Source organism: Tursiops truncatus, chromosome 11, assembly GCF_011762595.2.
Source record: "Tursiops truncatus isolate mTurTru1 chromosome 11, mTurTru1.mat.Y, whole genome shotgun sequence".
Taxonomy (NCBI): domain Eukaryota; kingdom Metazoa; phylum Chordata; class Mammalia; order Artiodactyla; family Delphinidae; genus Tursiops; species Tursiops truncatus.
In genome coordinates, this window is record NC_047044.1 from 97,914,270 (window position 1) to 98,057,441 (window position 143,172).

The following is a 143,172-nucleotide window of genomic DNA, read 5'->3' on the forward strand; positions in this document are numbered from 1 at the left end:
AAATAGCAATTAAGTCCATCTTGTTTAATGTATCATTTGAAGCTTGTGTTTCCTTATTTATTTTCATTTTGGTTGATCTGTCCATTGGTGAAAGTAGGGTGTTAAAGTCCCCTACTATTATTGTGTTACTGTCGATTTCCCCTTTTATGGCTGTTAGCATTTGCCTCATGTATTGAGCTGCTCCTATGTTAGGTGCATAAATATTTACAATTGTTATCTCTTCTTCTTGCATTGATCCCTTGATCGTTATGTAGTGTCCTTTTTTGTCTCTTGTAATAGTCTTTATTTTAAAGTCTATTTTGTCTAATATGAGAATTGTGGAGCTCCCTGCAGTTGGCCATGTCAGACTCGGAGCAGAGCTTAGACTTCCTGATGGAGCAGAAGCTAATCCACATGAGGAGATTTGAAAGTGATTTTACCCTCTAACTCAGTAATTCAACTTATAGGAATCTACACAGAGGAAATAATCAGAAATGTGAATAGAATTGATGTGCAAGAATATTCATCAAAATGTTATCTGTAGTGATAAAACAACCTGAATGTCCAACAGCATGTAATAGTTAAACAAATTCTGATAAAGCTGCTGGCTGTTTAGAGTGGTTTTCTCCTGAGGTGAGAATATCAGGAATGTTCATAAACATGACTGTTTTACAGCAAGCATGTGTAAGTTTGGTGATATGGAAAAAAAGATGATAGATAATAAAAAATAATTACGACTTTGAAAAACTTTAATGGTGTGGGAAGATACAACACTGAGTAAAAAAAGGATGGTACCATACTAAATATGTCATATAATATCATTTACATATGTGGGGAGGGGATTTCAGGAAAGAAACATTCCAAAATGTTAACATTTGACATTATCTCTGGGGTATGAGATTATTGATGATTTCACTCTATTTTTTTCCTGAATTCTCCAAGGCTCTAGAAGGAGCATTTTCCTCTCTTGTAATCATGAGAGAAATGAAAGTTATTATGCAAGTAGATTGGTGCAAGAAGAGGAGAAAATGAAGCAGAGCCAAACATCACTGCTTATTAGGCAAGCAGGGGAAGGGAGAAGCCCGTGGCTGACCTGCAGCAGGCACTGTTGGTTGCCTTGCTATGGAGCCCAGTTTGGCTTGGGTCAGTCATGTGCCCGGCTCCAGGCAAAACGCTCACTTGCTCAGCCCCTCTGTAGCCAGAAGTGGCCGTGTGATGTGTTTCTGGCCAGTGAGACATGAGCAGAATTCTATCCAGGACTGTGGGAAGCAGCTCCTTCTCGGTTTCCCTTTTATCCCTGCCTTGAAAATGTATATGATGCCTGGAGCTGGAGTAGCCATCTGTCAACTTCAGGGTAAAGGCTGAAGGATCACAATGATGTCAGACCTGATGTTGAGCCACTGAACCATCACCAGCAGGCACCTACCAATGCTTTCTTATTACGTGAGAAAAATACCCCTCTCTGTGTTTGAGCGCTTGTGAGTTGGGTTTTCTGTTAATTGTAATGGAATACCTAATAATTTGGAAGAAATGACCAAGATTTGTCATTAAGTGGTTTAAAAAAAAAACAGAACACAAAGTTATTTGTAGAGTTGTTTTGGTTGTCTGTTTCTACATAGCAAACCGCTCTTAAACAACAATCAATCACCGGCTATTCCTCACAATTCTGTAAATCGAGAATGTGAGTAGGGATTAGCTGGGGGGTTCTTCTGCTCCACATCACCAGAAGGGGTCAGGTACTTGGTTGCATTTAGCTGGTGGCTGTGCTGGACCAGAAGGTCCAAGAAGTTTTCACTCACATGCCTGGCGCTGTGGCTTCTCTCTCTCTTGCTGGGTGACTTAGACTTCCTCACAGCATGGTAGTCTCACGGCATTCAGAATCTTTATAAGACAGCTGGCTTTCAAGAGGGAGCATTCCAAGCATGCCAGAGCAGAAGCCACATACCTCTTGAGGCTAAGGCTTGGAAGTTATACAATATCACTTGAGCCATAATGTACTGATCAAAATAAGTCATGGGGCCAACTCAGGTTCAAGGGGAGAGGATATAAGCTTTGCCTCTCAATACAAGGAATGGTGAAGAACTTGAGGCATATTTAATCCACCACAACAGTGTTATCACAATTTTAAAAATATGGTTATATGTATTGAAAAAAAAAAAACCCAGAAGGTAGAATAGCCCTGGTACAAGACATTTAACCAAATGTCAGAAGAGGAAGGAGAGCTAATCTAACAAAGACCCGTATAGACTTTTCAGTGCTATCCTCAGCCTCATCCCCAAACCCAGAGCAAACAGAGTGGCTCAGCTGTGAATAAATAAAAAGAAATGCCATGAACATTATGCAGACATTCTACAGAAGTTGAGTGAAAGAAAGAGGAAAGAAGGAAGGAAAGAAGAAGAGAGGAAAGAAAAGAAAAAAACAAAGTCAAAGGAAAGAAAGAATCATGCAAAAGACAGACAACTAAGCCAGTTTGGAAGAAAACAAAATGCAAGGAAAAGAAGGAAATCCTTCATAAGTGTTACACACTAAGAGACAACCTAAAAAGAACTTGTATTCAATAAAAACAAGAACTCAAAGATGAGATGAGAAAACAATATAATAAGACAGAAGAAGAAGAAGAAGGAGGAGGAGGAGGAGGAGGAGGAGGAGAGGAAGAGGAAGAGGAAGAGGAAGAGGAAGAGGAAGGAGAAGGAGGAGGAGGAAGAAGAAGAAGAGAAGAAGCAGCAGCAGCAGCAGTTGGGGGGGAGGGAGATTGTAGAGCAAGGAAGCAAATAGAGAAGCAAAGCAAGATCATTATAGAATTAATAGATAAGAAACAGAATAGATATGCTGCATATGAGAATATTTGTTAATGGAAAGGCTGAGCCAGTGCCAGTGAATACAGAAGATAAAGACAAGAGCTAAAAGCAATTAGAGAGAAAAGAACAGATATGAAGGACGGTGAAGACAACTCAACATAAGATATTTGGTACCCCTGAGGTAGAGAAGCCAAGAAATGAAATAGAATACTAGAGATATAATGCAAGAATTTTCCCTGAAACACAAGAAGAATCCAATCTGCAGATTGAAATAAACACTCTGGTTCCATGAGAAACTGACGCTTTGACACCAAGAAATATCCTGTGAACTTATTAAACCTTAAGAATTCTTCATACATCCTGAAGATGATATAGAATGTTAAATCAATTAATATAACTCAAGTATTTAAAATGGTTAAACATGTAACATATTATATTGTACATCAACTATAGTTTTTTGAAAAACTGAAAACAAATGGTTAAACAGTGCCTGACAGTTCTTTCAAGTATAAAATCTAGGCATAAAAAACAATTCATCTACAAGGAAGAAAAATCAAGCTGACCTCAGACTTCCAAGAGCATTATTTAACTGATAAATAATGGAGCAATATTTACAAAGTTTTGAGGAAAAGAAAATGGTACCCAAAATTATAATCATCAAGAAGTCATTTAGTATAAAAGCCAAAAAAAAAAACCCCAGAATTTATCAAACCTGAAAGAACTTAGGAAGACAGAACCCAGCAACTCTACCTGGGATGGGGGGGAAGCTACTTTAATAACATATTACGTATTAAAATATGAATCCAAATAAAAATTCAGAAAAGGAGAAACAGCTGAAAGAGTACAGGTGATAAACACTAATACCATTAGATACTGACTGAAGACTAAACAATCGTAGAACAAATTTTGACGATGTAAAATTAATAATATAATTAACAAAATTAGGGAGTTGTGAGGAGAGCGCAGACACATGAGAGATACTGATTATCTTATTTTTCATAGCATTTACCCAATCGAAACCGCCGAATTTAAATCAGTGAACAAAAAATAGATAGGTGATGATTCTAACCTCTTAATGTTTTTCATAATATTTTCATAATCTATTTTCATAAATGTGGAAGGATTTTATCAAAACAATATCTCTTGTGCAAATGACACATTTAACTGAAGTTCACCAATTCCCTCACCACTTTCAGTTCCATTAAATCCAAGTAATAACGAATCAAAACATTTTTGTGTGAAAAGTAGAACATGTAGTATGATCCCATTTTTGTAAATATGATTCTGTTAACATTTCTACCCATTCTTCTGTCTATAAAGATTACTACCATAATGTTCATTCAAGGGTGGAGATCCATGGGCGGCAGGTTTTTTTTAACTTTGTTCTTTTAGTTTTATTCTTTGTTCATTTTTTACTTTATTTTCTTAAATTCTTTATGACTAACTTATTTTCATAAAACAAAAAAAAAGTGTTCAAGAAAGGAAGATCAGAAGAAAATACACTGAATTGTTATCAAATAATTATTCACGTTCAGAGAGAGTATGGGTATTTTTTTTACCTCTCTACTTTTCTATAGTTTCCAAAGCTGCTCATCTTTCAGATCTCGGTCCTTCATCATTTCCTCCTGGTTATTCACTGACCCCTATGCCTGGATGGGACCCATTGCCGTACCTTCTCCTGGGTCTGTGTTCCACCCCTACTGCAACATTTATCACACTTTAACGTGACTTATAAAATTGTCTTTCTTCGCTGCTAGACAGTAACCACTTTGAGAGCAGAGGTCATGTCTATCTTTTTTTTCTGATAAACTATCACATAGCAAAGCTACTCAATAAATATTTATTTGATAAATGTACATGCTGAAGTTATATCACACAGCAAATATTATAGCAGCACACAGCAATTGCTTTCTATCTTCTAAATTCAATCCTCTGGTTTTGCCAGACTTATCAAGCTGTAAGGTACATGGACAATGGAAGGAGAAAATCTTTTTTTTTTTTTAAGAATTAATTTTTTTAGAGCAGCTTTAGGTGCACAGCAAAATTGAGAAGAAGGTACAGAGATTTCCTGTACACTCTTTGACCCCAACATGCACAGGCTTTCTCATGATCAATATGTCCCACCAGAGTGACACATGTGTTACAAATGATGAACCTACATTGACACGTCATCATCACCCACAGTCCACAGAGTACATTAGAGTTCACTCTCGGTGTTGCTATAGAGTCTCTGGTTTTGTACAAATGTATCAAATGACGTATATTCATCATTATAGTATCACACAGAGTATTTTCACTGCGTTGCCCTAAAAATCCTCTGTGCTTTGCCTATTCATCCCTCCCGCCCCTAATCCCTGGAAACCACCGATCCTTTTACTGTCTCCATAGCTTTGCCTTTTCCAGAATGTCGTATAGTTGGAATCACACAGTGTGTAGCCCTTTCAGATTGGCTTCTTTCACTTAGTGATGTACATAGAACGTTCCTCCATTTCGTTTCATGGCTTGATAGATTATTTATTTTTAGCGCTAAATAATATCCCACTATCTGGATATACCACAGTTTATTTGTCCATTCATCTACTGAAGGACATCTTGGTTTCTTCCCAGTTGGGGCAATTATAAAGTTGCTATAAACATCCATTTTCAGGTTTTTGTGTAGACATTTTTGGATAAGTACCGAGGCGTGTGATTGCTGTATCATATGGTAAGACTATGTCAGTCTTGTAAGAAACTGCTGAACTGTCTTCCAAAGTGGGGCTACGTCCTCACCAGCATTTGGCACTGTCAGTGTTCTGAATTTTGGCCAATATAGTAGGTGTGTAGGGACACCTTATTATTGTTTTAATTTGCATTTCCCTGGTGACATATGATGTGGGGCATCTTTCTGAATGCTATCTGCCATCTGTATAGCATCTTTGGGTGAGGTTCAGGTCTTATGCCCAATTTTTAATCAAGTTGTTTGTTTTCTTATTGATGAGTCTTAAGAGTTATTTGTATATTTTGGATAACAGTCCTTTATCAGATGTGTCTATTGCAAATACTTTCTCCCAGTCCGTGGCTGGTTTTCTCATTGTCTTGACTTTGTATTTCTCAGAGCAGAAGTTTTAACTTTAATGAAGTCCAGCTCACCAATTATTTCTTTCATGAATGATGCCTCTGGTCATGTATCTAAAAAGTTATCACCAAACCCAAGGTCATCTAGGTTTTCTCCTATATTATATTCTAGGAGTTTTATAGTTTTAAAGAGAAAATCATTTTTAAATTCAAAATGTAGCCCTTGATTTCCCATTTCCCTGATTGGAGAAGACAGTCAGTCACACATTAGCCCTGTAAGTCCTCCCAAAGTGAAAGCCTTATGATTGGAACAAATGTCAAAACTGGCAGTGATATTCTTTTAAATTTTTTCTTTTTGTGGTCCGATAAACACATCATTTTGCTCTTGAGTTTCTTAATTAATCAGCTTGGACCATCACCTTACGGCCCTTCCTATTAATGTCTCTCCAAACTTTAAAGGAGTGTCCACACTCTCTACTTTCATCCCCTCATTTCTTGCTTTGCCCTCAGTCCACACAATCTGGTCTCCAATCCTACCCTGTTGAAGCAATTCTTTGCAAAATCATGAATGAAAAATTGCAAAGTCTGGTCCCTGAGCTTGTGTGTCCTCTGCAGCATTTGGCATGGTTCTTCATGCCCTCTTTCTGGAAATCTTTCTTCCTCGGACTTTCCCAAGACCCCACTCTCCTTTTGTTCCTCTCCTCATTCCTGATCATTAAGAACACACACTGATCTTGACAGGGAGCTGAAGACTTCCTCTTTATTCCAGCCCTGGGAATGGAATCTCGGATGTGAGTCAATAACAAAATGGGCTTCTTCCGCTGAGGGGTATACCCTGGGGTCCTGACGCTAGCAGCTGGAGCTCTTTAGTAGAAGGAATAAATAAACTGTAGCTGGAAGCGGCATCACATTACATTACATCATGCTCTTCTCTGCCACTAAGATCTCTTTTGTTCCTTCCTTTCTCTCTCTACCTCCTTAGACACCTGGCGGGCATCAGGACAGGGCTGGAGGGAGGAGAGACCAGATCAGCTCTGCTCCAGCCTCTCAGAGAGGGGTCTTCAGTTCTTCCCTTTATTTAAATGTTTTCATTCATTTCCTTCTTTGGGGATTGGAGAGGTAAGACCCCAGGTATCAAGGGCAGAATGGAAGCTTAGAGGAAAGAGGCCAAGAAGAAGCTGCCTTTGTGTCAGTCAAGATCTCAAGTTAAAGTTAGTGATGCCCTTGAAGTTCACACACTGCCTAGGACCACTCACTGGTGTAGAAGTTCTGGCTCCTAATAAAGACGGTGCATTTGCCTGTGGTGTTTTCTGCACATCTTCAATCAGGAACCCACTGCAATCAGAGGTAGTTAATCCAGGAGTCAGGAACACAAGCTTCTCAGCAAAAACTCTCTAACATTTCTTGATCTCAGTTGTCAGAGTCAGGAACACAAGCTTCTCAGCAAAAACTCTCTGAGTAACATTTCTTGATCTCAGTTGTCAGCTTGTTAAATGTCATCACCCCCCGGATACCCAGGGCCCCCCTTTGCCAGTCCACGTGCTCTCCCTTGGTGGCCCAACCTTAAGATTGCTTCCACTACCACCTGCATAAAAACAACTCCCATGTCTCTACCACCATGCCTGATCTCTCTTCCCCAGAGCCACACACCTCCCAAGGTCCCCAAACCCACCACCGCCAAACTCATCATCTCTCCTACCAAACCTACTCCTTTCTGGTGTTCTCTAAACTGGGGATGATTTTTTTTTTTCCAAATAAATCTGATTCTTGTATGCACAGCGTACAGGTGTGAAAGCCCTCCAATCCTGGGCCCAGGCAAACAAATGCATGAGGAGCAAAATCCTGTGTAACTCCCTCAGTGCTGTCCTCCACCCCCATCTCCCTCTTGAATTGACTCCATTCCACCCCCGGCCTCCAGTGGTCCCAGTTCACCTTAATCCTCCCACCCCCCGCGGGATTGCAGTTTCCTGTTGACAGAATCACCCATCAGGCTCTGCTTGCCTGCATGACTAAGTCCCCCATCCGAGTCTCCCTCACCCACATCTTCTGATGCTGTCCATGGGGCTCTGGGCCTAGCGTAATGTGGGCACACACCTGCGTTACCCATCTTCTCCTTCAGAGACGGCGGAGGGGGCATCAACGCCTTGGCATCTCAACCCGACAGCCTTGCCAGCACTGCCCTGCACAGTTCCAGGGACAGACAGATGCCACCCCATCTCCAGCCAACCCCCAGGGGCCCTGACTCAGCTCAGCTGAAGACGCCCAACTCAGAAACACAAGGGTCATCCTTGACTTGACCCCCCGTGTACAATCAATCATTTCTTCTTGTGAATCTTCTTTCTAAAGATTTCTCATAACCCTATTTTTTTTCTAGCCCCAAATGAGCCCTGTTTTAGTCCAGTCTATTACCATTTGTCATCTAGAATATAGTTGACGCTTGAACAGTGTGGAAGTTAGGGGCACCGACCCCTTGTACGGTCTAAAATCTACGTATAATTTTGACTCCCCCAAACTTAACTGCTGATAGCCCCCTGATGCCCAGAAGTCTTACTGACAACATAAACAGTCAATTAACACATATTCTGTATACGTATTATGTGCTGTATTCTTGCAATAAAGTAAGCTAGAGAAAAAGAAAATGTTATTAAGAAAGTCATAAGGAAGAGAAAAGACATTTACAGTACTGTAATGTACTTATCGGCACCATAAGTTTACAAGATGAATTGCCCGTCTGTACCTACCTCAATGTTGTCTTATATGACACAAAACACTGTAGATGTTATACGTGTTACTGACGTTACTAACGCTGGATATCAAAAATGAAAAGATAATGTGAAAAAGAAAGTCACATTTTACAGGTACAACAATGCACGCACAGATAACGAAGATGCAGTAATAGGATTGCTTTAGAGTCTCCTAGTGTAATCAATACCATTACAAAGTTACAAAACAGTAAGAAAACTAAGACATTATTAACTTCATATTAAATATCACTCGACTTATGCCTCTGTAGGAATAGACTAGTATCTACAAATATGAAAAGATATTTTATGCATTTATGGCAAGACTTTTTCTTAATTTTTTCAATATTTCTAGACTATGCAGTTCATCTTCAAGTTTTTTCAAATTGTCACAAATCTCCAAAAATGTTTCCAATATACTTATTGAAAACAATCCACGTATAAGTGGACCCGCGCAGTTCAAACCCATATTGTTCAAGGGTCAACTGTATTGTGAAGTTTTTCTAACTGGCCTCCCTACATACAGTCTTACCCCTCCTCAGATTTATTCACCACACCGCTACTAGTGATCATCTTTAAACTCACATTTATTTATTTATTTGGCCAGACCACGTGGCTTGTGGGATCTTAGTTCCCTGACCAGGGATGGAACCCGGGCTCTCGGCTGTGAAGGTACAGAGTCCTAACCACTGGACGGCCAGGGAAGTCCCCTTAAAACACAGCTGTAATCCTGTTGATTCCCTGCTCAAAATTTCCAGGGCTTCCCCCTAGGCTGAGACTATAATCTAAATTCCTTAATATGTCATCCAGGTGCACGTGTAATCCGTCTCTGCCCACCTTCTCTTCTCATTTCTCACTGCTTCTCACCTCCTTTTATACTGTGGTTAGATTGAAATTCTCACAGCTCTCCAAAGATGCTATGTCCCTCCACAGCCCTGCATTTCCACATGTGATGTCCCCTTTTACAATAATCTCTCCTACAGCATGCCTTGCCCACGTGGCTAGCGCTTCCTCCTTCAAAACCCCACTCCGCTGTTGAGTCTTCTGGAAGGCCAGCCTGACGTCCCCTGGCCAGTTTCGAGGCTCTTCCTGCTGCTTCCCAGAGCTCTCCAAACACACCTCCCTTGTGGCCCAAGTCACACTCAGGGGAGTTTTCTCTTTGGCAGGCACAGGAAGGCAAGAATAGTGGCTTCACCCACTTACCTCTGAACCTACCACAACAGCTGGTGTATATTAGGCACTCAGTATATAGTCACCGAATAATTGGATAAAGATTCAGCCCACCTCACCTTGAAAGCCCTTCATGCGGGTGGGAATGGAAATATAATACAATATGCACACACTTATTAGAAACCGTTGGGGACCAGAGGAGCTATAAGGAATGGGAGGGAAGGTTGAGGACCTACTATGAATCAAGCACTTTGCATATGAGGTAGACAGTATATCCCCATTTTACAGACATCTTCACTAAGCTCTGCGACCACGTAACTTGTCCCAGATGGCAGGCAGTAAGAGGGCAGAGGCTGGAAACCCCGGATGTATTAATCAGGGAGTCGGAACACCCATGCTCTATAGTCCATCTAAAGAACACTGGTAGGTACCACCTCACCTCAGGATTCCCCAGTTGAGGAAATGGGTACAACTCATTGGCTGTGAGACATTGGGTCAGTCAATCACCATTTTTAGGTCTCAATTTTCTTCTCACCTACAAAATGAGGGTAATAACCCATGTCACCTCTAACGCAGAGCTGAGAGCTGAGGTGAAGTTTTCTTTTTTAAAAAATTTTATTTATGTTTTTATACAGCAGGTTCTTATTAGTTATCCATTTTATACATGTTAGTGTATACATGTCAATCCCAATCTCCCAATTCATCACACCACCACCCACCTCCACCGCTTTCCCCACTTGGTGTCCATACATTTGTTCTCTACATCTGTGTCTCAATTTCTGCCCTGCAAACCGGTTCATCTGTACCATTTTTCTAGGTTCCGCATATATGCGTTAATATGCGATATTTGTTTTTCTCTTTCTGACTTACTTCACTCTGTATGACAGTCTCTAGATTCATCCACATCTCGACAAATTACCCAATTTCATTCCTTTTTATGGCTGAGTAATATTCCATTGTATATGTGTACTACAACTTCTTTATCCATTCATCTGTCAATGGGCATTTATGTTGCTTCCATGACCTGGCTATTGTAAATAGTGGTGCAATGAACATTGGGGTGCATATGTCTTTTTGAATTATGGTTTTCTCTGGGTATGTGCCCAGTAGTGGGATTGCTGGATCATATGGTAGTTCTATTTTTAGTTTTTTAAGGAACCACCATACTGTTCTCCATAGTGGCTGTATCAATTTACATTCCCACCAACAGTGCAAGAGGGTTCCCTTTCCTCCACACCCTCTCCAGCATTTGTTGTTTGTAGATTTTCTGATGATGGCCATTTTAACTGCTGTGAGGTGATACCTCATTGTAGTTTTGATTTGCATTTCCCTAATAATTAGTGATTTTGAGCAGCTTTTCATGTGCTTCTTGGCCATCTGTATGTCTTCTTTGAAGAAATGTCTATTTAGGTCTTCTGCCCATTTCTGGATTGGGTTGTTTCTTTTTTTAATGTTGAGCTGCATGAGCTGTTTATATATTTTGAATATTAATCCTTTGTCCATTGATTCATTTGCAAATATTTCCTCCTGTTCTGAGGGTTGTGTTTTTGTCTTGTTTGTAGTTTCCTTTGCTTTGCAAAAGCTTTTAAGTTTCAGTAGGTCCCATTTGTTTATTTTTGTTTTTATTTCCATTACTCTAGGAGGTGGATCAAAAAAGATCTTGTTGTGATTTATGTCAAAGAGTGTTCTTCCTATGTTTTCATCTAAGAGTTTTATAGTGTCCTGTCTTACATTTAGGTCTCCAATCCATTTTGAGTTTATTTTTGTGCATGGTGTTAGGGAGTGTTCTAATTTCATTCTTTTACCTGTAGCTGTCCAGTTTTCCCAGCACCACTTACTGAAGAGGCTGTCTTTTCTCCATTGTATATCCTTGCCTCCTTTGTCATAGATTAGTTGACCATATGTGCATGGGTTTATCTCTGGGCTTTCTATCCTGTTCCATTGATCTATATCTCTGTTTTTGTGCCAGTACCATGTTGTCTTGATTACTGTAGCTTTGTAGTATAGTCTGAAGTCACAGAGTCTGATTCCTCCAGGTTCATTTTTTTCCCTCAAGACTGCTTTGGCTATTCGGGGTCTTTTGTGTTTCCATACAAATTTTAAGATTTTTTGTTCTAGTTCTGTAAAAAGTGCCATTGGTAATTTGATAGGGATTGCATTGAATCTGTAGGTTGCTTTGGGTAGTATAGTCATTTTCACAATATTGATTCTTCCAATCCAAGAACATGGTATATCTCTCCATCTGTTGGTAACATCTTTAATTTCTTTCATCAGTGTCTTACAGTTTTCTGCATACAGGTCTTTTGTCTCCCTAAGTAGGTTTATTTCTAGGTATTTTATTCTTTTTGTTGCAGTGGTAAATGGGAGTGTTTCCTTAATTTCTCTTTCAGAATTTTCATCATTAGTGTATAGGAATGCAAGAGATTTCTGTGCATTAATTTTGTATCCTGCAACTTTACCAAATTCATTGATTAGCTCTAGTAGTTTTCTGGTGGCATCTTTAGGATTCTCTATGTATAGTATCATGTCATCTGCAAACAGTGACAGTTTTACTTCTTCTTTTCCAATTTGTATTCCTTTTATTTCTTTTTCTTCTCTGATTGCCATGGCTAGGACTTCCAAAACTATGTTGAATAATAGTGGTGAGAGTGGACATTCTTGTCTTGTTCCTGATCTTAGAGGAAATGCTTTCAGTTTTTCACCGTTGCGAATGATGTTTGCTGTGGGTTTGTCACATATGGCCTTTATTATGTTGAGGTAGGTTCCCTCTATGCCCACTTTCTGGAGAGTTTTTATCATAAATGAGTGTTGAAGGCTTCCCTGGTGGTGCAGTGGTTAAGAATCCGCCTGCCAATGCAGAGGACATGGGTTTGAGCCCTGGTCTGGGGACATCCCACATGCTGTGGAGCAACTAAGTCCATGTGCCACAACTACTGAGCCTGCACTCTAGACCCCATGAGCCACAACTACTGAGCCTGCGTGCCACAACTACTGAGGCCTGCGTGCCTAGAATCCATGCTCCGCAACAAGAGAAGACACCACAATGAGAAGCCCGTGAACTGCAACAAAGAGTAGCCCCCTCTCGCCGCAACTAGAGAAAGCCCGCATGCAGCAATGAAGACCCAACGCAGCCAAAAATAAATAAAAATAAAATAAATTAATTTTTTTAAAAAATGGGTGTTGAATTTTGTCAAAAGCTTTTTCTGCATCTATTGAGATGATCATATGGTTTTTATTTTTCAACTTGTTAATATGGTGTATTATGAGATCAAGTGGTCTTGCCTTGAAAGGCACCATGGGCGTGACGGGTGCCTGACGGCTGCCATAAAGTTATGGTGAATGGATGAATTCCTCAAAAATACGCGAGCATGCCAAAGGAATAGACCACGTGCTACTCAACACATCCGTGCAGGGAGGGCTGGAGTGCTGATTGGTTGATGCCCTCGGGTCTGGGGGAGGCTGGTGGGGATGGCTTCCTTTACAGGTGAGTGGGCTCCTTTCTGAAGGGAGGGAGCTCTGTGCTTTGAGGAAGAGAAGGAAGAGGAAACAGCTCAGGCAAACCTCAGCGCTAGTTGAGAGCATCAGAATATGAAACTGGGTTCGACAGAAGAGATGTGGCTTCCTGGAGTGGGAATCAGAAATCACTGGAGGTAAAGAATAATCTGCCTGGAGCTGCTTCCAAAGCAGAGCCACACCCTTCGCCCATGTGTCCCCACACCCTCAGGAGAAGCCTGGGCACGAGCCGTGGTCCCACCGACAGGGAGCCGAGTGAGGGGCACCGAGACGGGATGCTCTCGCTGACATGGTTGGTGATGCCACTAGCTGTGGGGTAGGCTGGGACTTGAGCCCAGGTTTTTGTTTTGTGTTTGTTTTCATTCCAAGTTCAGTGTCCTGCCATCACGTCAAGCTCAGGGAAGAACTCATCGCTTCATTCAGTAGATACTTAATAATCTCCTAACACGTGCCAGGTATCGGAAATAACTCTGAAATGACGATGGCTCTGAAGGTCACCTGTGAGGAATTCTGAGAGCAGATGAGAGCCATGTGGGAATCGTCTGAAACTGCAATGGGAGGTTGGGGAAAAGGAACCCTAAACACAAGAAACATTTACCGTCTACCAAGCGGGGCTATGTGACCCCTTCCCATGAAATTAAGTACCACATATGTCATAGTATTAAATCGGGTTGACTATCTAATGAGGCAGCTACAATTATGACCTTTCTTTTTAACTTTTTATTTTATATTGGAGTAGAGTTGATGAACAATGTTGTGTTTGTTTCAGTTATACATATACGTGTGTCTATTCTTTTTCAAATTCTTTTCCCATTTAGGTTGTTACGTAATATTGAGCAGAGTTCCCTGTGCTATACAGTAGGTATGACCTCCTTTCTGACAGGTGAGGAAACAGAGGCTCAGAGCGGGGAAGTGGCTCGATGGGGTAGAGCCCCGTTTCTGGCCTGAACTGTCCAACCCCAGGACTCTGCTTACTCCGAGCCACACTGCAGACAAGTGACTCACAGATAGAGAGGGAACAGGGGGTCTGAGCACGGAGCACAGCGGGAGGGGCGAGAAGGCTAGGTTCTCGCCTCTCCCGGCGGACTCCCACCCCCTCCCCATCATGCGGGCCGGAGCATCCTGTCTGCCCCAGCCCTACGCCTCAGCAACCTGAGGGGATGCCTGCCTCCGGAAGCCCCAGCTTCCTGCTTTCTGCTGAACCCACAACGCGTCAGGCCGGCTTTCCCAGCTGCAGCACGCAGACGACCTGACCTTACAGGCTGGGGCTGAATCACCAGCCCCTCAGCTAGAAATAGCCTTCGCAGAAGTGTGCGGAGGCCACGTGTACACCGGGAGGGGAGGGGGCAGGGCAGCGTGTCCAAGGAGTCCCAGGACCCCGAGATAACACGGGTCCGGATGTGCTGCATCCCGAACACGGTAGGCTGGCCTTGGTCACGGGCTCCAAGGAGGTGAGTGGGCACCAGGATGTCTGCTCTCCGACGTGGGCTGCGTGACGAGGCCCAGGCATCCTGCGAGGGCGGGCTGGGTTCCGATGGGCAGCCCTGGAGCGCCAATCAGATCAGGCAGGCTGCGCGTGTGCACACACACACACACACACACGCACACACACACGCGCACACACACACACACGTGACTCTGCAGTCCACAGCTCCCACCGTTCTTCCCTGAGAACAGTCCCAGCTTGACAGGCATCGCTGTCTTCTCTCTGGTTTTGGTCAAAGGAGCAGAGTGGGGTATTAGGAGAAGGCGGTAGCCCGGCAAAGCCCGGCAGGCAGAGCCAAGGAGGGTTCTAGACTTTGCTCCTTCCTCCCCACCTAGAAGAGAGCAAACCTCCAAAGTTCAGCCTGTAGAGGCTTGTTCCCAGCGTACCACGTCCTCCCAGCTCTCCCCTGGTGTTGTTCTCTGCCTACCATATTCCCATCCCAGCAATTCAGTCCCTGAAAACAGGAATGTTCACAGGACAGGGGGGTGTCGTTGGCGGAACTCTGAATTCAAAGCAAGACGGCCGGGGTCTGACTCCCTGTTCTGCCACAGTCGAGGCGCAGAACCTCGCACAAATCTCAGATTGATCCTCAGTTTCTTCATACGTAAAATGGGATTCTTATTCTCCCACGGGGTGGTTGGGAAGATCTGATACGAGAATGCACGTGAGGATGTTCTGTGAAGAGTATTCCGTTAGGAAAGTTCTTTGTAAATGTCAGGGGGGCTTCTGTTATTACACAAGACTTGGGGCATGGGGACCAGTCCTGGCTTCAGTTCAGATCACCATGGGAACGCCGCTGAAATGTCTCCTGCTGTGACACTGCCCTGGCCTCCTCCCTGGGGTTACACGTGGGCCCAAGTAGGTGTGAGAAAGCACTTTGTCACTGGGGTTGTTTTATACCTGGGGCAAGGTCCTACCTGGTGACCTCGGAACAGGGCTTCCCAATTGTCTTCACATGGTGGCCGACATAGAAGGCGACATCTGTCGGCACACTGGACGCCCATCCTCCTAGGTCCCTGCCACTGCAGCCAAGAGTCAACGGCCCTGCACACCTGCTACCCCTGGGGACTTACAGGATATGCACAGCTCAGGAAAGCTCCACTTCGAATCATAAACTTCTTTAAAAAAAAAGTGAGATTGGTTGGTGGAGGTGTGGGAGGCACAGATGGATAAACTTCACACAGAATCCTTATTCAGAAGCTGTGTCCCCGCTTCCTCCGTCCCCACCCCCATGCTTCTCCAGCAAGTCTGACCTAAGTCTCTGACTTTACTCTGAACGGAACCAGCACAGCCCTGTTCTTTTCACCCAAAGTGAACCCTCTGTGAAATCACTCCCGCAGCCTGGGACACACAGCGTCGTCTTATCTCCCCCGAGCTGTAGTGGTGGAGGCCAGGAGAGGGTTTCCAGTAAGAAGCGTGTTAGCGGAAAAGAGGCGGGGGAAGACGTAGGGAAGGAAAGGGGACTTGAGGCTGCAGCCACTGGTCATTCTCTGTCCTCTGCTGTCAGGCTCTTCTGTGACCTTCCCTTTCCCGGGGTCCCCAGAGAAGGCATCTGCAGGGCTTTAGCCCTCTTTCTCCTGCAGCATAAACTTTGTTCTGGTGCCAAAGGAGAGACCGCAGAGGCATGGATTCTGTGATATTACAGAAGCCCCTGTATTTCATTGGGGAGTGTATAATGAGGGTTTTATTTATATATTTGGGTTTCCTTCTGAGTACCTCTATTATAATAGTGACCTATAATACTAAGTTATAAAAAAACACAGTCCTATGTATGATATTAAATATTAGAAGCATCTGTAGAATCTGTAATTAAAAAACTAAATAATAAAGATCAGAGAGGAAATAGATAAAATAGAGATTTAACGAACAATAGAAAAAAATCAACAAAACCAAGAGCTGGTTCTTTGAAAGGATAAACAAGATTGACAAACCTCTGGCCAGGCTCACCAAGAAAAGAGAGAGAACCCAAATCAACAATATAAGAAATGAAAAAGGAGACATAACAACTGATACCACAGATAACAAAACACCATAAGGGAATACTATGAACAATTATATGTCAACAAATTCGACAACCTAGAAGAAACGGACGAGTTTCTAGAAACACACAGCCCACCAAATTGAATCAGGAAGAGATGGATAATTTGAACAGACCGATCACTGGAAGTGAAATAGAATCTGTAATGTAAAAAACTAAATAATACAGATCAGAGGGGAAATAAATAAATAAAATAGAGATTAAAGGCGTCTGCCTTGCTTGAGCTGATCCCTCATCCACTGTGGACACTATAAGCAAGGCAGTGGGAGAGAAACAAGGCCACCAGCAGAGAATGTAAACACTTCCAGTCACTGTCTACAGGTGGGCAACTCCCAGTCCATCAGGTCAAGTGTAGCAGGTGATTAAGCAAACAATGCAGGAGGGGGTTGGAGGACAAGACAGTGTGCAACCCTCAGAGAAACTCTCAGACTAAGGCATCCGGGAGGGACTTCAGAGACTGTTTCATTCACCATCCACCACCTCCCCAGTTTACAGATGGGGAAACAGGTCAGAGGGAGGACATGGTCCCTCAGTTTGCACGCACAGATTTCAAAAGAAACAGGTTCCCTTTGACGGGGAAGCTGATACACATGACGGGGGCGGGTAAGGGATCTGCTCATGTCTTATCTAAAGGAACGCAAGGTAACTAATGTACACAGGCAGATAGATGCTGTGCTGGCACATTTCATTTCCCTGACCCTGGAATGAATTATTCCAGGTAGTGATTTTGACACTGATTCAGGCAAACACCGTGGCCGAGTTTTGTTCTCATTCTTTTGAATGTACTTTCTTTTTTAGAGCAGTTATAAGTTAACAAAAAACTCGAGCAGACAGCAGAGAGTTCCCATATACCCCCTTTCCCACCCTACACACAGTTTCCTCTGTTACCAGCATCTTGCATTAAGTGGTACGTTTGTCACAGTCGATGAGGCAATAGTGACGCGTGATGGTTAATAAAGGTCCAGAGTTTATGTGAGGGTCCACAGTGTGTCGTGAGTTCTGTGGGTTTTGACAAACGCACCGTGTTGCGTTTCCATCATCACGGTCTCCTACAGAACAGTTTCACTGCCCTAAAATGCCCCTGCACTCCAGTTCTTGGCTGTGGGCGTCCTCCCAGTGCACAGTTCCCCTCACTGTCTCAGACGGTGGCCAGGTACCACCAGCCCCAGACAACAGGGTGCAGTGCGTGCACGGTACACTTGCAGGGCTGGTTCTGCCACTAAAGCATTTGCTCCCAAGAGATGCTCTTGTCCTAGGAAGACCTCCATCTCCTGCTTCTCCTCACCTCCAGCCACTCCCCCTTCCACGTTCTCACGACAGCTTCCTCTCGGTCACCGTCTAGCAGAGCCCCTCCCGCCAAGTTCATTTCTGTTATATTTGAGATTCCACATATAAGTGATATCATACGATATTTGTCTTTCTCCGTCTGACTTACTTCACTTAGTATGAGAATCTCTAGGTCCATCCACGTTGCTGCAGATGGCATTATTTCATTCTTTTGTGTGGCTGAGTAGTATTCCATCGTATATATGTACCTCTTCTTCTTTATCCATTCATTCAAATGTAGATGGACATTTGGGTTGCTTCCATGTCCTGGCTATTGTGAATAGTGCTGCTGTGAACATTGGGGTGCATGTATCTTTTTGAATTGTAGTTTTCTCTGGATATATGCCCAGGAGTGGGATTGCAGGATCATATGGTAGCTCTATTTTTAGTTTCTTGAGGAACCTCCATACTGTTCTCCCTAGTGGCTGTATCAATTTACATTCCCACCAGCAGTGCAAGAGGGTTCCCTTTTCTCCACACCCTCTCCAGCATTTATTATTTGTAGACTTTTTAATGATGGCCATTTGGACCAGTGTGAGGTGATACCTCATTGTAGTTCTGAGTAGTGAAGTTCTTGAAGTGACCTGCTAGCACTCCTCACAGGACTGTCAGAGCATCAGATGGGATGCTGGGTGTGTGTGTGCATCGTAGGTTGGGAAGAGCCAGACAGAAGCAAACGGGCTTCTGCCCAGAGCATCGTCAGCGCCTTGAAGAACAGGACTGTGCTTTTTCATTCTTAGGCTTCCCTAAAGACTTTCTGCAAACACTAGCCACAGAATAGACTTTCCATAAACAGTTACGTGTGGGTTGATTGGACGCATTAGAGGAAGAGAGAATAGGATTGGATATTAGGAGTGGAGCTTTCATCGTCAGGAGAAGAAGACACAGGGTGGCATTTTCAGGAAGGCTGTAGCTCTTCCCCTATGACCATTCATCCTGGAGGCTTAGACATCCATCTGCCTGACCCCAGGGATTGGATGGGCAAGATGCCAGGGAAACCACTGCTGAAATGATGGAGCCAGAATCATGAAGAGGTGGGAATAGGCAGCAGAGACCTCCATCTGCAGACGGAGACTTTAGACAGAGTCCAACAAAGCAAAGAAAACTGTGGCCCATCCTGAGACCGCCGCCCCATTCCCTGGTCTTTCTTTTACCAAGATTCCTCGAAATTTTTTTCATCATAGTTTAACAACAGTCAAAACAACATTTTTTTTTTTGAAAATTGGTGAAAACCTTCACATGGAGAGAATACGACCTTGGGAGAGAATTCTCTGCAACTTCTCAGAGAGGATTCTGAGAAGTCAGGGGATGAGGGGAAGGAACGAACTTGTGGGAATACAGATTTGTCTAGTCCCCAGGCCATATTCAGAGCCTCTATTCTATGACTGTACAGGCAGGATCTGGACCGGAAGTCCTCCACAGAGCTCCCGGGGCAAATTCTCCCAACGCCAGGGCAGATGTCCCCACCTGCTGCATCCCAGGCAGCCCCATGGGATCCATGGACAGAGATATCCAAAACCCACAAGCCGCCGGTCTTGTCCTGAGCTTCCTGTTCCCATCTGGTACCAGGGTTTCACACCTGGTTCCCAAGGTCACACGCTCCCAGATCCTCTGACCTGTGCAGTGACAGCTGATGCCCTCCAGGGGCCAAGAAAAGGAGCACACTTACCCTGGGCTCTGTCATCCTCACCCTCGGAAGCTTCTGAGGAGATGCCACAACGACAAGGCTCAGAGCACTGTACGGACTTAGCATTCAGTGCTAGGACTCCCCAGAAAAGCCCATGTACATCTTAGGCTGGAATCGTGGAAGGGGATGGACAGTGAGATGTGGCTCGGTCCCTGTGTATTGACTCCAGCGCACAGGACGGGTGCAAAATCTGTTCCTTGATAAGAACTGTAGAGTCAGGCTTAGGGGTTACAATCTCTCAGGGAGCTTTGGAAACAAGTGCAAAGAGTCTCACCTTCATTCAGCAGGGCGAAGGATGGTCCTGGGGGAGTTATGGTTGTTCTCTCGGGCAGCCAGGTTGGGAGCCCCCGGCAGGAAGCTGGAAGGTCTTCCAGGAGCTGGAAGGTCTGCCATCCCTGCTACTGGGCAAATCCCTACCTCCAAGCTCAGTGTTTCCTTATCTCAGGTGGGAAGAATTACTCTGAGCTGCTGGCACCTTCCTTCACTCTCACCAAGTGGGGGATCCTTCCTCTCCCCGAAATCAGCCTACTCCCCTGGGCGGTCCTCTGCCTTCAGATCCACCTGCCAGGCATTCAGGGCTGGTGGGGAGTCTTCGGAAGTGACGTAGGCCGGCACATCAGTTCTGTCTCCTAACAGGACACACGGAAGTGGCCAGGGAGGTTCCACCTCCAACCAGTCTGGGACCAGAGCGCATGACCACATCCTTCTCTCAAGACACCTGCCCTGCCCCCTGCAGCGCCCTGGCAGCCACTGGGAAACCCCTCTCTGACCCACCCTGCAAGTCTCCCTCAAGCCCCTTTGCCCCCAAGTCCCCCTTGACCACGGTGTCCACCACCGAGGTCTGTCCGTCCTCCGGATGCTCTGGTATGTCGCACCCGTCCTGGTCACCCAACGCCTCTCACATGGTGGCGCCTTGTATGGAACAAGGTCTTCTCTGCTCACTCGCATCGTGGGCCCCTTGAGGATGTTTGCGCTGCTTTGCATCCTGTGGTGAACACACGTACGAACCATTCTGTGGCTGTTACTAAAGAAAGCTGTCTCACACATAGCACTGAAGCGTCCTAAATCTTCTCTCTAACCTGGGGGGGCAGCACCCCGTGTCTTAGAGACACATCCTGCGTCCAGGCAAGGAGCACTATGCCCCTTTGCTCCTGGACCTGTCTCTCCTGCTCTTGTGGCTTCAGCCCCAACACGGGGACGGCTCAGGACACCCGGATTCAAATCCAACCTCTCCCGGTATGAGCTGCACATCTTTGGGTGCGTTATTTAAACTGTCTACATTGGCCTCCTAATCTATACAGAGGAAGTACCTGTACCTCTCCAAAGGGTTATTATGAAAAGTGAATGAGTTACTACAAGTAAAGCACATCATAAATTCCGTAAGTGCCAGGTGTCTCTGAGATCATCATCGGAGGGGCAGCGGAGGGAACCGGAAGACCCTGTCCCGGCTCTCCTGTTTGTTTGTTTTGTGACTCTGGACGTGTGAACCCCAAGAGTTCCATTTCTTCGTGTCTAAACTTCAAATATGGATGACACCTGGGGAGTCTACCTCTCAGAGTGGCAGCAAGGTTCAGATGAGCTCATACCCGTGAAAATGCTTTGTAAACGATAAAAACACGTGCATGGGCAGGATAACCAATGCCACGTCTTTGTGCCCGCGTCTGTGTGACCACCCTTCCCATGGTGCCTTCTGTGTTAGCTGGGAGTGCCTGGGGCGGGGATCACATCGCTCCCCTCTGCCAGCAGCCCCGATCTCTAGCCTGCCGCCCGCACGTGGTCTGCACTCAGTAGAGGGGACGTGGGAAGCGCGACAGTCCCCTCGCATGTATGTTTTTCTAGAAGGCGTGCAGTGGCCTGCCCCCCAGGGGTGGCCCGTGATAGGACTGTCGCCCCACACGAGAGGGCACGTCTAGTCCCAGGAGCCAGGCCCCCCACAGACACTAAACGTGGGGACGCCTGGCCTGCGGCTCTGCTCCCGGGACCCTCCCGGGCTCCGGTCCCTGGGCTTAGCCAGCAGACTTGTCATCTTCATGAGGTTTCTGAATTCACCTCCACGCTGTTGGAGAGACCACAATACCAGTGGAGTTGCCCTCGGCAGTTCAAATCGGGGAAACCGAGCAATCAAACCTCAGCATTCCGTAAAGGCGCAGGGACTCTGAGGCCTTTCTCCTTCCCTCCCGTCTCGAAACCCTCCCAAGGCTGCAACCTTGCTTTTGTGCCTCTGTCTCGGTCTCCCACATCTTCACGAAGAGGGGGTCTCAGAGGACGCCACTGCCTGGTACTGACCTGGATTCCTTCTGTATCCCTCAGAACACCCACTTAGGGCTGTGCACAGACAAAGCTCTGGGCGCTTAGTTCCGGATTGGAATTAAAAAGACTGAGAAAAACAAAATGAGTGGACTTGATGGGAGATTAATTGCACAGGCATCTGTTGACTGCATGAGTGAAGCTGGATTTTTTCGGAACCACTGGCTGCCTTCGCATTTCCTGGTGGAAGTGGGGCAGGTCAGCAGACAACCCAGTGTCGTAGATAACTTTTGCCCACACATCATTCACTTTTGGGAGCGTTGGCTTGAAATTGAGGGGTGTGTGTGTGTGTGTGTGTGTGTGTGTCTGGAACCGACGTGCCTTCCGTGAGCCTCAGAGATCCCTGTATTCTCTTCAAATGGGCTGATTACAACACAGAGGATGTGGACGGTGGAGTTTTTCCTGTTTGATGTCACACTGCTACCCTTTAAAAGTCCGAGGGAAAAAAAGGAGGGAATGCAGCCTAGGAGCCTCAGGCCAGAAACCAGCAAGGAAGAGGAGAAACAGTCCAGGGAGGCCAGGCGCAGAGCCAGGGTCGGGTTTCAGACGCCACACCAGCCAGAGAGCCGCGATGCTGGGGGCCTGCCTGGGCCTCTGGGTCTGCACCCTGGTCTGTGCGGTCCACGCCTATCCCAACACCTCCCCGCTGCTGGGCTCCAGCTGGGGCGGTCTGACCCACCTGTACACGGCCACGGCCAGGAACAGCTACCACCTGCAGATCCACAGGGACGGCCACGTGGATGGCTCACCCCAGCAGACCATCTACAGTAAGTTGGGGCTCCGTCTAGGCTGGGAAGAGGGGGGACGGATCTGTGTCTCCACCTGCAGGGACTCGGGGAGGCCTTGGCTGGACCAGAGGGCTACTCCAGCCTCCTAGCTTCTCGCCCAGGATCCGTGAGTGCGTGTGTGCGTGTGTGCGCGTGTTTAAACCTTGGGAGAAGATTCTGCCGCCTCCCCAATTACTGTGTATTGGTTTCTCCCAACAAGAATAATTTCCATCTTAACTCCCACAACAGCAGCCACGTTCTCTGTGCCCCGTCCAAAGAGTCAAAACACGTACAAAAGACAGGCAAGGAGGCTGGGAGCAAAACAAGTCAGATCGGTCAGTAGACACTGAGTTTTGGCTCATGACTTTGGACTGGGTTAACAGTAGAGGTTGTGAAGATTTCTGTACCAGACCAGGGCTTGGAATAGATAAACCCAGAGGCCCTTTCCAACTCAGAGCTTCTAGTATGCTGGCCTTATAAAAGTTCTCAGGGAAAATGTATTAAAGACTAGACTGTCCAGGAATCCTGTCTTGATGAGTCTGACCCAGTGCCTCCATCCATCCATCCACGCACACCCTTCATCCAACAAGCTTACTAGGGCTTCAGTGGAACCCAGGATGCTGTGAGCTGGGGAGTCTTCTCTGTGGAGCTGGAAGATCCACTTATTAGCAAATGAAGCTGGTTGGGAACTCACTGAAAACACGAGACAGCCGGAATGTTTTTAAAGATTAGGTTTGTGGAAAGTTGGACCACAGTCCACAACAGTCAATCCATTAGCTGTGTTTCCGATGTCCCCAGAAGGAATAATGGGGTGGGGGGATGACGGATATTGAAAAAGACAAGGTCTTCTATTTGAGGAAAACCTGTAAAAATTAAGGATCCAGAAAAATGCCAACCGATTCAAAATAGATCCAATCAGAGGAAGGAAAGAGTAAGCAGTGTCTCTGTTTAATTAAAGACAATTTCTTATAGGAATAATGACTGGCCCTTTATTGTTGCACTAAATTATTCTGTCATTTTGCTGTGGTCTTGCTATACGCAAGACATTCATCTGCTAAGAGTCAAAGGACCTTAAAGCTGGTAGTGAGAGAGAGGCATGTGCAAAGCCAGAAGTTCAGACCTCTTCAGGTGCTCAGTGGATGGTGACAGGGGGTGAAAGAAAGGAGGAAGTTCTCCCCAAATGCCAAACAGGTTCCAGAACTTAGGGGGACATAGTGGATTCAGAAGTCAACATCTTGGAAGCCAAGTTTGAGTCCCATGGCAAAAATTCTGAAATAAATCTGGATACAGTTGATACATCCGAAGTATTGCCCGTTTTATTCAATGGGTATTTAGCAGAACCTACAACGTGTCTGACATCGTGAAAAGCTCTGTGGCTTCAAAGGAAGACCAGCCCTTCACGCACCTCCAGGTTTCCAACCTTCGTGTCTCCCAGCTCATGACCAGCTTTGAGGAAACACAGTTTTGCCCTCTCGTGGAAGGCCGCCCTCACTTCAAGATGAGAGGCGATTTAAAACGCAGGACGGTAGATTATGGTAAATTATTTTGATTCCCCTACATGGAAAGGGCTGCAGATAATTAGAGAATGCTTATAAAATTTCTCTATAATCACAGAATCCTTTTGATGAAAGGAAGCCCCCGAAGACACGGCCTGGTGGGGGGAGAGGGAGGGCTGTGAGCGGTGCCTGGAGTGGGTAGGGCTCAGCCCACTGAGTTTGCAGCATGAATCATAGAATTTTCCTCTTATATCCACCGACCTTGGGCCCCGAGAAGGCACAGAGCGCTAGCTGGAATGAATTAAAATGACTGAGAGGAAGCAAAGTGAACTGAACTGATTTCAGATTTTTTTTTTTTTTTTTACAGAAATGTGATTTTGTTTTGTCATATAAAGAACCTACTAAGCCTTGTGTCTCTGGCAATTAAGGAACCTGGGAAGGGACTGAGTCAGGGGCAAGAGAGAGACACTTTTGCTCGTTTATATAACATTTATACTATTCAGATCAGTTATCATGAGCACTATATATATAGACAGACAGATATACACACTAAGATAAAAAGTTACCCCAAAAGGAAAGAAGAAACACGGATGCCTGTAGCTCCGTAGGACAACTAAGTAACAGGCTGGAGAAGGATTTGTAATGACCTCCCCGATGAACGCAAAGCAACGGTTTCACATTGATGGAAAGGCGTGGAGTGTTTCTTCCCCTCCTAATTAATTACAGATTTCCAGTGAAATGTGGTTCACTTGATTACTGTGCTCTACTAAAGTCTTGATTAATAGTTGAGTGCTCAGCCCATCTCTGGTTTGCTGATCGTTGTAAAATTATCTGCCTACAAGATTCAATACCCTCGTGACTTGCAGCTGGTGTCAGGGAGTGCGTCTCCAATGTCTGTCTCCTTCCTACTATGAACAAGGCTACCCTCCCATCCTTCCTACTATGAACAAGGCTACCCTCCCACTCTCCATGAGCCCCGCTTTGTGGCAACAGCAGCAAAGAGATGCTTATTACCCCTGGTTACTATTACTCCCTGGCTCCTGGTCTTTTTATTTCCTCTCCTTCCCCAACGTCACTTTCTTGTGCCGAACTTGAAGCCGAACTATCCCTGGGCTCTCTAACCCTTCACAATGTTATCTTTCTTTTGGGGAGCTCAAAGTCCTTTACATCCATCATCTTATTTATCATTTATTGACCATGACACTAGAATAGGGCAGATAATTTTCTACTTTTATAGCAGAGATTGAGGCAAAGTGGTAATAGTAACAATCACCGGCATTTAGAAAGTGGGTTTATAGCAGATAAAAATATTATCTCCTTACACCCCAAAGATGACCAAATGAAATAAATGATTCTACTGCATATAAGAAAACAGAGGTTCAAGGACTCAGATAACTGGCTTGTGGTCACATAGGCGGTAAATGACCTCGGGGAGACCTGGACCCGGGTCCCCTGCTTCTTCTGTATCACGTGCACAGACACGGCATCACGAAAGGAAATGTCCTTTACGCCTGCCGGGCTCCAACAGGTGTGGTCCCAGCGGCCAGCGGTTGGTGCCTTCTTTCTGCCAAATGCTGCCCTTGGGTCGGTGCAGAGCTGCCTCAGTCACCTGCATGGGGAGGACAATCGGCTCTTCCATTTGCTGGACTTTTGCACCGGCTCCTGTGGGTTTGATTCAAGCCTGTGCGTCCTCACGGCAGCAGCTCCCGGTGCCCCTGAAGGCTGTCTTCTGTCCTCACTGGCCCTGGAGACAACGCACACTGCTCACAGGGACCCAGGCATCGGCTGGCAGCTGGCAGGGTGTGGGCTTATCGTCAGGGGCAGGCCAGCCATCCTCCACAGGGCCTTCCATCTGCTGAATGTTTTCAAGGCCCTTTTTTACAGCATCATCCCATTTGATCCTGGTTGCAACCCTGGGAAGCAGGCAGGACAGCTGTGCTTCTTCTCTCTTCCCAGCTGAGGACGCTGAGGCTCGAGTGATGAGCTGCCCAAGGCTACAGAGGTAGTACAGGGCGTAACAGGGACCAGAATCTCAGCGCCCCAGCTCCGGGCTCCTGGCTCAGCCCCTCCCCCCTGACCCCCTCGGGGGTACCGTGACCTGGGGGCCTCATGGCCGTGGCCTGGATCTCGGCCCTTGACTTCATCTTCTGAGGCTTGTCGTGACGTCAGCTGGAGACGAGCTCCAGGGCTGTGGGCAGAAGATGTTAGGGTCACTGACCTGAGTTTCCTGAGTTTGAATCGTGCCTTGGTTTCCTCATGATTTAAATTGGGAGGCTGCTACTTCCAATATTAATACTGGTGACATTAACAACATAGCTGGTTTTGTGGGGGGAGGTTTTCGGAGGTGGGATTCTTTTCTTATTTATTTATTTTTGGCCGCGACCCATGGCATGTGCGATCTTAGTTGCCCGACCAGGGACTGAACCTTCAGCCCCTGCAGTGGAAGTGCAGAGTCTTAACCACTGGACCACCAGCGAAGTCCCACAGCAGCTATTTTGAGAGTTTAAATGTGTCAAATACGCAGAGTGCAACATCTCAAAAACAGTTACGAAGTGTAATTTTTTTTCCCCCAAGTAGACTGAAAATTCATCAGGCTGGAAACAGTTTCTTCCATGTTCCTTATGTCTCTCTCAGGCCTTCTCTCAACATTAGCCACAGATCTGAGACTCACAGGCAAACCCCGTTACGGAGCATTTAATATCTTCCGCACCTCCCATGCCCCACCCCACTTCCAGAAGCTTCCCTCAAGCCTAATCCTTAGCCAAACTTGGAAACCAGTGACCTCTCCTCTTGGCCCTCTGCCTGGGCTTGTTCCCAGCCTCGTGGCCTCTGCCCCACATCACTCTGACTTCTCTGCGCTCAGCTAGTGTCTAGTACTGCCTGCCGCTCTCCTTGGAGGGCTCTGTGCTGAGCCTCCGTGGGGGTAGATCTGGGCTATGAGTCACCCCACGAGGCACCATCACTTACTGGGCACAGATGCCTGGCGCTTCCACCCTCTCTAGAAGACTCGACCCCCTGCCTGGGCTACCTGCCTGGGAACTGTGAGGCCAAATGAGATGTGTGGGGAAATTCTGTGGTCGGCAAAGGGAAGAGGCCCCAAGACCTGAAGAGGTGATTCTAGTAGAAAATGTCAGGTAATTAAACAGCATCTGGGGAGGAGTCTTGCTGAATTAGCACGCACGCCACGCCTCTTCTGGTCTCACTGCGCCCTCGCTACAAAACAGAAACTTAAACTACTCACTGGTACCTGTTAGACTTGCACGTCCCCATGGGGGTAGGGGGGGTCACGCTTAAAACTGTTGTCAGTTATTCAGGGTGTAGGTAGTGTGAATGGGTTTCAGGCCTTTGTCCAGGGCTAGTTTTTGAGAGGGGCTGCACGTGGGGGCACCACCAAGTGAGAAAAGGACCAAGAATAGCGATGAAGAAGCAAGAAGTAATTCCCTGCGTCCCAGGATCTACTCGACACGGAAAGATACACCGTCTGCTTCTAAGTGGCTCACCCCAGGGAGGCACCAGACATGTGAACTTATTAAGGCAGGTGAGGAGATACACGCTCTGAGAGAGGCGAGTCGGAGCGGCTGAGAAGAACAGGTCATTCTGATTAGGGAGATTAGGAAAGTCTCCATAAAATAGTGATCTCTGAGCCTGGCCTTGAAGCGTGAGTGACCTCGATAAACAGAGGCGGGAGGAGAACCATCGGAATACAGTTCTTGACACATAAAGGGTGCTGACTGCTGTATCACTGACTCCTGCACGGCTCCCTGGGTGGAGGGTCAAGCTGGATGCTTGAAAGACGTCTGGGCATAGATTTAAACATCACAAAAGCAGAAGGCTTGGGAGGATGTGCCCACCACCACAGACATTAAGAAGTATGAGACAGGCAAAGGGGAAAATAAAGAGAGTCCAAGCAGAGAGAGAAACACGTTGGTACAGGTGGAAGAAAGCTGGGAGTTCAGGGTGCTCCTTACAGGCAGGACGACACGCAGGAGGCAATGGGGGGAGGGGGGAGGGGGGAGGGGCGGGGGAGGGGAAGTCAGAAGAAAGAGGCTGAACAAGGACAAGAGGAGGCTTCTGTGAAATCATCACCACCCTTTAGATCAATCAAGGGAGGGTCCTTGGAGGTAGGGGCGGGATGTGAAGCCAGGTTTTGACTTGAATGATTTTCTCCATAGGTGCCCTGATGATCAGATCTGAGGATGCGGGATTCGTGGTGATTACAGGGGTGGTGAGCCGGAGGTATCTCTGCATGGACTTCAGAGGCAACATTTTTGGATCTGTGAGTTTCTTTGTGTGCTGGGTAATTCTTTGCAGATAATTGTTTCATTGCTCTGGCAAAATGTAGAATTTTATAGCTTAAAGATTCCACTTGCACATTACCCGGGTGATGTTTTCACTGAGTACTTTTTTCCATCTAAGTATCAAATGCTCAGGCTTATACAGCTGAGGTCTGAACCCAAGCCTTCCGGCTTTGGAGCATCTGGGCTCTCAGTCTCTAGTCCTACCTGCCCTTTGGTCCCCATTTTTTAACTAGCACAGCACCTTGTCTGCAGCCCAGGTCCTCAAGTCACATACGTTCATGTTGGAAAGTCCATTAGAAAGAAAGGGTGAGAAGCCACTGGGGTCTCATGATCTTGTTACTAGATATCCTTGACCTTGGGCAAGTCCCCTATTTCTCTCAACTTCAGTTTCCTCACCTGGAAAAAGTCAAGTGGGATGGACCATGTGCCCTGTGGGGCTCCCCCAAATCAAGATCTGTAACGAACTCCCTCGGCCCCAGCTGTGATGGCTGGTCTTTTGGACTGGCGAGCAAGGGCTTTCCCAAACTACAGGGCGCAGCATATTCCAAAGCACGGGGGGCATTGGACAGAAGCAGGGCTGTGCGTCTCAGAAGCTCCTCCCACCAGCAATTCCAAGAGAGCAATGACTTTCTGTTTTACTTACTTCTGTGTCCCAGCACCCACCATAGTATCTGCCCAGAGTACATAAATATCTGTTGAACAAATATAGACAAATAAGTACATAAATACCTGTTGACCGCATATAGGCATATACAGAGTCCCCTCATCTGTAAAATACTTACTCCGTGGACTTCTGAGGATTAAAGGACATCCTACGTAAAGGCCCTAGCAGGCACTTAGCAAAACACAGCACCAGTTAGTGGCAGAGTGAGGGCTCACGTAGGTCACCTGGTGATGAAGTTCATGTCCCTTAATTCCCAAACTCTGTTCTGCCTCTGAGGGGGAGTCTCCTTACTTATGTGCGGCCCTACAAAGCCCAGCCCACCTTTGTCCAGGTGAGGAGACAGACCGAAGCCACCTCCGAGCCAAAAACAAAAGGCAGAGAGAGGACAGGCCTCAGTCCAGAAAGCAGACAGAGGCGCCGGCTCCGTCCAGCCCGGCCCCAGGCAGCCAAGTGCCGGCGGCGGGTCCGCAGGCGGGGCCGCGAGCTCCCCAAGCCTGTCCCCACCTGCCAGTCGTAACCGCAGTTTGGAAATGAGTGGAAATCACTTTTGCCCAGCAGGGCACGACGGGGTTAAAGGCAAGGCCCCAGGAGAGTGGGTGGGAGAATTGGGGTCCCGGGATGGAGCTGGTCCCATCCAGCCCGCCGAGGACTTCGGCCTCACCCGGTCGCCCCGCCCCGCTTTCAGCATCACTTCAGCCCCGAGAGCTGCAGGTTCCGGCAGCGGACGCTGGAGAACGGCTACGACGTGTACCACTCGCCGCAGCACCGCTTCCTCGTCAGCCTGGGTCGGGCCAAGCGGGCCTTCCTGCCGGGCACCAACCCGCCCCCGTACGCGCAGTTCCTGTCGCGCAGGAACGAGATCCCGCTGCTGCACTTCGCCACCGCGCGGCCCCGGCGCCACACGCGCAGCGCGCACGACGGCGGGGACCCGCTGAGCGTGCTCAAGCCGCGCGCCCGCGCCACGCCCGCGCCCGCCTCCTGCTCGCAAGAGCGGCCCAGCGCCGAGGACAGCGGCCCTGCGGCCAGCGACCCGCTGGGGGTGCTCCGCGGCCACCGGCTGGACGCGCGCGCCGGGCCGGGGGGCGCCGAGCGCTGCCGGCCCTTCCCCAGCTTCGCTTAGGGCGGCCCAACTCGGAAAGCCAAACCGTCTGGGGCGCGGGCTGGAGGTGGGGCGAACCGGCCCCGCTTCCTCCCTTAGCGGGAGGTCCCCGGGGATTGCCCTTGGAGCGGTGGCGCCCCTCGCCTTCCTCCTCCCACCTGGACGCGCTCCTTTGGGAGAGAAAGGGTTCCCTCACCCCCAGTCCTTCCTCTTCCCTCTCCTCTCCTCTCCATCAGTCTAACATTAAGAACAGGGGCTTAGCGAGTTGACCAGCCGGGAGGTGAAGCAGGGAGCCCAAGCCAGCGGCTTCTCCACCGCCCCCTGCTTTGTGCCATCTGCCTGGACCCTGTTGGCAGGGTTTGAGTTTGCAACCTTGACCTGGGGGATTAACAGCTCGACTGAGCAAAACCCATGAAAATCCTAACCTCAAGCCTTCGTTCTTCCTTAAGCATCTCTGGAGAAGGGCCGTCAACAAGACTGGGGGTAGGCTGGTCAAAACTTAGCCAGAATGAGCACCCGGAGGATGGAGGCAGGGATCAAGCTAGAGACGCGAGCTCCTTACAGGATGGCCCCTTGCCCTGCTCTGTCCCTCTGTGCAGCCAAAGCCCGGCCCAGAGTGACGCTGGCTTCCCACGTGGCCCCTGCCTCTCGGCCCTACCTTTGGCTTGAGTGAATTGGGCCTGAGGAGTTTTGGTCTTGGCTCCTGAAAATCTACCCTGCTAGGATTTGTTTTTCAAAATGGAAATAAATTCAAACTCTCCCAAGAGGCCCTTAATTAAACCTCTGCTTTCAGGCTGAGTGGTGATCCATTCTGGATGAATCAGACAAATGTTGCAAGGAGGGGCCTGGTGACAAGGGGACTGCTCTGGGCTGGGTTTTTGTGCCAATTGTGTCTTTTTTTTTTTTTTTTTTTTTTTTGGTGGTACGCGGGCCTCTCACTGTTGTGGCCTCTCCCGTTGCGGAGCACAGGCTCCGGACGCGCAGGCTCAGCGGCCATGGCTCACGGGCCCAGCCGCTCTGTGGCATGTGGGATCCTCCCGGACCGGGGCACAAACCCGCGTTCCCTGCATCAGCAGGCGGACTCTCAGCCACTGCGCCACCAGGGAAGCCCCAATTGTGTCCTTTTGTGAAGTGGCATCGGGAATTCCGGGGAAAGAAGCCCAACCACCAGGGATCCCAGTGTAGGAGTCAGGAAAAGCCAGCACTGTCAGCTCTTCACCATGACCGCAACCCGCCCTGTAGCCGTGGCTAGAGGCCTAGCTAAAACACTCCTAGGCGGGCGTGTCTGGGTCTTACTCCACTTGGACGTTCTGGGGGCACCAAATGAAGACAGCTGTCAGTCCCAGGAGCCCCAGCGCCACCCTGAGGAAAACCAACCCTCACTTACAGAACAGCTGAGCACCAGGCAGGGGGAGGCTGATACCTTAGTCATCCTCAGGGGCCCCATTTCCTACCTCTATTTAAATGGCCACCTGAACAGCAGAATATGCACGAGCAGAGTAGATGCGAACAGCAGCTCCCTCCCAGTCACCTTCTCCCCCTGCTGCCATCACGCACCCGACCTTAGAAACGGATCCATTCTTTTACTTATGAGAGAAGCATTGGCCGACTGCTCTCACCTATGGTTTCAGGCTGATCTTGAAGGATGAGTTCCTCTTTCAAAACACTCAGACTGTGTATAATAACTATATAGCAGTGCACGGCAACTATTTTCTTTATAGTTTTCATTTTCCGTTCGAGATATTATAGTGTATAAAAGCTACTGGAAACCTAAATGGAAAGGACTTCGGCAGAAAACTGGTTCCTTGGGGTTTTCTCTTTGGCAGAGCTAAGAGAGCCTCACAATGTCTTATGTCACTTAGCACGTGGCAATATTTATTTATTTATTTGGAAGATTTTTGCCTATCGCTCTATATTTATGGATATTTATAAAAATGTAACACCACCTTTTTCCTCTCTTCTTTTAAAAAAATAAAATTTATCTCAGCTTCTCTTAGCTTTTCCTTTTTGTATTACTGCACAAAAGTACATCGAACTATGAGAATAAAAGGAACTACGGGAGGAATTACGGGAGGGGAGCAATTGGAAAATCTAGAGGGAGCAAAGTTGAAAATTTTCAGAATTTTAAAATAGTCAAGGTTTTTTCCATACACAAATGAACTCAGCAATTTTGCCTAATTCAGACAGAATTATTGAAAACAAGGAAAAAATTTTAATGCTGGATTTCTGATCACTCTAGCTTGTGTTTCCTTTAAAGAGAGGAATTTTTTTTTATTTGAAAAATACCCACAGACACAGCCACCTCAAGATCCCAGTAAGCTTCTAAAGAAAGACGACACATTCCAGGCTCTGGAAGAAATAAGGGGAAGTGGCCCAGAGTCAAGAGAAAACTCAATCGCTAGAAACCAACCGTTAGATGCCCCAGATCTTGGAATTAGCAGCAGGAACGTTAAAGCAGCTATTATAAATATAGTTAAGGGTTTTAAAGGAAGGAGTGGTAATAAGGAGCAAAGAGATCAGGAATCTCAAAAGAGAAAAGAAATAATAAAAAGAACCAAGTAGAAATCAAAACTTGAAAGATACAATATCAGAAATAATAAATTTATTAAATGTGCTTAATAGTAGATGGAGGACGAAAGAACAGTCATTGAAGATAATAAAGTTAACATGTAATCTAATCTGAAGAAAGAAAAAATATGTTAAAAAAATAATGACCAGAGTCTCAGTGATCTGTGTGACAATATCAAACTGTCCAAAACATGTGTACGTGGAGTCCCAAGAAAGGAGCGGGAAGAGTTGAGGAATAATATTTGAAGGTACAATGGCTGAAATTTTCCCCCAATTGATGAAAAACTAATGTACTGATAAAAGAAGCTCAGCAAACCTCAAGAAAAATAAAAACAAAGAAAACCACAGTCAAACTGTGATTTGAGTATATCACAAACTTCTGAAAGCAAGGATAAAATCTTGAAGGCTGCTGAAGAAAAATGAAACTTTAGGTATACGTGAACAGCTGTGCACAGCTGAGTTCTCACCATAAACAAGGGAAGCCATAAGGCGCTGAAAAGGCTGAAAGAAAATAAAGCTACATGCCCAGAATTACATATCCTGCAGGAACATCCTTCAAAAGTGGGGAGGGGGAAACGAAGGTGAAGTAAAAACTGACAGAACTTGTTGCCAGGCTGAAGAGAAATAACACCATGTAGAAAACAAAGAAGGGCAGCAGAAATAGTAAAAATGTGGGTAAATTCAAACAACTACAAATATGTGATACACTTTCTTCTCTTGGTTTCTTTAAAATACCACTTAAAGCAAGAATTACAACACTGTACTGTGTGGCAGAATTTCCACACGGGATGGGAAGGGTAAATGAAGGAGACGGTTGCAAGATCGTAACACTGTATGTGAAAGTCATCCGACGTGAATTCTAAGTAGACTGTGATGAGAATATACGCATATTAGAATTCCTGAAGTACCTCCAATACTAAGAACAATGAAAGGGGTGTGGACAAAAGCCATTAAAAGTATTAAAAGAGAATACTAAAAAAATATTCAATTATCCCAAAAGGAGGCAGGAAAGGGAGAACAGTAGAAGAAAAATCAGAGGGGACCAATAGAAAAATGACACGACTAAATCCAACCATATCAATAATTAGATCATATATAAATAAAACACCACGACTAAAGGCAGCAATGGTCAGAATGCATGAAATAAAAACACCATTTACATGTTGTCTATAAAAGATGGACTTGAAAGAAAAGAAGGGAAGGATAGTATATTAGTTCGCTGCCACAACAAAATGCCACAGACTGGGTGGCTTAAACAACAGAAATTTATCTTCACAGAGCTCTGGAGGCCAGAAGTCCAAGGTCAAGGTGCCAGCAGGTTTCACTCCTTCCGAGGCCTCTCACCTAGGCTTAGAGGCACCACCTTCTCGCTGCGTCCTCACCTGGTCTTTCCTCCGTACTCAGGCATCCCTGGTGTCTCTTAGTGTGAACAAATTTACTCTTCTTTTTAGAACCCAAGCCAGACTGGATTAGTACTTTCCTTACTGGCCCCATTTTAACTTAATTGCCTTTTTAAAGGCCCTCTCCCCAAACACTTTCACATTCTGAGTTATTTGGGGCTAGGACTTCAACACATGAATTTGGGAGGACATAATCCAGTCCATAACAAATATATACAGTGAAAACAGTAAGCATAAGAAGTATGGCTTACTGTATAAATAGCAAACAAAATAGGCTTCAAGTTAAGGAATACTGCCATTGGTAAAGAGGAACGTTGCTTAATGACAAAAGGGCCAATTCATAAGGAAGCATAAAAATCACAAATGTTTATGTCTCTAAAAACAGAGTAACAAAACACATGAAGCAAAACTGACAAAACTGAAGGGAGGAATAGACAAGTACTAATCTGAGTTGGCAATGTGAACATTCCTCTCTCAGTAACTGAGTAAGCAAACAGGCAAAACATCAGAAAGATTAGTGGCATCTAAGCGACACTATTGATGAACTTCATATAACTTACATTTATAGCACATCAAACCCGACAACTTCAGAAGACAGTCTTTCTGCACAGACGGAATGCCCATCAACACAGACCACATACAGGCCAGCAAACAAGCTCAATTAACTCAAAAGTTCAAAATCTTACAGAGCAAAATAAATGACTGAATAAATAAATAAATAGGGAGAAGAGTACAGTCCCTCAGGCAGAGTTCCGAGTGATGGATGTGGATACTGTGTCCTTAAGAAGGGAGCATAAACCCCACTGTGCACACAGACTTCCTTCCGAAAGGTATAGTCAGAAAAGGGGGAAAGAAGAGCCTCTTTGCAGTGGAGAAACCTCACGAACACTGACGCAGGCAGGTGATCAGGTCAGTATCAAAATCAACACCAACAATCAAACGAAATAAGTCCCGTTGACAGTGTGTACTCCTGAGATGATGTGATAAAAAATGGTACTTTGCTTCTGTGGTCTTCTCCCAGAAAACCATAACCCCACTCTAATCATGAGAAGAACACCAAATTCCAACAGATACACATCCTATAAAACATGCTACTAATCCTCCTCAAAACTGCCAAGGTCACCGAAACACAAGCAAAGTCTGAGAACCTGTCACAGCCAAGAGGAGCCTAAGGAGACGGAAACCTATGTAACACCATGTGGGATGGGGCTGGGAATCCTGGAACAGGAGGAGGACAGAAGGAGGTAAAAACCAAGGAAATCTGAATGAACTGTGGGCCTTAGTTAATAATACCGATCCATTGGTTAACAAGGGTACCATACTAAGGTTAAGATATCAATAACAGAGGAACTGAGCACAGGGTATATGGAACTCCTGGTACCATATTCTCAACGTTTCTGTAAACCTAAAACTATTCTAAAAAATAAAGTCTATTTTCAAATGTACATGGAGATAAAAAGGTCCTGTAACAGCAAAAGAAAATCAAGATAAGGAATTCAGAAATAGACCCACACTTACGTGATCAACTGATTTTTGACAAAGGAACAAAGCAAGTCAAGGGAAGAGGAGTCTCTTCAACAAATGCTGTTGGAACAACCGGAAGAACCACGTGGAAGAACCATGCAACTCAACCCCTCATCTCACACCATACACAAAAATTAATTCCAGAGGGATAAACTGGGAGATTGGGATTGACATATACACACCACTACATATAAAATAGATAACTAATAAGGACCTACTGTATAGCACAGGGAACTCTACTCAATACTCTGTAATGGCCTATATGGGAAAAAGAATCCAAAAGAGAGTGGATACATGTATATGTATAACTGAATCACTTTGCTGTACACCTGAAACTAACACAATATTGTAAATCAACTATACTCCAATAAAATTTTTTAAAAATAATTTGCATCATGAAAAAAATAAAGTTGACAGTAAAAACAAAAACAAAACTAATTCCAGATAGATTAAGACCTAAACAAAAAAGGTAAAATTACAAAACTTCTAGAAGAAAACAGAGTATCTCTATAGTTAGGGGGTGGGCAAAGATTTCTGAGAACACAGAAAGCAATAACCACAAAACAAACACAGTGGTAAATCAGTCTCATGAAAATGAACAACTTCTCATAAAAAACACTGTTAAGAAAATAAAGTTATATTTTATAACAAACATATAGGCTGGCATATTATAAATATCTAAAAGCCCATGTGTGTATACATACACACAGACCTGGAGTAAAGGTCTGACAACTTTCTTGTATATTAAGCATACACCCACACCTACGCTACAACCAGCCCAAGAGAAATGAAAACACATATCCAGAAAAAGACTTGTAAAAAAGAAGAATTTGTAGCAGCTTTTTCAAAATACTCCCAAACTGGAAATGGTCCACATGTCACCAATAGAACAGATAAACTGTGGTATATTCATTCCCACAATGGAATTCAATGCAATAACAACAAGGAAGACCTAGGTTAGCAGTGAGCACACCTGACAGCCAGACCTTGGTTTCTAAATACCATTTCTGCTGAAAGCAAATGGCTCCAGGGCTCTTTGGAGAAAAAGCTGATTCCCAGGACTGAGGCTGGGAAAGAGTAAGATGATTCTGGAGCATCTTGTTCGTCAGAAAAGAAAGACGCGCTTAAAGAATGATGGGAATATCCCAACAGAACACGGAGAAGCAGCTGCGAAGTGTTCCCACAGGACAAATTTGGGACAATCTGAGCATCAAATAATGAGAGTACTGGAATTTAAGTCATTGAATAAGAATCCCTGAGTTCATAGTGATAGAAATAAATAAGTAGGGGAGAAGGGAAAGTTCTTCCTTACTGTATAATACCAACTAATACATAAACAAAAATAGAGATAGAAAATAATCAATGGAGGCTAAAAGTGTGGGTGACAGTTTAATGAGGAACCAGATAAACAGTCATTTCATGGCAGATGGACATGGTGATACCACTCACACACCTCCTGACAAGACTCACCAAGGACACATCCTTCCTCGGGTGCTTCTGACGAAGAAGCATAACCTGAATCTAAGAATGAGAAGCACCAGAAAAACCCAGTAACTAGCCTGTAGCCTCTACTTTTTCTTTTAACAACTGGGTCAAGAAAGACGAAGAAAGGCTAAGGAACAGTTCCAGATCAGAGAAGAATGAAGAGGCATGACAATGAAATGCAGCACGTGGTCCCGGACTGGATGCTGGGTTGGGGGGTGAGGAAACAGGAGGCAGAAGGCACACCGATGGAATAACTGACAAAATTTAAATATAGTCTGTTGCCCAGATAATAAATTCTATCAGTATCAACCTTCCTGATTTTGATATTTATTCTGTGGCTGTATATAAGGACACCTTTGACCTTAAGATTAACACACATGGAAATTTTGCAGGGGAAAAAGGGCATGATGCCTCCAACTCACTCTCAAATGTTTCTGAGGGAAAAGACACACACGAGCGTGAACGACAAAGCAAATGGGGCAAAATGTAAGCAAGTGGTGAATCCGGGTAAAGAGATTAACCCAAGGAGTTTCTTGGATCACTCTCGCCATTTTTCTGTAGGTCTGACATATCAAAACCAAAAGGTTACCAGAACACACGTACAGAATTCTAATTATTCTCCATTTAACATGAGGAAACAGCAGCTCGGCGATATTAAGAGACTTGCTTGGCCACAATACTAGAAGAACTTGGATGCAGGTTTTCTGACCACAAACCTTCCCTGTGTCACTGCCCGGTCCCACCAGACATGAATCCATCAACAGACAACCCCTTGGCACAGGCCACAGAGCCATGCCTCCCTCCCCCATCCCCTCTGCTCTCTGCCCCCGTCTCCTGTTGCCTGCCCAGCGCCCCCCAAGCTCGGGTCCCACACGCAGAGCTCGACCCCTCCTCGGGCCCCTGCGCCCCCCATTCCATCTGGGTTGCTTTCCTCCCACAGATGAGCAGAGTCGCCTTGGGTCCTCCAAGCCCACCCAGGGAAGCCCTTCTGCACGTCCCCCAAAGAAAGCAGCACGCCTCCCTCCGCGCCTGATTCACTCCCTTCCATTGCATCGACCACAATGACAGGTCATGTATTTATCCTCCCTGACGGGGTATAGGCTCCACAAGGATGCGGACTTGGTCTATTTTTTGTTCATTGCCATATATTCGCAGTTCGTGTAATAGTCTAATAGTTCTTATAATAGCCTGGCATGTGTGTGCCATGCTCAAAATGTATTTACCAAATGACTAAACAAATGAATAGAGGCATGTGATTCCAATTAAATGTGCAACAGAATTTTTCTGGAGATTGACCAGTTGGTTCTAACATGTGTATAGAATAGAGGTGCTCACCCTACAAGGTACTCAGCTGCAAAGCGAACGTAACTGAGGATGCCAGTGTGACGGGAACCCAGAGCTTGCACTAAAACAGAACAGAGTCCACACACTCCGGCAAATGTGGGTACGTGGGGGTCTGACCGAGACTCACCAGACACCTGGGAAAAGAAAGACTCCTAATAGTGATGCTGGGGTAACTGTTTCCCCATACGGAAAAATAAAAGATTGAATTCTGACCTTATACAAGAATAAATTCCAGATAATTTAAAGATTTAACATTTAAAAAACTCCTGTAACACTGTAAGGGAAAGGAGATTAGGATATGACCTCATGGTAAAGAAGGCTTCTTAAAGACACCCGCAACTCCCCCCCAACCATAAAGGACAAGGTGTATCGGCAGTTTGACTTCAAAATAAAAAACACGTGAAAAAAATGGATGGTAACACAGGCAAGAGATCAGTGAACTGCAGGATATTTGCAAGGTCTCCTGTAACTCACTAAGAAAACGCCCCACAGCCCAACAGAAAACCAGACCAAGAAGGTACGGTGGTGACTCGCCAGGGAGGGAAGCCCCATTGTCAACGTGCACGTGAAAAAACTGCCCAGACTCCAGCAGTCACAGAAAAGCTCGTTGTAACAGTGACATACTGTTCACTCATCAGATCAACAAAAGGTCATCAGACAAGATTTCCAGAGACGTGGAAACCAGGAACTTTCAAATACTTCTACCGAGACTGCAAACTAGTACAGCCCGCTCTAGAGAGCCACTGGCTCTTGCCAAACTGGAGATGCACATTCTTTATGACACGGCACAGGGCTATTCCATGTAAGCATTGTTTCTATAAGAAAAGAGTGAATATACTGAAACACCCACTGATACGAGAATAAAGAAATAAAAGGTACTACATTTATTTTGTACGATACAGTGGTTACAAGTAACCAGACCTACCTATACATACCAATCTAGAGCCCCAAGATATATGTGATAAGCGAGAATACAGAATACAGACAGCGCGATATTTTGTATCAAGACCAGAAACACCAGAACAATACCATTGTTCCCTTATGACACTAGGTGGCCACGTGAAGGACGGATGGGTATATGGACTCGCGGTGCTGGCTGTCTCTGTAGAGAACAGGAGGGAACAGGACAGCAACAGCTGCTTAAAGGAACTTGGCTTACATCGCAGTGTGTTATTTCTTTTTTTAAAAAAAGTGGGGGGGAATATTACTTCTGGATGGCAGGGATGTGGACGTTTATTATCTGTCCTTTCTGGTTACTTTCCAACTTTTCGTCTGCAGTGAACTTCCTCTGCGCTCAGCCACATGCTCTGCTCCAGCACTGGCACGAGCACTGGCAGCGCTGGACACACTAAGGACAGCAGGATCCTGAACTTGAAATATGACTACACGTGATTTTAGCCTTAACTGACAGCCTCAGTCCTACCCTCTGTGAGCTGAGACTCACAGCATTCATCAACATGATCATTTAAAAGCAAACTGCATGGAAAACACGTTCTCCATTTACATGAGGGCCTCAGAGCGACCCATCTTTTGTACAGAATTAAGGTAAGCAAACTCCCTTTTCTCCAGTGCCATCTGGTGGAAAAGAGAGGAAACCTCATCTGTACCTTCCACAAAAAAAACCACGGTTCTTTTCAGTGAAGCCCCTCTTTTATTCTGGGGCTACTGTGAAGCAACCGTTTACTTTCTTTAGTGCCACCTTCAAACTAAATTCCTCAGCCTACAGCTTAGATGAGAAAGATCTGCTCTTTCCTCTTCCTCCGCTCAGATTCCTTCTCTAAAAATTTTGTAATCAGATGATGCTTCTTCCTCACGAGACCGTTCTGCAACCACAATCCACATTCATCTGCATCTCAAACCCTCCAGAGTAAACAATTCCAACAGCTGATTTCTGTATTAAACATTCAGTGTCGTTTGCTTTTACATGAACTATGACGGCAAGCATTTCTCCTTTAAAGGACTTTTTGAATATAACATATTTTCACATAAATATGGAGTGGAAATTACAAATAGTTCCCTCTTCCAAGGACTGGATGAGACAGTAAAAAAGAAAACATACAGTGTCTTACCAAGAGCCAATAAAACAGGCCAGATTTTTCAGACATTAAAGAAAAATACCAAAAAAACCAGGACACTAAAAAAGCAAAAAAACCACAGTAACAGGATTATTACTCCCCCAGTTTGCAATACTGAGTTCCTTCATCCATTTACAATCCAGAGATGTCACTGCAGGGCGGTAAGATTACCCTGGAAAATTCCAACCGTACTCACAAAGAAGAAGTCAATTCTCAATGGTTTTCCACTAGTGTTTCATGTGGCTCTGATTCCACCCGAGCTTTATAACCTGCTCTAACGGACAGCTTTTTAACTGTTCCCAAGCCTGCATTAGCAGAGAGTGGAAATAACGTCAAAGGCCCCCCTCAGAGGTTCACATTTGTTAGCTTTCGATGCAGATTTAAAGTTAGTGAACTTTGGTCACCCCGGTCAGGTGGCCCTGGAGGTTCACACACACACACTGCGTGGTTGGTTTCACTTCTCCTTTCTCACAGTTTATGATAAAGACACTCATCCCTGTATTGGGGCTGACTGATGTGAGTTCGGACCTGCTCAGGGTCACCGGGAAGGAACACTTAAGGTCGGTCAGGAAATAATCCAACAGGCTTCTCATGTAGGCGCCGTGACTCACAACTAAGACACTGGCCACTAACCCTGGAGCGCCGCTGTCCGAATTAAACGTGGAGGTACAGTTTTTCCCTAAAGGAAATATCTCTGCCAAAGAACTTTCCAGACAGTCGCTCGGGGCTTCTTGGGAAAACTGTTCATTCTGACCTGCTTCTTTCAGGATCAGCTGACAAAGAAATTCAAAGAAGTCTTTTCCACGCATCTTCACCTACAAGGAAAGAAAAAAAAAGGTGAAATAAAGTGACATTCATGACTGTTTTAAGACGTAAACGGAACTGAGTTTTTCTACACGTCAGCGTCCGTGACTACAGAAGCAGATGAAACGCTGTGTTTCTATTCATTCAACCAGTACTTCCACAGACACTGGTAAGTAAGCGCCCACCTTATTTCTGGACCCATGAAAGCATTTTGGGGACAAAGGTGAGTAAGAGACAATGACTAATTCCTGACTTCAAAGCACTCGGAGTCTAGCTGGGGAAATCTACAGGCAAACAGAGGGAAACTAGGAACACCTAGGAAGCTGCCTCGGGCACTTCCGTTCAATTAGAACAACGAGGATAAGAAGCCTTCCCTCACTAAACTGATACAAAGTCTTTACAAGAAATTTATGAAAATTAAAAATGGTGGGGGGGGAATCACCAATAACACAATCAAAAGCAGAACACTCCAGAGCAACGCGAGCAGGGCTACAATGTCACTCAGAGCTGCAGGCGCAGGACAGGCCTGCTGGTCTGCCGCCCAAGTTGCTGGGTTTTGCCCACCATCCCGCTGACCGGCACCATGCCTGCTTCACCGACGCCACTGCCACTGCGAAGGCTACTCTGCTCCCTTTTCAAGGAGTTTTCTTAACAGACCCCTCTAATAACCCATTTCCTCAAATCCATTATCGGTAATGACTTAATAAACGAGAAAGACAGGACAGCTTAGAAGGGGAAAAAATGGTATGATGCAGAGTTGTTTTGTGAACCAAACAACTTCCAAACCGCTTAGCTACAATTCAGAAACATCTTGCTTACGCGACGAGTCAAGATTGCAGCTACTTTGACGCTGGCACGCTCATGGACGCGGCGACTTTCCCCAGGGCTACGTACCTGGTCCAAGGTCTCTCCTCCGGGCGGTGTGAACACAGGGCACTCCTGCCCAGCTGCTTTGGCCATGGCCCTTAGCTCACTCAGCGGCGAGCCTTCTGCAACCCCATATTTCTGCAATGATCCAACAGACAAAAAGGCCTCAGAGGAATTTGCAATACAACAACTAAGTACATGTTTGTGGCAAATTCAGAACAATCATTCTGCGGATGAGCTTAGATTTCTTTGGCTTACTTTAGCCTGTCTCCTCGGAGAAAATGCAAACCCAGATCCATGTGACTTCAAAGCTCATTCGCTTTTTAGAGTCATAAAAATTGAGTCTCAGCAAAGGACACGCAAGTCACAAAGGAAATGCAAATGGCCAATAAACGTGGGAAATCTACCTCACTAGGAATCCAGAGAGTGAAAACTAAAATGACACCTTTCGTAAGTTATTAAATCAGAAGACCACAGAGATCACTAACAGCCAGTGTTGATGTGGGAAAAACTCTCTCCTAGATCATTCATGCGAGTATGAATTGGCACAGATTTTCTGGAAGGAAATGTAGCAAGACATACAAAAGTCTTTTTAGAAAGTACACACTCGGCAATTCCGTTTCTAGGAAATGTATGAGATATGTGTGTGAAGGATCAACTACAAAGATGTTTATACTTTAACATTATTTACATCAGTGGAAAATCTAGTCACAGCCTAGATGTCCTAAACTAGGTCAGTAGTAGCCTGGTCACACACATGACGCAATAGCAATATCTTAAGAGTACAGAGTCATTAATTATGTGATCATATTGATGTGCATTTATGGGCACTGAAAAACACAGTACGTGAGACAAGCCAGTTAAAAAACAATGCACAGAGTAGGATTTCATTTCGAAAAACATATACACAAACAGACAGACAGATAGAAACAGACAAGAAGGAAAAAGCCAGGAGCACACATACCAAAATATTCAGTGTTTGTGTGTGGTAGAAATTTTAATTGTATTTTTTTCCAAAGTGTTCTTAGTTTTAATTCCCTACAATGACAATGGATTACTTGCATAAGAAAATATTGAAAGAGACAAATCGTCACTTAGGGTTTGCACTGATGATGCCAAAAGATTCTAACACCACCATCAGATAAGAAATCCAATAGTGAAATATCACTTTTTTATAAGAATACATGCACACTTTACCAGCTGCTCTTCCAACCTTCAAGCCCAATTTCTTACACTCTTAATTATATCTGGAGCAACCTATTACAAAGAGGGCCATTAAAAGCCATCAGTTGTTTTGTTTTCACAGGAATGGAAGCATCCTTTCTTGAATACTCCAAACGCTTTGCTGGGGCAGTTAGGAGGAGAGGACAGGCGGCTGCACAGCTCCCACCCTTGCTGAGACCGCGGGGTGGTGGGGATACCAAGAAACTGCAAGTGGAAAAGTGCCGAGATGGAGAGAGACTGACAGATACGGCAGGGATGTCTAATCTGGACTCGGGAAACCACCAAGGGCCACCACTGGCGAGTGGAAGCTGGCCAGGCCTGGGAGCAAGCATTCCAGGGAGAATGGAGGACAGATGCGGAGGTTCAGTGAGCACAGGGTGTTCGGGAGATTCCGGGAAGAGGCTGAGAAGCGAGTGACCAGCGGTCCAGAGCAGGGACTCCAGGCCCAGAGGCCTCAGTGTGAATCTGAACTCTGTCACGAATGAGCTCTGGGACCCTGGGCCTGGACTTGACCTCCATGTGCCTCGGTTTCTGCTTCTGTAAAACGGGGGTTAAGAAATGAGGTTTTTACATCTTCCCGGCACCGGGGTTCTTGTGAAGATGAACAAACCCGCGGCTCTTGGAACAGTGGTGGGATGCGGTGAGCGCAGCGCCAATGCCCACTCATGTGACCGCTAAACCCAGGCACCGAGCACCTGGCAAGGGGCAGGAGGCAACAGATCAGACCCCGCAGCTCCCAAGAGCCGGGTCAGAGTTATGACAACTCCTGAGGGTAGAAGAGAAGCAGTGAACCCGTTTATACAGGGGTGTGGCAACCAAATTCTGCCAAGATTACCCTGGCTGCAGCGTGCAGATCAGACTGGGAAAGCAGGAGACTCGCTGTTCCGGTGCCCCAGGCGACAGGATGCCGAGCGGCAGCAGGAGGGCGGCGGGGGGGCTCGCAGTGACCCAGGCGACAGGATGCCGAGCAGGAGGGCAGCGGGGGGCTCGCAGAGACATGAAGCATTCAGGAACTTCTCAGAGGCTGAGCAGACGAGACGAGGACAGGATGCGCAGTGCGAGAGACGGTGAAGAGCCGGCAGGAGGGTTTCAGCCACTGCGTGAAGCAGGGCCACGTGGAGAGGGGGGCGCATTCCACTGGCCGGATGCGGCCACGGGGCAGCTGAGCCACAGGCGGCTCGGTGTGTGTGTGCAGCTCAGGGAAGAGCCATGGACTGAAATCACTGCAGAGGATGAAGTTACTCAGGAGAGAGCACGGATGGAGAAGGGACGGCCCAGCCGATGACAGCGCTTTCTCCTTCACGTGATGGCGGGCCCTGGGCAGCGTTCCACTGAACTCGGGACATTTTCTTCTTCTAATCTATTCAGATTTAGTTTTGGGGATAGGTGTATTTTTCGTTTTGTTTTGGTCGCGCTTTATTTTATTTTTTTGGCCACAAAGCGCGGCTTGCGGGATCTTAGCTCCCTGACCAGGGATTGCACCCGCGCCCTCAGTGGTGAAAGTGTGGAGTCCTAACCACTTGACCGCCAGGGAGCTCCCAAGACATTTTTCTTTAACAACGTTCGAGCACTGGCTCCTGGGCACACAGTGAGCCTTTCCAGGGACAGTTTATGCTGGAGCTCTAGCCTATACGCTGAACTATAACAGTGAACACACGCAAGTTATGAAAAGCAGTTCTTTGAAGATGCGCTGGCCATTCTGTTACATTTCCCTCCAGGGGTAGAGGAAATCACAGGGCTGGCAGGACAGCAACCAGCTTACACGTTAGTATTATAGAGTGCACTAAAAACACTGCTCGAGGAGGAGACTTGGGGCCAAATCTCAGATCTGAAATTGCCGTCTTTTAGCTAAATCACCGTTTCAGGAAGATTCATTTCTGGTAAAGTATATAAAGTTGGCATAAAGAAGTCTATTCATGCTTATAATTATGGGGTAGGATTAGGAGACTGGGAAGAGAACGTTTCACCTTTAACTTTAAACTCTTCTGTACTAAGTTCTCACAAGTATGCCTTGCTTTTATAATTTAAGATGCCTCTTTCCTATGATTTTAATGATCAAAAAAGACACTATTTATGAGAGTAAGTAACAGTACTGCCACACAGTAATTCTTCACGTAATAGCTGATATCACATCCCTAGCAGGTAGGCATTTAATTTCTAGCCATGGGATAAACTGAGTTGGTTTATTGATAATTTATGGTAAAAGAACAATATGTAAGTTACTTACCCTTTCTCGAAGTCTTGAATCATACTTTACTGTCATATCTTTGCAAAATTTGCTCTTCTCCAAAATTCCATGCACGGTCTGCAAATCAAAAGACAACTATCTCTTTTCTCATAAAAATAATCATTCTTGGGGAATTCCCTGGTGGTCCAGTGGTTAGGACTCTGCACTTCCACTGCAGGGGGCCTGGGTTCGATCCCTGGTCGGGGAACTGAGATCCCACAAGCTGCACACGCAGCCAAAAAAAATATCATTCTGGGAGTGTTCAGGATGGTAGCATAGGAGGTCACTGAACTCACCTCCTCCCAAGGACAAGGAAAACCCCATAAGGCTAACAGCAGATTTTCCAGTAGAAACCTTACAGGCCAGAAGGGAGTGGCGTAACATATTCAAAGTGCTGAGAATTCCAACTAAGAAGCTTTTCTCTACCCAGCAAGGTTATTCAGAATTTAAGAAGAGATCAAGAGTTTCCCAGAAACAAAAGCTAAAGGAGTTCATCACCACTAAACCAACCCTAGAAAGAAAGAAATATTAATGGGGGAATGCCCTGGTGGTTCAGTGGTTAAGAATCCACCTGCCAATGCAGGGGACATGGGTTTGAGCCCTGGTCCAGGAAGATCCCACATGCCCCGGAGCAGCTGAGCCCGTGCGCCACAACTACTGAGCCTACATTCTAGAGCCTGCGAGCCATGACTACTGAGCCCACGCGCCTAGAGCCCGTGCTCTGCAACAAGAGAAGCCACCGCAATGAGAAGCCCGTGCACCACAACGAAGAGTAGCCCCTGCTCGCCTCAACTAGAGAAAGGCCGCCCACAGCAGCAAAGACCCAACGCAGCCAAAAATAAATAAATAATTAAATTTATTTATATTTTTTAAAAAAAGAAATATTAAGGGGACTTCTTTAAGCTGAAAAGAAATGGCACTAATTAATAATAAGAAAACATATGAAAGCAAAAATCTCACTGGAAAAGGTAAATATATAATAAAGGCAGTAGATCAATCACTTGATGAAGATGAAAGACAAAAGCAGTAAAGTTACAATAATTAGCTAAGGGACGCATAAAATAAGAAGATGTAAAATGTGTCATAAAAGGTACAAAACATGGCAGGGAGGAGTAAAAAGCTAGTTTTGGAATGTGTTCAAATTTAAGTTGCTACCAACTTAAAACAGGCTACTACTTATATAGGATGTCATATGTGAACCTCACAGTAACCACAAAGAAAAAATTTACACTAAATACACAAAAGAAAATGAAAAAGGAATCTAAACATAACGTTAAAGAAAACCACCAAACCACAAAGGAAGAGAGAAAGAGAAGAAAGGAGCAGAGAGAAACTACAGAAATAGCCAGAAAACAATGAACAAAATGGCAATAAGTACATACCTCTCAATAATTACTTGAAAGGTAACTCAACTAAATATGCCAATCAAAGATACAGAGTGGCTGAACAGATTAAAAAAAGAGCCATTTATGGGCTGCCTACAAGTGACTCACTTCAGAACAAAGGACACACACAGACTGCAAAAAGATGGGAAAAGATATTCCATGCAAACAGGAATGAAAAGAAAGCTGGAGTGGCTACACTCATATCAGACAAAGTAGACTTTAAAACAAAGATTGTAATAAAAGACAAAGAGAGCATTACATGATAAAGGGGTCAATCTAGCAAGAAGATATAATTTTATAAATGTATATGCACCCAACAGAGGAGCACCAAGATTAAAGCAAATATTAATGGACTTAAAGAGAGAAACTGAGAGCAATACAAAAATAGTAGGGGACTTTAGCACCCCACTTACACAAATAGGTAGGTCATCCAGACAGAAAATCAGTAAGTAACATCAGTCTTAAATAATGGATTTAATAGATAAAAACAGAACACTCCATCCAAAAGCAGCAAAATATTCTTAAATGCACATGGAACATTCTCCAGGACAGATCACACATTAGGTCACAAAACAAGTCTCAATACATTCAGGAATACTGAAATCATAACAAGCACCTTCTCTGACCACAACTGTATGAAACTAGAAATCAAGCACAAGGGAAAAAAACCCAGGAAAAACCACAAAAATGTGGAGGTGAAACAACATGCTACTGAACAACCAATGGATCATCGAAGAAATCAAAGGAGAAATCAAAAAATACCTAGAGACAAATGAAAACAGAAATACGACATACCAAAATCTATGGGATGCGGCAAAAAACAGTTCTGACAGAAGTTCACAGCAATATAGGTCTACCTTATGAAATAAGAAAAACCCCAAATGATCTAACTTTACACCTAAAGGAACTAGGGAAAAAAAAGAACAAAGCCCAAAGTTAATAGACAAAAGGAAATAATAGAGATCAGAGTGGAAATAAATAAAATAGAGACCAAAAATAATAGGAAAAATATCAAGGAAAATAAGGGCTGGTTCTTTGAGAAGATAAACAAAATCGACAAACCTATAGCTAGACTAACCAAGAAAAAAGAGAGGACCCAAATAAATAAAATCAGAGATGAAAGAGGAGAGGTTCCAACTGATAACACAGAAATACGAAGGACTGTAAGAGACTACTACAAACAATTATATGCCAACAGATTGAACAACCTAGAAGAAATGGATAAATTCCTAGAAATTTCAATGATTTTAAGACTAAATCATGAAGAAATAAAATATATGAATAGACTGATTACTAGTAAGGAGACTGAATCAGTAATCTAAAATCTTCCAACAAAAAAAAGCCCAGGACCAGATGGCTTCACTAACCACCTGGAATGCTACAAAACATTCAAAGATTTAATACCTAACCTTCTTGAAATCTTCCCCAAAACTGAAGAGGAGGGAGATCTTCCAAACACATTTTATAAACCCAGAATTACCCCTGACACCAAAACCAGACAAGGACATCACAGAAAGAACTATGGCCAGTATCCCCGATGAACATAAGATGCAAAAATCCTCAACAAGATATCAGCAAACCGAATCCAACAATACTTTAAAAGGACCATAAACCATGATCAAGTGGGATTTATTCCAGGGATGCAAGGATGGTTCAACATATGCAATCAACTAACATGGTACACCACATTAACTGAAGGATAAAAATCACATGATCATTTCAATAGATGCAGAAAAAGGATTTGACAAAATTCAACACCCATTTATGATTAAAAAAAAAAACTCTCAACCAAGTGGGTATAGAGGGAACATACCTCAACATAATAAAGGCTATATATGACAAGGCCACAGCTAGCATCATACTCAATGGTGAAAAGCTGAAAGCTTTTCCTATAAGATCAGGAACAAGACAAGGATGCCCACCATCACACTTTTATTCAATATAGTTTTGGAAGTCCTAGTCACAGCAATTAGGAAAGAAAGAGAAATTAAGAAAACAGTCCCATTTACAGCTGCATCAACAAGAATAAAATACCTAGGAATAAATTTAACCATGGAGGTGAAACCTGTACACTGAACACTATGACACTGATGAAAAAAACTGAAGATACAAATAAATGGAAAGATATTCTGTGTTCATGGACTGGAAGAACTAATATTGTTAAAATGTCCATACTACCCAAAGCAATCTAGATTTGATGCAATCCCTATCAAAATTCCAGTGGCAATACTTCACAGAACTAGAACAAATGATTCTAAAATTTGTACAGAATCTCATAAGATCCCAAATAGCCAAAGCAATCTTAAGAAAGAACAAAGCTAGAGGAATCATGCTCCCTGATTTCAAACTATACTATAAAGCTACAGTAATCAAAACAGTATGGTACTGTCATTAAAAACAGACACATAGATAAATGGAATAGAATAGACAGCCCAAAAATAAACCCACGTATATATGGACAATTAATTTACAACAAAGGAGCAAAGAACATACAACGGAGGAAGGACAGTCTCTTCAGCAAATGGTGCTGGGAAAACCAAGCAGCTACATGCAAAAGAAGAGACTACACTACTATCTTACACCCTACACAAAAGTTAACCCCAAATGGATTAAAGACTTGAATGTAAGGTCTGAAACCATAAAGGTCCTAGAAGAAAACACAGGTAGTAGTAACTTCACTGGCATTAGTATTTCCAATGTTTTTGTAGATCTGACTCTAAAGACAAGGGAGCAAAAATAAACAAGTGGGACTACATTAAGCTAAAAAGCTTCTGCATAGCAAAGGAAACCATCATCAAAATGAGAAAGCAACCTATTGAATGACAGAAGATAACTGCAAATCATATATCTAAGGGATTAATATCCACAATATACAGTTGATCCTTGACTATGGGTTTGAACTGCACAGGTCCATGTATCCATGGATTTTTAAAAATACATACTACAGTACTACACGATCCTCAGATGTGGAACTGTGGATACAAAGGGCTAACTGCAAAGTTATATGCAGATTTTTGACTGCAAGGAGGGTGGGGGCCCCTAAGCCACACATTGTTCAAGGGCCAACTGTATAAAGAATGCACATCAGTCAACTACAACAGAAACCCAAACAAGCCCGTTAAAAAATGGGAGGGCATCTGATTAGACATTTTCCAAAGACACACAGATGGCCAATAAGTACATGAAAAGATGTTCAACATCACTATTGCGGAAATGCAAATTAAAACTACATGAGCTACCACCTCACACCTGCTGGAATGGCTATCATCACAAAGACAAGAGATAAGAAACCCTGGAGAGAAAAAGGAACACTTGTGCACTGTTGGACTGTAAATTGGTGTAGCCACTATGGAAAACAGTACGGAGGGTCCTCAAAAAATTAAGAATAAAACTACCATATCACCCAGCTATTCCACTTCTGAGTTTTTGTTTTTGTTTTTTTTTTTTTTGGTCGTGACATGTGGTTTGCAGGATTCTCAGTTCCCTGACCAGGGATTGAACCTGGGCCATGGCAGTGAAAGCCCGGAATCCTAACCACTAGGCCACCAAGGAACTCCCCCACTTCTGAATATTTATCCAAAGAACGCAAAAACACTAATTTGAAAAGCTATATATACCCTTATGTTCATTGCAGCATTCTTTGCAATAGCCAAGATATGGAAACAACCGAAGTGTCCACTGATAAATGAATGGATAAAGAAGATGTGGTAGGACTTCCCCGGTGGCACAGGGGTTAAGAATCCGCCTGCCCATGCAGGGGACACAGGCTCAATCCCTGGTCCAGGAAGATCCCACATGCCGCGGACCAACTAAGCCCATGTGCCACAACTACTGAGCCTGAGCTCTAGAGCCCGCGAGCCACAACTATTGAGGCCGCGTGCCACAACTACGGAAGCCTGTGTGCCTAGAGCCCGTGGTCCGCAACAAGAGTAGCCCCCGCTCACCACAACTAAAGAAAACCAGGGTGCAGCAACAAAGACCCAACGCAGCCAATAAATAAATAAATAAATAAATGGCTTGTTCGTAAATAACATTTTATTAGAACTCAGCCATTTATGTATCATTTATGGCTGCTTTCACAGTACAACGGCAGAGTTCACAATTGTGACACAGACCATACAGCCCACAAAACTTAAAAATTTAACTAACTAGCCCTTTACAGAAAAAGGTTCTAGTTCATTAGTTCTCCATTCAGGTGTGTCTAAATTGGTTTTAAACCCATCCACTGAATATTAATTTCAGTTATCTTTTCAGTTCTAGAATTTGCATTTGGTTCTTGTTTTATAATTTCCAGTTCTTTGCTGAGATTCTCCATGTCATTTTTATCTGTGCATTCAGTGATTATTTTAAAGGCTACATCTGATAACTCCAGATACCAGATAACTCCTGTGGCTCTTTCTGCTGCCTTTTGCTTTTGCTCATTTTTGTTCATGTTTCCTTCTCTCACTGTGTACCTGGTTACTCTGACAAGAGACACTGTATTTGCAAAACGGTAGAAATCATTAAAGTCCATAGTCTGCCTTGTTTTTTAACTCCCTTCCAAAAATCAGACACTGTTTTACATCGTCAATATTTGTTTATATTTACCTATACCTGTAACAATTTCTTTCGCTCACTATTCTTTTCTGAATCTCAGACATCTCTTCTGGAATTTCTTTCCTTCTTCAATTAACCTTTGAAAGTTTCTTTCTAGCTTGTTTGTCTGAAATGTCTTCACCTATTCTCTGGAAAATGTTTTGCTGGTATAAAACTCTAGATTAATCTTTATTATCTCTCAGCACATCAAATTATTGTTGATATTGACACATTTGTTTATAGTCTAATACTGGTCTTTAATGGATAATGTTTTTTCCTTCATAGTCTTTGGAGTTTTGCAATATTGCTGTAAGTGTAGATGTGTGGGTTTCTTTCTTTAATTCTGACCGGGATTTGTTTATACTTTCTGGATCGGATATTTTGCTATCTTTCAATAATTCTGTAGTTTATTAACTGTGACCTCTTCGAATATTGCCTCTTTCCCATTCTCTCTGATACTTCCTCTCGAAAGACGACAGACCTTCTCATCACATCCTTCTGTCTTAGTCTTATTTTTAACCTATTTTATCACACTGCGCTACACTTCAGTTGCTATCTTACATTTATCTATAAGCAAATGACCATTTCAGCTACATCTAGTCTATAATTTAGTACAGCCACTGAGGTTTTCATTTTTGGATAAACTTTTTCCATATTTTAAGTAAATTTTATTGAAGTATATTTCAAGTGTACAGGTCACCGAGCTGTGACAGATCTAAGTACCGCCAAAATCAAGGCAGAGAAGAAGTCTATCAGCCGAAATGATTCCTTCGTGCCCTTGCCAGCCAATGCCTCCCACTCCTGGCCCCCGGCCCGCACTACCTGCTTTATGTGTTCTAGAGTCTCATGTAAATGGAATCACACAGTCTGCACTCTTCCACATCTGCCTTCTTTTGCTCAGATCCTGTTCTGGGGACTCCTCTGTGCTGCTGATGAGGTGTATTCCACTGTATGAATATACCATGTTCATTTTATCCATTCACCTACTGATCAACACACGGGTCGTTTCCACTCTCTGCCCGTCACAAATAAAGTTGCCATTAAACAGTTGTGTACAGGTCTTTGTGTGGACATATGTTCTTACTTCTCTGGGATAGACTTCTGGGATTGAAACTGCTGGATCACAGTTAGTGTGTGTTCAACTTTCAAGCCGTTTTCCAAAGCAGGCGTTCCGTTTTACATTCTCACCAGCAACGCCTTGAGTTCCAGGTGCTCCACATCCTTTAGCTTTCTAATTTTAGCCACGCACACGTTGTGTAACGGTATCTTGCTGTGGTTTTAATGTGCGTTTCTGTCGCGATCAGTTATGCTGAGCACCTTCTCATCTGTTTACTGGCTTTCCCCGTATCTCACTTTGTAAAGCGCCCGGTCAAATTCAAACCTTTTGCCTATTTGTCTAATTACTGAGTTGGAAGAATCTTACATGTTTATACAGCTAAGAGATATATATTGACATATGTGTCAGATATATACACATATATTACATACATGTAACACACGTTTACAATTTTCTCCCAGTCTGTGTCTTGTTTATACTTTGTCCCAAGATGCCTTTATAAAGATCTTCCCCGTTTCCTTATAGAATTTTCATAGATTTAGCTTTTAGATTTGTTCTACGAACACCTGCAAGTTAGTTTTTGTGGACTGTGTGAGGTAAGAGTCACATGTCATGCTTTCCTGCTTGGATGGTCCATTGTTTCAACACCCTTTATTGAAAAGACCATCGTTTCAACCACGGAATTACCTTGGCACCTGTGTCAAAAGCCAACTGACCAAAAAGACTAAACGAAAACAACTGACCATATAAGTGTGGGTCCCTCAACTTGTGCTTGAAAGAAAAAGTCTTTATTTTGCCTTAATTTTTGAAAGTATTTTCACTGGGTATGTATTTGGAGGTTTTTGAGTCATCAGTTCTTCAAAATCTGTCTTTTTACTCTCATACTCACCCTCAGCCTTCTCCCCACTTCCCTTCTGAGACTTCAACTGCAGTATATTGCACTGCTTGATACTGTCCTCCACGTCACTGAGACTCTTCACTTTCCCTTCTTAGTCTTTTTTCTTTCCACAGTTAATTTTGGAATGTTCAGTTTCCATGTCTTCATGTTCACTGACGTCTTCTTCTACAGTGTAACCTACAGTTATCCCACCCTATGAAATTTTCATTTCAGAATACTGCATTTTTCACCTGTAGAAGATGAAATTTGGTTCTGCTGCCTCCTACTTCTCACCTCATGCTCCTCTGAGGACAGTTTAGCCTCACCATTAAGGTGTAACATGCTCTCTGTATCCAGCAAAGCCTCCCCTTGCGCTGGTGGGAATTCTGACTCCGCACCCTGTGTGAGCCCCAGGAACTGAGTGGATGACCGCCACCCGCCAGGGACCTTTGCCCTCCCGCCCGAAGCCGTGTTTTCTGCCCTCGTGCAGTTTCAGCCACACGTGTGCAGATTAACCAACCGTCCAACAAAGAATCACGGGGATCCCTACACATGTCTATAGAGTTTTCTCTGTGCAGCTCTCTCTCCAGCACTCTTCCCCACAAATTTTACTTACTTAAACTCCCCAAATTCCAAGCTCTGTCCCCTCAGTCACTGAGACCACTGTTCTCTATTTGGCTTCTTCTGCCAGAGTCTGGGAATTGCTTCAGCTGGAAAACCAGGACGATCAAGGGCTCACCTGTTTTGTTTCACTTCATTCGGGGATCGCAGCCCACGCTGCCTGGAGTCCAATGTCTGAAAACAGTTGCTTCACAGATTTTGTCCTGTTTTCTAGTTGTTTATGGGGGGAGGCTACATTCCAACCCTGTTATTCCCCCATGGTTGCCACAAAAGTCTCCTTCCACCGACCTTTTAGAAGTTGATTTGGTTCTTTCTTAAACCTCTGGGATCATTTTTATAGTAATCTGTTCCTCAAAGATATTTCACACGTCTTTTATTTCTTTAGAGTAACACAGTTGTTTTTCAAACTGTATCTGGATTCTAAAATCTGACGTCTCTGTGGTGTTTCCACTGGCTCTCTCTCACGACACCTTCTTTGCCTTTTTATAGGCCTTTTGTTAGACATTTTCCCCAAGCTACTCTAACTTAAAAATTGCCACAATAAAACAAAGCACAAAAGTCAAATGAAGGGAGAAGAAGTAAGTTCTGTCAGGGAGAGGAGGGCTGGGGCTGACTTCTCGTGTGAGCTAATTCCCTGCGGACTCTGGCAGCAAATGTTTCAAGGTCACGACTGCTGAGACTTTTGACTCGTCAGCCTCAACCTTGACTCTAAGCTCACCTGCTTTGTCCTCATGAGGTCGCTGGAGAAAATGTGAGTAAACTTCACGTTATTAAGAAATATACCAGCAGCAGCTGCTTGTTTAAATCCAGTTTCTGAAAGAGGCTCATCTATTCCTTGTCCTGTGGTATTAAGAGAAAGAAGAGTAACATTCAAATATATATACATATACATGGGATGCAATAAAAATCACACCTAAGAGAATATACAGAGCATTTATCTATACTTTATTAAAAGAGTTCCTTGGGTACTTTTCCACATAACTTTTCAGAGAACTGAAAGCAAGCAAAATTCAGCTAGGATCCTGGAAAAGCTCTTCTGTATCTCCCAGAAGAATGTGTGTCTGGCGAGAACTGGGTAATGAGGAGGCTGCCCCGAGCTCTGCCCCCACATCGCCCATCACTTCACCACGTGTTTTATTAATGCTGCCCCCAACCTCACGTTTTCAGCTCAGCTGCTGCATTTGGGTAGTCGGATCATCACCTAGAAAAGTTTTCCTTCTTTATCTCCACTGTTTGAATTCAGGAACGTTCAGTATTGCAAGTCATCCTCAATAAACGCTGACAAGTCTTCTACTAATTTAGAGCAAGTAACAGGTCAGCCAATGACTCAACACACAGGAAAATAATCTGTCATGAATGAGAGTTGGCAGAAACAACAAGTAACAGATTTGGAACCACTAATACGTCAGACGTGTAAATCAGCAGAGACTATAAACAGAGTCACAAAAATAAGCGACAACAAGCGATCAAAAACCAGACAGCTTTCCAAAAGAACCAGACAGGTCTTTTAACAGTGAAAAATGGAATTGCTGAGGAGGGGAAAAAAACATCCCTCAGTGGATAAAAGGAGATTCATTAAGCTGAGAAGCTTCACGAGCCCAAAGGCAGGGGCTGAAGCTGGCCCCTGGCACAGACACGAGGAGACGGAGAAGCGCAGATGTGTCAGAGACATGGAGCAAGGACGAGGATTCCTGAGCACATCCAGTGGGAACTCCAGAAAGGCGAGAGAAAATGGAGAACAGAAGTGAGGGAACACATAAAACTACAGATGAAGGGAACACAGTGTACACCAAGAAGGATAAATTACTAAAAAAAAAAAAAGTACCTTCCTAGATTTAGTAAGAGAAACTGTAGAATACCAAAATAAAACACAAAGACTTTAAAAGCAGTTACAGAGAAAGACAGATACCCACGGTGGGACACCATTTGGATGAGAGAAGACTCCTGAAGCCAAAAAGCAGCAGATGAATAGCTCCCAGGAGCCCAGAGAACTGTGAGTCTAGAACTGTCTGGACTAAAAAAGATGGAGGAGAATAAAAACAGAATCGTCTGGAACAGAATCAGTTGAAACTCTCTTTACCACAAATTGATTTACACAAGAGGACTTTTCAAAAAAGATGTTTCAGGAATGAAGGTCTGAGACGCAAAAGAAATGGTGAGGAGAGAAACTGGCAACTACCGATGGCAATCTAAACAGACACTAGGTAACAGATTAAATCATAATGCCTACACTGCATGGTTAAAAAAGGACAGGACCGAGACACTGAACAGCAGCACACACTTTGTATTTTTTCAGGAGAGATGATATTTCTCTTACACCTTGTTAGGCACAAATGGTAGAGGTATAAAGGCAACCATCAAAAGGATAGAGATGGCTTATTCCGAGGCCAGTAGGGAAAGTAAGAGTGGGCTGGATAAAGAGAAGAAAAGGAAAAGCAGGCACCTAAGAAGGAAAGGTGAGTGAGAGGAAAGGACTAGATAAAGAAGGGAGAAAAGAACCACAAAGGAAAAGTCCAAACACACCAGAAACCAGAGTCAATGTGGACAGACCACTCTCACCAGTTAACAGAAAGATCATATTTCTTTTTTTTCCTTTTTTTTTTTTAAGAATCAGAATCAGCTGCCTACCCTTTACAAGGTAACACTTAGGACATCAGTACACAGCGAGGCTGAACGGAAAGGGACAGGAAGATCTATACCGGGCAAATCCCAACCCCAAACAGCCGGAGCTGCCGTATCACTCTCAGACATGCAGACTTTATGACAACAGTCTTAGTAAGGATTGTAAAGATCACTACAAACAATCAGCGTTCCCATGCACCACGAAGACAGAGCAATTTTAAAACTTGTCTGTGCCTAATAAATTAGCCTCTAGCTGCATAAAAGCAAAACACATAAAGCACAAGTTGACAGAACTTCAGGTATTAAAGGATGAGCTGGCCATCACAGCGGGAAATTCAACATATCTCACTCATAAACTGACGCTTAGCTCATACAGGCAAATGAGTAAATTTACAAAATTAGTAAAGTATGGAAGATTTGAACAACAAAATCAAGGTCAAGTATTTGATACAGAACTCCACACCCAACAATTAGAAAACAGATTTTTTTCTCAAACACACAGTAGTAGGTTTATAAAAACTGACCATGCTAACCAATTTCAAAGACGTCTTATCAAATAAACCATATTGTCAGAACACAAAGCAATTACAGTGGAAGCCAATCACAAAAGATGAAGAACAAAACCAAAAAGCCCATTCATTTGGAAATTTAAAAAACAGTTCTAAATAACTCATGGGTCAATGAAGAAATCGTAACGGAAATTTAAGATACTTGGTGCTGAATACTTACCAGATTACTACAAATCAAAACTGCAGGTATGTGACAAAAAAATGGTACTTAGAAACATATAAGGCTTGAGGGCTTTAAAAAAAATAAAAAGGAGGCTATAACTTAAAGAACTAAGCATCTAACTTCCAAAGTTAGGAAAACACAAAACAGACCTAAAAAACAGGTGTGAACGTGAAAATTTTATTCATGTTTTACCGTCAGCTTCGAATGAAATGAGACCAAGGAGCAGGGCCCACGGACAAGGCGGTACTGTACGTGAGCCCAGAGGATGCTCTGGGTGGGGCCCAGGTCAATGGGAAATAGAGGTGCGTTTAATTATCAGACTGATTTCCAGAAGAGGGAGGCAAGCACACAGGGTATGAAAATCAGCTTCTGCAAACCCCAGATGTCCCTAACCCAAAAATATAAAACTAAATGCTTGTATAATCCAAGCAGAGAAACAGCACGTCTAGCTGAAAGACATTCTTTAAAAGCCAGGCCAGCTGGATCACAGGGAGATTAAAAGATCTGAACCCAAATTAACAGAACAAGGCAGGGGGCAGAGGAGAGTCTATTCAGAATAAAGTAACAACCCCATGTGAGAACAGGAATTCTCTTTTTAAACCATTTCTTTGTTACTACTAAAAATAATATAAGTATCTTAGCAGAAAAATACCATTAACACCAGCCAGTAAATTTTTTGTTTCCAAATATGAAATCATTTAAAATCCTGGCAGATACATTTTAAGACAACTAGACTCAATATAACTCCTTAATCAGCTTTGAAGCTGCCCACGAACAACTTGGAGCACTGTTCTTTACATCTAATTCACTCAAGAGACTCTTGGTTACCATCTGCTCTGATCGTATTTCTGTGACCATGATGATTTAATTCCGTAATCCCAGTTCACAGGCCAGAGCGGCCCCCGGTCCACCCTACCCCACCAGATCTGATTAACCCATATTTCACATTAATACTAACAGAGAGAGTTAAAATAAGAGCCAGAGCACACCAACCTTGAAGGATTTTCTCCTTGTTAAGTCTTGTTTCTCCACTAAAACAGGGAGGGAAAAAAGCCTTTATTACCAAATTAGGTTATTTTTGAAATGAGGAAAAAAAAATCAGCAACGAAAGGTAATGATACTTGTAAAGACAGCATATTGTACATACGTCAGAATCTAACCTGTAAAGATAAAATGTATTCTAAACTACTGTCTGCAATCATCTGTTCTATGTGCCTAATCGATAAGCTAAAAATTTCAAATTGCCCCAAATTCAAATGTATACATCAACAATCTTAAGTGAACTAAAGGTAGAAAATGCTATTTCAAAAGCAGTATATGTATGTATAAAAAATTTTTGTTAAATAATCTTCTTAAATATGTTGATCAAAACTACTCCCACAGGCATCGGGACCAAAACACAACAGCTGGTCCATCCGTCCATCCGCTGCGCTGAGCGGACAGGCGCGAGGGACGGAGAGCGGAGCGCAGACCCGCAGACCCCGGCCCTGCCTCCTCGGTCCTGGAGCTGCTCAAAGCTGCCCCACTTTGCAACACCAAGGAATTACAAAAGCAAACCCAACCCACTCTGAAGCAACCCAGAGAGCGACGGGGGGAAGTGGTGCCCCAAAGCAACTGGATTGAGGCTGGAGGGGGAAGGGGAGGGTGAGGGCACCTGGACCAGACCAGACAACAGAGTGCAGGTGGGAGCTGGCGTGTGCTGTGCGCACACTGGACAGAAAACTGGAAACGGTGGGGGGAAACACCCCACAGGCCTCTTCGGATCGAGTTATCGCCTCATCTGGAATCAACTGTCCCCACAGCCCACGTCCACACCCTTTCAGGTCGGCGAGAGGTGAAAATCCGTGAGGGGAAACCTCGCTGCCATCTTTCGGGCCCAGGAGCAAGAGTGCTTGGCGCTACACTCACCTGCTGGGTTAAGCTCAATGCCTCAGCTTCCTCATCTGTCAAATGGGGATAATAGACGGTCCCAACCTCACAAGATTCTCGGGATGATGGGATGAACACAGGTAAAGCACCCAGACACTGCCTGGCTGTAGGAAGCACTCAGTAGCTGTATTTATAAGCCATTTTTGGACAGACTATATAGATATCCAAGACTTAATGCATTTTTAATCTTTTAAGAATTATGAAACAAATAGTAAATAACATAATGATAAAGCCAGCAGGCACGTAACACCACCCAAGTTAACAGATCACTGCCGGCCTCCAGGACCCCGTCCCTGTCCACCACGATGTCCTCCCTCCCCAGTGGATCCCCTGCCGGGACTTTTGCCCGCTCCGGTGCTCACCCTTCCTCTTCGCTTTCCTGCCCACGTGCAGCATAGATTAGTTTGCCTGTTGTTGAACTTTACAGTGACTTGCTTCTTACTCTACGTGGTTTTCTGTGTTGCTTCTTTTGTTCAACATTTTGGGAGATGCACCAGCGTTGCTGAGTGTGGCCGCACTCGATTCTCGTTTTTACTGTGTAAACTTCACTGTAAGGGTTTGCTACGATGTAGTACATGGTCCACTGTGACAGACACCTAGACTGTTTCCAGCTCCGGGCTACGCTGCCATGGACATGTCTGTCAGAGCGCAGCAGACTCTCCAGGGCAGTGGTTCTCAAAAGCATGGTCCCTGGACTTGCATCACTGGCAATGCCTGGAAATGCAGTGTCTCAGGCCCCACCTGCCCCCAGACACACTGACTCAGGAGCTCTGAGGTGGCGGCCAGCAGAGTCTGTTTTAATAAACCCGCCAAGCGATGCTGCTGCGTGCTCATGTCTGAGATCCACTCAAGGACTGGTAAGCAAGTCTTTCCGCGAACCAAGTTTTGTTGGCATACAGTCATACCCATACGTTTATTTATTGTTTATGACTGTTTTCACACTCTAATGGTGGAAATGATCAGTTCAGACAGACCATGTGGCCTGCAAATCCTAAACTATTCGCTCTCAGGGGTCTGTTGACCCCTGCCTAGGGACCCGTGCCTAGCACTAGAACTGCGGGGCCACGGCGCATCCAGCTTTATTCGATAAGGCCAAGTGGTTATACCAGTCGCAACCCCTCTGCAGCGTTCCACATCCTCACTATAATGTGACAGCTTTCAATTTGTGCCAAGATGGAACCTGAACAGTTTGCCTCACCTTGATTTAATTGGTGTTTCCCTGATGACCATGAAGGCTCATCACTCCTGCTTTGTTTTTTACGTGAAGCAGTAGTTTAAAAAGAAAAATATCTCGCGTGGGACTGATTCACTCAGATCCAGAAAGGAATGCCACCAGACCTTGGTCGTGATCACAAACCCGCGTCTCTGCCCCTTGTTTATACCTTGCCCCTCGTTTATAAAAACAGGGGTTTTTCAACCTCGCCTACAGCACAGGTTCTCAAACTTGAGTGTGTCTCAGAATCCCCTAGGGGTCTTATTAAAACAGAGACCGCTGGACCTGGCCAAAGTGTTCTCATTCTTCAAGACCCAACACAGCCAGATAACTCCTTGAAGTAGCTTTCCCTCTCCAGCACCGTTCCCTACCGCCCCATCCCCTTTAACTACCCCAACTCTGCACTCGCATTTTTCCCGGCACTACTGTAGTTAGTTACTGTACTTCTGTACTACGCTAGTTAACTTTTGTAGTCATGCATCTATCCTGGCCCCAGTTCCTTAAAAGGCACGGCCAGAGGCTGCATCACCCTAACATGCCTGGTCCCTGGAGAAAATCCTGGGAAATAACAGAAGCTCAGTGTACATGCTCTCTGGATGGAGGGTCATCTGGAAATATCCACCAAAATGACAAGTCTGTTTACCCTTTGATTCAGCAGCCCTGTTACTGGAAATGCTTGCATTCATCTAGATTTAAAAGAATATTTGCTACAGTATATTTCTAACAGCGATAGATGGTAAATAACCTAAATTCCCTTTAGCAGGGAACCCGTTACTTTAACAAATAAACAGTGGGATATCTACCTGATGGAATTCGATGCGGCTGTGTCTGCGGGAGAGTGATTTACGTAAAGAGATGGAAAAATCACCAAGACATATTCAGCAGAAAAAGCAAGGTACAGAATAATATACAAAGACTGCTACCTTTTTAGAAAGGCAGGACAGGGACTTCCCTGGTGGCGCAGTGGTTAAGAATCCACCTGCCAATGCAGGGGACACGGGTTCGAGCCCTGGTCCGGGAAGATCCCACATGCCGTGGAGCAACTAAGCCCGTGTGCCACAACTACTGAGCCTGTGCTCTAGGGCCCGCGAGCCACAACTACTGAGCCCTTGTGCCACAACTACTGAAGCCTGCGTGCCTAGAGCCCGTGCTCTGCAACAAGAGAAGCCACCGCAAGGAGAAGCCCGAGCACTGCGACGAAGACCCAACAGAGCCAAAAATAATTTTTAAAAAAAGAAAGAAAGAAGGAAAGAACAAGAAAGGCAGGACACAAGAGTAAACGTTTGCATCTGCACGAGAGATGCCGGGAGGACGCAGAGGCTGTGGTCACCTGCAGGGGGAGAGGACAGAAAACTCAGGAGAACTGTTCTGATTTCTAAACGTGTGGATGTAGCGGCTTAAAAAATATACGACAAGTGAGTGAAATTACACAGCACTACTAGCCACTCACTTGCCAGTATTATCATTCTTGAGGTGAGTATTAATAAAAGATGTCTTGCAGCATTCCAAAATCCATTCAGAATCGTATGAAATGGATAGGAAAGAGATTAAGCTCTGCGGTTCAGATGAACAAAGCATCCAGGGAAGTGATGGGGAAGGCACTGCTTCTCATACAGAGAACAGTTCCCAAACACTGGATCCACTTCCTGTCTGTCTCAGCCTCACAGTCTTGCCGAGACCAAGAATAAAAGGGCTGTACTTCACTTCTGTACGAGTGACGTCCTCTTTAGACAATGGCTTTGTAACCAATTCAATGACCAGCAAAATTCAAATAACGCCTCCCTGGCCCCCAATCCCATATTTACTTTTATATGGGAACCTCAGAAGGTTTTGCCCACTTACTGTGGATCACAAGCTCTCTTGCTCACTGCACAAATTTAAAATCAAGGGTGAGAAGAAATTTAATAATTACGCTGGACCAGGTCTTTACAAATCACACAAATGATTTGCCAAGACGATAACTTTTTGTATGCTTACTGAAAAGGTAGCTCAAGATTTTAACTTAATCCCAATAGCTGATTTGATCACGGATTCAGAAGAACACATTATATCATCAAAATGTCATCCTGTTAAAAAACAGAATCCCAGTACTTTGATAATTTGTAACAGTACTGCCCCAGCATCTCACCAATTCCAGCAAAAGGAGAAAAAATAGCTGTAATATAATAAAAGATTTCCTTTAGCTGTAAGTCAGTCGAGACTGCTGCAGACATTAGTGCATTATTAATAATCACTGCTGTTCTACTGGGCATTTTTTGCTTTCAAATCACTTTATAAACGTTATAGTGTAAGAATCTAGAAAGAGAATTTTTTTTCCAAAAATGTGCACAAATATTTAGTTTTACAGCTTTTATCAGCTTTTTCGAGAGGTCTGTACAAATGCTTGAAGCCACTGTTTAGTTTGTTTGGGGAGTGGGAGAGGAAAGTGGGTGGCTAAAATAGGTTTACTATGAAGCTACTTCCCTAACCGAAGCTCGGCTTGTGGCAGTGGCGGGGAAGGCAGGGGGAGTGGAAAGGTCAGAGGAGTGTATTTTAAAGGAGTCAGGAATAACAGCACTGATTCTCAAAACCTGCAGTGTGACTCACTTCCAAGACGGACGCCCGACTCCGCGAGAACGCAAACACTTAGGCCAGGAAGTCACGTCTGTGACCGGCCGTCTAAAGGCCCACAGATATGCACCATTTATTTTGTGGATAATCATGCTCTTCTCCCCTTAAAAAGACATGTTATTTTGTTAGTTCTGGTTTGTATTCTACAGCGTTTCTCTAGAAATCATATAGAAAGCTTAATTTCCCAATCACATCCTTTTTAATAATTCAAATTCCACGGACCAGGACTCGGTTTGCTGCAGCAGAGACAAATCATGGGAAGTCAGTATATATTGGGGGCAAGTTTTCAAAATAGATATGCTTTGGTGGACACAGGAATGGAGTGTACTCACCTGATAGTTAACCATGCATATACAGCTTCATCCTAATTCCTCCACACCAGTTAATTCATTTGAAAATGGATTAATAATTTGAAAACATAGAAGATTTCAAGCACTAGTAACATGGAGAGTTTCACCAGATGGTCTGGGGGCAAAAATGTAAAATACTCAATTCATGATATATTTTTGTCTATATGTAGATTAGGCCTAGTTGCATAGGTTCTCCCAGTTAATCAACCCTACTCCCAGAAAACAAATATCACAGTAACATAACCATTACATGCATCTTGATAGAAGTTGACAGATGATCCAATATTCATCTGGCCTCTGCTTTATTAACAAACAGAACAATGACTAGCATTCATGAAGACTAAGTGCCGACAGAGGCAGAGTAAGAAAAACCTATCAGTTTTGCTGTCAATGCCTACACTGATTCATCATCTTTTTTCGAAGCACAGGCTCCGGACGCGCAGGCTCAGCGGCCATGGCTCACGGGCCCAGCCGCTCCGTGCCATGTAGGATCCTCCCGGACCGGGGTACGAACCCGTGTCCCCTGCATCGGCACGCGGACCCCCAACCACTGCGCCACCAGGGAAGCCCCATGATTCATCATCTTTAAGTAGTTAAAAGTAAAGGAAATTTACTTTGTAAAAATGTTTAAAGAGCTAGCTAAAAACGGAAGTGAAATGGGATGGTTTTGCAGGCAACCAACTGCAAACTCCTACAAAGAACCTTTCAAGGGAACTAGGGCCTTCGATGTGCCGTGTGGGTGATGGCAGTGCCGACCTGCATATACTGGGGTTTTCAACCATGCTGCTCTAACGCCACCAGACGCTACAGCTCAATCAGACTAGTAGACTTGAAGTTTGAAAGGTGGGGTATTCTGTTCCAAAAATGATACAACTGGTAACTCTCCCTTTCAAGTATGATGATGAAGACCAACACACAGATGGTAACAGCACAGATTCATAAAGGATTTGACTGAACTTAAAGAAACTGCATTTAGAAAGTTTTCTTGCATTATCCAAAAATTATCCAACTCTTAAACACACTGAGTTGCAAAGCGTTTGACAGAGTCAGGTAAGAGACAACTCAAGGTAAACTCCCACTATTTTGCTCAATGATTCAATCTTGCTGATTCCAGTAAGAGTCATTACATTGAACTCTGGTGATCAATCAAGTTTGAAACTTTCTTTTCCTGAAAGAATCATCCATTTTTAGCTTTGAGAACTCTGAAGGAGAAAACTAACCCTATCAATTATTTCAGTACTTCCTTTGCACTTTCCCATGAATAAAACAGAGCAAAGTAAACTATTCTTATCACTCTTCATGGTTATATCACAGGAAATAAAAAGTAGCCTCTGAAATGGCTGATGATATTTAAGCAACCTACAAACACTAGGTTTCAACTCTGTAAAATTGGAGGCAGAAGGGCATAGTATATAGTTAAGAGGATGGGCCGCAGATCTGCTGCCTTGGTTTAAAGGCCACCACCCCAACTTGTCATGTGACTATAAGCAAGTCACATGCCCTCCATGTCTGTTTCCTCACCGGCAAATTGAGAAGCCAGTCTTTACCTCACCAGACTGTTGTCAGAATTTAATTACAACAGTGCCTGGCACATACTAATTTATTAAGACTTATTTTTAAATTAATTCCTCATAGGAATTCTGTGATGAATGCATTTTAAAAATCAAGCCCTTTTTAAGAAGCAGGGAGGGGATAAAATCCGAACTCATGTAACTATTAAGAAACTGAATAGGGATCATCTTGTTTTTCAAGGGGTGGTTTTGCCCAGATTTTCTACGACTTCTGAGTGGCAATTACACGCCAGGCACTGTGTCAAGGCATCCAGAAACTTCAGAGGAAAATGAGGGCAATCAAGACACTAATCCCTGTTCTGCTACTGACTAGCTGGATGACCTTAAGAAGGTCACACGACAGTCATAAAGCCTTCTAAAAATGGAGAGGGGTGGGGCGGAAAGAGAGGAGCTCGATTTCTAGCTCAGTCATTAAAATCCTGTGAATCCTAACGGAACAACTTCAGATGGTTGCCAAGATAATCTTCCTATAAAGTAAAAACAGGACCAAAGACGATAGCAGCTAAAGTCAGCTTGGCAAGGTTAGACCATATCGCTGTTCTCCACAAGCTCCACGATGTCAAAAACGGCATCTTAGTTCCCTGTAACCCTGTAACCCTTAGTTACGGGCTGACACACAGCACCCGCTCAGAATGCTGGTCCCATTAACACACAAATTGGAGGACTCCCTGCATCTGTATCAGAGCTGTCCTTACAGAAACAAAAGTTAGTTAATTCTCAGATATATTTCTCCCCCTCCACTGTGCTATACGCTTCACCTTTCTGACATTTCATTATCACACTAACCCAGTGAAGTGGGTCCTATCACTAACGCCATTTTATAAATCAGGAAACTGAGGTCGTAGAGATTAAGTCGGTGAAAGGAAGCCCAGGTTACAAGGCTCCTAGCTGGAGCCCAGATTCTAACCTACGTCGATCTTTCTCGAAAAATCTGTGCTCCTGACCTCCCTGAATTCCACCTCCCATTAACACCGGGCCAAGAAGAGTCGAGAAGGAAAAAGGAAGAGACGTAACGACTTGTCAGCATTTAGCTCCCTGTAACGTTATATGATAAACATATTTATTCGGGGCGATGCAGGCGGCTGAGAGCAGGGCGAGGCCCCCTCTCCTCCCCCAGCGACAGAAGATCTGCGGAGAAGAAGCGAATCTCAGACACAAGCCTGGGGGGCCGAGGCGACCGAGGGGACAGGGACAGAGCCGTCGCAGAGCCTGGAGCGGAAACGTGGGCCCCGGACCAGTCACTCTGCAGACCCTGGGGGACCGGCCGGGGGCAAACGCGGGGCCCGGGAGGTGCGGCGACAGGGCTGTCTCTTCAGCTTCAGCTGCCACCCGGAGACGGGGGCCCTTGACACTCACTCCTCCCGACCTCCCTGTCCCCATCGAACGCGGGACCGCTGCCATCTGACACCTGGCTTCTCGCTCAGCTTCGCTGGGGCAGGAGGGCCGGTAGGAGGTAACTCACAGGAAACACCTAGAAATCGCCAGGCCGAGCCTCGGAGGAGCAAATGGGACGGGCAGGGCGGGGCGGGTGCAGATCTTCGGTCCCCCAGCCCAGCCCGCAACACTCCACGGAGGGGAAAGGGCAGCCCGCGCAGGCCATACTCACTGCCGGACCACTGTCAGAGCGAAGCGCGTCATCCCGCCGGCGCCGGGACAGAGCAAAGCAAAGGCCGCGCACGCCGCCCGAACCGTCTCCCACACTCCGCACAAGCCAACCGGCACTGCGCCCGCCGCACCCCGCAGCTTCCGCACCCCGCCACCGGCCGGCTCCGCTGCCATAGGCCGAGGCGGCCGTCACGTCACTCCAGGACGGCCAATCAGGGAGGCCGAGGGCCGGCAGGTCGCGGAGACTGATGTGCGGCGAGGCCCCGCCCAGGGCCGTGGCGCGTGCGCCCCTACGCGCCGGCCCGTGATTGGTGCGCGGCAGGTGCGGCGGCCCCGCCCCGCGTGCCCGGGGAAACCCGGTCCTGTAGGCTACAAGCGGCTAAGGGACCTCCGCTCCGATTGGGGTTGGTCTGATTGGAAGCTGGAGGGCAGCCAGCAGTCCTGCTTCGTGGGTGTACAGCGCCAGACACGTTCGGCCCTGTGAGGTTTGCATTAACCCCGGCACTGGGGGCGTGTAGGGTCAGCAGTGTCTGCGCGCTTAGACTCGCCCGGCTTGAGCCCCCAACTCCGCCTAGACCCGCTCCGGGAGCAAACTCTGGTCTGGTCCTTTGGAGCCCTCGTGTAGACTAGGCCTCGTGCCTGGCCTGCTGAGCCTGATTTTACCAAAGAATCCTGCGAAGCCACTCGATCGAGAATCCCCCCCACCCTTGGTACCTAATCAAGCTCCTCTTCCTCCACTCTCGATTTCTAATCACGTTCCTCATCCCACCCGCCACCCTACCCCCCAATATCTCACCAAGTTCGTCTTGGTCGTTTTTTTCCGTTCTCTCCTTCACCCTGCCCCCTGGCTGTAAATCTCCGTTGGTCCCAGTTGTGTTCAGAGCTGCATTCGGTCTGTTTCCCCCATCGCAGTAGTCTGTAGTAAAGTCTTCCCCGCCGGTTTTTAAAGAGAATCTGGTGAATAATTTCTCTTTAACAGCCTTCAGGGCCTTGAGACAGTTACTTAACCTCTCTAACCCTCCATTACGTGATAGGTAAGATGGGATAACGGTACTCAGCCATGACACAGGTAGAGTGTAATCATGTAAGCTTTACAATTATCTTCTATGTATTTTTACTTATATTCTCATATTTAATAATGCATTTGTTTCCTTAAATCCCCAATTGTATAAGAGAAGATGGGACCCTCAGAACAACTCTGAGGTCCACAGGTTATCTTCACTTAAGAGATGAGAAGTCTAGCCTAGAGAGAAACTAAGCAGTTTGTCCAGGTTCACAGCTAATTGTGGTGACTCAGGACTAGTTCAGAGATTCTCAAACCTACCTGCACATTGGAATCATCTAGGATTTTCTGAATGCCAGGCTGCACCCCAGGAAAATTAAAAAGGAATCCCTTTGCGAGGGACCCAGGCATCAGTAATTTTTTAAATCTCCAGCTGTTTCCAGTGTGCAGCCAGTTTTGAGCTAGAAGTTTAAAGCAGTGCTTCTGAGACTTGAACTGTGCATACAAATCACCTGGGGATTTTGTTAAAATGTAGATTCTGATTCAGTAGATCTGGAGTGGGGGACAAATTCAGCACCTCTAACAAGGTCCCAGGGAAAGAGTCCATCTTCAGGATGAGGTTGGAGGGATCATTAACAGGTTCCTAACAGGGGGTGGGGATTACCACGGGCGTCCACTGCCTGTCCTTAGTAGATACTCCATGTATGTGTTCTGAATGCCTGAATGAACAAATCGATCAAACAGATTCTTCTGGAAATTTGAACTGAAAAATTAAAGGTAGTTATCTGTGAGGGCGAAAGAAGAAAGAAAGCATGGAGATAGAGCTCAAGGCAGTGTGTAGACTGAAGCTATGAAGAAACGGAAACCACCAGCAATACAAGCTTGAAAGCAAAATCACGGAGTAGAAGGTAAGAGCAAGCAAAGATAGTGGGGGAACTGAGTAGACAGACAGAAAGAAGACACAGTGAGCAATGCAGAGACCACCTGGTCCCTACTTCCTCTCTCCAGCTGCCCGAGCACCAGGTACCTTGTAGATTCTGGTTTTTCCAGTAAAACCCCTTTGTGTTAAGATGGTCTGAGTGCATTTCTAAATGTAACTAAAAATAGCCTTCCACTTTGTCTCATTTTATTACTGCAATACCTCTGGAGGGAATGAGTTACTATTTCCATTTTACAGATGAAGATATTAAGGCACACAGAGGTTAACTAATTTCCCATCTCTCAGGATCTCAGAACTGAGTTTGGCCGTAGGTAATGCTCCAGGTGGTATCAAAACCATAACTATGGGCTTCCCTGGTGGTGCAGTGGTTGAGAGTCCGCCTGCCGATGCAGGGGACACGGGTTCGTGCCCCTGTCCGGGAAGATCCCACATGCCGCGGAGCAGCTGGGCCCGTGAGCCACGGAGAGGCCACAACAGTGAGAGGCCCACATACCGCAAAAAAAAAAAAAAAAAAAAAAAAAAAAAAAAAACCATAACTATGAGGGTAAGTACTGGATCTTTTCCTTATTTCCCTGGCTCCTATCAAAATGTTTAGAACAAAGTAGGGGCTCAATTAAAACGTGTGAAATGAATGAATGCAGAATCTCTTTTATCGTCAATTTGTCAAATGAATCAAACATCTAAAAAATTAGCTGATATAAGGGGAGAGAATTGTTTTTGGAGAAATTTAGAAAATTATAAAGCATCAATATTACTTTTTTAATTATCCAAGAACTATGTATAAAAACGATGTTTTCATAAACCTTAACAATCAGGAAAAAACAGTTGAGAAATGAGGATCTTTGAAAGAATGGACGTTATCCTGCATTATTCACTCAACAGTTCAGAGATTACCCTTCAGCTTATAAAATGAACAAGGAGTTCATTTAAATGTTGTTTAGACAGAAGCTAGAAATAACCACTGCTATACTTTTGTTGAAAACATATCAAATCACATATGCTATCTTTTTTAATGAAAGAGGATGCTTTGTTGTGGCAGCTTATATGATGGAATTCTGAATTAGTCAGGATAGGCCAAGTTATGCTGAGGTAACAAATTCGTCCCGAAATTTCCATGGCTTACCACATAAAAGTTTATTTCTCTCTCATGCTACGTGTGGGACATGGAGTAAATTTGTGAATTTACTCTGCAAATCCCCTCAGGGACTGGAGTTAACAATGACATTAGTACATGGATTCATGATAACTGTGGCAGGAAATGAGGACAACTGAGGGTCTTGAACCAGTTCTTAGGTGCTTCCTCCATTCACTGTCCAGAGCTACTCACACAACCCAGCTAACTGCAAAGGTGATGGGGAGTATGGGGGAACACATAAATGTTTAGTGCGTGGACAATGCCACACAGACCATGCATGTCTGAGTCTCCCAGGTGACCTCACCCAGTGTATAGGTCTTATTTGTGCCTCTGGTCTGCAACTTTCCCCTGATCTCCTCATTCATTTTTTCTTCTTCCAATTTTACTGACATGCAGCAGCACTCTGTAAGTTTAAGGTGCATAACATAACGATTTGACTTACGTACATCATGAAGTGACGATCACAAGAAGTTTGGTGAACCTCCATCATCTCGCAGACACAAAATAAAAGAAAAAGAAAAAGTTGTTTTTCTTGTGATGAGAACTCTTAAATTTACTCTCTTAACTTTCATATATAACACAGCTGTGCTCATCATCTTCATCCTGTTGTACGCTACATCACTAGTATTTAATCTTATAACTGGAAGTTCGTACCTTTTGACTGCCTTCATCCAATTCTCCCTCCCTACCCGCCCCCGCCTCTAGTAATCACAAATCTGATCTCCTTTTTCTATGAGTTTGTTGTTCGTTTTTGAAGTATAATTGACCTAAAACTCTGCGTTAGTTCCTGTTATGCAACATAGTGATTCAATATTTCTGTACATTTCAAAGTGATCACCAAGATAAGTGATTTAAACATGTCACCTATATTCACCACACCATACATTTAAAAAATGTATTTATTTATTTGGTAGCACCGGTCTTGGTTGCAGCAGGCAGGCTCCTTAGTTGTGGCATGTGAACTCTTAGTTGCAGCATGCATTTGGGATGTAGTTCCTTGACCAGGGATCGAACCCCAGCCCCCTGCCTTGGGAACACAGAGTCTCATCCACTGGGCCACCAAGGAAGTCCCCCTCACTGTACATTTTATACCCATGAATCATTTATTTTGCACCTGGAAGTTTATACCTCTTAATCTCTCTCACCTATGCTTTCCTCCCAGCACCCCCTTCCCCACTGGTAACCACCAGTTTGTTCTCTGTATCTATAAATGTGTTTCTGTTTTGTTTTGTTTGTTCATTGGGTTTTTTTATATTCCAGATATAAGTGAAATCATACAGTATTTGTCCTTCTCTGTCTGACTTATTTCAGTTAGCATAATATCCTCTAGGTCAATCTACGTTGTTGCAAATGGCAAGATTTCATTCTTTTTTATGGCTGAGTAGTATTCCAATGCGTGTGTGTGTGTGTGTGTGTGTGTGTGTGTGTGTGTGTGTGTGTTTATTACATTTTTTTTATCCATTCATCTATTGATGGGCATTTGAGTTGCTTCCATATTTTGCCTATTGTAAACAGTGCTGCTATGAACATTGGGGTGCATGTATCTTTTCAAATTAGTGGTTTCATTTTCTTCAGATATATACCCAGCAGTGGAATTGCTGGATCATATGGTGGTTTTATTTGTAGTCTTTTGAGGAACCTCCATACTGTTCTCCATAGTGGCTACACCAATTTACATCACACTAACAGTGTAGGAGGGTTCCCTTTTCTCCACACCCTCGTCAACACTTCGTGTTTTTGATAATAGCCATTCTGACAGGTGTGAGGTGATATCTCATTGTGGTTTTGATTTGCATTTCCCTGATTATTAGTGATGTTGAGCATCTTTCCATGGGCCTATATGTCTTCTTTGGAAAAAATGTCTATTCAGATACTCTGCACATTTTAATCAGGTTGTTTGGGTTGGTTTTTTTTTTTTTTTTTGATGTTGAGTTGTATGAGTTCTTTCTGTATTTTGGACATTAACCCACTATCGGATATATCATTGGCAAATATCTTTTTCCCATTCAGTAGATGTCCTTTTTCATTTTGTTTATAGTTTCCTTTGCTGTGCAAAAGCTTTTTAGTTTGATGTAATCCTATTTGTTTATTTTTGTTTTTGTTTCCCTTTCCTGAGGAGACATATCTAAAAAATATGGGACTTCCCTGGTGGTCCAGTGGGTAAGACTCCACCCTGTCACTGCAGGGGGCCCAGGTTCAATCCCTGGTTGGGGAACTAGATCCCACATGCATGCCGCAACTAAGAGTTTACATGCCACAACTAAGGAGTCTGCATGCCGCAACTAAGAAGTCCGCACGCTGCAACTAAAAAAAAGATCCCACATGCCGCAATGAAGATCCCGCCTGTCGCAAATAAGACCTGGCACAGCCTAAAAGAATAAATAAATAAACTTAAAAAAATATGTTTCAAATAAATGCCATTAAAAATAATAATAAAAAATTAAAAATATTACTAAGACTGATGTCAAAGAGCTTACTGCCTATGTTTTCTTCTAGAAGTTTTATGGCTTCAGGTCATATAATTAAGCTGTATATTTAATCCATTTTGAATTTGTTCTTGTGCATGGTGGGAGAGAACAGTCCAGTTTGCTGCTTTTGCATGTAGCAGTTCAGTTTACCCAACACCATTTATTGAAGAGGCTGTCTTTTTCCCATTGTCTATTCTTGCCTCCTTTGTCATAGATTAATTGTGTATATAAGTATGGGTTCATTTCTGAGCTCTCTGTTCTGTTCCATTGATCTATGTGTGTGTGTTTGTGCCAGATCATACTGTTTTGATTACTCATGCTTTGTAGTATAGTTTGAAATCAGGGAGCATAATACACAGCTTTGTTCTTCTTTCTCAAGATTGTTTGGCTATTCAGGGTCTTTTGTGATTCAATACAAATTTTACAATTATTTCTTCCAGATCTGTGAAAAAATGCCATTGGTATTTTGATATGGATTGCATTGAATCTGTAGATTGCTTTGGGTAGTATGGTCATTTTAACTATTAATTCTTCCAGTCCATGGACACAGTATATCTTTCCATCTGTCTATGTTGACTTCAATTTCCTTCATCAGTGTCTTACAGTTTTCCGAGTACAGGTCTTTTACCTCCTTAGTTAGATTTATTCCTAGTTATTTTATTTATTTTGATGCAATGGTAAGTGGAATTGTTTCCTTAATTTCTCTTTCTGATAGTTCATCTTTAGTGTATAGAAATGCAATAGATTTCTGTATATTAGTTTTGTATCCTGCTGAATTCGTCAATGATCTCTAGTAGTTTTTTGGTGGTGTCTTTAGGATTTTCTATGCATAGTATCATGTCATCTGCAAACAGTGACGGTTTTACCTTCCCCTTTCCAACTTGGGTTCGTTTTATTGCTTTTTCTTGTCTGACTGCTATGGCTAAGGTTTTCAATACTATGTTGAATAAAAGTGTCAAGAGTGGGCATTCTTGTCTTCTTCCTGATCTTAGAGGAAATGCTTTCAGCTTTTCACCCTGGAGTATGATGTTAAATGCGGGCTTATCATATATGGCTTTTATTAAATGTTGAGGTATGTTCCCGCTATACCCACTTTGTTGAGAGTTTTTATCATGAATTGATGTTGAACTTTGTCAAAAGCTTTCTCTGCGTCTATTGAGACGATGATATGATTTTTATTCTTCAATTTGTAATGTGTGTCACATCAATTGATTTGTGGATATTGAACTATCCTTGCATCCCTGGGATAAATCCCACTTGATCACAGTTTATGATCCTTTCAATGTATTGTCGAATTCAGTTTGCCAATATTTTCTTGAGGATTTCTGCATCTCTGTTCCTCAGTGATATTGGCCTGTAATTTTCTTTTTTTTTCTGTGATATCTTTTTCTGGTTTTGGTATCACGGTGATACTGGCCTCACAGAATGAGTTCAGAAGCATTCCTTCCTCTGCAGTTTTTTGGAATAGTTTGAGGAAGATAGGTCCTAGAGTCTCTGGCTGTAGGACCTGGGGTTCCAGAGCTTGTGTTGACCTGCTGGTAGGTGGAGCCAGGTCCAAGAATCTCTGGCTGCAGGGCCCAGGGGTCCTGGGCCTAGCTAGCTGCTTGGCCTGAGGCATCCCAATACTGTTGCCTGCAGGCTGGTGGGTGTGGTTGAGTCCCAATGGTAATAAACTCAAGGGAGGATTCCAGAATGGCAGCTGGCAGCGCCCGTGTCCATGTGGTAGAACAAGCTCCCCAGAATGCCTGCTGCCACTGTCTGTGTCCCCAAACATTCTGGGGCCTTGTCTTCCTGGTGCTGGGCTGGGGAGCCTGATGTGGGGCTCAAACCACTCGCTCCTTGGGGAGAACCTCTGCAATTGTAACTATCCTCTGGTTTGTGGGTCACTCCCTCACAGGTGTATAGGTCCTGACTGTACTACATCTCTGCCCCTCCCACTCATTTTGTTCTGGTTCCCCTTTAAAATCTTCAGTTGTAGAAGATCTTTTCTGTAGTCTTCCTATCTTCCTCGTCAATAGTTGCTCTGTAAATAGTTGTAATGTTGGTGTGCCCCTGGGAGGAGGTGGGCTCAGGGGCCTCCTACTCTGCCACCTTGGCTGCTCTCTCCTCTGCTCATTCATTTATCCAGTGACCTGCTCAGCATCTTCCCTGGGATCTCTAGTGTAGGCATCTCAAGCTAGCTTTATCCATGCAGAACCTTTGATTTTTGCCTCCAAAGACGGCCCACTCCTCTCATCTCAGTAAATGGCAATGCCTCTACCATTGCTCACATAATCCTGATTCTTCACTGTAACCTTACATTCCCCATCAGTGTCATCACAAATTTCTGTACGTTCAATAGTACAGTGAGTGCTGGACTTTTGCTTTTATTTTCAAATAAAGATCTAATCCCAGTCTTCACTGAGGATAAGCCAAGTGTGAAAATACCTGATCTGTCTGGAAGGTGGGATGGGGAGGCTAGTGAGGGTGGGAGTCCATTTGCAGGGCATCTAAATGGTTTCAACAATAGAATTGGGGCTGAGAATAATTCTATTGCGACCAAACGTTGGCCTGTTGGTTACTCAGAGTCAGTGAAATTTCTATTCTTCTTGTTTATAAATATATATTTTTAAACTGAAGGTTTTTCCTCTTTCTGATAGTAAGACTAAAATATATACAGTCTTAAATCTCCAGGACTTGAGAGCTCTTTAAAGATACACGTCTTTGAAATTTGCAGAGACTTGTTCCATGAATTTGTCCCCAGTCCTGTGGTGTAAATGTTTCATGTATGTTTGTGAAGAATGTGGATTCACTCATTATATGGTGCCGAGTTCTATATGTGTCTGAAATAATTGTGTTGTTAATTGTGTTGTTCAAATCTTCAATAAGAAAGAAAAGGAAGGAAGGGCGGGGGGAAAGAAGGAAGGAAGGGAGGGAGGGAGGGAGGAACTTAAAACCTGAAAAAGAAGTTTCTGTGGCCTCTCTCACCAAATTATGTCTTGAATCCACTTCTTATGGCTTTACTGCATCCTCCACTAACCCTCCATCATCTCTTGTGTGAACAACTGTTAACATAGCTTGTCTGGAGAGTCTGTTCACATGGCTCTGCTGCCTGCACTCTTGTACCCCATAAACCATCCCCTCCCCAGCCAGCAAAGCGATAGCTCTGTAATCATCTCACGTCACCCCCCTGCTGGAAAATTCTCTCACGGATTCTCACTGCCACTGAAGTCCCAGCCCCTCCAAGGCCTAGGTGACTTGGCCTCTCTCTGGGTTTCTGGTCCCATTTCCCTCCTCATGGCCCCTCTTCACCGAGCTCCAGCCATAACGGCTTCCCTCTGTTCCTGGACCACGTCATGCTCATTCCTGCCTCAGGGCCTTTGCATTTTCAGTTCCTTCTGCCGACAAAGCCCTTTCCCAAGGTACTTGCATGGCCTACCTCCTTCTAGCCTTCAGATCTTAACTCAGAAGTTAAGGCCTTCCTTCCAGTCCCCGCCCAGTCACTATGTGTTACCCTATCTTAGAGCACTTAGGTCTGAAATTATATCATCTATTTACTGTTTTCACAGGTTTATTGCCTGTCTCTCTCTGCGGGAATGTAGGTTTTTTTGAAGAAAGGGACCCTCTTGTTCTCTTATACGTCTTTAGTGCCTGGAATGGTGACAGTCACGTTGTAGAAGCCCAATCAGTATTTGTCATCCAGAGAAATCATGTTCCTAAAGAATATCTAATGATACCGGTAAGTGGTTAAATGGAAAAAAAAAAAAAAAAAGGAAAAAAAAACTATTCAATAGGATAGAAAACTATTCACTGTGAGCCTGATGTTATAAGAAAAGACACATACATTATAACAAGATAAGAAGAAACGTATAGGTTGTGTCAGGGGTTTGTCTAGGTGATATTTATAACGTTAAAAATGCTTCTGCTATTCTACGGTTAAAGAACTTTTCAGCTGTATGCGTATAATTAAGATTTTTTTCATAAAGAAAATTACCCAGAGGGCAGATAGGGGAGAACGCATATACTGTTGTATGTATGCGGTCATGCATATATACTGAGGCAGGCCAAAGTTCTAATGTAAAAGGACTTACTAGAGTAAAACTCTGAATATTCAAAAAGAAGTCTGAGTCGGTGGGTGTGTGTGCTCCTGGGACTTGTTCTGTTTACTTACGATTGTTACGTTACGATTCTAACACGAAGCTCGTCAAGGCTCATCAGAAGAGAGACAAGAAGATTTTAAGGCTAAAAACGGGCAGACGAAACAGACATCAGGTATTAGTATAAACTAACAAGAGTCTTCAGGACCAACTGAGAATTGTGGTTTTGCAATTACCCAAGTTATTTCTTACCCCGTGACTTTGCTTTTTCCTCCTATTGCTTTTAAGTTGGAAATTGTCGTGGTTTATGCAAATTTAATAAAAGAGAAGGTCTTGGACTTTTATTGGCAGGGATTTTCTTACACCACCCACTGTCATAATTGATTACATGCTGTACCCTGATGGAAGAACAGAATTTCTAGGCCAACAAAAAAAAATCACAAATACACGGTAAACCATCTGTTTGTCCAGCGACTGAGAAATAACAATGTGAGCAGTGATCCGAGCCGGAAGGGGCTGCCGGTCCAGCTGCGCCCGGTCCTCCATCAGCCTGAGGTCTGAAGGTGGAGGGAGATTGGTTCTGGCAGCCGCTCTGGCAGCATCTGACATCTGTCACCCAGAGTTCCCCATGATTGCTGGTTCCAAAAAATCGTATCTGCCAGACAGCTTTTCTGCTGATGGACAGTCGAAGGAGGCCTTGTCAGCCCGCTTCTGGGGACCTCCCTTTTATCTGAATTCATGTATCCAATAATCCCTTTTCATGCCTTGCCTTATAGCCTGTCACTTAGCAGGGAAAAGAACTTCCCCTGAGCCCAGGTTCATTGCTGTTCGGAAGAACGGCAGCAGAATGAAGGGGATACTATGGAAGTTGTAAGTGCTTATGGTTTCATGAGCCTTTACAACGTCCATAGTTGTAAACGCTTCATAGGCTGTAGATGAGAGCGGTCTCCCCCATCAGGATCCACAGGAAAACACTGCCCCCCACCGCCCCTGCCTTTTTGGAAAATTAACATGTGCATTGTGAACGCCTTTAAAAATCATTAACAAGGTACTTGATGTGTTTGCATATACAGGCAGTGTCTGCTGGGAATTGTTTCCAGGACCTTCCTCGGATACCAATCCGTGGATGTCCAAGTCCCTCACATACGGTGGCACAGTATTTGCATGTCACCTGTGCACATCCTCCCGTATACTTTGAATCGTCGCTAGTTTACTTGGAATACCTAACACAATGGAAAGGCTATGGAAGTAGTTGCCGGCGCTCTGCGGACTCAGACTTTGCTTTTGGGAACTTCCGGAATTTTTTCTCAAACATTTTCAATCTTCGGCTGAACCTGTGGATGTGGAAGGACTGTATTCAGATTCTTGTTGAAGCTTCCAATGTATTAGGCGCTGTACATAGACTACCTCATTTAATCTTTTTAATAAACCAGCAAGGTTTCCCAGCTAACAAGCAGCAGCCCTGGGATTCAAACACAGATCTTCTTGCTTAAGTGAGATTCCCTCTCCACTGTGGCATCCTGACTTTCCCTGTCACCATATTTGTGACAATTTTTATGTAACAGATAAATGTACAGCACTGTCAGTAACACTCCAGACAGACAGCAAGCAGTGGGGGGTATTGATTGGGAGGATCCCCCCCACCCAGACACCTGACAGAGTGCTAAGGAAAACCCTGGAGTCCTGTTCTCCTGGTCCAAGTATCTGGAAAGATGTAGGATGTGAGGCAAGTAAAGCCATAGGAAGTGCCCTACCGAAGCAAACCTTCTGTGGACTCTTCATTCTGATCTATGGGGATGTGTGGAAGACAGAAGTGAATGATTTGCTGTCAGAACATCTGAGGTGTCAAGACTTTCCAGGAAGGTGCTGACCCAGGTATCCAGAGGGTATCCAGACTCGTTAAGCCCAGCCACGAATGGAAAACTGCACAAGCCAGGAGCTCCCTCAGCACGTTAACACCTCCGTTGCTGGGCAACCCTTTGCTGAGAACAGCAGGGAGCCCTTGCAGGGTTCAGGTTATTGTATCCATGGTAGGATACATTTTTTGAAACAGTACCAGTGTATTTCTTCCAGCATTTTTCCCTTGCATTTTTGGCCCTTTATCCCGTGTCCCCTTTTCAGGGAAGGGAAGGTGACAGAGAGCCAGGGAAATGACCTCCTGGAGGATAAAGAAAGTAATCTTGACATGAGCAAAGTTTTGAGAGACTGTGATGAGGTCTTCCCTGATCCCTGGACCAGAAAGATTCTCTGGACTGTTGGGGGAGGGGAAATGATGAGAGCAGCGATGTTGGTGGGTCCCTGAGGAATAAGGACAAACTAAAGATGTGATTTTTTTTTTTTTTTTTTTTGGCTGCATTGGGTCTTCTTTGCTGCACGCGGGCTTTCTCTAGTTGTGGCGATCGGACGCTACTCTTCGTCCTGGTGCGTGGGCTTCTCATTGCGGTGGCTTCTCTTGTTATGGAGCACGGGCTCTAGGCATGCGGGCTTCAGCAGTTGCGGAACGTGGGCTCAGTAGTTGTGGCTCGCGGGCTCTAGAGTGCAGCTCAGTAGTTGTGGTGCACGGGCTTAGTTGCTCCGTGGCATGTGGGGTCTTCCCGGACCAGCGCTCGAACCCGTGTCCCCTGCATTGGCAGGTGGATTCTTAACCACTGTGCCACCAGGGAAGTCCCAAGATACGATTTTTTTTAAATGACATACGTGTGCGGGGTTGTTAGGAGAGCAGAACCCCTGCCCCTTCCCAGGCAGAGCGCCCCTGGAGGTGGCGAGACCCCACAGAAGCAGTGGCTTTGCAGAGCCTTAGACAGAGTCTGGGGTAATCTTTTGGCTCCAGGCCCCAGCATAGTATGGGAGCAGCAGAATGTTTCTTTTCCATCCAGAAGAAAACCACAGTTACAGTGTTTGCAATTTTCTTTAAAATATTTTGGAATATGCAGCCCATGTGTGTGATTTCGGTAAGTTATAACCCAGATGCTACAACCATTCTGCCTTAGCCACCTGGCACTGCTGTAACAGAAGACTGCAGACCTGGGGGCTTCAACAGCCAACATGTTTCTCACAGTTCTGGAGGCTGGAAGTCCAAGGTCAGGGTGCCAGCACGGTCGGGTTCTAGTGAGAGCCCTCTTCTGGTTGCAGGCTGCCAGCTTCTCACTGTGTCCTCACACGGCAGAGAGAGAAGAGACAGCTAGGCTTCTGGCCACTGCTTATAAGAGCACTCATCCCATTCATGGGGACTCCACCCTCAGGACCTCATTATCCCCCAAAGGCCCCACCTCCAGATACCATCTCACCGGGAATTAGGTTCCAACATATGACTTTGGGGGGACACAGACATTCAGTCTGGAACACATTCTAATCAAGAATGGACAGTCTAGGGCTTCCCTGGTGGCGCAGTGGTTGAGAGTCCGCCTGCCGATGCACGGGACACGGGTTCGTGCCCCGGTCCGGGAAGATCCCACATGCCGCGGGGTGGCTGGGCCCGTGAGCCGTGGCCGCTGAGCCTGCGCGTCCGGAGCCTGTGCTCCGCAATGGGAGAGGCCACAACAGTGAGAGGCCCGCGTACCACAAAAAAAAAAAAAAAAGAATGGACAGTTCTAAGGTTGGTGCACTGGTGTCCTTATCAGGAGAACCACAGCCCACGGGAACTTCTATCTGTATTTCGATTGCAATGGATACTTCATTAGCATCCTGAATTAAAGAAAATAGATTTTGTTGGTGCAAATGGTAACGTGTGCAACACGAGTTAGACGGGGGCCTCGTTGAAATTGTGTGTATTGGCTGAGACGTTTTAGGGACCCCCCCTCCCCACCAAATGACCAGTAAAGGGTCTAGAGAGACCGGCCTCCATCCTCGGGGTGCTGCTGGCCGACACTCGTCTCTCTAACAGCCCTCCATCCAGCCGTGGGATTGGGAGGCCCTCTGGTTGCTCCTTGCTGACTGTAAAGGAAGAGAACCCTTCCTTTGGAACATTTGCCTGGAGGAGGGAAGCCTTCCTGCGAGGTGGTGGTGGAGGCAGAGCCGCACAATGTGGCAGAAGATTCCGGGTCCCAGTCCTAGCCTGACCCTTGCTGCGAGCTGTGTGTCCCTCGAGTCACTCGGCTACAAGACGAGGCGTCAGATTCATCGGGGGTCGTTAGGGTCATGAGACGCTTGTGAAAGCTCTTTGAAGATTGCACTTAGCTGCTAAGAAGTCTCCCTCATCTCAGAGCTTAAGCTGGCGGTATTGAGTGGCTAAACCATCGATACCTGTCTGGAAAATGAACTTTTGAAAAGACTGAATTAGGTGCCTCTCTCACACTCCGCTTTATTTATTTATTTTTTAACTTTTTATCTTATATTGGAGTATAGCCGATTAACAATGTTGTGACAGTTTCAGGTGCACAGCAAAGCGACTCAGCTGTACACATATATGTATCCATTCTCCCCCAGAATCCCCTCTCATCCAGGCTGCCACATAACATTGAGCAGAGTTCCCTGTCCTGTACGGTAGGTCCTTGTTGGTTATCCTTTTTAAATATAGCAGTGTGTACATGTCAATCCCAAACTCCCTATCCCTTCCCTGCACCCTTCCCCCACTGTTAACCATAAGTTCATTCTCTAAGTCTGTGAGTCCGTTTCTGTTTTGTAAATACGTTCATTTGTATCATTTCTTTTTAGAGTCCACATATAAGCGATATCATATGATATTTCTCTTCCTCTGTCTGACTTACTTCACTCAGGATGACAATCTCTAGGTCCATCCACGTCTCCACAAATGACCCAATTTCGTTCCTTTTTATGGCTGAGTGATATTCCATTGTATATATGTACCACATCTTCTTTATCCATTCCTCTGTCGATGGACATTTAGGTTGCTTCCATGTCTTGGCTCCTGTAAGCAGCGCTGCAATGAACATTGGGGTGCATGTATCCTTTTGGACCATGTTTTTCTCCAGATATATGCCCAGGAGTGGGATTGCTGGGTCGTACGGTAGCTCTATTTTTAGTTTCTTATGGAGACGCCATACTGTTCTCCGTAGTGGCTGCACCAATTTATCACACTCCGCTTCAACCTTGACAATGGCTAACGTTTATCAAGCTCTGGCTCTGTGCCAGGCACCGTGGACGTGTTAAAATGAGTAACTCAGGAGGTACTGTGAGCGTTGGACCCCATTTCAAAGATGAAGAAACCGAGTCATGGAGGGGCTCAGCAGTGATGCCCAAGGTTACGCAGCCAGTGGGTGGTCCAGGGGTGGGAGGGGAAGGGGGGGAAGAGGGGATCCCAGAGCAGGCACTTGTGTTCGTTACCACTGCATGAAATAGCAGCCGTCCTGTGACTCCTTGTCTGTTTCTGCAGGGAGTGCAAAGACATCGTACCTGGAACACTAGGTGCCGGAGACACATTTGTCGAATGGGGTGTTTGGTGCAGGATATGCCCGGCCCATGACCAGCCCTCACTTATTGAATGAACAAACAGTGCCCGAGAGCCCCACGCGTAGGAAGGGGTGGCGAGAAGTCATCATTGTTGATGGTTGGGATGACTGAAACAGTCTTGGGATTTGTACTTTTCAACAGATCCAAAAATCTCACAGGTTTATCTTCTTATGGGGTGAATATAGTGGTAGGAGAATTGAAAGTGGCTCCCCAAACAAGCAACAGAGAAAAAGCTGATCTTTAAGCTGGAGCACCTGCAGACCTCAGTGTGGGCTGACTCGGGGGTCTCAGAGGAAGTTCAAGAATCTGGCCCAGCTCCTGGTTATCTGGTAACTAATAGCCCATGAAGAGATAACAGAGCAGAGATGACAAAGCCTAATGAGGAACGCAGGTCTTTTTCACTTGGGGTAGAAAAGTAAAGGGAGGGTCCCAAGCCTGCTCTGCTCCCCCTGGGACTTATGGGGGTCCTGTTTCATAGCTGGAGGTGGGACAGGCCGCAGAGCTGCAGACTTCTTGGGGGACAGGCGGCTGACGTCAGTGAGGGAAGCAGGTTCCACCGGGGTGGGGGGGGAAGGGGTCAGACTGTCTTCAGCAGCAGCCCTGACTGCCTCGCAGGCCTGTCTTTTGCCAGAAATGTATTTCCCAAGAGGAGTTAAAATCCTTACTTTTACGGGAAAGTTCTCATCTCATATTGGCCCGTAAGTCATGATGAGAGTCAAACTGAACACGCCCGCAGGCTGGACTTGGTTTACAGGCCGCCGTTTCTATCTCTGAATTAGACACTGAAAAGAATGGCAAGAAGTCACGAATGGCACCAGCCCCTCCCAGGTGGAGTCAGGATGTGGCAGTGCTGACAGGTGCAGGAGAGGGAGCTGCCGTCCCGCTCACCTGCGGGAGGTAGGAGCCACCCTACACCTGGCTGCCCCCCTTCTCTCTGTTGAGTTGCTCCCGCCTGTGGCATTAGCGCCACCTACTGGACTTTCCAGGAAGTGCTCTATGTTGACACCCACCAAGGCCAGAGGGAGGAAGGAGATGGGGTTCCAGGGCAAGTCGCCAGCAATGAAATGGAAGCTGTGTTTTGGATAAGCATAAACGCCAAGCTCCCGTGGGATGCTGAGGCACGGTCCGAGGGAAATCCGCGGGGCTGTCTTGCTGTGTCCTCAGGCCGCCCAGTTTTGCTTGCCCACCCGATGGGATCTGACCCTCCACGGCAGCAGGAGGCCTCCAAGCCCAAGCCATCGGCTCAGAACGGCCAGACGTATTTCTCAGGAGGAATTAGGTACGTGGGAATCGACGTCTGTGGCCAAGTTTATCCCGTTTCACGAGGATAACATCTGTGTTCATGGTGTTTAAAATCCGTTATATTATGCATACTCTTCAAGCTCTGAGTATTTTCCCGTCACTTTTAAAATCACTTCCCATCCCCTTATTTTTGGAAAAATGTCAAACTCTGTTTCCAAACTCTCCTGCATCTTTCCACACGTGTTTTCCTAAAACTCATTTGCTTAAGGGAAACCATCCCATCTTGTCAGAAATTGCCCCCTGCCACCCAGGGCACCGGCGTTTGCTGTCAAGAGCTGTGTGCAGTCTTGGGGCGTGTGTGTGTTGTGTCCCATGGAAAGCCTCTTAAACCAGGGGGCATGGGTTTTGTCTGCTCTGCTCTTCCTTGCCGGCCCAGTGTAGACCCTGCACACGCGTGTTGGCTGTGGCCAGTCAGCTCTTTGTGATGTGCTGACCCTTCCCCCCGGCACGTTTGTTGCCGTTGCTGCTATAAGAGCAGGGCAGAAACGATCTGGTGTAATACCCAGCTCTGAATGTTCGCCTCATGGCAGCAGGTTGAGAACATCACTAAGGCAACTGGACCTTTCATTTTGGTGTGACCTCTGTGTCCTGACTTAAAAGTCCCAGATCTCTGCAAAGTCGTTAGAAAAGTTAGTCACTAGAGCACAAACAAAAGACCTGGGATTTCGAAGTCTCCACTCCATCACTAACTTCCACTCGCAGAAAGGGCCCTTCTGTCTCAGGTTTGAGGTTTTCCACTTATAAGATGAAATGGATCTGAGAGTGTGTTGTGAAGGGGCCGTTGGACTGACCCAGAGCCAGCTGTGTGGGATGGAACACGTGCTTCTTCAGCGTCCTTCCCACCTGCAACACCCGTAGCCCCGGATGGGAGAATCCAGCCTTTCTGGATGGAACTTGTTATGGGGCCATGTTGGAGTGTTATTAATGGACACGGCACCAACACTGCAGGGCGAACAGATCGGGAGGGGAGGGAGGGAGGGAACTGGCTGGACAGCAGGTCATGCAGAAGAGGATTCCAAGGATGGTTAAGAGTGGCAACCAGAGGCCTTGGAAACTCCCGAGAGGTCCAGCAGACTCCACGAGGCAGAAACCCAAGAAAAAAGTTATCCCTACTTTTCCCCGAGAACACTGGAAATCAGTGGGAGATGGAGACAGAGGGGAATTTCCAGAGTCCTTGTAAGATGAAACATCCTATAAAGTGGAGCTCCTTGGGAGTAACAGGGAATGTTTTCATCTGGACTTTCGCACCGTGACCAGTATTTATCTTCCCACTTGCAACTCAGGTCAGAATGAAACTGGAAAACAGCCTTCAGTGACTTTTTTCTTTTTCCTTAGGAACTAGGTTATTATTTTGTGTCTCTGTAGCTTTATTTCCTTTAATATTTCATTGTTTAACGCTCACAGAAATTCACTTATGTTTTTACCTTTATTTTCACATTAAAAAAAATTTTATATTGGAGTACAGTTGATTTATAATGTTGTGTTAGTTTCAGGTGTACAGCAAAGTGATTCAGTTATACATATACATGCAACTCTTCTTTTTGCAGATTCTTTTCCCATATAGGTTATTACAGAGTATTGAGTAGAGTTCCCCGTGCTCTACAGTAGGCCCTTGTTGATTGTCTGTTTCATATAGTGTGTATATGTTAATCCCAACCTCCTAATTTATCCCTCCCTACCACCTTTCCCCTTTGGTAACCATATTTGTTTTCTAAGTCTGTGAGTTTCTGTTTCTGTTTTGTAGATAAATTCATTTGTATCATTTCTTTAGATTCCACATGTAAGTGTTATCATATGATATTTGTCTTTTTCTGACTTATTTCACTTGGTATGATAATCTCTAGGTCCATCCATGTTGCTGTAAATGGCAATACTTCATTCTTTTTTACGGCAGAGTAATATTCCACTGCATATATGTACCACATCTTCTTTATCCATTCAGTGACTTTGAAGGGGACAGGGAACTACAGAGAAAATGAATTTTCATAGTAACATCAAAAGGGCATGACTCATCACTCTTGGGAAAGAGGCTGGTCTGAGTTGCTGAGGTCGGGGAGCAACGGGCAATTTTTCTAAGTGTGGACTTTCCCACCCCTTTCCCAGGCTCTACCTCACCACCCTTCCACCAAGGCAGTGGGAGTCCAGTCCTCACAGGAGGGATACAGAGAGGGAGGGTCAGGAAGCAGGTGGGAGCCGGGAAGAGCTGCAGGCCACCGGGAAAAGCTGCGGAGGTTGGGTTCTCCAGAGACACGCCCTGCCCTCCCCTCCCCGCCGAATCTAGAGGTGGTACCTCGGAAGCCAGGAGATACTCACACCCAGGAATGAGTAGCTGGCAATAATCAGATTAGCATCTGAGGTCTGGTCAGGACAGCAGTGACTGACCCACCTTCTGAAGGTGGCCTGAGGCTTCTGGTTTCTAAGAGGGTTGTACGGGTGACCCAAAAGTTAAAAAAAAAAAAGGTCATCAATTGGTTGCACTGCAATGACACACAGAGATGACCCTCCAGGTTAGGATTTGCATTTCACCCCAGCACCAACTGCGGCCAACAGAGTCCTGACGCAAGAAAGTTGTGTTCCATGCTGAGGACTGCTGGTCAAGAAAGAAGTCAAAAGAGCCAGAGAATTTAGGTCAAGGTGAGTTTATTGTCCAAATAGCATAACCTAATTGCATCCAAAACCATTTTCAAATCCATCTTTAAGCTAGTCAGAAAAACAGGTTATTATTTTTAAAAATCACTTAACACTGAACAGATAGGACCTCTGAAAAGGCAGCTTGACTATACCATGTCACCATCATGGCCAATACAACATTTTTCTCCCATACTTCCTAAAAACCTTCCGTGTATACTGATCATGCTACTTCAGCACTTGCTCGCATGCCGACCAAATAAACACCCACACCTCTTACAGAGTACATGGTGAGAGAATAAAACTGACGGGATACGGCATCACACTCATTTTAAAGCAAAAAAAAAAAATTATAATAATAATAAAAGGAAGTCCAAGACGAGAAACTGTAACTGAGAGAGAGAGAGAGAGAGAGAGAGAGAGAGATCTGAGGTACATGGTAATGAACATAATGGAAAAAATCCAATGGCCTGGTGATCTGCCGGGGACTTCAGAGCTGGCCAGCAGTAAGAAATACAACCAATTGAAAAAAGAAAACAAAAGAAACCACGAGAACTTTTTTTTTTTTTTAAAGGATAGGCACCTGTCAAAATACACTGGCTACTGTAATGGCTACAGTCAGTAAGGCACTTTTTTCCCCAAAGTAGGCTGCAGGCGAAGGGATAAATGCGGCAGCTCCAGCATGCGTGTGTATGTTTGCCGATGGCTTCTGGAAACCTAAGCCAGGCATCGGGTCTGACAGCCCAGCCAAGTCTAAAAGCAGAGACACACGGATACAGAACGGTGGTCCTGGCTGAAGTGACGGTTCTGGGTCATTGAGAATCCAGAATCATGAAAAGCCAAGTGGGATGAGGAAGCCATACACGTCCTCTCGAATCTCCCGGCCCGATTTTGTACCAACGGGTGACAGGAACTGCCCCGAAGCTACAGAGTGTCTGCTGGCTGAAGGGGACTTTACCATCTCAGCAGTAATTTCCCTTTTAAAGCTATTCTCAGGGTCGGACTGTCTCAAAGATAAACAAAGAGGAATCCTTTTGGCTTAGAAGCCAGCTGGCTTACTCAGATTTCCCCCCCATTCTTACTTCCCATTTCCACTCTACCAATATTCTCTTCTTGAGCTAGAAAATTATTTACATGAGATAAGGTGCGAGTCTATTTCTTCTCCCAGCCCTGACCCCTGTGGCCCGTGGAGGGAAAATGCCCCTGCCCTCTTCGAGAAAGTCATCCAATCCTGCTACCGTCCGCAGCCCCTTCGCAAGGGAAGCCCCCGATGCCCGCAGCCGAGGTGGCGTCCCCTCGGAGCCACGCGTGCCCGACTCGGATGCTGAAGGAGGCCGAACCGGGCCTCCGCTGCAGCACACGCCCCAACAGGGACCCGGCTGGGGGACGCAGTGGGCTGCTCAGTGGGGTGGGGCAGTTCCAGAGGACAGCCTCCCCGGACAGAAGCCCCTTCTCTCAGCCTGGGGGGGGGGGGGCGTTCTGCTGAGGCATCGGTGCCCTGCCCCCGCCTGCAGGCTTCTCGGCTGTCATGAACCCGCATGGAACTGAATTATGCTTAGCATATATTTTTGGCATACAAGGATTTTCCCCCGTAGGATGTGGCCAAAATTTGGCAGGTGAGGGGAACAACTTAGCTCCCACTGATGGAGAAAAACATAAACAAACAAACAACCAAAAAAAACCACCAAAAAAAAACCATACAGAGGAGGAAGTAAAGAAGAGAGAGAAAGACAACAAGGTAGAAAAAGACCAGAATAGGTTTGGAACCCTCTTAGCGGGAGGAAAGAGAAAAAAAATGCATGGGGAGAAGTGAACTCCTCTGGGACAAAAACTCCTACCGAGGAAACCAATCCAGGGAGCGGGTATAAGCCAGTTCAGCAAAGCCAGGATCCCTTCTTCTGTGTTAAGGAGAGAGCAGGCAGAAAAGCTAAACCACCTGGCGCGCTCCTCACCAGCAACCCTACACCTCCCATCACACTAGGCCCTGAGGAGGGGAAGGAGACAAAGCCGGAAGGCCCCAGTGGCCCCCTGGGGGCTCCAGGGCTGGGAAGAAGAAAAAACCAGAAGGCCCCAGCGGCCCCCTGGGGGCTCCAGGGAAAGTGGAAAGTGAAGGACTCTGGGGGAGTCTGTTGGCCTGTTTCCTTATTTGTCAGGTTCTCTCATTTGCTGCTTCCCTTTGAGCTTAGCGGCTGGTCACTGTTCAAGGGATCTGTACCTGGCTTTCTCTTTAGGTTCCAAGACTCCCAAGAACTCTAGGGTCCATGCATTCCTCCATCCTGTGGAACCCCTCAGGGCCTAGAAGAGTGGCCTGTGCAAAGTGTGCTCCCGATAAAACAGGCTGCTCAGCCTTCCTCTCCAGAACCTCAGGATACAGCACCCACTGGCCCACCAGGAATCCCTAGAATGTCAGGGTCATGTAACTCACCAAGTCCCGAACCCTTCTCACACACTTCAAGGGAGACTGACGCACCCGGGGCTGCATATCTCTGCAGAGAAGCAGCCTCCCTACCTCCCTTCGACCACCAATCCAATACTCATCTGACCCATCTTTCCAACCATGCCAATTCAACGCACGATCTAAAACCTGAAAACCATTTAGTGCCACTTAGCAAGGACCTGGCTGCGCTTGCCTGCCGCAGGCCGGACAGGTGGGAGCAGTTGCCGTGGCAACCCTACCTGCTGCAGGTTCAGACCTAGGAAACCCTCCGAGATCGTCCTGAACGGGGGCTGCCCGTATCCGGGAAGGGGCCAGAGAGAGGGGAAACGTTCCAGATGAAAGGACCCAAAGCAGATGAGAGCCCTGCTTTAGAAAGGCCTGCAAGATGAGACTCTCCAGATAGCCTGCTGGAATTCTCTAGTCTGTGTCCTGATCGCTGGTACCCACGTGGTACCTACTCCACTGCATCAACCTCTGTGCTGAGTGTCAGCCTTGCGGGGGAGGGGAAATCCCTTGGTTCAATTGCATTTTTTCCATCATGATGAGGATACCAGAGTCAGAATGGAAGCCTGATGACCTTCACCACGGAAGAGGTCCCTGGGCGTGAGACACCCTGGGGCCAAATCCTCCACCTGCCACCTGGGAGGGGCCGCACAGCCTCCTCCCCGCCTTCTGCCTTCCCTGACTAATGGGCTCCCAAGCAGAAACTGTCCGGTTGTGAGGTATTATGAGAACAAAAATGTGAACCATTTTCTTTTGTAGCTATTGATTTTGTCCAGTACACCTGAGGTAAAGAATACTCTGTCTTTGAAGGATGTGACCAGAGAGGAAAAAAAAAAAAAAAAAAAATCCATGAATACGCTACCAGAAGAAAACAAACTATGTATGGAAGGGCTTTTCCAGTACGAAGAACTCCTATCTCAACCATCTACTTCAGGACTTGGAAATTTAAGCGGGAAAATAATATATTATAAAATTGTTTAAAAGATAGCAGCACACTCGGTGAAACATTACAGCTATAGGTACTGTTAACGTGGATAACAATGAATGATCTCAGCTTCTTAGCAGCGCAAAAAAAAAAATAATAAAAAACTGAACATAATAAAATGAAAAATAAGAGACCCTTAGATTTTTCTCCATCTTAAACCCTTATACTACGAAACAAGGCAGAATCTGTGTATAAAACAATTCTTCAGAGTAGCCCTGTTCTGATCTTTTTTTTTATTTTTACTTAAAAAGGCAAATATTTTAATAGCTTCATTACCTGTCAATTATAATTGTGCAAAAAAAAAAAAAGTTGGTGCTTCAACCTCTCTGCTAACTGAATGCCTCTAAGACGTGGAGAGGAAAAAAAATTCAAGTACGCTGAATGCAACCTTGCAATGAAATCAACAAAAAAACGGAAACGGGAACGAAATGCCACACTGATGACCCGCTGTCTGTCTTTGCACCAGCAATAACGCTTTTTTCCATGTCCAAAGGAGGAGTATAGAGGTGGGAATTAAGATCCTTCTGTGCCACCAAAATGGTAACAGAGTTTTGTTTTTAGGAATGTTGTGATGGGGATTTCAGCGGAAGAGGGTGTGTCTTGAGTTCCGGTGGGGATGCCAGAGAGTGTCAGATACAGGACAGCAACCCAACTGGGGGCAGGAGGGGAGGGGGCACAGGAGGAGAAGGGAGGCATCTACTCTGCATGATTTGCATAAACCATCCCATCTATCCCTCGGGAACAATTTTTCAAAGTGCTTTTCGAATGGAATGGTTTATACCAAAACGCTCACCTGTGGACCAGACACGCCAATCAGCACCAAAGAATTCGTTTGTTTCCTAATGAGGGATGCCAAGGTCACATTACTCTCTTGAACACATCAGGAGAAAAGTTTCCATTCCAGATCCCACCCTCGGGCTCCATCTGCCTCCATCTCATAGGAGTTTTGGGGATGGCCCGTAGCTAGATTGCCCCTTTTCGATAAAAATTGGGTGGTGTCTGCAACGAACCGTGTTTGGAAGAAGAAGCAAGATGTCGAAAAACGTGAAACCCCAGGATCCAATCACCTGTGTCCAACGGGCAAACATCACCTCTTTTAGGTAGCAGCTACTGTAGACAGCGAGAGCTGTCACGAGAGGCCCAGCAACGCTCCTGACTTAGTAACAAACAGGTGGTCGGGAGGAAGGGCGCTTCTCCATCCAAAACGGTTCGATCGCACTGAGATTATTTTGTAACTCCCTCCCCATCCTGTCCCTCCTTATTTCTAACTCCTTCTCGAGTTCATTGCTTTGCAATCTAATCCTGCCATAAGTGGCATCTGCAATTCCTCGAAAGTATCCTACCAGGGGTACATACATGCTAGTTCATAACAGGAAAAAAAAAAGTCTCTAATTTGTTCCCATAGTGCAGGCATACATTTTCGCTAGCTACTCTGCAGGTTTTCCTGTAAGCATTTTACTATGACTTTTAACATCATCAAACAATAATAACTGTTCGCATATATACGGGATTCCCTTCTGTTGTACTTCAAATAGGCACCAGATGCTGTTACTGATTCCGTGTTTATAGGACCTTTATCTCTCACTTCTAAAAGATCTTTCAATATGATCTAGGTGGGGGCAGGTTTTTTTTTTTTTTTTAAGTTTCATCCTAAAACATTAAGAGAACAAAACACAACCAGAGAGAAGGAGAGAGCAGATTGGACGCTTCTCTCCCATTCGGCCTGCCCGACATCCTCACAGGTCAATATCCCGCACGTCTGTAGGGGTGCTGGCTTGGTCCAGCTCGTCCTCCGACTTGGATCCGTCGCCCTGGTCCTGACGGTACTGCTGCAGGCTGTTTAGCAGCACCACCTCAATCTGCTCCTGGCAGGCTTTGAGGCAATCCTAGAGGAAGAACGGTCCAGACCAGAGCTGTTAGCAAAGGCAACAGTACGCAGAGCAACTGACGAAGAGAACACACATGATTCAAGCCCCGCCTGAGTCTGCGCTCGCTTTCCAGCAGAAAGAAAGCTGAAATGTACAGGAGATGCATCCTTCCGGTGCCGGAACCTCACCACTCCAAGTGGGGTCCACGGGCCAGCAGCATCAGCACCATCCGGGAGCTTGTTAGAAACGCAGAACCTAGGACTTCCCTGGTGGTCCAGTGGTTAAGCATCCACCTTCCAATGCAGGGGACGCGGGTTTGAGCCCTGGTCGGGGAACTAAGATCCCACAGGCCGCGGGGCAGCTAAGCCCACGGTGCCGCAACTACTGAGCCCGTGCTCCGGAGCCCACACGCCAAAACCAGAGACAAGCCTGTGTGCTGCGATGAAAGATCCCGAGGGCCACGACTAAGACCCGATGCAGCCTAATTAATTAATTAAAGAAAGAAAAAAGAAATGCAGAACCTCATTCCTCTCCAGACCAGTCAGATCAGAATCTGCATTTTAGCAGAAGCCCAGGTGAAGTGTATGCACAGGACCTGGGCACCACTGGCCAAGATGAGCAGCTGTTTGTGGCCACACGGTGCCTGGTAATCCAAGGGCCAAGGAGATGCTTCCCGCTTGGGGACACCGGGAGGTGAGAAGGAAAAGGGGAAGGCCAGCCGTACAGACAGTGTGACCACACTAGACCACCCAAGGGATAGATAAGAGAATGGACTGAACTACACTGATCCTCACAGCGACTGCGGAACCGCTTAAAAACAAGCAATCTGTTTTTCGCTTATTTACCGTTCCCTTAACTCTCATAAAAATACAACACAGAAATGTTTTCAAAATTCTGGACACTTGAGCCGTCTAATTTGGGAATAGGCAAAAAAATCCCTGCAGCATTGCTTTGATATTAGTCTATATTTGGTAGGGAAGATGCACCATGTGTTGATCTCAGGCAGATGTTTCTGTTAGCTGGGTGGCGTGGGACACAGCGGCTATTCGTGGGTGTCACTAGGGAGGGATGGTGGTTGGTAGTAGCAAGTGGGAGGTGAGCTGAAGAAATTGCTCTTAGGAGCTATTTCCCAACATCTCTCCTTGGCAAGCCTGCTTTCCTGTGCCCTCGTGAGCAGCACAGACACATGGAATAGGTTAAATCCACTCTGCCTGGGTCTTTCCACAGTTTAATGTACGTTTCCCTTGTGCTTGTTTCACCGTGCAACTACCCAGCGGTTACTGTCTGCTGAGCACCAAAGCGTTATCTCTATTTTCCCAAGATCTAAAAATAAAGTTGGGGTTCTCAGGAACACCGTTTCCATTCCTTTCTCATCTCTCATCCATTTCAGCTTTGTATGAAATTCAAGATCGGGAGCAATGGCAGACCGAGCACTAAGGGCAGAGATGAAATTTCACCTGCAATGAACTAAGAGTGACTAGAAGGCAGGGGTATTTGCTGTCGCCCCACCAGACTTGCAGGCAGCCGCTAAGTTATCTTCCTTCTCTGACCTCAGTTTCCCCACTTGTAAAATAAGGCTCAGGAAACGCTCACAGACGGAGGACCAACTGCGATCATTTGGACAAAGTGCTAAGTTCAACACACGACAATCATTTATTACGAACAGAAAGAAGTCCATCCTGGACTGTGAAAGAATTCCTGAGATTTCTTTGAAACGAGGTACGAACGAGCATTTGCTCAGGACAGGTGAGGCGGGCAGTGCAGCGGGCACAGTGGATGGAGCGTCCGGCAGGGCAGACGTACCCCGGCCCAGAGCTCTCCGTCCCCAATGAGAAAGAGCCAGGGACTGGCCACTGAGGACCCAACAACGTTTCTCAGACTGGCCTGTGGCCTCGCCTGGTCATGTCCTCTAACCTGCCTGACCCCCTAACTGGTGAATTAGAAGCTGACGGGCCTCGCCCACTGCCTGCTCTGCCCGTCCAGCACTCCTCCTCCAAGGCCCGTCCTGCAGTGGCCGTGCTTCTGGTCACTCACCACTCACGAAGGTGCTCGGTGGTGAAGGCTAAAGGCAGGATGCTTCTAAGGGCACCTGCATTTCAGCGGAAGGCACTAGAGGACCCAAAAGCCTTATGATCTCAAACAATTAATCTTAAAGAACAAGGTTTACAACGTAAAAACTGGCGAGAGTCAAAACTCCTCTGGCTTGTCCCTGAGGAAGCTCCTGGCCAATCCTGTCCGACTTTCCTTCCCCAAGGCTCTATTTCTGGGTCAGCACATCTGCCACCCCAATAATACGACAAACTCAGGATGCCGTGACCATCACTGCCTTAGCCACACCAGCAGCCGGAATGGATGGTCCTCCAAACAGGGAGATCGGGCTCTGGAGAGCTAAAGAATTTGATTCGGGGCCACGGGCAGTCTCCCTTTGGGTCACCCATGTTCCTACTGTTCCCGGTATTTAGATTTCCCTCCCAGCAGCCTTAGACCCTAAAGGAACAGTTCTGAGAAAGGCCTACAGGGAGGGCTGGCACACTGGGCAGTGACTTCTACGGGACTTCAAGAGAACACAGGCGTCGAATGTCATATTTATGTAACTTCCAGCCAAAAACAGCTTTCCCGAATAAAATGAAGAAAGAGTTCACATTAAACACAAACTGTCCTTTCTTGATTTTTCCAGTCCCACTTGAATTTCAATCTAAATCATTCCTGACTATGGCCAGCTCTTCCTCTTTGATATCTCTTACTCCAAGGGAAAAGGGACGACTATAGCAGTTCCCCCAGAAACGAGGGACCCTGAAGCCCATAGGCTCAGCTGTGACAGCAGGACGCTAAAGCTCTCGGTGGACCAATGGTGTCCCTCATTGCTGGAAAGCGCTCTGGGGTCTCCGTCTAACCCTCCCCTGGTTCCACTGCTTCATGACTTGGCTGTCCTAATCTGAGTTTCAACTGCGAGGACCTCTCGCTCTCGGCTAGATGAAAATCTACTTAAGGGCAAGAGCTTGTCTTGCATAAAGGATGTTGCACGTTCTACTCTGACAGTGGCAGGAAGGAAATCGGCATCCCTCTTCCTGGAAACAGAGCTCACTCCCTGCATTTTAAACCTTCCTTTAGGATTGCAGGAGTCCTTCTTGGGCGTCCCAAGAGCGTGTGGATTTCCTGTGAGCTGGTGGAAAGTGAGGTCCGAGGGAGGGCGGGCTGGTGCCCCTACCTCAGCAGACACGCCCCTCCACCCAGTCCACCCGGCCCCAGTCTTGCCGGAGGGGCTCCCAGTCTCCCGAGTGGGTAGGAGAGCGCCGGGGGGACTGGGGTGGGAGGGGTGATCTGGACGAAGGGAGGAGGCCAAGCCCAGAGAAGGAAACAGAAGGGGGGACAAGTTGCAGAGCCTGAAGGGAACCCAAAGCGAAGCTGGAGAGAGTGATGGCCATGTGTCCACGGGCGGAGTTCTAAGGCGACACACACAGATCCTTACAGGATCTGAGAACTGGGGGCTCTGGGGGGCTTTTGGAGATCCAACAGCCAGCTGCGCCCACTTCACAGCTAGGGAGCCGACCCGAAGCTGGCTCCTCCCCCAATCACACCTAGTTAAAAACGATCCCTGGCCTTCAAAGGGCGAGACTCCAATTCCAGAACTGTCTTCCCTGTGCGCCTCTCCGCCTCTTCCGGGCTCTAAGGAAAGACAGAGCAGAGAATCTCCGAGAAAGGGAGACACAGCCCAAGTGGCCTGGAAAACCCCCGACAGCGCCTGCGATGAAAAGATGCTGCGCGCACGGCAAGCGCCGGGGCTCCGGGCCCTCTGCTTCTCCGCAGCCTCCAGAAGCACCAGCCATTGTGCCGAGATGCCCCAAATTAAGCTGCTTAGAGGGAGAGCCATAATGCTCGTCTGTCAGCCTGGACAGGTGGCACTCCAGTGCTGGGGGTCGGGCAGGCCTCCAGCCCGAGGATGCTCGGCCCCTCCCCCGCCCACCCCCGGCCCCGCAGCCCTGACAGCGGCATTTGTGATGCCGGGCTCCTTCCCCGGCCCGACTTCCTCCGCGTGCTGGCTCCAGCCCCGCGCCCCGCACCCTCCTCGGCCCTCTGAATGGGCTGCGGAACTGCTACCATCAGCCTCCAGTGTCACTGCATCACAGCATTGTCACCACACACGCACTGCACTCAACAGGGGCACAAAGGGCTGAATGAGCCCCAGACCCGCGGCCAACTCAGGCACAGACAACTTAGGAAACTATCTCATTCTTCCTTTCTTCACAGCCTGTTGGGCTTATTTCCTTGAATACCAAATGAGGCCCGCGACAAAACTCGAGCTCAAGCAGGGGCGGGAAGCATCGGCCTCCGTTTCTGTTTCCTCTGCCGTCCCGCCCCCGGCTTCCCGTCCAGCGACTCTCCTGCGGGCTTCTGACCACAGGCCCTGTTCAGGGCACAAAGGACAGTCTCGGGGACACGGGGGCCTTCAGGAGAAGGTGTGCTGTGAGGGCTCCGGGGACCAAGGCAAGGGTGGGGACCCTGGGGTTCTGACATGCAGTCACTATCGAGTCTTCCCTGGCGCTGCGGATGACCCTAGGGGAGGGATGGCCTGGAATCTTCCTGGGCAATAGTTAAGAATTCAAGGGACTTCCCTGGCGGTCCAGTGGTTAAGACTTAGCCTTCCAATGCAGGGGATGTGGGTTCGATCCCTCGTCAGGGAGGTAAGATCCCACAGGCCTCCTGGCCCCAAAACCAAGACATAAAACAGAAGCAATATTGTAACAAATTCAATAAGGGCTTTAAAAAAAAAGAAAAAAGAAGGCAACAGACAGTTTTGGTGTAACCTAGGTAGAAAAGGATACATGTAATGACAGGACGACTCCCATCTATACCTGTCCTGTTAAATACCTTCCAGTAACTTCCCATCTTCATGGCCCGTGAGCCCCAATTCTACTTGTTCATTAGTGACTTAGGAAAATGGTGTCACGTGAAAACAAAGTGACTTGCTCTAAGATAACGTCAGGTAAAACTCAGGGGACCCTGACATATTGTTAATGTCAAGACCTATCTAGCTTTTCCAAAAGACCTGGGGAGACCAAAGCACTAGAAACACACTTGAAACCCACCTGCCCAGCCTTTGTCCCCCTTCCTTCCTCCCCCGCCCTCCCTCCATCATTCCCCAATGACTCTGCCAGGGGATCTGGAGAAAAGGCTGAGTCAAAGTTGGGCCTCGTTCAAAAGAGTCTATATACAAGTGAACAGGGAGATAAAGGCTGGCACCAAGCTCTAGCAGGATGCCGAGGGGACGGAAGAGGAACCCCGATTCTGCCAGGGAAGTGGCCCAGTCGGTCCCCCCCTTCGCAAGCGGACCCTTGGCAACGGAAGCCCCGGTAGACGTTCCCCCAAAGCCAGAATGGCCTCTCTGGCTGGTGTCTGTTTTTAGCAACACTTAGGAGTAGAAGGAAAGAGTACTTAAAATACACCACCCTCTGAGACTATTCCCTGTAAAACTGTCAGGCTTCTCACTCAGCTTTCTCTTTGGAATGAAGCGTTCCGGTTTATTTTGACAACCAGAGCGAACAACAGAGAGCAGCTTTCTCAGGGCCGCGTGGGTCCCTCCTATCAAAGCTCCCTGCCGCCGGCCAGAGAGCCAGAGAGCCAGAGAGATGGCTCTGGCTGTTTCAGGGAGAAAGAGGGGATCCTCTTTCTACAGTCATATCTCTGACAATCGACGGAAAAAGGACACCGTCAGCTGGCCCAGGTCTCTAGGTGCGAGGGGCAAGGGGCACGGGGCTAGCACACAACTGTAGGGACTCTGGGGTCAAAGGCCGGCACGTCCCGATTCTCATCTGCCCGTGCACCAGGGCCCATAGGGCAGAAGGTGGTCTGGGCACTGGGCTTCCCTGTGGGAGGGGGGCTCAACGCAAACCCCTGGGCACTTCAGTGTGGCCCAAGGACATTTTACGTCTATGTGGGTGTCTACAACTTTTTGTTGTAGCAATATATACGCCACCCAGCCCTGAGCGTCTTCATCAGTTTTAAGTGTACAGCGTCAGCTCTGAGTACATTCACTGTGTCGTGAGACCACCACCCTCTCCAGGACTTTTCTTCCCAAACGGAAACTCCATCCCCATTACACAATCACTCCCCCACCCGCTGGGCCCTGGGAACCTCTATTCCACTTTCTGTCTCTATGGATTTGACGACGTCTAGGGGCCTCGGGACCTCATGTAAGCGGCATCCCACGATATTTGTCTGTGTCTGGCTTACTTCACTGAACACGTCCAAGGCTCATTCACAGTGTAGCATGTATCGGAATCTCATTTCTTTTTAAGGTTGAATAATGTCCCATGGCATGCACATACCACAGTTTCTTTCTCCATCCCAAGGCCATTTTCAACCACCAAGTGATGGCTTCTACTCTGCATTTTACGTGAGGCCCGGAGAGCTCCTTCCCGAGGGCTGATTTCCTACTGCACGTCTAGTTCCAAACACCCGCTTAGCATCCACTCATTTGATCTTCATTTGCTGGGGTTTTACGTGCTTTACCGTGGATTCGCCATACGATCGCTACGTTCCTTGGTGACAGGAACCTCATCTTTTATTTTCCGTGTGCCGCCCACCCCCCACCTTCTTCCACGCTGTCTGTGCCTCGCTTGTTCGTGGGCCTTGCTCACAAGGTGACAGCCTGCCCGAGAGCTCTCCGGAGAACACAGGCTGATGGGTGGGAGGACTTAGCGCCCGACGTCCGGCACACACAATAGCTGAGGCACCGAGGACGTCCCCAGGGAGAGTGGGATGCGGCTCTGGGGACCCGAGGTAAGCTGGGAACTTCCTGAGCTCTCCAACTGTTCTCTGAAACGGGTACATGCATGCTTGGTTTTTCACATTAAAATGTTTAACCCGGGGCCGACTGGTGAGAACGAGGCAGATGTGTGCACGTCCAACAGCTGGCGACTTTTAGAAGGAACCTCTAAACCAGCTTTGCGTCTAGTTGACCCAGTCTGACAGCGACCAGGATGGCCTGGCTACATAGTATCTGACAGGGGCAAGCAGCGTCTCCCATATGAAACGAGAGACTAGTTTGCGGACTTGAAAAGCAAGGCACAGCCCACGAGCTCCCCTGGCACCCCAGGAGCGACCTCTGTCCATCTGAAGCCTACAGTAACAGGTGACAGAGAGATGCGGGAGAGAGCTAGAGACCCCGTGGGACAATCGGCCCATCAGGGCACATCTAGAAATATCCGAAGGAGGTTACTATGCTGGCGGGGGGTGGGGTGGGGGGAATCAAACACTTGTCACTGACATTTTTGTCCCCGGGGGTCGAGGAGGGGCTGGTCTTCAGCGGGTTGGGAGTCCTTTTGGCAAGGCAGCCTCAATAGAAGATATTCAGAAAAGGAGGGAAGCATATCATTTCTATAAATGCTAAGTTCCGTCCAAGATTTGCCTCTAGAGGATTCGAAGAGCATTCTTCCCAGGAAGCTGCACTGGAGGGTCTTTTCCATCTACATTTTGGAAACCACGCTTCGGAAGCCTGTTTGCAGCCAGCGTTTGAAAAGCATCTCTAAGAACTGTTTCAGAGGAGAACCCCTCCCTGTGCCACGTCCTTGAGATGGTAATGAAGGCCGAGGCAAAATCTGGGGGGGGTCGGGGGGGAGGCCAGCCAACTGCAGTCTTAGGCGTGCTGACATCTACCCTTTTGCCCAGCATCCCTGGTGGGGGCACTGGCCCCAGGCCTGTAAACCACATTATCCCTTATAAGTCAATATATGCCCACAGCAGGGCATTCAGAATCCCCCTGACCATCTAGAGGGGGTCATCACAAAGTTCCCCTGCATTCTTGAGTCTCTCCATGGTGACTTGAGAGGGGCCTCAGAGCTGACACCCCTCTCTCGAGTGGCTTTAAACCAAAGGCCTTTTTCAAACAAAAAGATCCCAGGAGCTGCGGCGAGGGAGGAATGCAGGGTTCCCAGGCTGGGCGTCAGAGCCCCCAGGTTCTGGTCCCAGGCCGGTGACCCCGGCTTCTCCCCCTCTCTGACCTCGCAGAATCAACCTTCTCAGGACCACGATTTCCAGCTAGCTGAATCAGAGCCTCCCTGGCCCCTGGGCTGTCCCCCAAACCTCTCTTCTTCTCTAAGGAGCTCCAAATGCCGGCAACCAGAGTTCCAGCCTCTGCACTGTCCTGTCCACAGGGCACCCAGAATGGAAAAATCTATAGCTAATAATAGTTCCTTGCATTTGTACGGCACTTAACTCTTCTTAAAGCGCTTTTTAATCCGTCATCACGTTGAACTAAAGGGAAGTGAGAGGCAGGCGGGGTGGAGAGGTCTGTGGAGGTGGACGCCTCCTGACGGCGGGGGGCCCCTCCGTCTCCCAAGCCCTGAGGTGCAGGAGGGGCTCGCTCGGGCCCTGCCTGCCAGCCTCAGCGCCCGTGAGCAGGCGAGAAGGCTCCACGCCGGAGGAGAGGCCGCGGATTGTACATAAATGGAAACAGGCAACAGGCGACAAGTCAGACCCATGGGGAAGCCCGGGCCACACAGGAAACTGGTCAGCAGCCCTCCCTCCCCCCTCGTCTCTGCTTGCGAAGCTCTTTTCTCTGTTTGATGGCATGTGGGGCCTCACCTGCTGAATTCTGTATGACCGCGGGTGCCGATCTCAGAAAACAGAAACCAACAGACAAAGAACCTCGGCCACCTCCTCACTGAACCAACTGTCTCTCTCCCCGAGCTGAGGAAAGAGAGGTCTGGTCACAGCCAAGGGGATGGACGGGGGCCACCTACCACGTCGGTGTTGGTGATCTTGGCCAGAAGGTCCACCAGGGCGTCGCCCGTGAGCGAGCTCACATCCTCGTCCTGCTGGAGCCCGCAGATGGCGGCTCCCACGCTTCCAGTTGCGATCATCGACGGCGGGTACATGGCGAACTTGAAGTCTGAGAGGACGAGAGGCGGAAGGTCAGGACCCCCGCGGACGCACCCTCTCCTAAGTCTTTCCTTCACGAGATGCCCTTCATTTATTTGCCCGTGACCGTGGCGGTTCCAGATTTAAAAGGAGGAGACCGAGTAGAACAGGGAGGTCTGAGACCAGTGCAGACAAGATAACCCACGTGCCACACAAGCGACACGAGCCAAGGGCTCCACACGTTCGAAGGAGGGGGAAGTACGAGCAGGTGAATCTTAGGAAGGACGACAGCCCTGACGTGACTCTGCCATGCTCTCTGGACAGGCATCAAGGACTGAGACGGCTCAGAACAAAAGAGATGATTTGATTGAAAAAAAAAGAAAAGGACGGGACTTCCCCGGTGGTCCAGTGGTTAAGACTCCATGCTTCCACTGCAGGGGGCCCGGGTTCAATCCCTGGTTGGGGAACTAAGATCCCATGGGCCATGCAAGAAAAGTGGGAGAAGCAGCCATGGGGGGCGGGTGCTGGGGGGCAAGTTTCACACAATTCCCCACTTCTACCCAGCGTCAAGGGCCCTCAGAACGTTAGAAGAGAGGACAGGAAGCCAATCACACTCCCACTATTAGCCGTCCTAATCAGAGGAAGGACTTGCTTTAGATTTTATGGCTTTGAGGGCTGAAGATCCCATTTTCTTGCTGAGGAAAAAAAAGAGTGGTTTGCTAGAGACGAGTGGAAAAACGATGATACATTGGATGGGCTCGAACCCCCTCATCTTCCATTTCTCCAAGAGCAACTACAGAGGATGCTTTTATGTACCAGCCTGGGAGCCCAAACACCAGTTTCTTCTGGGGCGGGGGGGTGTCCCCCAGAAGGGCCGGCAACCAAATCGGCCACCGCTGTCCGTGGCAGGGAGGTAAGGATACACACCCCTTAGCCCTGCTCCTGCTGCTAAGGGCTCCCACCTGCCGACACGGCCAGGACCTGACTCGTTGCAGCCTGTGTGATACAGCCGTCAGCCACGGAAGCTGGGTACAATCAGTACCTTAACGTCGTGGATGAGAAACCAAGCTGCCTGAGTCTCCACTGCCCTCCCCCTGTCCTGTGCTGATAGGTGAAAGAGGCGAGAGCTTTGTCCCTGATCCTGACCGCAGCCCCGGAGTGGAGAGCATCTTCCACAAAGGGTTCTCTCCAGTTTTGCCATCATCGCAGTGAATTCACTGCATGTAGAAGTGGAAAGTTGGAGGGAGGGGGATCGCTGTAGAGGGAAGACGTGGGTCACACTTCCATTCCCAGCATAAGCACCGCATTTAACCTACAGAAACAGTTCAACCTACTATCTCCCCCTCTTGCTATTCTATCAACATAGTCCAAGGACGCACTTCTATCAGTGACCCCACTGTCCACATCAGGTCAGTGGCGTCCTCAGAAACTGCGCTGGGTTGCTCAACCAGGCACACACCCTTCCCCTCCTGGCCGAATCCCACGAACACAGCAGGCCTGGCCGTCTGTCTGTCTTTCTCCATGGTCTTCTGTTCTTAGCCCATGCACCATCTCCACCTCTCGAGGGATGTATATATATTACGCCATTCCACCCAAAGCCTGCTGTGTTCTAACTCGTCCAGAGCCTCTTCTCTGTCCCCGGACAGTGACGAAGCCAGCCTTCCTGCCTCCCGCTCTGCTGTAGGTCTCTTCGCATGGGGTCACACAGGAGTGTTTCTCTGCCCAGTAACCTCGTTAGCTCCCCCTGGGGACATTCACAATGCAGAGGCAGCAGCCAGCCCGTGGCCCTGGGCCCACACAGGCCCCGGGTGGGAGCAGCTGGCAGGGAAGGGCAGGGCAGGAGGGGATCCCCGGCCCCCCTGCCCCAGGCCTCAGCCCAGGAAGCAGAGCCCACACACACCTATCTTTGCATCCCGCTGCCTGCAAACCCAACTCCCACTTCCAGCAAATGAATTAATCCTGGCAGTCAGGGCGTGTGGATGGATGGTCCTGGGGTTGCTGAGAGGATCGTACCTCCCTTCTCGTTTTGTGGGAAAATGCCGAGGGACACTGTCCCCTGCCCCACCCCCCAGAACTGGGGAGCAAGGGCTGCATGAACACGGCAGCCTCTGGGCAGCACCGGCAGGGCCAGGGAAGCTAGGCTGGCGCTGCTGAGCAGCAGGGCAGTGACCCCCTCTAGGGCCCCGACAACTGCCCGACTCTCCCACAAAGCCAGGTCCAGCCCGTGGGACCCTGGGCGAGTCACTTCCTCCCTCCCAGCCCCTTGGAGTCCCAGTTATCTATGGGGAGGGTAGAGCTAGAGCAGCGAACTAACTAGTTTTTCTAACCTCCACCTGCAACTCAGTACAGGGTCATGAAATTCGTTTGTAGGTGGTGACCAGCATTTTTTGTTGTTGTTGAGTTGAACAAAATGTTAGCATAGAAAGTATCAGGAAGTAATGCAAGCAGTGAGAGTCAATACTGTCTTAAGAAACATTTGTATCGATTTGACGTATACTGACAGTTATCCTGAATTGCTTTATAAAATGTATTTCTTCCTTTATGGTTTAGGTCCAAAAAGTTGGAAGAAGGTAGGCTGGCTAATCTTCTCGGGGCCTTCCGGCTCTAACTGGCTTTTTACTTAAGGCTCTGGAGTAAAAACGACTCTCAAGGAAAAGAATAAGGAAGAGACACTAGAACACAGCACGGCTTCCCCCAGGCAGCAAAGTCACAAGACATCTCTCTCCATGGAGCAGTTCTGCATGGCCTCAGGGGCTGCCCCAAGACCACACCCAGGGACACCCCCTCTCTGCTGGTAGGGGAAATGGCAGAGAGAAAAACACCTGAATAAAACATCTGAAGGGTCGTGTCCTTGTACTAGCTCTTGTTAACTAACCTCCACACTCACCTGTGGAAAGTTCCATCCAACCCATTCAGCCATTTCTGGAAACCTTCAACTTTTGGCTACGGAACTGGATGGATAGATTCACGATATTTACTTGAGGGAGGGGGCAAAAATAAAATCAGGCTTCATGAGCACGTGCTATGATCAAGATTGCAACTGTCCATAAATACGTAAATAGAAATGCATCAACATGCATGCACGTGGGGATATCAGGAGAATACAAAGATGTATGTAAATGTCCCCACCATCCAGTGGGGGAAACGCTATTTGCAAAAATAAAATACAAAGTAACGATCTCTCCCAAATCTCTGAATCTCTTGGTCAAAAAACGCCGACAAGCTCTATGTTGGTGCTGAAGGTGTGCTCAGGGGTGAGGGTCTCTCTCCACCCTCAGCTGCCCACCTGGAAAGCTAAAGTGTGTGTGACTTAATAAGAACCCGCCCCCCAGAGTGAGAGGCAATTAGCTGAGCAGGGACCCGTTCTGATCGAGTTACGACGTGTTCCTCCCTGTTCCAGGCAGCACCATGATGATTCCCCCAAGACACGGGACATATGATCTAAATGGCTAGGTGACTTCTAAAGAAATGTCTCCAAGAAAGGATAGGAGCATTCGAGACACACACTTAGGAGGATTCCCCAAAAGGGGGTGGGAAGGGTTTGGGCCAAGCAGCTCCAAGCACTGGAAGGTGGAGGCCACGGAGGCTGGTGACCTTACCACCTACCAGCTGCGTGAAGGTGGGCAAGTTACCTGACCTCTCTGAGCCTCCATTTTTCCACCTACACATGAGGATAATAATTAGACTCTCATAGGGTACTTCTGAGGATGCAACTAAGAGAACAGGGCCTGGTTCTCGGTAAACAACCCATGACACCCACCAGCAGCATCGCTGTCATCACCCCACTATCCCTACCCCAGGGGCCCGCTGTGGGATCGGGGTGGGCAATGCTGACCGTCGGCGATTCTGTTCAGCACCTGCAGGGATGCGGCGAAACAGCAGGCCCTGCACAGCAAGGCCAGGAGAACGAGGGCTCTGCTCTGGCCGCCCTGAGGCTCTTTCTCTCTCTCTCTCTCTCTCTCTCTCTCTCTCTCTCTCTCTCTCTCTCGCAGAACCGGCCTCATCGCGTCCCCACTGCCTCCTGCTGCTTTGTCAGCAGTGGGGGAAGCTGAGGCCTCCCAGGGGGATGGAAAGAGGGCACAAGCACACAAGGAACGAGAGAGAAGTCGGACTATTCATTCAGCTGGGGTCACCCAGAACCAAGGAACAGGTCCCATAGCTCAGCAGCCCTGACCTGACCTCCACCTTCTCCACCGACCAGCCCAGGCAGTGTTCCTACTGTTTGCTTACTTGGCAAGGAATTAGCAAAGAACAAGGTGAAATTCACCTGCTTCAAGACACTCCCTTTTACCGGTGAATCGATGAAATCTTGAGAGGTTAAGTGACTTGTCTAACGTCTGATGCCGGGCCTGGGCTTAAGATGGAGAGAGGCATCTGGACGTTGCACTCTGAGACTCACCAGCAGGTAGAGAGCTCTTCAGAGGCACCGCCCACGCCCCACTGGGAATCCACGGCCATCTTTCCCATCAGAGGCGGGAGAAAAGGCCAAAGGAAGGAACCCTGGCTCAGGAGTCCAGGAGATGGGAACGCCTCCCGTCTGTGGCCCCAGTCCCCTGTGGGATCCTGCAGACACTTCACCACCCAAGGACCTCCTGGGGCCCCACTGGGCTCCTTAATCTGGACAAGGGCAGGAGAGCTGCTCCACAGTTCATCAACTTAGTTAAGATTTCACTGAAGGAAGCGTTCTGAGCTAAGCGGGTTTGAAACCACAGATTACACGGCCCTGGGGGTGGCTTTATCCCCGTTGTTTTGACTATGGTGGCCGAGGCCTTGACCGGCAAGCGTGACCACTGTGCTTCTGTTCACCACTAGGGGGCGAGAGGCGCTCGCTCCGAGGGGAAGAGAACCAGGGATGCCCTTCTCTCCCTCTCCTCCAACCTGCCTCAGGTGGGCCTTTAAAAGGCCAGAGCCGGTGGGGGGCTGGACGAGGACCCTCAGCCTGCTCCCCACGCACCTTACGGCCTGGTGGGAAGTGAGATGGGCCCTGTCAAGCTGCCCGTGTGGAAGAACTGAGACTCCCGTTCAACAGTCCACTTCCCTGGGGCCCCGTGGCCGCTCCTCGGTGGAGGGAACTCAGAGAGTCGCAGAGGGAAAGGGCTTTCCACTCTTCCTTCCACCTTCCAACCACCCAGGCAGACCTCCCTTTCTGCATCAGGGGCCAAGTCATGGACCCTCTCTGGGCCACCACTGTCCGGCTGTAAACCAGGGATGAAGCGTCGCGAGACACGTCCAGGTACAGCCAGGAGGACGGGGAAGCTCTGGGGTATCGCCATCCCTGGGGCCCAGGCCCGCTGGGCAGGCAGCCTGGATAGCTGAGGGCAGCACCTCGGGGTGGGGGGCTCCTAGGCACAGAGGGAGATGCAGGGTGCCGTGGGAAGGGAGGCTAAACACCCCCTCCCTCACCCCCGCCCGCGCCAAGTTCAAACTCAATGCCACTGGCTCTTCTAAACTAACTGGAATCATCTGTTCAGCATGATGTCATGCGTCAGGAATCTCCCCCACGCCGGCGCGATCCTGAGTCATCCCAATGGTCTCTTTCCTCGTTGGCAGACTTCGGGGCTCTGCCATCAGAGCGGCACCAGGGGGATGCTGAGAACAGTGTGCTGCCCAGCGTCCAAAGCTCTAGGGAAGGCGGATATGAAGGGCTCCCCTCACCCCATGGCCTCCACCGACCGGCACCAGCCGAAGTCTCCACCCCAGAGGCTGTTCAGGGCTGGGAAGGGAAGAGGACACCTCTCTCTGTCTCACCACCATGTGAAGCCTCAAGCCCCCGGAAGGAGGACTGGCAGCCCTGCCCTGCCCGCGTCTTCCCCTTTCACACACAGGCACTCTCCACGGACCGCGGGACCACCGCCAGCTCTTTCACAAGCAGCTTTCCCCCTCAACTAGCCACACAGCCCCAGGGTCGCGGCTGCCCCTGAAAGGCCGGGATCCCTGAGCGGAACGGAGCAGGACCTGTGCTGCTGTAACTCGTGCCGGCTACCTGCCGGCCTGGCCCGGGCACGCGCCCATTGCTCACACACCCTGGCCCCAGAACGAGGCATCTCATCCAGCCGGAAGGTGGTCCCCTCAAGAAAAGCGGCCCCTTGGCTTTTACTCCGTCAGGCCCACGGCCCTAAAACCCCAGGCAGCGGGATGCCACGTGACTCGGCCATGCAGACACACTCGAGGGCAGATCAGGGAAAGAAATGCCTCTCAGACGGGCTCATCCCCTCTAGACCCAGAAACGTGTGAAACCCTCCTTGTGCTCTGAGCTGTCCATGCGTGGCGCTCAGTACCCAGCTGGAGGTGTTCCTATTCCCATCCTTCCCTGCCCCTGCCCCACGCTAGCTCCTCTCTCAAAGGGCAGTCTTCCCGACTTCCCCCGCCTCCCCTCAGACCTCTATCCCCTGCCCCTGAATCCCAGGCTCCCTCCTCGGGCCCCAAACGTGGCAGCTGCCCCAAGGACCTGGCCAAGAAGGCCAGGAGTGGCGGACGGGATCCCCAATTTTAGAGCATGGGCCTAAAGCCAAAAGCAGAGCCCGGGGGATCTGCTTTTGGCCTGGGTCACTCCACCCACCCTCCCGACCCGAGTCAGAGATCAGCGAGGGGGAGTGGGCAGATGGACCCCAAAAGATACGTCCGTCAAGAGACAAGGTCAGAGCAGAGCACTGGCTATCGACAGCTGGGCGATGGGGGAGCGCAGGGTCAGGGGTCAGCTGTCCTAGAGAGAAAAGGGCTGGTTGACCCCTTCTCCACAGTGAATCATGACAATGGAGAGGAAGGGACAGCGGGGCCTGGGAGACAAAATGACAAGTCAATGAGGGGCTGACCTCTAGGGGCCAGGCCAGACAGCAGAAGGGGAGGAAGCAGAAGAAGGGCTACGGTGTGCAGGGCAGCGAGAATCACGGGCAAACAATGGTCCCCCAGGGCTGCAGGAAGGGCACAGGGCACGGACACTCCACGAGGCTGGGCCTGGATCTGGGAAGCTCAGGGACGGGAAGCCTGCTCTGGGATCCACAGTGCGGGGGCTGGACCCTGCATCTGAGCCCACAAAGGCTGAGCACGGCGTCCTGCTAAACTCAAATGGGGGTAGCAGGGTTAGGGTTAGGGAAGTCATTGTATCCACTCAGTAAAAGTCAGAATCGGAGACATTTTCACATTTGGTACCAGGGCACATCGCCTACACCTTGCCTGGTTGACAAAGGACCTCCTTGTACATCACCTCTCTTCTGATGTCCGTTTTCCTAACCACCTGAAAAGGCTGTAGGAGCGTCATGTGTCAATAGGCATATTTTACAGATGAAGAGGCTGAGGTTCAGAGAGGTCGCGGGCTGGGAAGTAGCAAAGCCCGACCTTTTGACTGTGAACAGGGCACGTACGCTACATTGCAGATAACCGTGCTCATCTTAACAGGTAACAAGATACTGAAAGAAGTCAAGCCCCAGGCCCACCTTTGCAATTCCAGTACATGCTCCTGGCAACCGTGAACCCCGCCCTCTCCCCCGGGGCAGGGGGGAAAGGTCCACCCAAACAAGTTCTTTCCCTAACACTTCTGATTGTGAAAATATGAACTCCTGACGCTCCACCCTGGCCAACGATGGGTCCGGAGTTTCTCCCATGGCCACTACCGTTAGGGGTGGGGGGAAAAAGATGAGGGGAGGGGGAAGACGGCGGAAACTGGCCAAAGTTCAATGTGATGAGACGGTATCAAACCGCTGCCTTTAGTTTATCAGTTAATTGCAAAGCAAACGGGCCAACGAGGACTATGTATCCATTGCGGGATCAATGGGGTGGGTGTAGCGCTCTTAACGTGAAAAGAAAAAACGCGGTTGCAGCGTTAAAAAGGCTGCCATCAAAACCCCAACACGTGGAGGGAGGGCAGCAGAGCCCAGGCGCAGGAAGCAGTCCTTGCTGAAAACCCCACATGTTCACCCGAACCCTGCAGAAGGAGCTGCCGGAAGGCAGTAAATGCCCTGCGGCCAAAGAATTCCTCTGGCCTCCCCGACCACTTATCAGGGCAGGCGGTATTTATCTTGACAGCGTTCCTCGGACCTATATTTGCATCCCGCCCCCCTCCAAATTTCCTCTTGGGCTTATCTCCAAGCCATCCTTTTCCTCCAAAGATGAAAGATTGAAACACGACCAGAGGGCAGTATATATAATCTTCAAAGAGCACTTTAGACACCATAAAGAATATTTTAACAGGCACTGTTTTTTTTTCCCCCCTCACCACACCTGTCCTCATAAACCATTTATGAGCTTGGCAGAGAGAAAATATACCAGCTGAGATAAAGGAACGAAGAAACAGTCCAGGAATGAAACCTTGGACTCTAGATTACTTGGGACCCCCTCCCCTCGACCCCCCAATCCCTGGAAGTTAGGGCTGCGGTCCTCCTCCTTGAATCCACCCCCCCCAAAGCCCTCCCCAGCACCAGGCCCCCACCGGGCTCCAGCAGCTCCTACCAGTGGCGCACAGAGCGATGAAGGTCTGAGCGTGCTTGCGGATCAGAGACAGCTTCTCGCTGGGCTGAGGCAGCTTGCGAAGGATGTGCTCGATGAAGTCGTGGGGGGTGACGGCCGCCAGGTTCCACTTCAACTTGCCCAGCACCACCAGCTCCCACTCCTGGGGACGGAGGGAGGAAGGGAAGAGTATAAAGCCCACAGGCTGACCTGGCATCCGGGACTGGGGGCTTGGCATCCAGACCAGTCTTCGGAACGATTCTCATTAGATTGGAAGGCGGGGCCGTTTATCAGAGTGGCCCTAAAGCTTTGAAGTGGGTGACGGCTCTTCTCAGGCTTCAAAGGTCAGGCTCCACTGAAAATAATGAGCGCCCAGGTAGCTGTTGCCAAGATGGTACCTTCTTCTATTTCTCTGCCTCTCCAGCTCCCCGACCCGCACCCGACCCTGACTTCCATTCCAGGGGATGCTTCTGCCCGCCCACCCAGAAGGTTGAATCTACAGTAAGATACCACCAAGGTCATTGTAGCCCTTTCGTAGCAATTTATTGTATATCTATCACCAGATTAATGGTCTTTTTAATCCTCGTGGAAAAATGATGTACACAGAATAAAGCTCAAAATTAGGTTTCTTGGCCCAAATCCTTGGCAACCAATTAGCTTGCTCGTAGCTGGTGCCAAAATGTACCATTTTTCTCTCTGCTGCTAAAACTTCCCCCATGACACGTAATGCAGAAATCTTGGGAAATGATACTCAGACACGGGGCACCCTTCCACTGAAATGTTTCACCGGCCTTTGTTACCATGACTGAAGGACCTCATGGTCACTGGCAACCCCCTTGTGCAGCTGGAGGTGATTCAGGGCAGGGTGAAGGTCCTTGTTCAAGGTCATAGAAGCCCGCAGCCCAAATGCTGGCACTGTGCAACCCCGTCTCTTGTGGGCCTCTCACCAGCAGCCCACCTAGTGAAAAACCTTGTTTCTCTCCCTTATTGGGATACGTTGGGGGGAATTGTGCTCAAAGGGAAACAAGCCAAAGAGAGAGCCTTAAAACTACGTGCAGTCAGAGGGAAAAACAGGCCCATCGATCTATCGTCATCAGCAGAATGAGCGACCAGCTTACCAGTGTAGTCCGTTCCCCCATTCACCCCAAGATACCGACTGTCTTCCGCCTGCCAAGCCGGCCACCAGAGCCCTATTCTGCCTGCGACCCACAGCACCGGCTGGCTGTGTGGTCTGGGCCAACTCCCTCCCCTTCCCTGGCCTCGGCTTTCTTGTTGGTAAAATAGGAGGACTCCTCCAGTTCTCAACTTCTGGGATAAAGAGACAGAGACTGGAAAAAGGCAGATTTGTCTGCAGCAGTACAAATTAGCTTGGCAAGCCCCTGGAAAAAAATTGGGGTGCTCTGAAACATACCTGAGTCCCCCACCATGTTGAAACAGTGAAGCAAAAGGAAGATTCGTTTTCCTCGTCTCCCGTGAGACATATAACTGGATCCCAATTTTAACCATGCTCTCTTTACCTGCCTTCAAGTCTGCCTTGGTTTTTTTACGGGAGGTTGGCGGTGAAAACCCAGATAGACTACTAAACAGTCAGTGTCTCCCAAGATGGCTTGAAATTTCAGCTCTCCTTCTCACGGGGGAATGTGAGTATAAACCACTCGACTTGTACCATTATTAAAGGAAGCAGATCTCCTAGAAGAAAGCACCTTTCTGGGCCTCTCGGACCAAACCAGAAGCAGCTGAAATCTGGCAACTGTTCAAAGGTGAGGTCATTCATGCCCCTCTGCATTCTCGGAGATTCCTCCCCATCCTTGCACATGTCTGCCGCTAGGTGGCAGCACAGCCTCAGGGAGGAAGGCCTCTCACAAAGAGCTCAGTTCAGGCAGCCAGTGCCGGGCCCTGTGGACTTAGTGCAGGCCTGGCCAGCGGGGAGGGGGAGGGGGAGGGGGGTGGTAAGAGGGGGCCCCTTTTCCAAACAGTTGGGAGATAGGCTGTGCAGATCACTGAAGGTGGGCCTCTGGAGCCACCCAACCAATGCCACGCTGCTGCCACATGGCCGTCTTAAGTATGAAGCTACGGGGGCAAAGAGTCCTATCGGGTGGGAAAAAGGTTTGCGGGCAGAAAACCAGAGTCCAGACAGGACCCCGTGTCTATGTAGAGGTAACAGCCCCACCGGAGACAGGAATTCAGGCCTCCCAACCCTCTGACAAAGGGCCCAATTTGACTCTGCTCAAAAGCCAATGAGCTGGTATTTAAGTGAACAGCTACTATGTGTGGGTATCTTGAGACTCTAAGAGGTGCCTAAGACCTACCTTTGAACTCCCGGTTCTTAGGAGACACGCCACACGTGTATTTGAGAATCATGTGAGAGGTTGATTTCTGTCTCGGAATTCCGCGATTGAAAATTTGGAATTTAATTAAAATATTTTATCACTGTGCTTCATGCCTCCTCTGCATACGTAAGCGGCTGCAAATGAATCTCACCAACACAAACCTCCCTGAGTGAGGACGTTATTCATGGGTGGAGTCTCGGTACTTCGCACAGAGCCCCGCACACAGTAGGAACGCAAGGAGCGTCGTGTTAAAGAGTTCCCAGAAGTGTGAAAACGTCAGGGATGGGTAATTTGGGGTCCTAAGGATCTGTTCTGGGAGCAGCGGCATCAGAGTATATTATTAGGATAGGGGACAGCAGAAAGGCAGGGGGGAAGGAGGCAGTCATTACCAGCAGCTCCTGAGGCTTGACGGAGTTGTCCGTGTAAATGCACAACTTCTCAGCGGTCAGCGGGATGGTCTCTTTGAGCTTGGAAGCCAGGAACATGCACACGGCCCCCAGAAGCTGCAGATGGGTCTTCGGAGTTGGGACTCCGGCCAAGAAGCGGTCCAGGTAATTGATGGCCAGAGGAAAGACCTCTTCTTCGCACTTCTGCTCCTCACAGACCTATGACACGAGGGGACAGGGTCGGGGTGGGGGGAGACCATAATATCAGGAAAAGAGGAAAAAAGGGAAACCGCACAATCTAGGAAAACGACAAAAATATTGAATTTGTCGGGGGGGGAGGGGGAGGGGAGTAGAATAAGCGATCAGAGTGAAGGCGAGGAAATTGGGGTCAATCTGAATGGCCATCCGCGCTGGGGTCCTCCCCGGGAGCCTAAAAACTCACCGGAGAAGTGGGTTAAGGACCCCGAGGCCGAGGGCGCAGCAGCTCCGGCCCCGCCGCCCCCGTGGGCCACTCACCGCTCCGCTCGCTCGCACTCACTCACTCTCTTTTTTGGATTTCGTCATCTTTTCAAAAAATCAATAAAAATATTCCGGAGGCTCCGGGGGTCTCGTTCTTGGTCTCATTCGGACCCCCAGACCCTACTCTATCATTCCCGACAATTGAAAAAATTGTCGGGGGGAGTCCCCGCGGCCCAGGCGCCGCATTTGGGGGGGTGGGTGGGGAGAGGTGGGGAAGCGGGGGGAGGGCGGAGGGAGCCAGCGCCGCGCAGCCTGGGCGGCCGGAGTCGGGGCAGGGGAGACGGGTTCAAAAAATAATTAAAAATCGAGGAAATACCCCAGACAAGACCTTTCGCCGTGAAAACCCCACAGAGGACCCAGGCTACCCGCAACGGAGGTTTGGGGTGCCGGGAAGGTCTGGACCGCGACCCCTGGGGCTTTGGATACCGAGGGGGAAACTTGCAGGGGTGAGCGCGGCGGCGGGAGTGTCCGGCCGCGGCCCACAAGGGCAGAGGCCGGGGACGGTGGCGAAGAGCTGGGGGACAGACGAGAACGGGGAGCCGCCGGAGAGAGGCGCGGGGGGCTCCGGCCTCTCCTTCGGGGGGGACCCGCTATCGCCCCTGCACACACCTCCTCCCCCCTCCCACCCCACCCAGCTCTCCGCACCCAGGAAACTGAAGGCCGAAACGTAAGTAACCTTCGTGAGGGAGGGGGGGATCGGGGGCGAAGGCGCCATCAGAAGTGGGGGGCCGGGATAGTGGGGTGAGAGGGGGAGCGGGCGACGCGTTCCAGCCTCTCCACCCCGAGTTTACAAAGCAACATGGCGAAACCACGGCAGGTCCGGAGCCGTGCAGACGTGGGCACACGGCTCGCTCCGCAAGGGTTCGGAGCGAGGGGAAAGAAGTGGTTCTTTTGGGTTCCCCGAAAACACACGTTTCTTCAGTGTGACTTCCGGGGCTCCTGAATTCCCCGTTTCTCTTCTCCCTCCGCCCTCCGCCCTCCCCCCTTAGTGCCAACGCGGAGTCGCGACCACAGGCGAGGGGGGGGGGGTACCCGAGGCTAGGACGAATTTGCCCTGGCCTTTGGTGGGGGGGCTGATTTTTTAACTTTGGGGTCCCGGCTTCCCGCTCCTACTCCCTTCTTCAAGGCACCTAAAGCAGCCTCGGCTTCGCAAAAGACAGGTCGGGGTTGGGGGGGGGAGGAGGCAGCCACAGGCAGGCACCCGCGCGCGGGATGCTCCCCCACCCCCGCCCCGGGACAGCCTCGCTGCTCCCAGATTTGCCTCCTCCCTCCTCCCCCCTCCCCCCGTTAATCTTGCACCCCGCAAGGAACAGAAAGGAAGCCACGCGTCTCGCCGAGGGCACGGGGTAACCTCTCGCGCAGCAGCGGGGAGGCGGGCGCGGAGGCTGCCCTCTCGCAGGTTCAGGGTTCCCGCGTGGGGTCTGGGGTCCGGGCGGGGACGGACGGTGCGCCTGCCTGCAGACCTACCTCCAGCATCCAGGTGGCCACCATCCTGCGCATGTAGGGCTGGATGTCCTTCTGCACGCACTTGAAGTAGGAGCACTGGGGAAGGTAGCGCTCCTCGATGGTCAGCAAGTTCTGCAGCACGCGGTCGTCGTGGAGCAGGTTGGCGTCCGGCACGGCCCTGCGGACCGGGTCCACCTCTCCGCACAGCAGCTCCATGGCCAGCTGGGTGCCCACTCGCGCCCCTGCGATCTCCGGACTGGAAAATTGGGGGGGTTTTTTGGAGGGGGGGAGGGGAGAGGATTCCCCTTACCTCCTTCCTTTGGCTAAATAAGGGGTTTTCGGGGAAATAGCGAAGGGCAGAGAGGGAAGCTGGGGAAGAAGAGGGGAAAGGGATGGGCGGTGGGAGAGGAGCGCCCCGGGGGCTGCTGACTCTGCCTGCCCTCCCCTTCAAACTTGTCTGCTCTCCCCAGCTCGCTCTGCTCTCTGCTCTCCGAGGCAGTGACGCAAACTGGCTGGGCAGTTACTTCTCCTCCCTCTCGCCTCACCCCCCTCTCCGGTTCCTCCTCCCTTTCCCTCCCCTCCCGGTCCTCCCCTCCTCCTCTCAGTGTCTCCCTCCCTCCCTCCTTTCCCCTCTTGTTATTAAGGAGAACAGCAGCTGGCCCGACCAAACTTCAAACGCGGTCCCCCGCCCCCCGGCCCCCTCTCCTTAGCTCTCCGAGGCCCTCTCCCTCTATGCAGCCCCGCAAGCCAGGGGCCTCGGAGAGGGGAACCCACAAAAAAAAAAAACCCCACCGATTCCTACTTATTTCCTCTAATTGCGCACATTCTGTAGGTGCATCCTGCCAAAATACGACCCTCCGACTCTGGCTACTTCAAAACTGATCCTAATACTACCGCCCATGTATTTTAAGATTCAGGAATGACGGGTGGATTACTTGAAGATGAGGTGGGCTCAGACAACTGAGAAATAGATCCCTTACGTGAGAAAGAGGGAGGGCGATCTGAGAAAACAGCAACTTCGCATACCCAGAGAAAAAGGTTATGTCCCTGAAATTTATGTTCCTGATCATGTTGCTGTTTCCAAAACCCGATTAAAGGGACCAGAACTTCGGCGCCCACTCCAACCCCCGCCCCCGCCCCCCCGCAGATGTGTTGGGGGGGAGGGGTGAGTGTCCGGAGGGAGGGGGCGCTTCTCCGACGTGATAGAATGTGACCCAGGAGCAGAAACCATCCCGTTCTTGGGGCGCCGCAGGCGCCACTGGGAGACGCGGGGAGGCGCCCCGAGCCGCCGCAGGCCGGGGGCAGGGCTACCAGCGGTTCCGCCGCGGCCAGCGGCCACGCAGGAAAAACCCGCTTCTTCGCCCTGCCTCTGCTGACAAGCCGCCCGAGGTGCCTGCGCGGAGCGTGGCCACACTGATACAGCTTTCTAGGAAATAGCCCGGGAGGAGGAGGGGAGAGGGGCGAAAGAGGGGTAGGTTTGGCTCCCCCTCTCTCCCCGGGCGCCAACGACACCACCCCTTCCTTTCCTCCGAGGCCCAAGAGTTCCACCCCGGGTCCCTCGCCTAGCACCCTCGCGGACCCTCCGGGTTCACGCGTCGCTCGCAGCCAGGGCTTTCCCCCCGCGAGCGGAACTACGGTGGAGACGCAGCCAGTGCGGTCGGCTCTGACACGTGCTCCAATGCATCCTCGGGTCAAAGCCGCTTTTAGAGGGGATCTGATGGCGTTTCCTCACCTCCTTCCTCCCGCCACCCCCCACCCTGCCCGTCTGTGCTATTTCACTCCGGGAAGAAAGGGAGTGGGCCCAGGGCCCGCGGCGCGCTGGCGGAGCTGGCACGTGCGCCGAGCGCGGCGTGGGTAGGGTCTCTGGAGAGACACCGAGGTTGGCCCAGGACCTCCCTCGCGGAGAAAGGGGGCCCGAACCGGGGCGCGAGGGCGAGCGGGGGGAGGCGGGGGGCTGGGTGAGCTGTGAGCTCTGTTCCCTGAAAGGAGGGGGAGGTGGAATAAAGAGGGCGGACAGCGCATAAACCAGAGGTGCGAGCGATTAACCCTGGCCCCGGGGCCAGCCCCTTTCCACGAGGGTGGGGCGGAAGGGGTGGGTGGGTGGGTGGAAGGGGGATATCGCTTTAAAAGGGTGAGTAAGAGTTTGGGGCGCCGTCTCCCCTCCCTCTATTTGCATAGCCAATAGCTCTGGGTCTCCTGCTACTGCGCGCTGATTGTTACCGGGCAGATTACTTTTTTTTTTTTTTTTTTTTTTTTTTTTTTTTTTTTTTTTTTAGTAGGACGCGTTCCCCGCTACATCAAAAGGAAGCCAAGGAAGGGAGGGCGGAGGGAGAGCGGGGACTGGGGCGGGCGAGGGCTGGGGAGAGGCCGGGGCGCGGGCGACCTTATCAATAGCCTCGGGAATTAGTATCCAATCGACTGTATGTAAAGAAAGGGGAGGGAAGGGGCGGGCGAGGAGAATGTCTAATTGCGGTGGAAGCCATTAGCTTTCTGGAAGAAAAAAAGCTCGCTGAAAAACCCAAGTTGCAAACTCAGAATGAAACAGTCCCGCGCGGCGGATGACAGTCGGGGCCGAGTACGGTGTTCCTCGGAAGACAGCGGGTGCCTAACAATCACCTCTTGATTTCAGTCAACGTGGACTTCCCGACTCAGGCCTTGAGTCACTCCGGATAAATAAGTGAACTTAACATTTTAAAACCCCATAAAGGACTTACTCAAACTTCAGCTCAGCCACCTTTGAGCGGATCAAAGAAAGCTGTAGGGGTAGGGGGTGGGGGGCAGTGTGGGCGAGAGAGGTATTTTTAAAGTATAAATCTGCCCCGACAGGCAAGGACAGAAGCCGGCGAGGGCTCCCAGCCTCTTGACATCACTTGGTAACTAACCCAGCACGGCCTTTTCTCCACCTCCCTGCAGGGAAAGCATCCCGAGCCCGGGGTCCCCTGAAGAGGGGCAGCTGGGGGCGGGGAAGAGGCGGGTGGTCGTCCTCCGGGCCTCGCCCACCCTGGGGAGAAAACCTGGGTGGTGAGGCCTCAAGTCTCGGGAGCGGCGAGCCGAGGGGCCCCCTCTCCCCTTCCCTCCCCCTAACCCCAAACCCGTCTGGCTTTACGGAGAAATTCCGGCGGGGAGCGGGGCCGGGGGGCGGGGGACAGACGGCTGTGAAGAGGAGGGGCGCGGGCGGATGCCCCTCTCCCCGCCGCCCTCTCCGTCCACCCAGACCCGCGGGTGCGGGCGCTCCCCGCGTGGCAGGCTCGCCCCTTCAAGTTCCCCATTGACTTCCCCTTCCGATTACGGACTGTTCCCGAACAGCAACCTCGCAGCGAATCCGTCCCCCAGTGGTTCAGGCTCCAAGGCTCGGGGTGGGGCGTGCGAGGGTGCGGAGGTTGGCAGGAATGTCTCCGCGAGGCTTGGACTGGAAACTGAGTTTTCCCTTTTGGTCGCCACTCCGACCATGTGTTAAAACTTTAATTTTGCTTGCTAAAAAGCACTCCTCCTCGCACGCGGGAAAAGGCACGTTGCCTTCTGAACAAACCTGCGCATTTTCTTTTGCGTGTAGCCTTAGGTTTAGAGAAAAAAACCAAACATCTGTGCTCCGGCTTTTAAGTCAAAACTGGTCACTGTAGGGAAAAAAAACAAAACAAAATATTGGCTCTTCCTTATTCCTTTTAAACCCCTCAAGGGGGGAAAAAAAACACCTCCTTCCCTTTGTAGGATCAATGATAACCTTTAGCGAACGTCAGTTTTACTGGACTTTTATTCCCTCCCTGGCCGGCTCACCACCCCTCGCGTTGTGGAGTTTCGGTTGGAAAGTGTACAAACCCCTGTAGGTGCAGGGTGTTTATAGGCACATTTCTGCAGGAACCTGCAACGCTAAGCACACTTACGCCCCAGCTCACCTGGCGGATGCCGCCCAGCCAGGTGATCCCGCTGTCGGCTGCAAGCTTCGTCCTCCTAGGGGCGCTCTGGCGGGGTGGGGGGAGGGGAGTGAGTTCGGGCTCAGGCGCCCCCGCCACCCCTAACTCCCCCCCCAGAGCAGAGCGGTGTATTTCTCCATTTAGGGATGGACGGGCAGTCAAAACCGAAAACCCGACGGTCGCTTGAAAGTAGATGGCCAAGGGTCCGAGTCTCGGCTCTAGGAGGCCGGAGTACCAGGAAGGAAGCCGAGGAGGTGCAGAAGGAGGGGACGGGAGGGAGTGGGAAGGGAGTGGAAGCAAATTAGAAAAATGTGCGAAAGGAGGAGGGACAGGTCGGGAACTGGAGCTCGAGGAGACAGAAGGTGGGTGGGGACGAGCCGCCGGGTGGCTCCCCGCGCCAGGCACTGGGACCCAGGTGTGAGAGCGCTTCCGGGACCCCGCACGGCCGCCCCTCGGCCCGTGGCAGCCCCGGGGCGCCCAGACCCTGCGGGGATAGACACGGGCCGGCCTGCGCTCTCCAGCCGCCCTCCCTGGGTCCGAGCTTGAACCCGGGCTGCGTGCCTCGGGCGGCAGATGCGACAGGCGTGGGTCAGAAACGCCTGCCGTCCGTTCGCCCCCCTCGCATCTTCCTCCCCTCCCTTGAAAAAAAAATAAAAAGTAAAGAGACCCGAAATTTCCCCCTCTTCCTGTCTGATTCAGCTGCCTCACGCGGCCGAAAATAGCCCTGGAAGTGTCTTCGGTTTATAAAAGTGACTTTTCCAGTAAGATCTGGGGCGGGGGGCATCTGCCCCCCGGCGTCGGTGGGGCCCGGCCTCCGGGAGGAAAGGGAACCGGCCGGCTCGCTCCTTCGCCCTCCCCCCGGCGCCCGGGAGGGGCCCGCTGGGCAACGGAATCGCGCCTCCGCCGGAGGAGCCACCACGCGGCTTTTTCGCGGAATTTTGACGTCACCCACACGTGGGGGGAAGGGGCTGGGAGAGCGAGAGGAAGCGGCGGGGGAGGGGGCGGGCGGGGGCGGGCGGCGGCGGTGCGTGGCCCGCCCCTAGCGGACGGCGCTCCGGCCTCGCGCCCCCGGCCGCCCGGGTCGCTGGGACCGCCGCGCGCGCCCGCCCGGAGCCAAATGGCGACCCCCTCCCAGGCCCTCCCTGCCGCGCCCCCGCACCTTCCACCACGAGGAGCTGAGTTTTCTCCCTTTGAAATCGCGAGCTGCTCTCAGCTCCGGGAAAAGCTGATTGCTTTGCGTTGCCGTCCAGTTGCGCTCCTTGGCGACGTCAGATTGAATATCGCGATTGCTGGTCGCGACGCGCCACCACCTAGCTCTCCGCCGTCTCTCCAGCGGGGGGTGTGCTTTCTGTTGCTCGGTAATGAGTTCTGCACTTACTTGGACGCCAGTATTTTACGCGCGACTTATTTCTCCCTGGTCCCCCCGCCCCATCCACTATTTCGATACCAGCTGGGTTGGCTGACTTTGTGAAAATTACATGTGACAGTCCATCTCCCGAGGATGCGTAGAAGCAGTTTTGGACGAATTTTACCGTGTTAGGAGCAAATCCGTCTAGAAATAACGCCCGTCCAAAGAGTTCCACAAATAAATGGGCAAGCGTTTAGGGCGACTCCCCTCCCACTCGCTGGATACCCCCAGGGTGTCCGTGCTCGTGGAGGACCATTTAGACCCCGAGAGCTAAACACTGCAGCTGCAGAGTGAGTCCGCGCACCTTCATTTCCCCTCTATGTGGGCAAAGTCTTTTTAATCTTTCAGTCGGGGGGGTGATATCAGAAGTGTGCCATTCTTAAAACCCACGGTGATAACGCTGAGTTGATACTGAAATTTACAAGAAGCTCAGTGGGACTCTTTGGGAGGAAAATAGTCAATGTGAACTGGGTTTTACCTCGATGAGGTATAGAGAATGTTGCAAGAATCAGATGCAGAAAGCTAGGGGCTTCTTTGAAAATGTGCTTGTGAGGTGGAATTACTTGTTTCAAATGTAAAGGAGAAGCTTTCTGTTTGAATCAGTCATGAAGTGTGGAACTGTTTCTTTTTGAAGATGACAGACTTTGGTTATGACCATTCTTCCTTCGTTTTAACACATTCCCTCTATTTTTAACTTATTATTTATTTCTTTTTCGTTTAATGGTTGCTGTTCTGACCCAAGAGACTTTGTTTTGTTTCTTCTGGGGGGAAAAAAGAGTTAAAATTAATGAAAATGTCAATACTTGCTGTGGAAGGTCAGTCTGAGTGAACTATATTTAAGAGAGCTTGCTTTTCTGGTGCCTGATTTGATGGACACTTGATTTGTATGTACAAAGGTAGAAAAACAGAATAAATTATTGAAGGAAAAGAAAAGGGAAGGAACCAAAGAAGTGTTTGAAAAACCAAAAAGACAAATGTCTTTTAAATTTTACTCCTGCTTCATTTTAGACATTTAAGTTCGGGGAGGTCATGTTAAACGTTTTGTAGATTTAAGTCCCTAGTAAAATGTCAAGACTACCCCTACCAGAAATGTTTCTGGAGCAATAGTCATTTTTATTTGTTTTATAAAACTTAAAAATGTTTTTATAAACACTTTGCCCGAGTTCAAACGTTCATTTGCCTTTAAAATGTCCACTTTCCTAGTGTGATTGAATATTCTTTCGATTTTGTGACTTTATTCAGCTGTGTATTAGTTACAACCAAATCGAAGCAATGTAAACTATTTCTAACAAATAGTCCGTATTTCATATTTTATTTTTCAGCCTTTAAACACAAGGATGGCCGGCATTTGTTAGTATAGTTTATAGCATAAGTCTACAACACCCTGAATTCATATTCTCCAAACTTTAAAAAACTCATTAATAAAAACCGGAGACATAATTTTCTTGTTGAGGTTTTGGGTTGCTTTTGTTGTTGTTTGTGGCTTTTTTCCCTGGTGGCACAATTCAGGAGGGAGAGTGAACATTTTTCTAAAATTATTTTCTTGGTGGTCTTTGGTTGGCATTTTTCATTTGAAATGTGAAATAGATTGTTTTTAAAGTTTTATCATCTTTAAAATGTGCACCTCTGGAGAGAGATGTTCTTTCTATTTTAGGATTGACCTGAAAGCAAGAAGTTTGTATAAGTATGCTAGACAATCCAAGCTAGGATGGAGTTAGACTCCTAGGAGGAATGCATTTCCTTTTTGTTCAGCCTGAAGTAAGGGCATCTGCTCTTACATGAACTTGAAACAAAGTCTGCGCCTATGCATTGTGTAAACAACTTAGAAAAGCACAAATTCAGAGGAGAGGGGTTTATGTGGAAGGTGAAGTTAGAACAGAAAATCCTAATTTATTTCTGCTCTTAGCCATCTCAAATCACACTTGCATTGTGGTCCCATCAGCTATAAACCAAATAATTTTTTCTTTATGACATATAGAGGTGTGTTCCTTCAAGCCCTGTGTAATAATGATGATGATGATAATAGATGATAGTAATTCCGCTGTCTTCTCTTCCAATGAGTGTGTGTGAGCCTTCATCTTACGTTTCTTTAACAATTGTGATCGAATTGTAAGGAAATGGATTCTGAAGTTAGGTTTTCGTCCTGGGAAACAGCACCAAAAGGGCTCAATTTTGTGCTTTTGAAAATAAAAAGTCACCAAAATTTAGTAGACGTATTGCTTAAGGGAAGAGAACAAAATGCACAGGATTAAAAATGAACAGGAAAATTCCTTTGCCTAATTTACAAATCCCTACCTTCATCGTGCCCACATATGTTTCCATTTTTGAGAGCAGCCAGGCGGTCAGTCTAGCTAAGGCAAACTCAGGACCTAAAGCCTTTCCTGGTGTCAAGGAAGATGTTCTAAAGCGAATGCTATGGGTTTACGTAAGGTTTTGGAGGAAATGTCTTACATCTGGCATCTCACAGTCACCAATTATTTCAGGATCATGAAATATCATTTTAAAGAAATATTTTGAGAGAGAGGGGAGTCTAGATCATGCATTACATCTGGACAGCCATTTTGTGTGTGAGGTCTTCCTGAAATCATTTAAACTCAGGAAATTTAGTTGTTTCAGGTAGCAGCCCATGAGCTCCCTTTTGTATGATTCCAATAAACTGGTGAAGAGCAAGTTTTTCTACCCCCTACTTCTGAATATATATTCTTCTAATGTTTCTCTTTTTTAAATAAAATGGTGTACCTAATTTAAAATTTCCCTAACATAATATAGACCAACGCTCCAAGTGACGTGCCTTTGTACAAGGAAATTATTCCGATAATTACTCTTTGTAGTGTAATTACCCGCAATTTTATGTCATCTAGCAAATGAGTTAAGTAAGTTGGTAATCGAACTCCAGTGAAATCTGCTATACTTGGGATGAAAACCATACTTTACCTCGAGAAATCAAGGTCTGACCTTCCATTTAGACACTTAAGACTTTACCTAGGCTGCCTGTATGTTTCACTCAGTGGAACTCTTTTCAGATTTAGGGAAGCCTGGCTCTCTGTTATAGATTAGATGTAGTCTTGCTTGGAAACAGGGGAATGGGCTGTGGACCCTCATGACATTTTGGCCCGTCACAGAATATGCCTTCTGTGTCTGGGAGTCTGCACTTGAAATTCTGTATAGTATTCATCAAGGTATTCATGCTGAGCGATCACATATGTGCTAAACTGATAACATCACAGGTCTCTGCACAGACACATCAGAGCATGTCGGGGGCACGCTTCAGATTTGTAAGGTAAAATTCAAATGGTTTTAATGAAGGAGTCAAACATGCAGGGGTTTCTGTGCTTTGGAGATCGCCTCTGGCTCTTGTGTTTTATTCTTTCATTTATTTGATACAAGCTGAGTCCTTACCAGGTGCCACACAGCGTGCTAGGCATCGGGGATGTCGTGGGTATGTAGTTAGACACTCAGTGAATGTTTTGTAAGGCTGGCAGGAAGGAAAAAGAGTTGAATAATACAGTCCCTGTCCCTAACAAGCCCGTTGTCTAGGGATCAAGCCTGGGAAAGAATTAACATCCTATACATGAATGCTTTAAGAAAATAATAAAACATAGAACAAAAGGCACAGAATAAGATGCCATGTTTTACCCATCTTACACCGCCTACCTTAACGCAGGGGCATGGAAAGTTATCTTTTCTTTAAAACTCAGTCTAGGCAAGTAATTATTCCTTGGATTGCATAGTCGTTTTTAAAATTATTTTTCTTAAATTATTCTTGAATATTGTTCTTAATAAGCTATTGGAACTTGTTGATTGGATGTCTGGGTTACATGTCTGGGGTTTGGTCAGTCCTTTTCAAGTAGCCAAACCCCTTCTTGGTCCATCAGACTGCGAGAAGTCCTTTCTTTGAGTAGCTGGTTTTCCCAGAGCATCTGTTTCTCCTCAGAATGAACCCTCCCTGAATCTGACAGACTATTGATCAGCATTTCACTCCTTTGGTTAGGGAAATTGAGGTCAGAGTGGATCATTTCCTTGTCCTGAATCACCCAGATGTTCACAGAGCAGAAGGTAGACCTCTGATTATAAGCTCAGACGCCTCCTAAAATAGATGCAGAAAACATTGTCCCTGTCATTGGCACCATGGTGGTGAAGTGGCACCAGTCTAGGAGTCAGAATGCACACATTCTAGTCCCAGCGCTGTGACCTGGGGATAGCTTCAATGTTTCCATTTCTTTTTTTTTTTTAATTAATTTTTATTGGAGCAGAGTTGCTTTACAATGTTGTGTTAGTTTCTGCTGTACAGCAAAGTGAATCAGCTGTACGTATACATATATCCCCTCTTTTTCGGATTTCCTTCCCAGAGCATTGAGTATAGAGTTCCCTGTGCTCTACAGTAGGTTCTCATTAGTTATCTGTTTTATACATAGTAGTGTATACATGTCAATCCCAACCTCCCAATTTATCCCACCCTCCTTCCCCCCTTGGTATCCATACGTTTGTTCTCTACGTCTGTGTTTCTGTTTCTGCTTTGCAAATAAGTTCATCTGTATCATTTTTCTAGATTCCACATACAAGCGATATTATACGATATTTGTTTTTCTCTTTCTGACTTACTTCACTCTGTATGACAGTTTCTGTCCATCCACGTCTCTGCAAATGGCACAATTTCATTCCTTTTTATGGCTGAGTAATATTCCACTGTATATATGTACCACCTCTTCTTTATCCATTCCTATGTCGATGGACATTTAGGTTGCTTCCATGTCTTTGCTATTGTAAAAAGTACCGCTGTGAACGTTGGGGTGCATGTATACTTTCAAATCAAGTTTTTCTCTGGATATATACCCAAGAATGGGATTGCTGGTTATATGGTAGCTTTATTTTTAGATTTTTTGTTTTGTTTATTTTTTGTAATTGGGGTATAGTTGCTTTACAATGTTGTGTTAGCTTCTGGTGTACAATGAAGTGAATCAGCTATATGTATACATATATCCCCTCCCTCTTGGACCTCCCCCGCATCCCACCCATCTAGGTCACCACAGAGCACCGAGCTGAGCTCCCTGTGCAATACAGCAGGTTCCCACTAGCTATGTGTTTTACACATGGTAGTGTATATATGTCAGTCCCAATCTCCAAATTCATCCCACCCCGTCCCCCCACCGACCATGTCCATTCTCTACATCTGTGTCTCTATTCCTGCCCTGCAAATAGGTTCGTCTGTACCATTTTTCTAGATTCCACATATATGTGGAAAATCTCAGCACAAAAGTTCAACTAACCTAGTGCTTATTCCTACAAGTCAAACACAATCCCCCTTACAGCACATATCGACATAGAGTTTTGGACGGACCCTAACTTGCAGATCCTTCTTTAGGTCTGACTAAGGGACAGCTTAGAGACTGTGGGCCTCTTTCAATCAGGCTTACTCTGAGCTACATGGAACTCATGGAGCATCAGGTAGCTTGTTGGGTGAAAAGAGAACATTGCAATCTTTAGACAAGATCTCCCTCCTTGCTTTCTGGCACGTCCTAATAGCTAGGAGTAAGCAAGGAAAGCTTTCTGCTCTGTCGCACTTTTCTCCCTCGCTTTTCATTGCTTTGAACATGTGACACATTTCATTCATTGGGGTTCTTTGTACTCCACCAAGATCCACTTAGGTGTAAATTATTTGCTTTATAGAATTACATGTTTGTAGACATGTTTCCTTCTTAAGAGTGTGGCTACTGAGAAAGAGAAACTGGTAGTCATTAATAAGCAGTTACGTTTGGGAGAGTTTCTGGACAGTGTTCTATATAATTTTTTTAAACATGTGGTATATAGGGTCATGGAGAAAGCACTAGACTTGGGGTTGGGAGAGGTGGGATCTAGTCCCCATTATGCCATAGGCTGTGTAACTTGGGGCAAGACCCTTATGGGATTACCACATTTTAAGGTTGTCAGGGAAACCATGGGTCTCCCAGTCCATACCCCCATCTATCACAGAGGAACACCTATAGAGCATCCTTGACAGATAAAAGTGATGTCTTTGCTCAGATATTCTACTGATGAGGAACTCACGTCCTCTAAGTTATCCCCATTGTCTGTTATCCCCATTGTCTGTTCTAAGTTATCCCCATTGTCTGTTCTAAGTTTATACGTTCTTTCTTCTTGAGCACGACGCTCCCTCAGCATCACTGGTGTGTGTCTGCTTACTACTGATGGACCTTGAGCTAGGTGCTTTGCCTTATAGGATCTTCCCAAGAACCATGTGCCATTAGGATCCTGAGGGACAGAGGGGTTCGATGACTTACTCAAAGTCATGGAAAGCTAGTCAGGGGCCCCAAACCGCCTGCTTCCAGGCAATTTCTTCCCACATATGTTGTCTCTGGCCACTGGGACACGAGAGAACTAGCTATCTCCCTCGTTTGTACTGACAGTCGGTCAGATATTTGAGGGCGCCGTCCCTTCATCCATTTCTCTTCAGTTCTTTTATTGGATGCTGGCCCCTCATCAGCGGGCTACCCTCCTCTGGATCCTGACTAGTTCATTGACATCCGTCTCAAAGTGTGGTATCTTTCTTAGTGTGTCACTAATGAGCTGGAGCGGCTCGGAACAACTTCAGAAACCTGCAGATCATCAAGGGGGTCACAGGAAAACACACACAGCCATGGACCACCCTTTGGCTTCTCTCACTCCACTTACCTGGTACCAGTGAGGCATCCCCCAGTACCACGGAGGACATACTAGTCTAGACAGGAAAGAGAAAATGGTTATCCCGTCTTCTGGAGGCTGGTTTTGTTAATGAAACCCCAGATTGCGCTCCATTTTCTCATCTGTAAGTTGGGTGACTTAAACTATGGATGGTCTTACCTTATGTATGTTCTGTGGCCCCAGGGAACAAAACGAGTGATTCTGATGAAACGTTAGAAAGAGGCGTATTTCTGCTCACTTAAAGAGCTTCCTCTGTAATCCATTGCAACATGGCAAGGGTTACCTTTAGTAATCAAATAAAGGACCTATAGTAGTAACTAATTAGGGATGTTCCAAGGAGATGGATGGGTCACTTATTGACTCTGAGCCTAGATGTCCTCCTCTGTAACCTTGGGATACTAATATCCATAGCACAGTGGTTGTAAGGAATAAATGTTTGTAGTGTACTTAGCACAGTGCTTTGGCGTGCTATTAAGCACTGAGATAAAGATAAGCGGAGTTATTGTTATTGTTAAACTCTACTCTCAGAATCAGTGCAGCTCTAGGAGTCCATGGAATTATTAATGCGTTTCATACACTCTATGAAAGTATGGACATTTCTGTACCAGATCATGGCTCTGGGGTGTCTCTACCCACCGTTTACACCACTATTAGCCAGTTACTCAGTGGCTTCTGCCAACATGGTTTAATCTCAAACCAGTTAATTCTCAACTTCCTGTTACCGCGTCCTCAGAGAGACATGTACTCAGAGGTAATCTTCCAACCTTAGTAATCTTCCAACCTATGCAAGGGACAAGGGAAAACGCATGTACACAGTCACAGAAGTGGAAAGAACCTTACACGTCGAATCCATTATTTATCAAAGTGAGGTAGTTGGTACCTGGAGGAGCATTTGTATTTAAATGCTTTGAGGTTTATTTTAATGAGTATCAGAAAAAAACGCAACATATCAAACTCATAGTTTCACAAATATTATAATGGTATTTAAGTTTAAAAAAAAGAATCCATTTTTTAAAAATTAACTAAGTTGAAGAAGTGATATATAGATACGGGTTCTAAAAATCTGGAAGGCTGTATGAAATTATTAAAGCTTAGAAAACAAACTCCAGTTCTTCCTTAGAAAACTAAGGAACAGCATCTCATTTATACCCATAATCATACAGCCTGTCAGTGGCAGTCTGGGACTGAAATAGCACCCCTCACTTCTAAAACTAAAGAAGTTAAGACTTTGCGTGGATTATTTTCATGTAAACTATATTGTTACAATTTACCCATCCTTCTCGTTTCTTCTGTCAGTATTTTATTGTGACTCACAAATGTATTCTGTTTTCTGAATGGCTTTAGACACTTCTTATTATTCATCGTTTCTGTTTTAATGATTTTCCCTACTTTGAACTTTTGGACTGGCTGCCTTGCTTTTTACCAGACCACCACTGCCTGTTACTTTTGCCTCTCCAAGTAGGTTTTCCTTCTGTCCTATCACCTTTCCAAACTTCTCTGCCTTTTTAAGGGCAGAGAAATGTCATTATTTGACTTATCCATCAGTTCTCTGGAAAAGCTTCTTTCTCAAGCTTGTCATTATTTGACCTCACTCAGAGGTTGCTCTCTGTGAGCAGCCTTGTCCCCAGTGTGTTTGCCCAAAACAATCAGCGGCAATTGTTTAGCATTTCAGCTACCTGAGGTGGTGATATCCATTGGGCTAACAAGAAGCGACTAAGAAAAGTAAAAGGAAACACTGGGAAATGTGCTGTCCATATGGGCTTTGAACAGCTCTGACATATTCTTGGGGATCTAGAAGGTCACGTGCATGTGCACGGCTTTGCATGTACACAGGAAAGACCTGAGAAAGCCCTAATTACTCACTACCAGTGGACCTTGAGCCTCTGTGCAGACAGAAAGTGATTGTTAAGAGTTTTAAACTGTCTGCCACTTGCTGAAGACACGCCCCCACCCCCAACACACACACACACACACACACACACACACACACACACACACACACACACACACACACACAGACACACACACGCTGGATCTCTTGGCAAAGTCTAGGAGACACACTGGTTCAAGGCATTTAAGGAAATCTCTATGTAATCATTAGCTGACCATGAAGAAAACGAAACAGAGACTTCAGTGGTTATACATGACCAAGAATACAGACTTTATGGAATTAGCTCACGAAAGGCACTAAGTAAACAAGCAACAGCAATAACAACAGCAATAAAAACAACAAACGCTGCTCTGTGTGTGTGTGTGTGAAGCTGATTTGCAGGGTCGCCACCTTATATTATTTAAAACATCTAGTTTTCAATAAAAAATTATGAGACACACAGAAAAACAGACAAGTATGGCCTAAACACAGGGAAAAAAAGCAGTGAATAGAAATCATCCCTGAAGCAGCCCAGATCTTATACTTACTACACAAACACTTTAAATCTGTTATTTAAATAGAAATATGTTCAAAGCAGTAAAGGAAACCATCTCTGAATAAACTATAAAAAGTAGAGAATATTGGGACTTCCCTGGCAGTCCAGTGGTTAAGACTCCATGCTTCCACTGCAGGGGGCACGGGTTTGATCCCTGGTTGGGGAATTAAGATCCTGCATGCCGTGCGGAATGGCCAAAAAAAAAAAAAAAAAAAAAGGAAAGAAAGAAAGAAAGAAACAGAGAATATCAATAAAGAGACAAATTATTAAAAAGAATAAAACATAAATTGTGGATTTGAAAAATATAATGACTAAATGAAAATTTCACTGCAGGGGGCTCAACAGCAGATATAACTAGCAGAAGAAAGGATCAGCCAGTTTGAAGAGAAACCAATGGAGATTATCCAGTCTGAGAAACAGAAAGGAAAAAAATGATGAAAAATGAACAGTCTCAGAGACCTGTGGACACCATCAGGCATACCAACATACATGCAACGAGAGTTCCAGAAGGAGATGGGAGAGAGAAAGGGATAGAAGAATATTTGAAGACATAATGGCTGAAAACTCCCCAAATTTATTTAAAACAGTACTCTACACATTCAAAAACCTCAAATTCTAATTAAACTCAAGGATAGTCACATTTATACACATATTAGTCAAACTTTCAAGAGACAGAGAGAATCTTGAAAGTAGCAAGAAAAGAGCAACTCATCACATCCAAGGATTCTCAATAATTTTAACAACTGACTTCTCATCAGAAACCATGTAGCCCAGAAGGCAGTAGGATGACATGTTCAAAGTGCTGAAAGCAAAAGACTGTCAACCAGGAATTCTGTATCTGATACAATTATCCTTCAGAAATGAAGGAGCAATTAAGATGTTTTCAAATAAGCAAAAACTGCGAGTTTGTTGCTAACAGACTTTCTTTACAAGAAACACTAAAGGGAGTTCTTGTGGTTTAAGTGAAAGGACACTAGATAGTAAGTCAAATCCACACAAATAAAATGTACAAAATAAAAAGTAAATGTAACTACATAGGTAAATGTAAAAGGCAATATAGATGTAGTTTCTTTTTTGGTAACAGTTTTCTTCCCCTATCTAATTTAAAAACCAATTGCAGTAAGCAATAATTATAAAACTTTGTCGATAGGCTTATAGTGTTTAAAGATGTAATTTGTATCACAATAATAGCACAAAGGAGTGAGAGGGAACAGTGCTGTACTGGAGTAAAATTTTTGCATATTAAGATGTTAACTGTAATCCCAGGACACCCACCAAGAAAATAATTTTTTTTTAAAGGAAATGAAACAATAAGAGAATTTAAATGACACACTTGATAATACTATTCAACACAAAAGAATCTGTCAATGGAAAATAGAAGCACAAAAATGGCATAATAGATATAAAAAACAAAGAGTAAAATGGCAGGTGTCAGTTCTACCTTACAGTAATTACATTAAATGTAAATGAACTAAACAGTTCAATCAAAAGGAACTGTTTGGCAGAATCAAGAAAACATGATCCATCTATATGCTATCTACAAGAGACAAACTTTAGATTCAAAGACATAAATAAATTTAAAGTAAAAAGATGAAAAAATATTTATCATGCAAACACTAACCAAAAGAGAGCTAAAGTGGCTATACTAACACCAGACAAAACAGACTTTAAGACAAAAATTGCTACTAGAGACAAAAAGAACAACCGATAAAAGGGTTAATTCATCCAGAAGACCTAACAATTATAAACATTATATGCCCCTAATAAATGAGCCCCCAAAATACATGAAAAAAGATCTGTTTTATATTGAGCAGGAAACTGCCTCTGTTGCTTTTACTCCATGTACTTATTTCTGCCCTCTGGAGCCTCACGAAGTAAGTCTAACCCCTTTGTGACTAGAGAGTGCTCCAAATATTTGAAGCCAGCTCCCACGTCTTTTCTCACTTTCAATTTTTATGTGGTTTTGCCTCATAAAAATTTCCCTAGAACTCAATTATGTTCACTTATAAGGAAATCTACTGCAGTGTAGAACAACTGCAAGAGCAGAACCTACTTTCACAGAATTTCAGGGTTGGAAGGAAACTGAGATGATTTTTTTTCCAAATCTCTAATTGTATAGATGAGTAAGCTGGGGCTCAAGCTGGTTATATCACTGAGCTGGTTAATGGCAGACTAACATTTATAATCTTGGTTTACAAACCCCTTGCCTAGTAGTTATTCCAACATCTTCCTTCCATGATAGTTTCCCCCACTTGGGTACTGAGGAGGGTTGCTGGCTTTGGGTGAGAGAGAGGCTAAATAACTCTTCTTTCTTCGTACCTGGCATCCTTCCTCTTGAATGTGCCATAGAAGAAGAAAGCTAAGAGTAATGGAAGGAACTGTACTGGGTATTAAAATATACGGATTCTCATCTTTTTTGGTCACTAACCTATTTCTGATACGTTGGATAAGTCACTTCAAAAACTAATAAGAAATACTGTCTATTGAGCACCTCCTGTTTACCAGGCCCTGTACTAGGCACTTCATCTACAAGCCTCATATACGTGTTCAGATGTGTTCCTTTCTTGTCTGTAAGATAATCGGGTTATACCGTATGTTGTCTGTTGTCCCGTCAAGCTCCAGAGTTGTGTGATAGTGAGGAGCTATTAGGGTGTTCTCATGTAATAGTTCCTGAGGGTTCATCCTGATCCCCCTCCTTCCTGTTTCCTAGCTGGCAGCGGTAGGGTTGCTGTAGAATAGTTGCTGTAGACTTCTCTCTACAGTGAGTCCATGAGTTGTGACGTCCTACTCTAACCTCCCGACAGGCTTTCCATTTTCCGTAGGATTTGGCTGGACTCTTACTGGTCCCTTTCAGGGTTTCCAGGACTGTATTCTCTGCCCTCTTCTCTCTGTAGATTCTCGCCATGGACCTTTGATTCACTTTGGTGGCTTCTTCTTTTACCTGTGGGCTCGGAGAAGTCGAATAATTTAGAAAAGGTCACTCAACTTGTATGTAAATGGCAGACTTAGCAGCTGTCTGACCCCACTGCCTTTGTTATCCCTGGTATAACACGATTCCTGTCTCTGACAGTTTACTTGATCTAATTTTCCCACCCTTGCTTAATACCTTGCTCAAGCCCTGCCTTCTCCACCAGCTCAGCCTGGCCAGCTGCTCATTCCTGTCAATTTACCCAGCAAGTGTTGTCTGAAGTACACATCAGGCACCACCTTGGGACTTATGCCTTGGGAGACCCTATGGCTTAGTGGCTATGAATGCGAGGTCTGGAGTCAGAGGGCCAACATCGGAATCCCAACACTACTACTTATAAGCTGTGCAACCTTGGGAAAATTACTTAACCTCTGTGGGCCTCGGTTTCCTCAATTACAAACGAGAGATGCTAGTAGCACTTACTTCCTGGGGTGGTTGTGAGGATAAATGTGAACTGATTCCATCACCAGCTCTAGGGGTAAGCCCTGATTGGCCCAAACTGATGGACATAATCCCATCCATCTTGCCAGAGTGATGGAGTTAGACTTGGGTACACGAACTTGACTAGGCCAGAGCGACCTTCAGGACTGAAGTTTGACAATGTGGCCTCAAAGGTGAGGCCTGGAGTTGCTAGAGCCGTTTTGTTTTACTAGCAGGAAGCCAGCCTGAGAACAAAGCTGACACAGAGCGTAAAGCAGAGCTGAGAAAAATCAAAGAGAACTAGAGCTGCAGGCCTGATTAGGTATCTCCTGAAGTCCGTCCGACCTCTGGAATTTTCCATTGCTTGAGCCAATTAAAAAATTTAGTATTGCAGCTACTTTGCTAGGTTTATTTTATCATTTGCAACTGAAAATATCCTAACCGATACTTATTATTATTACCTTCCCGTGTATATACAACATTTTGTCATTAGACTGTCATGTCCTTTGGAGCAGAGACTAACTTCCCCAAGCTCTGTGTTGCCGTGCTACCTGGCACGGTTCTGGCGTATCATCTGTGCCTCATATCACAAATCCTCACTCCCCTCTGGTAACTCTGTATTTTGAGTATCTTTTTTTTTTTCCTTTCTGATCTTCAGTATTCTTTTTTTTTTTTTCACATCTTTATTGGAGTATAATCGCTTTACAATGTTCTGTTAGTTTCTGCTGTATAACAAGGTGAATCAGCTATACATATACATATATCCCCATATCCCTTCCCTCTTGAGCCTCTCTCCCACCCTCCCTATCTCACCCCTCTAGGTCATCACAGAGCACCGAGCTGATCTCCCTATGCTATGCGGCTGCTTCCCACTAGCTATCTATTTTACATTTGGTAGTGTATATATGTCAACGCTACTCTCTCCCTTCGTCCCAGCTTCCCCTTCCCCACCACCCCATGTCCTCAAGTCCGTTCTCTACATCTGCGTCTTTATTCCTGACCTGCCACTAGGTTCATCAGTATCATTGAGGCAGAACGAGAAGGTGGCCAGAGTCCCAAATAGGGTGGTCCCCTGCTGCTGCTTCATCTTCTTACTTTGCTAAGATAATACGAAAGTAAAATGCCTCGTAGATTAGCTAAACCTTATTGAGCACAAGGCATTGAACACGGAATCATCTTTTTTCTTCTCGGTTACCGACGGTTACTATTACCATGCCCTGTGTTACAAATGAGAAACGGAGGCTTACAGAGCTTATTCAACTTGTATAGGACACGCAGGTTCTACGTACCACAATTTAGGGACCTGCACTCAAATGACTGCATCCGTGTCTTTAAGTTCTCATTCCACTTCACAGAAAATGAAACTAGCAATCGTAGACAGTGCTTTATGGGTGTGGCTTGCCCAGGAAAGATGAGGGAGAACTCCATCATCAGACCCACGCTAAAAAATCGGCTTTGAATGGACATCAAGAGATTTGTAAATAAAGGTACATTCACTTCAAATAAATGTTTAGGGATGTATAATTCATCTTTTAATGATTTCTCACTTTCCTAACATGTTTAGATAACCCACCACCTTCCCAGTCACATCAGAGAGATCTTTACTTTTTGGTTTTCTTTTCTTTTCGCGGTACGCGGGCCTCTCACCGCTGTGGCCTCTCCCGTTGCGGAGCACAGGCTCCGGACGCGCAGGCTCAGCGGCCATGGCTCACGGGCCCAGGCGCTCCGCGGCATGTGGGATCCTCCCGGACCGGGGCACAAACCCGTGTCCCCTGCATCGGCAGGCGGACCCCCAACCGCTGCGCCACCAGGGAAGCCCGGTTTTCGTTTTTTGATCATCAGAATTGAAAAATCTAAGTAGGATCATGACAAACATATCGTTCTGTAACTTGATTTTTTTCATTGAACAGTAATCTCTTGGAGTCTTTCTATGCCAGTTGGTATAGATCTGCTTCATTCATTGTAAGTACAGAATGATTTTAATAGTTACAGTGTATCGTAATTTAACCACTTCCTACAATTAATGGGCATTTGGGCGTCCTCCCTCACCACTGTTTTTGCTTTTATAAATAATGTGCCATTAAGCATCATCGTACTCTCCTTCCTCGTGCATTCAGGTGTCCATGGGAGGAGAAAAATATTGAGGTCTTGATTTTGTGACCTCAAAGGAGGTCCAAGATAGAGAATATGACCTCACAGTCTATAGGGGAGCAGACATGTACACACATAGCTTTCCTTTTAATATAAGAGCGAGGCAGATAGGAATCCCCTCAGTGTTACGGAAGTGCAGGAAGAGGGAGACTGAGGGGCTCAGTTGAGTGGATGACTGGGAAGGCTGCATGGAGGAGGTGGCACTTGAGTCCAGTCGTGGAGGATGGGAAGGCTCTGATGCTTGGTCTGCCCATCTTCCTATCATGGTCTTAAAATATGCCTGCCATTTGGTTGGATTCTTCATTAGGCCATTTGGTTGGATGAATAACGGTGGGGATGGAGGGGAAGGATGCTTTGAGCAAAGGCGACATAGCCCGGGAACTAAAGTGCCCGCTTTCTCAGAGGGCCAAGAACTGACTGCTGTGGCCGGAGCACACGAGCACAGGCCACCTCCAGGCAGCGCAGGGATAGAAGGATGTCACAGGCGTGGACTGAAAGGCACCCAGGAGGGATTTCAGTTTGCCGGAAAAGGAGTTCTGTTCAAGATGCGTGCTGAAGGTTGGGCAGAGAGTGTAAGGACAGAGCAGACAGCTCTCTGATGGGATGATGGGAACCAGACAGATGGGTCCACATTCTTTCTAAGTGACCCCGCAGCCCCAGTTTTAGTGAATCTCTTACTGCGGCATCTCTCCGCTTCGCTTTGGGGGGTTGTCTCTGCTTTGAATTCAAGTGAAATAGCCACGTGGAAGACAAACTACAAAGTTGTTGTTTTTTAAAAATAGTTATTTATTTGGTTGCACCGGGTCTTAGTTTTGGTTTGCGAGCTCCTTAGTTGTGACTCACCGGCTCCTTAGTTGTGGTATGCGAACTCTTAGTTGCGGCATGCATGTGGGATCTAGTTCTCTGACCAGGGATCAAACCCGGGCCCCCTGTACTGGGAGCACGGAGTCTTATCCACTGCGCCACCAGGGAAGTCCTGAAACTACAAAGTTTTGTGGGGGGGGGAACCCTCCTACTTTTAGCTGCTGCTGTGTCTGCATCCGTAAAAATTCTCTCCATGCCCCATGAATTTCAACAGGCAGTTTATCTCCTTTGTTCCATAAAACATTAGATGTGACTTTAATGGCCTAACCCCCAAACGATAACCTGACAGCCATCAAACATTCAGCAGCGTTCCAAATAACCTTCTGCTGGAGCCTGCCTTCTACGGGGCCATGTGGATGTCAGACACACACAGCTGGAGTCACGCTGACATAGCTGGCATGCCTGGACCGCGGTGGAATCTCGGGGGTACCAATCACAGGCCAGAGAGAAGCCATCGGCCAGAAGAAACGTCAGCATGCTGACATCTCTGCAGAAGGAGCTGTGTTGATAGTGATGGAAATGACAGTTGCAGCCAGAGGGGGACCGTGACCCTGAAGCAGCATGGGCACACACGTCAGTGATGCTGGCACTGTACAGAAGCATTCCGGGGGTTAGGGCCATGGCCACACACTTCTTCTCCTGACCCCCAACCAGAAACATTAAGAAGAGAGCAGATTTTCCCCAAAAATACTTCCTGAATGGAATGCCCTGCCATCTTCAGGGGTTTGAGAAATCCAGAAATTCATGAAGCACTTAACATCTACCAGACAGCGTGCTGGTCGTCTTAGGAAGAATTCATTTACTTCTCGCTGCTCCACGGTGAGGTACTTCTCATAATTCCCACTTTAGGAAGGTAGAAACTGAGGCTAGAAAGGAGGAAGAAATGTACCCAGATTCCTTAACCAGTAACTGACAGAATCATGGACTTGAACCACAGTCTTTCAAAAGCAAAGCCTGGGTTCCTGACCACGGTACTCAAAGCCACGTGGCAGGTCCACACTCTCTGTGGCACCCACAGCAGCCACTGTCCCAGATGGAGGAGGTCTGTGTGTTGACCAGGTACAGGAAAATCCTTCGAAGGATTCTTTTTACTCCCCTGGTTTCCTGGGCGTTGGGCAGGCATGCTTAAACATGCTGTTCATTGAACCCTGGTTTTACTTCAAGACCCCTGGCTCAGCCCAGCGAGGGGACGTAAGGATGTAGGGGATGAGGCCACTCCCTTGGGGGAGGAGGGGGGCTGAGTTGCAGGCATTTTTTACATCTCTCTTGAGTTTGGTCATTACTTTTCTAGCCAGGGTTGATCATCCTTTCTTTTTTTCTTTCCTTCAAGATTCTTCTTCTCTTTGTTTTTACGCTATAAACCTTTATCTGACTTACTACATGTCATTTATGGTGCTAACATAAAACCACTAGCGGGCAGCATCTCTTTGGTCCTCCGACAGTCAAGTGAAGTAGGTGCTGTGATTATCCTCATTTTAAGAAGATGAAGAGGGCTTCCCTGGTGGCGCAGTGGTTGAGAGTCCGCCTGCCGGTGCAGGGGACATGGGTTCGTGCCCCGGTCCGGGAGGATCCCACATGCCACGGAGCGGCTGGGCCCGTGAGCCATGGCCGCTGAGCCTGCGCGTCCGGAGCCTGTGCTCCGCAACGGGAGAGGCCACGGCAGTGAGAGGCCCGCGTACCGCATAAAAAAAAGAAGATGAAGAAACGGGGGCTCAGAGAGGTTAAGTGATATCTCCAGGGATGCCTGATTCAGTTCTCTGCTCTCTTAACCACACGGTCACAACCAGACTGTATACTAATAGGGCCTTCACTCTGCACAAGACACCGTTCAAATACTTCTTTTATAGTAACTTGTTCAGTCCTCACAACAACACCGTGCAGGGGCGCTATTATCCCTGTTTAACAGATGGGGAAACTGAGGCACAGAACGGGTATGTCATTTGCCCAGGCTCACCCTGCTGGTAAGTGGCAGAGCTGAGATTATGCTTCACTGCTTATATTTTGTGATGAAATAGGAAGACATTCCTCAGTTTGGGTTTTGTTTTTCCCTTGGAATCTTCTGCGAGGGCCGGGGGTGGGATGCCAGGGTTCTGAGAATAGAGTCTCTGAGCTGCACTGCGAAGGGGTGCCAGGGATGGCCAAGCCCCTGCAGCTCTGGAGATGGAGGGCGGTGGGGAGGGTGATGAGACAGCAGCCACAAGCCTGGGGTTTTGCCAGGGAAGACCTCAAAGCCCACTGGCGGGTTGGCACCCCTGAGCTGGGCAGCGCACCAAAACGAGTCGTGGCTTCGAGGAGACCAGCAGAACATGGTCCTCGGGAGAAGAGAAAGCCTGGGGGAAGGGCTGGCACGACCTCAGCCTTCAGATCTGAGAAGGGCTGTTCTGTGGACGAGGGGACGTAGGGAGCAGCTCTCCCAAGAGCCAGCCAAGAAAAAGTAGGTTTCTGTTTGGGTAGCACCAGTGGGATTTCAGGGAGAAAGAGGAATTCAACCTGGCAACCCTGGCAGAGCGTGGCCACGGGACCTTGCCCAGAGGAGGGGCCTCTAGAGACAGGACATGGGCCACCCTGAAGCTGACCTCTTCATGTCTCTGCCTTCTGAAACCCTACCCATCTTTGAAGCCTTGGCTGCACGGGCACCTCCTCCATGAAGCCCTTCCTGACCAACCCGTAGAATTCCCAGTTCTGTTCCAGGGGTATAAAGCCTAGGTACTCGGAGGTCCAGGCCAGTCCACGTTCATTCAGAGCAGGGGTCCCCAGTGGGCTGAGGTTCAGACCAGACGTTCCGGTGACAAAAGCCTCAGATACTCTGGAAGCCAGCCTAGTCAGTCCCGGGACCTCTCTCCCTAGAAACCCCGTTCTTACAGCAAACGTACCCTCCCTACCATCCAGCTGGCCTTGGGCACTGATGTCTTGCTGCCTCTCTGGTACCGTGTCTCCTGGCCATAGCAGCTTCTTGCACGAATGCATCTCTCAGAGGCTCGCAAGACAGTTAACGGAGCACCTAGCGTGTACCAGGCACTGTGTCCAGGGATTATCTCATTTAATCCTCCCAACAGCCCTACGGGTCGGTGTGATTATTGCCGTATTACAGAGGAGGAACCCGAGGCCCCAGTCCTCGGTAGCTAAGGAGCCAGCTGGCCCTGGACCACAGTGTCGAAACCCCAGTCAGGCATGAGAGTCTGGGATTTGCGTCCAACTCGTCCTCAACAAGACCACATCAAGGACCTTCTTGGTACCTCCTATAGCTCCTAGTGAGTGCCTCTGCGGAGTAGTTGCTCAAGAAACATTGGCTAATTGATGGTTCAAAGACGTATCTAGTCTGCTTTTCTGGTAATCCGTGAGTTCGGGTGCTTTTGAGAGGAGAAAATAGCGTTGAGCCCTTGCTAGACAAAAACCAGGTACTTCTTGGGAGAAGTGAGAGGCTTGCAGGCAGAGTCCTAGAAAATTTTATTCCAAGTCTTCAAGGTGACCGTGACACAATAAAAATATATGTATTTGGTCTCTGTCCCTGATTGCTGACACAGAGCTCCTAACTCCCTTGGAATTTCCTGAGTGATAAGAGTGTCTTTTGTTCGGATGAGGCCACTCTTGGTGGGTCCCTCGAGAGCTTCAGGATGGAGGCTGGTCAAGAAGACCAAGGTCATGGTTAGAGGGTTAGAACTTCGTGTCCCATCCCCCTACCTCCTGGGAGGGGAGGGGGCTGGAGACTGAGTTCATCACCAGTGGCCAATGATGTAATCAATCACGCCTGGGAAGGTGGTGCATCTCAGCTCCAAGGGGACAGAAGGTCCTGTGCCTGGGTTCCTTCCAGACCTCACCCTCTGTACCTCTTCTTCTGGCTGTCCATTTGTATCCTTCATAATATCCTTTATAATAAACCGGTAATAGCAAGTAAACTGTTCCTGAGTTCTGTGAGCTGTTCTAGCAACGATCAAACCCGAGGAGGGGGTCATGGGAACCCCTCAATTTATGGCCGATTGGTCAGGAGTCCCGGTGGCAACCTGGGACTTGTGACCGGCATCTGAGGTGGGGAAGTCTTGTTCACCTTCGGGGTGTGCGCTAAGTCTAGGTGGTCACAGTCAGAGTTGTATCGAACTGTCAGACGCCCAGTTGGTATCCAGAGAGTTGGAGAGTCGGTTCGTTGGGGGATAAAACCCACAGATTTGGCATCAGAAGTGCTGCGGGTGAACAGTCTATAGTAGCAAAGAGAAACGTGAGGCTTTCAGGAAGACAGCGCACATCAGTTGACTGAGTGAGGCAGACAAAATCCAAAACATTTTATTAACTGCTGTCCTTTTCTTCTGTCCTCCACTTGTAGGAGGACATATGACAAAACTGGCTCCTACAGGATTGATGTTGAAAATTCACCTTCCAGAAGATGCCCGGGCATCCGTGTAGGCTGGACTTGGTCTCTACCCTCTCTGTCCTGGGCAGTCAGACCTGGTGCCTGGTGGTGACCTCGAGCCAGAAGAAGCCTCTCGCCAGGATCACCAAGAAGGAGGCATTTGTTTCTCCGTGCTGGCTAAGCTAGGAAAGCCTGGCTTTGAGAGGTTATTTGTAACAAGAATTGAAACCTAAAGGATTTTTTTTCAAATGATCCTTCAGGGGCTTCCCTGGTGGCGCAGTGGTTGGGAGTCCGCCTGCCGATGCAGGGGACACGGGTTCGTGCCCTGGTCCGGGAGGATCCCACATGCCGCGGAGCGGCTGGGCCCGTGAGCCACGGCCGCTGAGCCTGCGCGTCCGGAGCCTGTGCTTCGCAACGAGAGAGGCCACAGCAGTGAGAGGCCCGCGTATTGCAAAAAAAAAAAAAAATTATCCTTCAGCTGCCAGAAATGGAGTTTGGAAGAACTTCTCCAAACTCCGTGGGCTTTGGCCAATGGACCTTTTACTGTAACAAGTACATCAGAAGCCAATAAATTGGGGAAGAAGGTACACACTTTACCAAAAGATTTCTTGCTGAGCGAGACACTCTCCCACCGTGCATCTTTAAACAGAGCAATTCGGACACATTTTAAATGGCTTCATTCACTTGAAAGTGAGAGCTGTCTGTTGCATTCAGAAAATGTGGCAAAGTGTACTTGATTTTGAAATCCTCAAAAATCATATCACGTTCAAGCTAAAAAGGGCACTTGGGTCTTATCTCCTCCGCTTAAAGGAGATGCCACAGCGACCTGGAGAAATTAAGTGACGTGGTGGCGCCTCAAGGCTTTGTCTGCGGCAGGCCATCCGGTTTCCAGCTTTCTCCCGTGACTGGACGCCTTCTTTGCATCCCAGCTACCCGACCGTCCCTGGTTAGGACTCTCTACCTGGTCCTCAGCTGCTGTCATGGATGCGTAATCATCGGTCCCCTTCTGGGTATTTTTGGTATTGCTTTTTCCTGTTTTCATGGAAAATTTTCAAACATAAAGGTAGAGAATATAATATAAATAACTCCCATGTGCTCTCACCCAGCTTCTACAATTATTAACATACGGCCAATCTTCTTTTCTGCATACCTCGCCCCAGATTCCCCTGCTGCACAGATGATTTTAAAGCAAATCCAAATATCACGCAATTTCATCTGTAAACACTCCAAGTGTACCCACAGAAGAACCCTCTCATACATACGTATATATGTACAATAGAGTGATCACAACTAAAAAAAATGAACGATAATTCCTTAATATCCAATTTCCCCGATTGTCTATCTGTCACTCTTTTGCAACTGATTTGTTAGAATAAGAATCCAGCGGAAGGTTGGGTTGCAGGTATCGGGCAGAATGATCAGCTGCTCATTCAAAGTTCTTGCATGAGGACGTTTGCTGAATGAGAGGGAATAAATTACATAAGAAAAATACTTTATGATAATTATAGATCACAGTTATCTATGCCTTTATACTTCCTAAGCTTCTCTGACCCATGACCTGCATGTCTGGAGATGTTATGGGATCCAATTAGGGGTCCAGCAGAGACCACCTGATTCCTGAAAACAGCAAAGCACCATGATAACCTCCAGCTCATTAAACTTCTAGCTTCTCCTTTTAAAAGGAGAGGCTCAAGAGATTCTCACCCTCTTCGAGACACTTTTTTTTAGAGAACCTCCTGTAGCCTTCACAGGAACCCTGTAAAGTAGGTGCCTTCGTTCTCATTCCACTGAGGAATGCCAGGCACAGAGGGGCTGAGACATTTCCTCAAGGTCACCCAGCACTTAAACTCTGTAGTATACTAATATATGACACCACCTGTAATATACTAGTATCGATTACAAGGCAACTGTAATTTTCAGGTTGAAAAGTCACCTTGACTAACTTTATCAGTTTTCCCTTTTAGAATATGGCTTTGATTTATGAAATAAAATGCCGTTTAAGGCAACTTCGACTCTTCAGACATTTCATCAGTCTGGATGTGATTTTTCTTTTGTCCGAATTCATGAAATTTTATACGACTTCCGACTAAATCATTAAGAGCTGAAAATAAATCCTAGACTCTGGACCTGTCCCACCTCCCCCGGCCAATGGCTAAGGTCACAGCGTCCCCGCCTTAGCCTGGTCCTGCTTACTCTGTCTTGGGCTTTCAGGAGCAATCAAAGCCCTTTTTAGAAAATATTTCCTGGTTGTCTGTGGCCTTGGATGGACAGAGTTTTCCACTAGGCTTTTTTTTTTTTTTTTTTTTTCCAGCCACACTGGCCCTTAAGAAGATGTTACTCAAGGCTCCACACCTACTTCAAACATTTTTAGGGGCCCTGGCTGGGTCCTTGGGTGCGACTGCCAGGAACCCTACGGGAGGTGGAGCCCCGACTTGGGACCCGGCCTCTGTCTCGGTGCTGAGAGCCCGGGGGCCCACTGTCGCTGGGGGCGACTTTCTCAAAGGTCCCCCCACAGCGTATCCTTGTCAGGCAGCCGCTGCTCCAGCTGCTTCTCCCATGTTTCTGTCCCTGATGGGATAACCCCCCCTTCTTTTTTTTTAAGGGTTTTCTCCCCAAGTCTGTCTGTCAGGGAACAGCTGTGCTCTGATATTAGATAGAATGTTTTCTGTGCTCACCACGAGCTTAGGAACAAAAGGGTTTTAAGAACCCTGATAAATGAACAAGGTCCTTGGAAAGATGAAATGTTACCAGCATTGCAGACAATCACGATCCTTGTGCATCTCGAAGGCTTTGGCCTTTGCAAAGCAGAGGGCCGGGCGGGTATTTGGTGGTGGAGCCTTGGAGACTGGAGTTTTTTTCAGCCTCCGTCTGGACCCGACATGGGAAAGTTGGTTGGAAGGTGGCCTTTTCGCTGTCATCAAAGCCCTGAGCTGCTTTGCCACCGCTGCTTGTCCGGGGCCGAGGCCCCGTTGAAGGGGGTGGGTTTTGGGTATTCTGTCTGCATGGAGGCCATGACTGGGGTTTCTGGTTTCTATGATCTTCCAGGTGGAGGTGTTGAGGTTCTATCCTCCCCAAAGCGTGCCCAGCATCCTTGCTTACACGCTGCCCGCCTGCAGGGGCCAGGCTGAGCGCCGGACAGTGGCCTCTTCCATCTGCCAGTGATGTCTTGAGTCCCCACCCCTGACTTTCAAATGAGGAAAATGAACCTTGGGGAAGGTAACGGACTGGCCCAAGGTCCTAGCAAGCAAGGGGTGGAGCCGGCATTTAAACCCGGACTTGGGGGAGCCCAAAGCCTTGGCTTCTTTGGCGAAAGTGGCTTCCCTGGGTGTCTGGCCGGGGGCTCCTAGGCTGTTCTACGGAGGACCTCCTTCTCGCCAGAGCCTCTCTCCTTTCTCTAAACCCTTCTCCTCACCCCACCCTCCTCCATCCACACCCCTGAAGGATGTGCTGTGGTCCTTAAGGCACCCTTTCAAGGTCATCCGACCCCAGCTTACTTGCTTTGGTTCACTTACTGCCCAGTCCGCGGCCCAACCCAGACATTCACTCCCCAGCCCAAGCTTCTTCCTGGTACCGCCCTGCATGGGAACAGAAAGGTCAGGGCGTGAAGTAAGATGACAGATGGAGAGAAAAGCCTCTCTCAGCCCGCGAGCTCTGTGAAATCCTTCATTATGGGATTTCCCTTGTCGGGGCTGCAAGGAGAAGCCCGAAGGCTCACAGCAAAAATCTATAACACATAAAGGAACTGTCCACACGGGAGCTGCTCATCACAGTGGAAACATATGACAAGCAGCCCCCAGGGTGAGGGTAGTGGGGGGATGGGCAAGGAGGAGGGGAGTGGAGAGGAAAGAAAAGAGGGAAATGACCAGCCTCATGATTTCATTTCCTGCCTGTTGCCACCCTGCCTGCTCTCTCCTCTGCAGAGATCCGAAGGTCTTTTAAAAATGCAGCAGGAAGGATTTAGGTTAGACTCTAAGTAGCGCCTAGAGACCTGGGAATTGATCAAGGTACCTCCTTCTCTGGAAACTTGTAAGAGCAGGGTTCAGACTCACCACTGGGGGAGTTTAGGGATGGGCTAGACCCACAACTTTGGTTCTGTGGATTCAGGAATGAGCCTCTTGCCTTTGGAGGGTTCTCTTCTCAAGCCAGGAGGGGTCAAGTTAGTAAGTCCACCACACGAGAAACTACCAAGAGGTGGGCACGTAGGGAGCAAAGCCCAGAAACTCCTGTCTGCAGCCACACGCGTGCACATCTCTTCCTCCTCTGCCCTCCTCCTTCCCAAGTTTTCTAATTTCCTTTACTCTCTGAAGCTTACATTACTCCTATGGAAAAACACAGACAAAGCATCTTTCTTTGGGGCTTTTCATGTCGATCAAAAGATTTGCCCAGGATACAGAATTGATCACAAAGCACATGTCTCCAGCAAGTTGGGGAGAAAACGGAGGGTGGGTTCTGGGGCCCAGACGTGGTGAGGCTGCCCAAGAGTGACGTCCTTTCCCACCGCTGCCCCGCAAGAGCTCCCTACGCCTCCAGGTTCTTTTATGCTAAAGGGAGGCTGTGAAAAGTGCAAAGACATTTTCACCGTGACCTCTGGGAGTATGTCGTGCCACCTGGAAAGGGTGTGGCAGTGGCAATGTGGCCTGGGGAAGGCTCCACGGCTTCCATGCCAGCGAACCAGCC

General features: G+C 47.2%; 3 protein-coding genes, 3 long non-coding RNA genes and 1 other non-coding gene across 7 annotated transcripts; 3 read left to right on the top strand and 4 right to left on the bottom strand.

Moving 5' to 3' along the window:
- The first annotated feature begins 22,670 nt into the window (after positions 1–22,670).
- Positions 22,671–30,472, top strand: FGF23 (fibroblast growth factor 23). The gene is made up of 3 exons (XM_019925950.2): positions 22,671–22,866; positions 28,535–28,638; positions 30,010–30,472. Exons 1-3 carry the CDS (start codon positions 22,671–22,673, stop codon positions 30,442–30,444), a joined length of 735 nt encoding a protein of 244 aa, XP_019781509.1. The 3' UTR covers positions 30,445–30,472.
- Positions 24,829–38,167, bottom strand: LOC141275911 (uncharacterized). Its single transcript, XR_012324554.1, has 2 exons — positions 29,986–38,167; positions 24,829–29,352 (listed from the first exon to the last, which is right to left on the bottom strand). It is a non-coding gene; the product is annotated as an uncharacterized lncRNA (long non-coding RNA).
- A 1,438-nt stretch (positions 38,168–39,605) lies between these two features.
- Positions 39,606–67,277, bottom strand: TIGAR (TP53 induced glycolysis regulatory phosphatase). Its single transcript, XM_033867169.2, has 6 exons — positions 67,090–67,277; positions 58,804–58,841; positions 55,175–55,296; positions 45,942–46,019; positions 42,518–42,628; positions 39,606–41,634 (listed from the first exon to the last, which is right to left on the bottom strand). Exons 1-6 carry the CDS (start codon positions 67,260–67,262, stop codon positions 41,206–41,208), a joined length of 951 nt encoding a protein of 316 aa, XP_033723060.2. The 5' UTR covers positions 67,263–67,277; the 3' UTR covers positions 39,606–41,205.
- TRNAG-UCC (transfer RNA glycine (anticodon UCC)) lies at positions 46,077–46,149 on the top strand. Its single transcript has one exon. It is a non-coding gene; the product is annotated as a tRNA-Gly (tRNA).
- An 18,767-nt stretch (positions 67,278–86,044) lies between the features above and the next one.
- CCND2 (cyclin D2) lies at positions 86,045–113,829 on the bottom strand. Its single transcript, XM_033867173.2, has 5 exons — positions 113,346–113,829; positions 111,363–111,578; positions 108,647–108,806; positions 100,084–100,232; positions 86,045–91,360 (listed from the first exon to the last, which is right to left on the bottom strand). The coding sequence occupies exons 1-5, from the start codon at positions 113,538–113,540 to the stop codon at positions 91,211–91,213; spliced, it is 870 nt and encodes a 289-aa protein (XP_033723064.1). The 5' UTR covers positions 113,541–113,829; the 3' UTR covers positions 86,045–91,210.
- Positions 112,117–140,518, top strand: LOC141275912 (uncharacterized). The gene is made up of 2 exons (XR_012324555.1): positions 112,117–112,545; positions 138,469–140,518. It is a non-coding gene; the product is annotated as an uncharacterized lncRNA (long non-coding RNA).
- Positions 115,619–118,079, bottom strand: LOC141275913 (uncharacterized). Its single transcript, XR_012324556.1, has 3 exons — positions 117,903–118,079; positions 117,218–117,283; positions 115,619–116,938 (listed from the first exon to the last, which is right to left on the bottom strand). It is a non-coding gene; the product is annotated as an uncharacterized lncRNA (long non-coding RNA).
- Positions 140,519–143,172: the final 2,654 nt, after the last annotated feature.

What these genes read in the sequence shown, in the direction of transcription:
- FGF23 (XM_019925950.2), top strand. Translation starts at nt 22,671, where the DNA reads ATGCTGGGGGCCTGCCTGGGCCTCTGGGTCTGCACCCTGGTCTGTGCG. An exon ending in ACCCCAGCAGACCATCTACA is followed by an intron (nt 22,867 to 28,534) that starts GTAAGTTGGGGC and finishes TTTTCTCCATAG; the next exon opens with GTGCCCTGATGATCAGATCT. An exon ending in GAGGCAACATTTTTGGATCT is followed by an intron (nt 28,639 to 30,009) that starts GTGAGTTTCTTT and finishes CCCCGCTTTCAG; the next exon opens with CATCACTTCAGCCCCGAGAG.
- CCND2 (XM_033867173.2), bottom strand. Translation starts at nt 113,540, where the DNA reads ATGGAGCTGCTGTGCGGAGAGGTGGACCCGGTCCGCAGGGCCGTGCCG. An exon ending in TGGCCACCTGGATGCTGGAG is followed by an intron (nt 111,579 to 113,345) that starts GTAGGTCTGCAG and finishes CTCGTGTCATAG; the next exon opens with GTCTGTGAGGAGCAGAAGTG. An exon ending in AGATCACCAACACCGACGTG is followed by an intron (nt 91,361 to 100,083) that starts GTAGGTGGCCCC and finishes TTCTTCCTCTAG; the next exon opens with GATTGCCTCAAAGCCTGCCA.
- TIGAR (XM_033867169.2), bottom strand. Translation starts at nt 67,262, where the DNA reads ATGGCAGCGGAGCCGGCCGGTGGCGGGGTGCGGAAGCTGCGGGGTGCG. An exon ending in GCTCTGACAGTGGTCCGGCA is followed by an intron (nt 58,842 to 67,089) that starts GTGAGTATGGCC and finishes TCCCTGTTTTAG; the next exon opens with TGGAGAAACAAGACTTAACA. An exon ending in ATTCAAGACTTCGAGAAAGG is followed by an intron (nt 42,629 to 45,941) that starts GTAAGTAACTTA and finishes GGATCATTGCAG; the next exon opens with AAATATGGGGTTGCAGAAGG.